Source organism: Pieris rapae, chromosome 1, assembly GCF_905147795.1.
Source record: "Pieris rapae chromosome 1, ilPieRapa1.1, whole genome shotgun sequence".
In the NCBI taxonomy this organism is placed as follows: Eukaryota; Metazoa; Arthropoda; class Insecta; order Lepidoptera; family Pieridae; genus Pieris; species Pieris rapae.
Window position 1 is genome coordinate 9,289,873 of NC_059509.1, and position 144,179 is coordinate 9,434,051.

At 32.5% G+C, this 144,179-nt stretch overlaps 14 protein-coding genes across 19 annotated transcripts; 5 read left to right on the forward strand and 9 right to left on the reverse strand.

The window, feature by feature from the left end:
- Positions 1-3,939: 3,939 nt before the first annotated feature.
- LOC111000873 (probable methyltransferase-like protein 15 homolog) lies at positions 3,940-5,895 on the forward strand. Its single transcript, XM_022270475.2, has 3 exons — positions 3,940-4,132; positions 4,509-4,781; positions 4,850-5,895. The coding sequence occupies exons 1-3, from the start codon at positions 4,062-4,064 to the stop codon at positions 5,844-5,846; spliced, it is 1,341 nt and encodes a 446-aa protein (XP_022126167.1). The 5' UTR covers positions 3,940-4,061; the 3' UTR covers positions 5,847-5,895.
- A 313-nt stretch (positions 5,896-6,208) lies between these two features.
- On the reverse strand, positions 6,209-9,800 carry LOC111000872 (protein preli-like). The gene is made up of 6 exons (XM_022270473.2): positions 9,588-9,800; positions 9,109-9,269; positions 8,914-9,021; positions 8,292-8,397; positions 8,001-8,150; positions 6,209-7,511 (listed from the first exon to the last, which is right to left on the reverse strand). The coding sequence occupies exons 2-6, from the start codon at positions 9,198-9,200 to the stop codon at positions 7,359-7,361; spliced, it is 609 nt and encodes a 202-aa protein (XP_022126165.1). The 5' UTR covers positions 9,201-9,269; positions 9,588-9,800; the 3' UTR covers positions 6,209-7,358.
- A 1,466-nt stretch (positions 9,801-11,266) lies between these two features.
- LOC111000874 lies at positions 11,267-16,080 on the forward strand (the record flags this gene model as incomplete). The annotated part of the gene is made up of 9 exons (XM_022270476.2): positions 11,267-11,855; positions 13,364-13,543; positions 14,075-14,262; positions 14,480-14,613; positions 14,730-14,857; positions 14,933-15,176; positions 15,249-15,384; positions 15,616-15,700; positions 15,964-16,080. Coding segments are annotated over exons 1-9 (1,770 nt in total), but the record flags the coding sequence as incomplete, so codon positions are not given.
- A 1,764-nt stretch (positions 16,081-17,844) lies between these two features.
- LOC111000875 (protein phosphatase 1B) lies at positions 17,845-25,845 on the reverse strand. The gene is made up of 4 exons (XM_022270477.2): positions 24,652-25,845; positions 23,772-23,889; positions 19,036-19,159; positions 17,845-18,672 (listed from the first exon to the last, which is right to left on the reverse strand). Exons 1-4 carry the CDS (start codon positions 25,462-25,464, stop codon positions 18,564-18,566), a joined length of 1,164 nt encoding a protein of 387 aa, XP_022126169.1. The 5' UTR covers positions 25,465-25,845; the 3' UTR covers positions 17,845-18,563.
- Positions 25,846-28,467: 2,622 nt separating this feature from the next.
- On the forward strand, positions 28,468-37,018 carry LOC111000861 (translation initiation factor IF-2, mitochondrial). Of its 2 annotated transcripts, none has more exons than XM_022270456.2 (15): positions 28,468-28,769; positions 28,856-28,991; positions 29,177-29,297; positions 29,521-29,684; positions 30,001-30,181; positions 30,371-30,547; positions 31,284-31,333; positions 31,409-31,623; positions 32,705-32,783; positions 33,099-33,224; positions 33,969-34,194; positions 34,950-35,071; positions 35,910-36,093; positions 36,204-36,344; positions 36,810-37,018. In XM_022270456.2, the coding sequence occupies exons 1-15, from the start codon at positions 28,744-28,746 to the stop codon at positions 36,980-36,982; spliced, it is 2,121 nt and encodes a 706-aa protein (XP_022126148.2). In that variant the 5' UTR covers positions 28,468-28,743; the 3' UTR covers positions 36,983-37,018. The 2 variants fall into 2 exon arrangements, with proteins under 2 accessions (XP_022126148.2, XP_022126147.2); XM_022270455.2 differs by having other exon boundaries at positions 28,469-28,769; positions 28,847-28,991.
- Positions 37,019-37,441: 423 nt separating this feature from the next.
- On the reverse strand, positions 37,442-44,595 carry LOC111000858 (WD repeat-containing protein 20). Its single transcript, XM_022270452.2, has 4 exons — positions 43,882-44,595; positions 42,876-43,058; positions 42,432-42,643; positions 37,442-41,788 (listed from the first exon to the last, which is right to left on the reverse strand). Exons 1-4 carry the CDS (start codon positions 44,152-44,154, stop codon positions 40,708-40,710), a joined length of 1,749 nt encoding a protein of 582 aa, XP_022126144.2. The 5' UTR covers positions 44,155-44,595; the 3' UTR covers positions 37,442-40,707.
- A 1,372-nt stretch (positions 44,596-45,967) lies between these two features.
- LOC111000860 (HIV Tat-specific factor 1 homolog) lies at positions 45,968-47,684 on the reverse strand. The gene has a single exon (XM_022270454.2). The coding sequence runs from the start codon at positions 47,513-47,515 to the stop codon at positions 46,016-46,018; it is 1,500 nt and encodes a 499-aa protein (XP_022126146.2). The 5' UTR covers positions 47,516-47,684; the 3' UTR covers positions 45,968-46,015.
- A 1,764-nt stretch (positions 47,685-49,448) lies between these two features.
- Positions 49,449-50,990, forward strand: LOC111000870 (uridine diphosphate glucose pyrophosphatase NUDT14-like). Its single transcript, XM_022270469.2, has 4 exons — positions 49,449-49,725; positions 49,874-50,084; positions 50,202-50,278; positions 50,657-50,990. The coding sequence occupies exons 1-4, from the start codon at positions 49,536-49,538 to the stop codon at positions 50,812-50,814; spliced, it is 636 nt and encodes a 211-aa protein (XP_022126161.1). The 5' UTR covers positions 49,449-49,535; the 3' UTR covers positions 50,815-50,990.
- Positions 50,991-51,600: 610 nt separating this feature from the next.
- LOC111000869 (DNA damage-binding protein 1) lies at positions 51,601-66,853 on the reverse strand. Its single transcript, XM_022270468.2, has 23 exons — positions 66,670-66,853; positions 65,492-65,640; positions 64,837-65,102; positions 64,393-64,492; positions 64,179-64,284; positions 63,511-63,593; positions 63,123-63,276; positions 62,823-63,044; positions 61,853-62,015; positions 61,488-61,596; positions 60,747-60,931; positions 59,776-59,927; positions 59,492-59,663; positions 59,189-59,332; positions 58,757-58,880; positions 57,803-58,028; positions 55,021-55,154; positions 54,693-54,818; positions 54,294-54,443; positions 53,986-54,116; positions 53,679-53,845; positions 53,352-53,578; positions 51,601-52,595 (listed from the first exon to the last, which is right to left on the reverse strand). The coding sequence occupies exons 1-23, from the start codon at positions 66,728-66,730 to the stop codon at positions 52,515-52,517; spliced, it is 3,432 nt and encodes a 1,143-aa protein (XP_022126160.1). The 5' UTR covers positions 66,731-66,853; the 3' UTR covers positions 51,601-52,514.
- A 1,160-nt stretch (positions 66,854-68,013) lies between these two features.
- On the reverse strand, positions 68,014-78,839 carry LOC111000863 (b(0,+)-type amino acid transporter 1). 2 transcript variants are annotated; one of them, XM_022270458.2, is made up of 9 exons: positions 78,659-78,839; positions 74,461-74,705; positions 73,973-74,242; positions 71,507-71,632; positions 71,182-71,326; positions 70,705-70,932; positions 70,386-70,482; positions 68,478-68,799; positions 68,014-68,201 (listed from the first exon to the last, which is right to left on the reverse strand). In XM_022270458.2, exons 2-9 carry the CDS (start codon positions 74,696-74,698, stop codon positions 68,128-68,130), a joined length of 1,500 nt encoding a protein of 499 aa, XP_022126150.1. In that variant the 5' UTR covers positions 74,699-74,705; positions 78,659-78,839; the 3' UTR covers positions 68,014-68,127. The 2 variants fall into 2 exon arrangements, with proteins under 2 accessions (XP_022126150.1, XP_022126153.1); XM_022270461.2 differs by lacking the exon at positions 78,659-78,839 and having other exon boundaries at positions 74,451-74,592.
- On the reverse strand, positions 72,041-93,415 carry LOC111000865. The gene is made up of 5 exons (XM_022270463.2): positions 93,409-93,415; positions 90,613-90,616; positions 72,763-73,110; positions 72,470-72,653; positions 72,041-72,274 (listed from the first exon to the last, which is right to left on the reverse strand). Exons 3-5 carry the CDS (start codon positions 73,080-73,082, stop codon positions 72,125-72,127), a joined length of 654 nt encoding a protein of 217 aa, XP_022126155.2. The 5' UTR covers positions 73,083-73,110; positions 90,613-90,616; positions 93,409-93,415; the 3' UTR covers positions 72,041-72,124.
- LOC111000864 (protein arginine N-methyltransferase 1) lies at positions 80,177-84,153 on the forward strand. Its single transcript, XM_022270462.2, has 8 exons — positions 80,177-80,532; positions 80,638-80,798; positions 80,932-81,096; positions 81,199-81,347; positions 81,676-81,823; positions 81,988-82,077; positions 82,330-82,479; positions 83,321-84,153. Exons 1-8 carry the CDS (start codon positions 80,469-80,471, stop codon positions 83,462-83,464), a joined length of 1,071 nt encoding a protein of 356 aa, XP_022126154.1. The 5' UTR covers positions 80,177-80,468; the 3' UTR covers positions 83,465-84,153.
- Positions 84,145-87,061, reverse strand: LOC111000866. Of its 4 annotated transcripts, none has more exons than XM_045630504.1 (4): positions 86,506-87,061; positions 86,303-86,359; positions 84,905-85,183; positions 84,145-84,697 (listed from the first exon to the last, which is right to left on the reverse strand). In XM_045630504.1, the coding sequence occupies exons 1-4, from the start codon at positions 86,558-86,560 to the stop codon at positions 84,543-84,545; spliced, it is 546 nt and encodes a 181-aa protein (XP_045486460.1). In that variant the 5' UTR covers positions 86,561-87,061; the 3' UTR covers positions 84,145-84,542. The 4 variants fall into 4 exon arrangements, with proteins under 4 accessions (XP_045486460.1, XP_022126156.2, XP_022126157.1 ...); XM_022270464.2 differs by having other exon boundaries at positions 84,905-85,147; positions 86,506-87,056; XM_022270465.2 differs by lacking the exon at positions 86,303-86,359 and having other exon boundaries at positions 86,506-87,056.
- On the reverse strand, positions 88,445-90,434 carry LOC111000867 (fatty acid-binding protein-like). Its single transcript, XM_022270467.2, has 3 exons — positions 90,291-90,434; positions 89,561-89,717; positions 88,445-88,993 (listed from the first exon to the last, which is right to left on the reverse strand). The coding sequence occupies exons 1-3, from the start codon at positions 90,291-90,293 to the stop codon at positions 88,782-88,784; spliced, it is 372 nt and encodes a 123-aa protein (XP_022126159.2). The 5' UTR covers positions 90,294-90,434; the 3' UTR covers positions 88,445-88,781.
- Positions 93,416-144,179: the final 50,764 nt, after the last annotated feature.

The window sequence follows — 144,179 nt, forward strand, 5'->3', positions numbered from 1 at the left end:
GTAATACTAATATATAAATATAAGTTTATATGTTTATATATATAAGTATTACAATATTCATATAAACTTATATAAACTTTATAATTAGCATATAAATTAAAGAGCATTAAAGGTTTTTTATTATTTAATATAGAAATAAAAAACCATTTTTACCTGCCAAGCATTAACAGATATTGCGGATCTACTAACGCCCAAACACAATAACCTATCTCAATCCAATTTTGATTTTTAATGGCCATCTGAGATAGACACCTTAATCCAAATATTAATCAAAGTGTGCCAGTAACCAATCGACGGATTGTAATAGCCATCTGTTAGGGAAAGCCAAGGGAAATAGATTATGGAGATTCAATCACGAAGCTAGTGATTGAATCTCCATAATCTATTTCCCTTTAAAGTGCGTTGTCTAGACACAAAATCATGCGGATTGCAAAAACGCATGCTATTGTAAAAACTCATGCAACGTTATTGCAATCCAGAGGTCCATTCCATTACTTATCCTTTTTATTTTTGTTTACAGTGTCATATGGGCGCAGAATGGCTTTAGAAGTGACACAAAATAGAAAACTTAATATGATCATACTCCTAGGATATTGACGGATTTGTTGCACCTTTATGAATATTAATTAAAATATAGCCACGGCCACGAAATCTATTTGTTACTTTATTATAAAATGTGTTAGGGACACAAACAGAATTAAGGCAAAAGCGTAAAGGAATCTTAAATGACTTGTATGTTCTACGCACGATAGTACAAATATAAAAGTGTGAAACCTTATCTACCTACAGAATAATACAACAAATGCATTATAGAAACATACAATATTAGAATCACATAACAACCAAGTCAGTTTCCGTAATTATATCAAGAAATTAAGACCAGTTTGTCTGCGTCTGGACGTGACGACCTCATCGCCCGCTGGTGAAATAACCTCGATTATTTAGTCAGCCCTCTCCTAGTGGGGGTGGCTTTTGTCAGTACCCAGTTAAATGGGCACTATCACAGTTGTGATACTGCAAAAACCTGCGTTTGATACATTAGATTCACCTTACTGTACGCCTTTTGTGCTGTCAGTGAGATGCCCGGAGCCCTTTCCTTTTAGACTGAGACTCGAATGTTTTTCGGATATTTTCCCCGGCTGATATTCCTACCTATCTTACCCGGGTACAAAGTGGAATTTCTTTGTGTGCCTTTAGACTGAGTCACCTCGAGACGCTAGAAGGAATGGACGTATCTAAACTCAGACTCTGGAAATGTGTCCATAGGCGGCGGTAACACTTGACATCAGGTGACCCTCCTGCCTTTTTGGCCCTATGATGTATAAGAAAAAGTTGGTATCGTCAAGAATAAGCTAACAAACTAGTCATGAGAATAGAAACAGTGATTACATGTGATTAGGTATCTAATAATGGTGGTGCAGTACAGTTAAACGAATCTTCAACAAAATCTGTTGTTGATTCCCGGCCGCGGTCACAAAGCTAAGCTAATCCTAAACATTATTCTCCTGGACGTTTAAGTTATCTGCGATTTAAAAAACCGATAGTTTATATTAGTTTATCCCCCAAGATAAAATTGTATTTTAGTAAAGAAAAACCTATCGTGTATTTCAAATTCATAATATGTAATAATATTCATAACATTCCATTAGTATTGAATTTTACTAACATAACTTTTACACATATTAATCGGGTAAAAAAGTCTTCTCTTTAAACACGCGGTTTTTACCATTAACACTTATTATGATGTGTTCAATTTAGGTTTAAGAATAACTTGTTTTCTCTTAAGAATTGGGGTTGGACTTTGAAATCTTGTACACGAATTTGATGATACTGAATATGTAGATGTCCCTTGATTGGAACACCTCCACGTGATTTTCGCTGCAGGAGATGCGTCTAAGTATTTAATTTATTTTTAAATTTATGTAATGTATATTTAAACAAACCGTCCATTTTCCACTTTTCTATTCGTTATTAGAGATGAGACATTCTGCATAAAAATCGTTTTTTTAATTAATCGCTTGTTTTTTAGTATGAAAAATCTATGAAAACCAATAGTTAAAAAAAACAAAATAACAATAAATAAATAAAAGTTAATTCTGAACAATAACCCTGTTTTTAATATGTCTCTCTTCCCTGTCCAAGTAAAGTACCTATCCTCCCCTGTGCATTTTGTCTCTATCCTGTACTGAGTATTTACCCTGGTCACTTATAAAACGAGATAAAACCAACAAATTGACTAGCCACTTTGTGAACGTTTTCAACTTAAAAGTTTCCATAAAAAATGTATACTTACGTAAAAATATTAAAAAATGCCATGCCGTCACTTCATACAACATATTATCTCTTAACTTATTTACACCCATTAGCTAATTCTTACTACAAAAAAGTGTTTACTTACTTTATTTCCAAAATGTTATATTCAAAGAGTACACAAAACCGAATCAGAGCGTCCCACTATCCACGTGGTCTTGTCTGCTCTACCGCTAGAGTGTATATAAAAAAATCGAAGGCGCGGATAAAGAGCAACCTTCTACCGGCTGTAACAAAGCACAGGCATTATGCAAGAATAGTCAGAGACGACCAAAAAGCCAAAACTGCGGAAGCTTGAATAAAATGCCTGTGCTTTGGTAAGCAAGTGTGGAGCCGCTGATTTCCCGCAGCGCCGGAGCTGTCAAAAAAACAATTATTATCTATTGTTCAGCTAGGCTGTTTCCGGCGCGTGAAAGTGGTTGGGGGTTTTTATTCTAAACGTTAAAATTTGAAAAATTTGAAATACTCGACAAATATAAAAATTAATACTATTTGTTTGCGATGTCCCTGTATATTGGAGTGTAGAGGAACTTCTAAAAATACTTAGAATAAGACGTTTGAATCGCAAGGTGAAAATCAATGACTCAGTTTCTTGGAAATACTTGGAATCAGTGGTAATAACATTTGATGGGCAAGTTTTACAAAGAAGGATTTTCATATGCTAGGCCTATTTATCGTACGATATCTTTTGTCTTTAAACAAGCAATTCTTGAAAATTTATATATATATATATATATATATATATATATATATACGAAAAATACGTCTACCATAAACAAAGTTTCCCGCTCTTTTTTCGAAAAATTGTGATTGAATGTAGACTCGCAAATGACAACAGAGTACAGACAGATGTCAGTTCTCATATGTAATTTGTCAACCGTCAAGTTAGTAAATAGGATATACCAAGAAAATATTCTATTCTACTATTATTTGAGATTGTATTATTATGAAGCCAAATTTAGGAGGTAGTATATACCTTTACTACTGTTAGTGACTTCCGCGATTATTTATATTATACTAACTAAATAGTTCGGGAAAATGTTTTGTACCGTTCGTAATTCGTTTCGTTCGCTTTGTCACTTTTATTGAAGAATTACCATGGCAGATAGTTAATCCTAACATTGACCGGGAAGCAATTATGAACCATTGGCGTGTATCAAGTACGATTCATATCAAGAAAATAGTCAGTACAGCTTAGAGCTCATCGGTAGGCCGATTATACTGTATATTTTTGGGTGTAAGTATTGAAAATAAAGAATGCTGGTGGAAATTTAGACTTAGCAGAGTTTCCTTACGATATATTTTATTACCTTTGAGTAATGCCGGTGTAGAAAGAATTTTTAGCGTGATGGGGACGGTGAAGATAAAATTAAGGAACAGAATGCAACTACCCATGCTGATGATGCTATCCTTAGAATTCGAACCCATATGAATGTCCACCCAGATGAAACAGAATCTTCCTAAAGTAGAAATTATGTATAAAGTATAAATACAGTTGAAATTAAATATACGCAGTAATGTTATTTTTAATTTTAAATTTCGGCTCCACTATAGGCAACAGATCCTAAAAATCGGCTACATTGGCCTGGCCTACTCATGCTGTAAACAATTAACAATTGCAATTTCAGTTCCGGTGTCGTTGGCAACACTGTTACATAAATTAAAAAATATATATAATACAGAAAAGAAAACATTAGTTCTGACTAATTATTATTTATTAATTAAAGGGAAAAGATGCTAGGCGTATAGCAATGACAACGCAGTATAAAAGATTTACGAGGTTAATAGCTAAGTGGCCAGTGGACAGCAACAAAGGTGATAGGTTAGTATTCTTTTCCTAGAGATTTTTATAAAGATTTATTATAAAGGAATCGGATGAATGTCCAATGGAGTAAAAAAGTCGTTTGATATCTTAAATTGATGATGATGTCTTAAAGGTATACTGCAATCACTGCACAATTTTGCCATTATGAAGTGACTGCAACTGCTGTGTGTTTAGAAAAACTAACGAATATCTTTTCATAATGAGTTCATCAACTATTGTCGCTGACAATATTATCCCTATTGAAAGATGGACTATTCCATCAGTTCCTGGTAAAAAATTAGTTTTGTCACTTACAAATTACTACATATTTAAATCTTATATTTCTGTAAATGGTTCTTCTTAGTAAAGATTACATTATTTTTTTATTGTTTAGGGACCTCGGTAAACTGATTCGGGATACAGTAAAGAGTGCCTTTGAATTGTCCAACTCACAGGATCTTAACTCAGAGTTTTGCAATCAACAGTACAATTCATTGAATAAATTAGCAGACAACTACTACAAAAAGAAATACAAGAGAATAAGACAAAGTTCTGCGACAGGTCTAAGTATCGAAGAGTGCAATATAATTCTTTCTAATGAAGTATTAGATTATTTAAAAGAAGAAAATAAAAGTTTCTTTCGGAAAATCTTTCAAAAGGATTCAAAATGATTTTCAAACATATATTTCAACGGCCGGGTATCCACAATCGGCGATTCTCCTCAGAAGTGAAGACATTTAAAAACCATACACCTGTTTTGCTAGATGAAGTTCTAAAATATCTTCAACCTGGTGATAATGAAATTTTTATAGATATGACATTTGGGGCTGGTGGACATTCAAAAAAAATTCTGAAATCCTCTAATTGTAAATTAATTACATTAGACAGAGATCCTAACGCTTATGAAAAGGCAGTTAAACTAGCTGGAAAGTTCCCAAATAGAGTGACGCCCCTTTTAGGGAGATTTAGTGAATTACCAAGTTTATTAGAAAAAAAAGGCATTAAACAGTCAACAGTAGATGGAATACTATTTGATTTTGGTTGTTCATCTATGCAATTAGATAATGGAGACCGAGGTTTTTCCATAAGTAAAAATGGCCTGCTAGATATGAGAATGGATGCTGGTAGGGATCCTAATCAAATCACAGCAAGAGAAGTGTTAGCCACAGCCAATGAAAATGAACTATACAAGATTTTTAAAGTTTATGGTGATGAAAAAAAAGCAGCAAAAATTGCACAAACAATTATTCAAGCAAGATATATGATCAAAAACATTGATACCACTCAGGAGTTAGTAGATGTAGTTGATTCTTGTTGCCCTAATGAATTTCGTTTAGATAAGCTTCAACGACCACAATCAAATGCTACAAAAATTTTTCAAGCCCTTCGAATATTTGTAAACAATGAACTTAATGAATTGAATTATGGTATGGTCTTAGCTAAATACTATTTAAAACTTAATGGTAGATTAATCACAATATGTTTTCATTCTCTTGAGGATACAATTGTCAAACGTCATATAGCAGGCAATATTGTGAATGAAACAGCCAACCCTGTACCTTTAAGATACTTAAACCCTTTGTTAGTACAAGATCAAGACACAATCAATCATTTTTTGAATACCCCATGGAAGCAATTGCATAAACATGTTGTTATCCCAACTGAAGAAGAAGTTTTACGAAATCCTAGAAGTAGAAGTGCTAGGTTGCGAGCTGCAATCAAAATTAAGTAAAAAAATAATTGTATTTGTGAATAGTTGTAGTAAAGATGTATTATATTTATATTGTTTTGTTTGAATATTTACAATTATGGTAGAAGCATTAGTAGTACTAAAAGAACACTTCTCATGCATAATATACAAAAATACACAAGTCATAAACCCCAACTGTGCTGTAAAATTGTCCATGGCATGTGTTGTTCATGTTGAAATTAACCCATAAATCATCATAATTTGCCTATGTTATGCAGGAATAATAATCCTATGAGAATAAAAAGCAGGAAATGCTTTAACAAAGCAAATTATTACAATGTGCTTTTGCATTCATTATTAGCATAACAAAGAGTAAATGGATGGTAAAAAAAATAAGAATACAATTGTGTGTTTATCTCATATATTTGATTATATTTTGTTGATTTCATACTAACAAGTAATTTAAAAAAAAATGCTGTTATCACTGAGGATGCAGCAGTTGAGTTTTGGTATTTGTATAACTTCTACTACATTACAGGAAAATTATTGCTTATTCAAATTCAATGCTTTTATATTCATTATAGTTATTTTAATTGTGAATATGATATCAAATTAATGACATATTAAACAATTTAAATGCATTAAATAGAATTCAAAATTTAAATAAATAAGATCTGTTTTAAACATTACATTCACATATTTCCTTTAAAAATAGCACTAATCCATTGGAATGTTGTTGAAATACATATATTCAACACTTACAAACAGCAGTTGCTTGAGGCAGTGGGAATTTCAGCTATATTTACAAATTATTTTTCCAACCATTAGGAAAAATAAAATTTTATAAGAAAATATTAATACATAGTATCTATTATCTTTCATTAAAAGCATTGATTTTCAAGCATTTTGTTACTATACCTATGCTAAATAATATATTCCATTTTTAAACATATTTATATAAATAGTTTAAGGGCAGCAATAGCATGATTAGACAAATACATCTATTACTAATCATTATAACTATTTTATGTCAGAAGATTTAGGATAAATTATCATATATGTTGACTGACAGATTGACATTGTTAAATCCTAACTACACTATCTTATCTCTCTTCACTTTACAAATATTTAAAATTATACAAAATTTATAGAAAACCCATTTTTTGGAGAACTTAAAGAGTGCCTACTATAATGTTGATGTGAGGGTTATCCACCAGATGGTACCAGAGCTAGTAAAAAATAATAAGTATTATGGTTTTCAAAAAATCTTTAGATGCTAATGCTTTATTGACCTAAAGAGAAAAAAAGGAATCATTTTTCTGAAAACTAAACATATAAACAATGTATGTTTTAAATTTGAGAATATGAACATTTCTTTAAATAAGATTAGACTGCATTAGTATCATATATGTAGTTAAGTTTGAATTATTTTTTCAGTGTTATATTTGATGTTGTAGTAAATTATAATTTTATTACAAATAGATTTATAATACTAAATGAATAATTTTTATCAAGTCCTTTGTACTCCAATATAGCCTCACGGCATTAGTCCTGTTATGTTCTGTTAACAGAGGACAAGACGTTTGCCTTAGCTCGGTCAGTTGCTGCTGCTGCCGCATCACGCATTTCTTTGAGTGTATGGGACACTGTGTGTTGTGGTACTTGACGCGGAAACATATTGCTTAGTACATAGTTAAAACCATTCACCTGGAAAAACAAAAAGAATATCCTGCATTCAACACTCTCTTGACATAGGCATATCAACTCGCTAATAGATACAAACTAAGTGATACTGACATGGATCTATCAACTTTACTTATTTCCTAAAACTACCTGTAGCAAGTAAATTGATAATATATATTGATAAGCCCTTCTTTACTATTTATCTTAATTATGGGAGTCTTCATTTTGCTATAAAGATTCTACTGCCTTATTCATAAATAATAAATCAGTAGTTATACCATAACAGAGTCAAGGTGCAATTCAATCTTTAAAAAAGTTAACTGCACTATTATATCCAGTATCCATCACAGTTTATATACAATTTGACAGAAAGACAAAACAGTCAAAATTACATACTATTAGACAAATTTTACTTTACAGAACATGATTTTGCACTGTCTCACCAACAAAAGACAGAATAAATAATCAGCAAAACAAACATGCCCATTCTATCGACATAAATCTACAACTCACCATCTGTGATGCATTCTTGCGGAAACGGTCAACTCCAAATGCCCGTATAGCACGAGAGAACCCAAATACTTGTGAGTCAACCCATGCAGACCTAAGTGCCACCGTTTGAGCAGCACCTGATGGCCTGTATTCTACCCGTTCAACCACACTCTGGAAGGAGAACATATATTATCTGTATCCAATTTAATTTTAAAGTACTTAAACTTCATAATTGTATTTATTTAACAAATTGTTATAAAAAGTTAACATGTAAGGTCACTTCATGAGTGCTGTATTATATATTATACTGACCATAACTTTGGTATAGCCTAGATTTCTTGTGTATGTGATGAGAACTTTCTTTTCAGGATCTACAATACTTTCCTCAATAATTTTCACAGACTTTGCATTAAAAAATCTGAAAAGTAAATATTTTTTATATTGTCATCTGTCAAAAGTGGAAAACTTTATATTAATAATGTAAATTTACAGTTGTTAACAAACAAAATTTAGCAATATCAAAGACATTTACAGAATCATACAGAAGAATGAACAAATATCAAATTTATATAGTAAAAACAGTAATATTTTTATTTATTTATAAAACCTTAGACTTAAAAAAGTATTGATTAAATTAAGTGTTTATGCAGATTGAACTATGCATTATTGCTAACTACTCTCTTACTTTCAGGACATATTGCTTAAAATTAAATGTTCATAATATATTGAAAAATGAGCATACTAAATTTCTTATATTAGATACATTTATTTATAAGGCCAACTTATCACTTGTAATAAAAATCTGAGAATAATATTACATGACTTATGATACCATAAATTTAAATGTAAGAATTTGATTTTATTACTCAAAACCAATAATTACTATAACAAAAAATTCATATGGCAAATTATGTTTTCTTAAATTTAAGCTTACCTTTCTCCCCATTTTGGAACTCTATTAGTTTTAGTTAACAATCTTTTCGTGTACAGACATCCATCTTTAACATATCTACTCCAAGTATCTTCAGATAGAACATGTGTGCTGAAAATATATATCTTTAATAGTAACTTGCTTTCTATTTGTCATTAAACATATTATAGTTCACAATCCACAAAATATATTATATACCTTTGTGGATTAGGATATCTCCTCCAATATCCTAGTGCAACTTGATCCCAACTAAAGTTGAAAACAGTTGTGTTTTCGTAATATCTTGCCATTATAAAATGTACCAAAATGGAGAATTGAAACAAAAGAATGACCTTACTGCATCCTGATTAACAAAGCACCTGTTAACAGATATAATATATTTTTTTAAAGTATCTATTACTATAACATATATAAGGAACAATGTCAAATTAAGTAATGATTACTACATACAAATTTCCATCATTTTCAGAATCATACTACAAAAATAAATTACCTTTATAACTTTGAATCATGAATGTAAACTAAAAAACCTTGAAAGAGGCATGTTGTCTGCATTGGTTATACAACATGTTTATTAGATTAAATACATTTAACGAAAAATAGTTATGTAATGTTTTACATTATAGTCGTAACTATATTTGTGACCAAAAATATGTATCAAAATAAATAAGATTTACCTGGACTTATATTTCTTAGCCGGAAAAATAAAACTTGTTTTTTTCTACTTTAGTGCCCGTGGACGATAATTTCTAGTAAGACTTATTTAATTAAAACAATTCAATGTACTTGAAATATTAATCCATAGTTATTATTTCTCAAATTTCTGATATTCTAAAGTCTAATCAGATAAAAATATTATTAAGTAATCAATATGGAATATTATTGATAATTTTTTGAGTTTGAAAGTTGATATCATCAGTCTACATGCCAATTGCCAACTACAACAGAATTTTACCCTAGACATTAAATTTCCCTAAATATAGATTAAAATCAGAGTTTTTGTTGTGGTCTCGGTTTGAAAAATTAAAAAACATGCACATAGTTGGACTAAATACTGATATAACGATCGTGGAGAACAATAGTTTTTTTTAATGGCCAATATTTTAGTTACAGCCACGCATAGTTTATATGTGGTCGTTTGTTGCTTGGGGTCTAGGCTTAATAAAATTTTTAGAGAATTGTGCAAAGTTTGAGAGAAAATAATTCTTGCAACCTTCTCGGGATTCCTCCTTAAGTTATGGGGAAAAGGCTACAGATTTTTTTTATATAAAATAGGGGGGCAAACGAGCCTGCGGGACGCCCAAAAAGGCAATCGTCGCAGCCCATAGATACCCATTTTTAGTGGAGAGTACTTTTTACCCTTTAAGGGAGGAGTGGAAGTCTCATGGAAGAGCCCCGCCGGAAGTTGATTCCATGGTTCGCTAGTTCGCAAAAGAAAATGCCTTGTGAAACGGATTGTGGAAGATTTCCAGTCATCAAGGTGATGTTGGTGAAATTAAGTATTCACACGGCTCGTACGATGCTCAAACGAGGCAGGAGGGATTATCTCAAACAATTCTCACCGTAGTACAGTTTATAGACAAAGCAAAGGGACGCTATGTCCCTGCGTAGAGAGAGAGAATCAACCTGATCAGCTAGTAAGACATTGGACATTAATAATTCGACAAGCCCTCCGCTGAATTTGATCAAAGGGAAGAAGCTGGTATTTGTGAGCACCGGCCCAGAGATGTAAGCAGTATCCCATATGAGACCGTACTTGAGCCTTGTAGAGCTGCATACGTTGTGCCTCAGTGAAACACTGCTTAGCCCCAAAACACCCAGATTTTCCTTCCAGGTGACTGCAGAATTAGACATCTTTCGAAATTACTAATTACTTATCTACTACATACTAATTGTATACTTTAACAATTGTTATTTGTTTTTTTTTTGAAGAAATGAAGCTACCCTCGACTAAATTTGTGTAGGCAAAATCCTCGCTTCCCTTTCACGCCCACTTCAGTTCAGACCGTATACTATATTATCGTATATTGAATATTTTATTCATTGTTAATATAAAATCGCATTGTGCATTGTTAATATAATTGATTTTATAGTAACAATGCACTTAATTTTGTTTAGAATCCAAAAAAATAAAAGCAAGACTGGCGATGCAACAGATTTTAATTAGTGACGTTAAGTGTCCATCTGGCATCTTGTGTATTCTTCCCACTTAATTCATTTTCTCCTCTGTCTTAGCAGATTTCAGCAGTAGAGCATTTTAATTTTTAAGTCGTCTCCAAAACGTTTATGTTATACATTATACATGGTAAGACATATCCTATCAAAGACTACAATGTAAATTGACTTTTTGATTTTTTCTGCCAATTGTGGGATCACTTTAGGAAAAAATGAATTTTTACAAGAATTATTTACAAAAAATTAGGAGATGGACTCTCGAAAGTGTTTATCTTATATTACATGAAGACATAGTACCAAAACTAAAACATTATGTAAAACTTATATGCTGTACTGAATTTAAGGATGGGTCTTACCATACATATTATGGAGATTTGAAAAAAATTGTTAATAGTTATTCTTTCCATTGGATCGATGTTATGGATGAGTCTATCAGAGTAGTAGATAAACTCTGTTATAATATTAACAAAGAAAAGCTTTTACATTTAATGGAACTTACAATTCACTTACATCAAGCGAAGCAAGTTGATTTCGTTAGGAACTTCCTACCAATCGAATCAGCTATTGAAAAACAAACATATGAAGAACTAGAACGCATGTATAATATTTCTATGGATAAATTGTTGAATTTGAAAGAAACACTCCAATCCCTCGATACGCAAGAAAGAGTTGAAAAATTTGTCAAGGAGCACTTCTCACTATCGCTAAAAAATAAAAACAGCATTTTTGCCTTTACATACGAATATATTGCATTAGCACTGGCTAAAAACGTTAGTACTGTCATTTAAAATAGCTTAGTCATGGTAAATTAGTATTTACATCATAATTATGTTCCTTACAAAACTACTACAATACCTAGAACTAGATTATTCTAACCGTCTTGACTTCCCAGTTGCACTTGTCGATGTTGGTGTTCAAATTTTAAGGAAGTTATTAATTTAGCATGTCGTAAGGTCGATTCTGTTATTTCGTTACAAAAAAGGTATAAACAATTCTTAACTATTTCTGAAGTCTGAGCTTATATCTTATTCCTGATTGATGATCTGCATTGTCAAGTCCCATTACAGTGCATCTAAGGATACGATCAATGTTATATTGCAAGTTAAAACATTTATTGTTATGCGGACGACAGCGCTGGGGATACTCTTTACACTGGCCGGGCAGGTATTTCTCGGGCAGTTGCCGATGAGTACCGGAACAAACTTGGGTCTGAATTCGAAACTCTACAATGTGGAGTCTCGACCTGGGGTAGACTAAACCTAGTCCAATATAATCCCATGTAGATAAGAGCTTGCGCGTTTTCCTCTAAAAAAACAAAACAGTTGTTGTTTTTTATTTCCTCTTTTCGAACTCGACACTCTTCCTAAAGCCACAGCCAACATCGGAATACTTGGGGTTGACATATCGAACGACGTTCAGTTTCGCGGTCATTTGTAGGGGAAGAGTGAATAAGCTTTCAAAAGGCTTGGTGGGCTCAGCAAGGCAAGACGGTACTTTCACTCCGGGCCACCGCTTGCAAACTGTATAAAGCGCAAATTTGGCCCCACATGGAGTTCTGTTCTCACCTCTGGGCGGCGGCTCCCTAGTACAAGCTCCTTCCATTGAATCGTACACAACGAAAAGCAGTTCGAATCGTCCACGACCTTTCCGTTTTCCAGCGGCTTTATCGTTTGCGTTGCGTAGAGATGTAGGGTCACTCTGCATTTTCTACCGTATTTAACATGGAGAGTTGTTAGGATGAATAACTGCAGCTAAATTTCAACATCAGACGTCCAGGAAGAACACGAAATTGAGCGTTTTTCAAGGCAGTTTTAGCCGCGCACCACCACCATATGGAACAAGCTGCTCACTGACGTATTTCCGAACCAATTCGACTTGGGTCCTTCAAGAAAAGAGCGTACCAATATATAGTAGACGCACTCGCGAGCCCTCTGGTGAGTGAGCACGGGCGGCAGTATCACTTAACATGTGGTGAGCCCGTTTCCTCCCTGTTCTATAAAAAAAAAGATTTACAGTCAAGACAACTAAATATTATCCTTTACTACTGAGATATTTCCACATAACTGTAAATGTTCCATAAAGTCACTGGTGTAAACTAAAATGTGTTAGTATTTTTTTCAATAGCCGTGTAATGTAATGTAGCTTAGATACTCACTAATTATACACAATGCATAGTCTACGCTAAGGTATAGTTATTATTTTAAACTGTTAACGATCAAATTATAAAATTTTACGAGAAAATTATCACTTATATTATATATATTTATACTTCTGATAGATTGAACGAATTCGAGTCAGTCTAGAAGAAATTAACAAACGTGTAAGCTCAAACCTATGTAATATTCAAGATGAATGCAATGCTAGCCTTACCAGTCTTCTTTACCAACTTTATGACAAGAATAAAGAACACATGACTATATTTAGGCAAGATATACGTTCATCTTTGGAAATCGCCGAGGTAACTTTAAAAACGTTCTATTTCATTAACGCGAGTATTAAAAAAACAATTGCGCTTTGCTTGCGCGTGCAACCTTTTATGTCTCGGCCAGATGTCTGTAATGTGATCGTTTGATTTTTGATTTATATATAATATATATAGATTGAGCTATCTGTGCCCGACACCCCTTCGACTTTTTGGGTCTAAGGCACGCAGTTTCCACATGATCTTTGCCTTCACAGTTTTAAATACGTACACGGTCAGAAAGTCCTTTAGTACGCAGCCGGGGTTAAAACCTCCTTCCACGACCTCAGAAAACACTGTATAACGTAACGTATAACGTACACTGATACCACTAGGCCAACGCTGCTCTGCTCTGTAGGAGTATTTAGAATTTGAAGTAATGTTAATCTAAAAGCATTAAAAAATTTACGGATTAAAATGCTGCAGGCAATAGAACACTTGAAACGGTTGTTCATCACGTTGTAAATTTAATTATTATAATTGCTGAAATAAATAACTCAACAAATTTTTAACATATGTAATTTAAAGGTTCAACGAAGTATAACAATAATAAAAGACAAAATTGAGGACTCTAAGCATGTTCCAACAGAGCGGCTAAAAGAGGAAGTGGCCTATTGGCGGGAAAAAGTTAAAGAATTTTATGTTATCTACGACACAATAAAAAAGTTAAATGCAGAGAGAGATAATTTGACAGCTGCTGAAATTACTTACATAGAGTACGTTCAAAAATTTGTACTTGTATGTAATTGTAGTCTAATATTCAAACTTTTTAAGCGTAATGTAATACATGTATGAATACAATATCATATATTATATATTGTATAAACACAATTCATAGAGATATACGTTTTCAAGGTACCTATCCAACGTTGAGTTCTACTTTAGCAAGTTATTGATAGCTAAAGTGGAACTTAATGTTCATATAAAATATAGGGTTTTAGAGAATCCAGAGAAAACATATGAATCTTCAGATCATTTAGAGTTGGGTCAGCGGCAGCGCTTGGAGCGACTTCACAAATTGAGGCTCAATGCTGCCAAATCGCTTTTCACATTCTTCAGCGTGAAAGGTCCGTGTTAGATATATTAATTCACATATTCTGTTCACATACTTTCCGTAAATAAATTATTGTTTATTTTAAAAAAAATATATACTGTATGGTATATGTAAATATGTTCTTCGTAGGCCCGGACCGAAAATTCTATAGTGACCGAATCGGTACATATTACGTGGACGACTATGGACATAAAGTTTACTTCTATGATTACGGGCTGAACATGTTTCATGTTGACTGTAAAGGAAAGTTTGTTGACGTAAGCGTTATATTTGGTAATAAACAATTAAATTTTTAATAATTACGAATGCAATTAAACAGTTGATAATTTTAGCTACAAACTAATGAAAACGATCTTTACTTTTATGACTCTTATGGCCGTTACACGATTATAAATGGCGAAAAATTATACCAAGTTGCACCATGTAGTAGTCTCTATAAGTTAGAGAACGATGTTAGAGTTAAAGTTACAAAGGACTGCGGTCACTCAGACCGACCTAACAACGAGTGTAAAATGGAAGTTAAAGATCCGTTAGACTTTGAAATACTGCCGAAATCTAAACCGGTTGATAAAAAAGGTGACGTGTTTTATTATTCTTTCACGTTTAAAAAAACTGTTGGCTTGACTAATGTAATTCTGGTTTCTGCAGAAAAACTTGATACAGACACTGTTAATTACCTATGGAACAATTTTGGGCACATTTTGCCAGACGCATTATATGATGTTGCAAAAGCACAACCAAAGAATCCTATTCACTTCTTGGCACATAAGCTACTTTACCACAAGTGAGTTTCAATTGACAATTACTATGCATTATCTTATAAAACATTTTGCTGGAAATCGTGTCAAGACCTCGGGTTCTTTACGCGCAGTATGCCTTAATAAGATAATGTGTGTAAGTAAAAAAAAACATAGGTACTTACCAAAATTATATAATATCAATCATACCGGTGATGGATGCTCCTGAAGTGTCAGTTAGTTTATTTTTAAAAACATTATAATTTAATGTGAAACAGGTATAGACGCACTATAACTGAGATTGATAAGGAGAAACAAAAAGCTCATGAATATCGTGAGCTCATATTCAGAAAACGTGAAGAGGTGACGCAATTTAATTATTTTTAAAGTATTATTTTATCCTCTAAATGATTATTCCATATTTTTTTAATTATGTATATTGTGTTTAATAGATCAGTTAGTACTGATTTAGATCAGTACTAACTGATCTATTAAACACAATGTAATTTTTTTAATATAAGGATACTAGTCATCCTCACTTTTACGATAACTTTATGGTATTTTATGTGACGTGCCCTATCATCTTATCAATTTCTATATTAATAAAAAAATATAACACATTTCAGAAAGCAAGAGAGCTTGCAAAGAACTGGAGAGAGAAGCAAGTGAAACCTTCCAAACCCGAGGCGTCAGATGCTTCCGAGGAATGGTTTGCTTTCGAAACTTACGTCGCTACGCAGGAGTTTATTAAATCATTAGAAAATTATAGCAAATAAATGCTTTTGTTTTAATAATTTAATTTTTTTCTTTGTCATTTCATACTCAGTTATCGCGGTTATGTAAAACCTTCGTATGTTTTCAACGAAATATGTATTTATTTCATTAACTAATTGAAATTAAGTACGATCTCATATAGATCACCGCTCACATTTCTGGCCTGGTGCTCCCAATTACTTCTTCCTTTTGACCAAATACAGCTAAGGGCTGTCGAATTTCTAATCTCTAACGTTTTACTGATCGGCTCCATTCTTTCTCTACGGACAGACATTGTGAATTCTACAAAGTGTACTATTGAGTGTTCTGAAGAGTTCATTGGGTTGATCTGTTCTGCCTCGTTTCAAAACCGTGCGAGCCGTAAGGATTTAAAGATTAATTAGCATCAGCTTCCATGATGCGAACTAGCGAGCTTTAGAATTGACCGGGAGTCGTTTAAAGAGAATACTCCTCCCTCAACGATGACTGCCCTTTTTGGGCGTCCCGAAGGCTCGTTTCGCCCTATACTATATAAGCATTTTATCTATGTAAATAAAAAGCCAGGCAAAGGTACGTACAGGTATTTATTTATTGTTCAAGCGTCTACAAGATATAACGAGACACACGCATCGACTTTCGATCGAAAGCGAAATTAAAATAGAAAACAACGAGACAACTACAACCGACATTAGCATAAAATAAAAGAAAAAATCTACCTGACATGTTCGCTTTAAATTATTCAAATTTCTCAGTATTAAAGCTCACTGCCCAATACCCCGCGTTTCGCTGCCTGTCTTCCACATGCGCATAGCATAGGTATCAATAACATTAGGTTCACTACCTAATGTTATTGATATTAATCATATATCGGGACACAAACCAATGATTATCTAAAATGGTGAGTGGTGGTACAGCCCAAACAATTCTTACTTCAAACGTGAACGAAACGTCCAATATCACGATGCCAATCGGAAAAAAGTATTTAAGTTTAGTTTCTAATATTCTATTTAAATTTGGGAAATAAGAATAGATAGCTGTACATTATACAATATACATTTTTCACTAATTCACATTTAAGAATCTAATATTCCACTCGAGCAGGTACAAAAGTATTTTTTTTATTTACACGCAAGAGGAAATATAACTATGGGAGTAATCTACAGGTTTGTAAAGGTTTGAAATCAAGAATATCTCGCTTGAGTGAAATTTTTAATTGAAAAATTTAGTCACATTCGATATGGTTGTATTTAGTGTTACCTCTAAGTACAAAATCAATTTAAATCAAACTAAGACAATATGACCTGAGATATTAAAGCAAAGATTATTAAAAAAAATAAAAATACTATGTGTTCCAATTCTGAGTTTTACTAAGCTAAATTACAACTATACGAAACATTTGGATTTGACTATGCAGTTATTTTATTTACAGATAAAAAGATACATGTATCATAAATTCGCCTGCCTTTTTGAAACACCATGCCGAAAAGTTAGTTTATAAGTAAAACAGTAATTTAAATAATTCTATATTATATTACGATGGTTTAGACATTGTAATGTAGATACACAAAGACTGAATTATTAATTTCGATGTTTAAAAAACTAAGTAAATCGGCTTAGACAAGTCATTTAATTGTAAAATACCAGTAAATTGATAGGTACCATAAAATATTTGACAACTATTATATGTATGTATATGTAAATAGTTTTATTGATTAATAATTTATGTTTCTATTTTACATCTAATATTATGACATTTATGAAAGTCAAATTACTAACAAAAAACTACCTACGAAACGAAAACAAAAACCAACAAATCAAAAAAAAATTCGTGTGCTGTCATAAAATATAGAATATTGTTTTGGGAATTTGTGCCACACAAATTAATCATGTAATTTCTTGCTTATATTGCCGTGGAGGGTCGTTTTATTATTAAGAGCGCACGCAAAATTGTCTATGACCAACCACAGCATAGAAAATCATTGATAAGAGTATAAAGACAACATACATATTAACGTACCATAGACATCGCGATCGTTACAAAAACGATTTCTATCGATAAGAATTTTAAAAGTATCGATCGGTGAGCTGCTGCAATCCCGCATTCATAAAAGGAGTCTAACTCTATGTACAGTAAGAAATGTTACCAATTTAAATTTGGAACGCATAAATTGGCATAGACATAGTTAACCAATAATTAACACACAAATTTCAAATGCCATAACTATATCATCTTGGCGGGTAAAGAAGACACTAGACCCTAAGAGCAACCACATACCTACATCTCCAAACTTAATTTATTTTTAAGGTTTTTAAATAATTAAAAGGATTAGAACTTTTATAATATAGTAGTTATAGTGTAAATAATTAATTGTATAAAATTTATATTTGAAAAGGCTATTGAATTTGACCAGCAAATGTATATTGTTATAAATCAGGTAAATAAAATGTAAATAAATGGTTGCTAATTTGGTGCCTAGTTTGAACCCAGAGATTCTGCGATCTCAGTCTGGCAGTCGAATGTCTCCGAGCTGTCAGTGTGCTCCGGGTAGAACTCTCTGTAGATTTTGTCCAGTAATCCTTGCCTGAAAATAAAAATTATTATTACAATATTTAATGTTATAAAAACAAGAAATTTTTATGTAGACGATAACAAGGACTGAATTCATTTAGTTTTTCTTTCGTATATAAATTGCCTACATTTCGCAGTACTTTATTGACTGAAGTCTAGCAATTATTTCTTATTTTAATTTATGCCGGTAAAGTGAACACTACAAAACAGAATAATGATGACATGAACCTGACGATGGAATGAACCTGAATCGAAACAATATCATATTAATTAATTTATACATCATATAATTAATTTCCGTCAATTTCAAACGAATTAGAGGCTTAAGAAGGGTAAAGAATTTCATAAATAAAATAAAAAGGAAAATTCAACATACTTAGCAGCTAGGCCGCCTCCTGGTGGTAGGCCTGGGATGTTTTCCTCCACCAACTGTTTAAGAACTCGTGAGAAACGCGAGGTGGCGTCTTCGTCATCTGCACCGGCGTTGGCTTGAATAAACGCTGCAATATTATACGAGGATTTGTAATTTTTTAACATTGACTTGCACTAAAAAAATCTTTACTTTTTCTTAATCATCTATCGGATCGAAAAAGTAACATAACATTAAAAGGTTTAGGTACGTAATAATATACACTAAGTAAAGTTTAGCCGCTACATGTTGAAACTAAAATAACTTCTCAGTGTTAGTACCTTCTAAAGAAGGATATAAGAACTACGCCAGACACGCTACGAGTTAAACTGGCTTAAAAGCCACGAGCCTACTATAAGTACGCTTACACCCTTCAAGGTATACAAAATCTTTAACTGTTCTATAAAAAAAATACGTTTTGTCTGTAATATAAAATATACCTGATACTTTCATCAATAAAATAAGCCGATATCCTTAGCTGATGTACTAAGGCTGCTAATTAGTAAAAATAAAAAAACCTACATTCCAAAAACTCTAATACGCTTTAGTGTCAACAAAATATTTTAAGAAAGCCATTATTTTATGTTCTTCGGTAATATTTCTTTGCACTCCCGAGACACGAGACGACGCAAACGAGCGTTAAAATAACATACGCCGTTATACAGTGTCTAATCATTGTGCATCAGTATCACACGGTACAAAGCAATATACTATGTTAATGGATATTACGACATATAGCGTACATAAATTTTGTTTCATTTTTATGGTTCTCCTATTAATAATAAACTATTTCGAACAAAATGTATTGTGCACACCAGACTATGCCTTTATCCGACATTAAAACCAGGTCTGTAATATTTACGTGTTTATTTTGGCAGCATTGCGAGTAAATTAAACATAACTTTTATCGTACATACTGAAGGTTAAACCTAAGTCGCTAGCTAAAGATTATTTCAAGGTGAAGAAAAACGTGTATTCGCAACTCACGTTTTCAAGACTCATTAAAACTTTGAAGTCGGTATTGTGCGGTTCTTTAAATAATTCATTTGTTTTTATTTTACTGCAGAAAATTTCTAGAACACTTGTTATCTTAAAAAAAGCGACATGCATAACATTAGTGCGCATATAATCTGCAATATATCGTTAAACGTGCAATCGATAAGCCTTAGGAAATAAATGACCATACGTCACAAATCAACTAGGCTGCACCGTGTTTTGAGTACAGAACATCGGTATACGTGAGAAGCACCACACGTTCATTGCTTTAACCCTCCGATGTTATTTCCCCGCCAATTTAAATTAATTTACAAAAGGGGGCAAGGACCAAAGCAATGAAACGATCCGTTCATTTTCAAATATTTAATTGGATTAAGGGTACATAAAATTTTCAATAGAGTATTAATGTTTACGAGAAAACAATACGTATCATATTTTTAATGAATACATTAGTTTGTACTTAATATCTAAACGTATCTGAGTGGTATTGATAATCTTTAATTAGATGAATAAAATGAAAATTTTCCAATATAGAAATTGAAATAGCAAATTTTTTTTAATATAGAAGTAGTTTATTATTGTAAAATATGGTCTTTTATGATGTATGTATACGTTAGTCTGCGGATTCTAATTGCATAAGGTTAATACTTACTGACTAAGAAGATCCTATATAACTATTTTGAATAGCAAATTGCTATGTTCCCATATCAATCAAAACATTTAGATTTCGTTTTTTATTTATTTCTGCTCTCTAAATCTTTATTAAAATCAAGTATCACTTTAATCAAATTTAATTGATAAATTAACCACAAAAATATGTTTTCGGTACAGTCCCTATACGGGAATAAAGCAATATTGCAATTTTTTCTCCTATTGTCAAAATGTAAACATAATTACAACACGTTTTAAAAAAACAATAGATACTAATCAATAAAATATATCTATGTAAAAACATAACAGGTAACAAAAATATAATTCGTTGGTATATGTATGTGGTAACATAACGTAAATATTGTAGATACTAAATAAAAATATCATTAATATCAAAACAACTTAAGATAAACAAAAAAAGGCTTTCAAAAAATATATACTATATTCAATTAATTATCCGTAACTATGTGAATTCTAATTCATTTTTTCACACCTACTATATCAGATTTATAATAATGATTTTTGCTGTGTGGAATTGTTTAATAGCTGGTACCTTATATACAGTATATATATATCTGCAAATTAGTTTAAGTATCTACCGTATAGTATGACAAACACAACAATAACACACTCGAGCATAATTATAAAATAATAATATAATTTAATAATATATAATAATAAGCATGTAATAAGTGCTTCCTAAATATTCTGAATAAATGTCGAATGAAAACTTATCAAACGCTTAAGAATCGTGCAAGGTTTATACAATAAGCCAAGACATACGATCATTTATTAACGCCAACACAATGGGAAAAACAAAAGAAAATCATATATATATAACTGCGTAATTCATCAAAAATCCCATATTTCCGTATCAGCGAATTCTGATTAAAACGAATCTTTGTTTAATCATAAACATCTATGTAGGAATCCGCCAAATGTCTATTAGCGCCTACGAACGAAATGTTACCTAAGCTCCAAAAAACGGTGGGGACGGTGTATGGGCCCAATAGTAGAAAAATGGTAGTTTATTAGGTCATATCATGACAATGTCAATGTAAACCAGCATACACTGCTATAATATGATTTGGCACTTTTATTACGGCGTGAATGAAACCTCAGAATAATCTTATTTAAGTATGAGATAATGGTAAATCGGCTCTGACGCGTAAATAAGTAGGTTATAAAGCATACAGCTGCAAGCAACTTAGTATTTTTAACGGATGTGGTATGAAAATAAGATTGAACCGCTGCTAAGAACCGATGCGTTATGCCTAGTATTTTTCGAGTTTTCACTATGTATAATTTGAGTTGGATAAACTAATATTAACTATTTTAGAGAAAAGGATCGTTTAGAATCTAGATTAAATAATTGACGAGACTACACTACGTATTTACGGGATAAAACACGTAGGTATATATTAAGCCTAGTTAAACTACCTAATTTTTTTATTGCACCTTTATATAAACTCTTGTTAACCGGTAGATATATGGCACAAAAAAAGTCCTTTACAATTGCATAATCCTTACACAGATAAAATTTATAATTATAGATTAATCTCCAAAGCCACAGCGTTATCGAAATATCATAGACAGAAATGGTCTTTAATAAAGTGAACACATTATTATTATACCCTTGAATCATTGCATACACAAGTGTAACATTTATTATATTTTATAATAAATGTTACACTTGTGTATGCAATTGTATATTTTAATCATGGGACTTTAAGTATAAGGATTTTATATATAAATCACCCTTATATAATAATATATACTTATCAAATATTAAGGCAATTTTGACACACAGCACTTATTTGCCAGATACATAAGATAAATAGATGGTAAAATGGTGTTGTGTATAATCTAAAATTGGTTCTACTCATAATCAACTTATTTATGTTCTAAATTCTAAAATGTATTCTATATATATGAGTACTCTAAACAGTTCTCTATGTTCTATTCAGTTTCATTGATTCTGTAAAATAAATAGTCCTACAATATGTAGTATGTATGTATTATGAAACATGTCTATCTAAAATGCAATCAATGGTACTTATATTTTGTACTAACATTTTCCCTACCATAATAAGTTACTTTTGCAATAGTTTCAGAAAAGGGAGAAACCTGATGAAAGTATAAGATAGTAAAATAAAGATTAGCTTTCCCTTTTTCTAAATATAATAATTAAGAATCTTTATTCTAAATAAATTAGACTATTTGAATATATATGTACTTTGGAAATGTCTTAAACAAGTTTGATGGTTTAATTAGTTTACAATTTTAGTAAAGCTTTTGTAAATATCAATTTCCGCCTTACTGTTTTATATTGGGTAGAAAGTAAGGAAGAACTGATTACATAACTCTTGGTCATAACTCACAGTGAAGGGAGTTTTATGTTATAAGATTAATATTAGTTATTTTCTAGACTAATCCCTGCTTTATAAGTGTAAGTGAAGGTAAGTGTAATACCAATCTGTACAGCTTAGGTCTCTGGTCTCTCTATTCTAAAAATAAGCTAGTTTAGCTGCTATGTTAGGACAAAAAAGTACAAGGTTCAAATTATCTACTTAATAGAACATCTTAAAAAAAAGTTTAGTTTAAACCTTCATATACCACTACTAAAACATGTTTTGAAAAAAACATTTAAAAAGTTATAAAAAGGAGTCTATTAGCAACAAAAAGTTGCTGCTGCCAATTATAATGACTGCTAGACAAACTCACATATATCAAAGGCTTTATTTAGAGGTACTTTTATGGATTCACTTTGGAAGGGACTTTCTTTTTTTGAAAAATAGCTTTACCTGAGATAGCATAGACCATAACCTGCCAATCCAGATAAGAAATAATCATCTAAAAAATAAATATTTTCCACAACAAACGCTACAAAATTACTCCTATAAGGTTCCCTACTTGTGTATGGCACACAATATTTGCACAAATGAAAGACTAGTTTTATCATGCATTAGGATTACTAGCATTGTTCTGTTCATTTGTTTGTCCATCTGTACGTTTTTTTGGTGCTTGGCACGCATGCAATAGTGAGTGATAACAACCTGTGAGCCTTTGTCGAAGTGTTTCATCAAGTTCTCGGTCAGCACGCTGAGCTTCAGGATCTGGCTTTGGTGCAGCAGGGAACACAACCAGCACAATGCTCATGTTATCTTTGCTCCCCTGAAATTAGATAAAGGTCAAGTAGAATATTTTATAATTTTATTGTCATTATTGTATAATATAGAATATGTGATATAACTATTTTTAGCAGCATATAACCTGGCATTCTCCTATAGAATATATATATATCAAAGGTTATATTTCCTATATTGAAAACTGTGTAGTAAATTTCAACTAATCTCATCATGATGAAAAAATTAAAAATAATACCACACTTACATCATTCTAAATTAACTTAATGGAGCTTGCTATGTACCAAACCAAATAAAGGCTTAAAAGTTTTAACCATATTTATTAACCAATTTTAGATAATAACTATACACTTCATCTTATTTAAAAATTAGTCTTTGTTGGGTTCTTCATTATTTTAGCAGCATAAAACTTCAATATGATATAAAGAATATTAAATTGTCATTAGAATATAATTACCAATTATATTGCAGAAAAATGAATTATTTCATATGCTACTGAAACCAAAAATGTTTACAAATAATAATTTCAGTAGAATGAAGAACATGAATTGGGGTGTGTTTAACCTTCACTGGTATGTATGCTTGTGTAACAAATGAATCCTTACATTAGCACATTAAGATTAATACTTTAATTAAATAAAATTGTTGAATGAAAAAAAAAATAGAAACTCAATCTTATGTTATATGCAAATCTTATGTTGTATATAAAACCACAAAGTGATTTAATTATTGGAAATAAGCATGCCTTATACTTACAAACTAGAAATAAATATCAGTGTGATGTATTTACCTTATAGAGACAGGTATCAATGACTTGATTGGTGATAGCAACAAGGTCATCTGTTAATTGGAGTAGTGAATGTACATATGCACAGAGTGCTTCATTACTCATGACATCCCATACTCCATCGCAGGCCAGCACCAAGAACTCGTCTTCAGACTCCAGTCGTTCATGACATGATACTTCAGGCTCAGGGGAGACAAGTTGCTCGCATGGTCCACGGTCCAACACCTTCTTATATTCATAGTCACCCAAAGCACGAGACACTGCTAGACTCCCATTGACTCTCTGTATCATAACTGTACCTCCTGCTTGAACAATACGCGATTTTTCCGATGGTAACTCAGGTTTATGGTCGCGTGTCGCAAATATTGGTGCCCCATTTCGGGCTAAAACAGCTCGGGAATCTCCACAGTTTGCTATATAAATCTGTTTAGGCGATACAAACGCGCAGACTGCTGTCGACCCAGACTTCTCTACTCCATTTGACAGATCCGGTAATTCTCTCATTTTTTTATCGAGATCAAGAAACCCGGCGCGTATGGCCTCCGCTATATCGTCCCGTCTAAACTCCTCCGTTTGTAAGATACATTCTAAAAGATTGTCTGCACAATGCGCGGACACTCGGGCACCCGCGTGGCCATCGAACACAGCGAAATACGACCAATCTGACAACGTTCCATTCAGTGTTAGTTGAGCGTGGTGAGCATCTTCCATCTCCACGCGCCAGCCCTGCATTGACGCCACGCCATAGCGCAGACCGTTACCTTCCCCGTTCTCATTGTATTTCTTAGTCTCAGGTTTGTTTAAAAAAGCCCCCATTCTGTTACCCTCCTTAATGATTCACTAACCGCACATACTTTCTGCACCATCAGGCACTTAAATTAACTGATCGAGCAATAGCGTAATAGGATAAAAGTAACACCGAACGCAAGATACGACTATGATCTCGTCTCACAGAAGAAACCTCACCAGACTGTCAAATGATCAAAAATTTTAAATCTAAATAAAGCTTTTTGAATCGCTTGTACGTATGAGGATCACTGAATTTATTGCACAATACACAAATGTATATTGTATAAATGCAAAAATTGTAGAACTAAGAACTGGATGACAAATCGTATCCTTTACTAAATAGTTCGTATTTCGTAAAACGAAAATGTATCTCAATAGAATGAATAGCGGTAGCGGACATAAATAGCAATTGTCTATGGAACATTTTTCAATCGCATCGGCAACAGAGCATGCTAATATTATTATATTTTTTTTTATAAAATAACCGCAGACCAATAAGTCAAACCTATCGGATACTCCTAATTATTGGAGGTTTATCGTAGGGTGTTGTTTTATATTATAGAAGTAATACAAAAATAACAAAGGCTTATTTCTTGTGAACGCATGAGACCGTTGCGCACAAAACATGCTTTTGGTCTGTACTACCAAGTTTTTAATCTACAAGACAAAATACTTAATATACTAATATAATCGATAACTGTATCAATAGTGATATACATTATAATACTGCTTCAACATTTCATTCAAAATAATTAACAGTATACCATAGTAACATTTAGCTTTATGCAAATTAATTCATTTCACATAACCTAACAAGAACTAAAGGTGAATGAGTCCCGCGTTTAAGTCTAATCGATAAATCGTTGTAATTAATAGACATCAAATGTGGTTGCATTATAATATATGCAGCGGTATGGTCATCTGTGATAAAAATCTCTTGAAGTGCCATTTTATACAGTGACCAATTCTCTAATCCAGCACAACAATCATAATTATTAAATAAGTTGTTACTACGAATTATTTTTAACCGACTACACAATAACAAAAAAATTAAAGGCTCGATGTGTAATTTTTGTTGATAGTTATATGATTAGTCTTGATGCCTTATCTGTTGTATGACTGTGTACAGTACAGACAATTGACATACTTTCCGCTTCACAACTTTCGTTCCATTTAATCCAGTGTTGCCAGATCAGGAGATTTTCCCCGATCGATTTAGGGGTTTCTCAACCGAGTTAAGGTATTATTTCCCCCTATTCTGCATAGGGGAAAATAATATTTAGGGTTTTTAGCGAAAATTTCAAAAACACGCTACGTATATATATTGTTTTGCTATTGTATTCACGTTCCTGATATTCTAACTAAATTGAATTTTTAAAATCAAACGACAAATAATTAATTTTGACGATGTGAACAACGCTCTCTCTTCGATTGTCCATTGGTTTAGTATAAATAACCTTCTGCTTAATACAAAAAAAAGTAATTAAATAATGCAAAAAATTCAAATTATAAATAATGAGGAATTGAATCTGGATGATACAACTGTATTTCTTGGAATCACCATGGGTTCAAAACTGCGGTGGCCCCCTCATATCAACAGATTGGGGACTTAGTTCTGCAGCTTACGCGGTTAAATATTCTCTCACTGACTGATGTCGATACAGCTAGACTTGTTTATTTAGTTACTTTCACAGCTTAATGACTTATGGCTTATTATTATGGGGTTATGCTGCTGATGTCAAATCTATTTTCATCCTGCAGATGAGGGCTATTCGTGCAATCTATAATTTAAAATGTAGGGAATCTCTGAGATATAAATTCAAGGAAATTAATATACTTACCTTTCCCTCGCAATATATTTACGAAAATATTATGTATACAAAAATAGTGATAAGTATAGTAGAATAGAACATACGCACAATGTTAATCCTCCGAACCAACGCAGGCTGCAATTTTCTTCTTTATTAATAAAATCCCAGAGGCTCTTTTATCTCTGCCTTTTAATAAATTCAAGAAAAGTATTAAAGAAAAGCTATGTAAAAAGGCCTTACTATAAATTTAGCGATTATCTAGTTGATAAAAGGGCCTAGGTCTAGTGCTGGGCATGTTAATTTTAATTTGCTATATTTGTTTTAAAATAAGTATTGTTTGATGATTTGCTCTTTTAAAAGAGTACCGAGAGTTTTTCACGCCGACTTTTTCTCTCGGCCTACACCCTCTGTCTTCTTTGCCAATAAGTAGGGATGCCTGCAGGTTCAAATTTAATGACGTGGAATAAGTGATACCTTGATGATCTTATATGTACTCAAAAATAAACGTATTTTATTTTATTTAGAAGTATGAACAGATCGTAAGAATAGGATCCGTGTGTCTAACCTCACTAATTGCATATTCGTTAGAGCTTATAAAGAACTAGCAGACTCGGCCAAGCGTTGCTGTGGCTAAGGTTTTTGTTATATTACATAGTAGTAAATTAATCAAGGGAAACCGTAGGAGAACTTATGTGAAACTACCTTTAACTCAGCGCCATCTGTTAGAATTGTATCAAATAATAAACAAATGTTAATGTTATCGTAATTTTAGTAAGGATGCCTATTTTTTTTGAAAATGAAATATAGCCTATGTCACTCAGGAATGATGTAGCTTTCCAACAGTGAAAGAATTTTTCAAATCTGCCAAGTAGTTTCGGAGCCTATTCAATTCATACAAACAAACAAACAAACAAGAAATCAAACCTTTCCTCTTTATAATATTAGTATAGACAACTTACATTTTAAATACAGAAAGTAATTTTTTTTCTATTTTAAGGTTTTTGTTCATTCTTTTTTACTAAAAATATTCTATACCAGGTGTCGCATTGGCTTTTAGGTTGTTTTCATGGTGATTCAGATTCTGGCCACATGTGTCCAAAAATGATGATTGGGGGAAGGGGGGAGAGTCTTTCTCAACTGGTGAGGGCATCCTAGGGGATTTCAGGGGAGAAATTAAATTAGTCTAGGGGTACGTCGCCAAGACCATCTGGCAACACTGATTTAATCAAAAGTTAAATTCCGGCGAATAAATGATTTAAATATTCCTAAATATAATACCTTGTATCTCTAATCTATATATATATTGAGATTTGAGAGAAGAAAACAAATAAATATTAAAAATTGTGTAAAAATCAATATATTATTACTAATGATAATTCAAATATTATGGAAAGTAGAAATTGTGTTGAGTTATGTGTTGAACAATATTGTGGAATACTTATTATAAGATCATAAGGCATATGATTTGTTTTACTGTCTAAATCTTGTAAATAAAATGTATAGAAGGGCATTTTTAAAGTTGTAAGTGTATTATTTCTTGCAATATACTGTTTATTATTTTGTTGTTGTTGTTTCAACCTTAAAAAACGAATTATTAGTGCTTTTAGGTTACCCGCAAAATGTTCTAAGGAGGGACTTTCACACCTTCCTAATTTTTATAAGTCTCCACAAACTGTAAACAGTGAACGAGCTTTATCATTGTCTGCGTTAAGTCAGAAAAAACGGAAAAGTCCTGAAGAAAGGGTAAAATATATGTTTTCACTTTGATTTAATATTTTTCACAATTTGTAACTGTATTGGGTCCCTAATAAAATATAATTATTAGATATATTATTACAATAAAATCACATATGTGTGTGTGTTTGGGCTTAGCAAACAATTTATTATCAAGTTAAAAAATAAAATACAAGCATTAATAATAAACACAGGCAATAGAGAACCAAGGCAGAAGAGTTATAAGATATGCACCAAAAGCAGGGACAGAAGTTGTTGGAATATGGAGAAATATGACAGTTCAAGAAATAGCTGATGTGTTAAGAAAAGATATAGGTATGCTACACCACAGCAGGTTCCTCTTTTTTATATTATAAACAAAAACTGATTAAATAAACTAAAATTTCAATATTATTAAATGTCTAAGTCAGTATTAAGGTTACAAATAAAATATATATAATTTCTGCAGGGTTTTAGTAGTTATTGAAACTTTTATCTAGGTAAGTTAATATCATGATATTACTTTAGATACTTAACATTGGAAATTTGAAATTTTCAGATCATGTGTTTAAAGCATTAGAATTTGCCGATAAGGACTCTGATATTGTTTATAAAAAAAATACTGTTATACATAATCCTCAGATCATCAGAGACATTGTTAAAATATCTGGTTGTAGATTTAAAATTATTGCGAAGCCAAGGGAGGAACTGGAAGAAGAGGAGGTATGTTAAGTTTTAGGTGTGTAATAAATATTATAATTGAAATTAGATTCAACATAAATATTATTTAACAATATATTATATTTTACTAATGTAAACTGCAGTTGTTGTACTTGACCATTGTTTTGCTGTAGAGTTATATGTAATGTGAGATATTCATCAATAATCAAACAGTAAGGTGTGTTTTTTTTTAGATGGATATATATGTATAATAAAATCTAAAGTTCTAAGGTTTAATGCTTTTATTTTGGAACTAAACGATGTTACAAATTTACGCATTCTGCCAAAAAAATTTAATTATATAAATATTCTTACCTAGAATAAAGACGCAGTTCCAGCACCTCCTGCTCCTTTAGAAGCCCTGCGACGGCGCCCCCCTGTTGTCTGTGTTATGGGGCACGTTGACCATGGCAAAACAACACTGTTAGACGCATTGCGGAATACGTCTGTGGTTGAAACTGAATTTGGTGGTATTACTCAACATATTGGTGCCTTTGAAGGTGAGGAAATTAGTATACATGTATATTGTTTCAAATGTTTTATTCCATATGATTTGCCTAACCGGGACTTTGTAATAATCAAAACACGTGAAAAACTATCCCTGTCATTCGTCACAGAAAAGAGTATTAAAATTTTCACTTTAACTGTTTATACCTTATAATATAGATATTTAATATCCATAATTTCAGTACACCTACAATCGGGCGATAAAGTAACGTTCTTAGACACGCCTGGTCACGCGGCGTTTAGTGCGATGCGGTCACGCGGGGCACACGCCACTGACATTGTAGTACTGGTTGTAGCAGCTGATGACGGAGTCATGGAACAGACTGTCCAATCCATACGGATGGCTAGAGAAGCTAATGGTAACATAGTTGTTAAAACATTAAGTGTGTAGATGAATTCGTACAAATAGCCAGCAATGATAGCATAGTGCATTTTTTAAAGCAAATTACTAAGTAATTTTTGTACCACTACCTTAAAGGCCGGGGACGCAATTACAAACCTCCTGACGTTGCAGCTGTCCACGGGTGGTAAACATTACCATTAAGTTACCCACCTGCTTTTTGCCTCCTATTCCGTAAAAAAATATATTTAGAAGCAATACTCAAAAGAATCTGAGAGCTGTTCTCTCAAACTTAATTGCGTTGTCTATATTTTACTGTAGATTCATAGTGTCATAACAGTATACTAATTTATTTATGTGTTATCAACCAGAGTGTTCAGAGTTGTTCAGATTCATACCGGCAGCTGAGTTTCATTATCGGAAGTCGAGGCAAAATACCAAAATGCCATCCGTATCACCTGGATGTCCGTCGTTTCACAACTGAACGGTTTTAAATTTTTTTTTGCCCCGCACCACCCTATGTCGAACCAGCTGCCCACTGAAGTATTTCGAACCAATTCGACTTAGTACTTCAAGAAACAGTATTTCTTAAAGGGGTGGCAACGCACTTGCGAGCCTCTTTGGCATTGAGAGTGTCCATAGGCGGTGGTATCACATAACATCACGTGAATCTACCCATTTGCCCTTGTTCTATAAAAAAAATCGAAGTGTTTCAGACATTGCTTTCGTGATTCCAAAAAAGATTATTTTTTCAGTTCCGATTTTGGTGGCGATAAATAAAGTGGACAAGCCAGGTGTAGACATTGTAGGTATGCTCTTTTCATTTATTTGTATATTTTTCATAGTCAACTGCGATATACTTAGCTTACTTTACTTATAGGAACGCACAATGAAATCCCTAGCTCAGTATGGTGTTGTTTGTGAAGCATTAGGAGGTGACGTACAGTCCATAGCTGTATCAGCATTAAAAAAGCTACATTTAGACACCCTGGTTGAAGCTCTCATTGTTCAAGCTCAGATGATGGAGCTTAAGGCTGACCCCGAGGGAAATGTGGAAGGGGTGGTGATAGAAAGCCAAGTGGATGCGAAGGTTGGGTAAGTTTTTATTTTTGAAAGACTGGATATATTTATGTTTAGTAGTCTATTATCTATATATATCTTTATGTATAATAATTAATAACATTATATTGAACTAAAATTGTTTTAAAATATCATCAGTATCCACCAACATTCATATTATACCAGCAGAGTATGATTATATTTTAACCTACTACTGTATTATAATAATTTTTGCAAAATACGACCCGACAGCCGTTGTCCTGCATTTCAAGCGATTAGGATATCAATCAAAGTAGGCAAGCACTGACTGCAGCGCCATCTGTCGGGGTGATTAGTGAATCTGAATCACCCAGGGCGCCAACCAAATGCACACTAAAAAATCATTGAAATCAGCCCAACTGTTAAAGTGGAGTTCAGCGACATAACTGTGCTATCAGCAGCTATATTTGAATAAACTATTCATGTTAACGACTTTGAACCAATTTGACGTGGATATTATTCAATCATAATGACAATCGCAGATAACACTTACAACATTGCTACAACATAAATAATAAAGACTATTAAATTACTGTAGAGTGTATACTTATCAAATAGAATTTGTAGATCTATTGATATTGTATAGTAAATAAAATGCACATTGGGCCTTAGTCAAGATGACTTAACAGTAGTAGAAAGTCGAAAACTATGTCTAGAGGAAACCTTGTCGTCACGAACTGACATTTTTAATTAAACTGATATTATAAATTATATTGAAAATGGTAGCTGATACCAGCGCTATTTCTCCGACTTATATATATATATATATAAAGATACTTATGTATAATTATTGTTATCGTGTCACATATGCATAACCAAACTCTTAAGTAGGCTTGACCGATTTAAAAAATATCTGTTATGCAAATTCTGTAGGTCCGAGAATATGTCTTAAACTAATAGAACAATGTTTACTGTTGTGACTCTTTGTGTACATATAATTTTGTTTATTCTTTCCAAAACCTACCTATATAAACATTGTTTTGTTCGCCTCGCTTTATTGTAATTGTGGAAATGAATGTGATAGAAAATTCTTAAACTAAAGTTATACTTTTAAAAAAAACTTCACTTCTCATTTCAGAAAACAAGCAACAGTATTAGTTCAGCGAGGTACACTGCGTCAAGGGTGTATCGTTGTTGCTGGCACTGGATGGGGGAAAGTAAGTTTATTTTATCACTTCAAAATTACATTTTTTAAATAGAAATATTATTTTATTTAAAACGTAATATAACTTATTAATATTTGATAAGCGAGTGAATAAATATTATTCTTGATATTATTATTATTATTAAATGAATATGCCGCGCCTGGCCCGCGACAGACGCGAGTGGAACCGGAAGGAGGAGGCCTATGTCCAACGGTGGACAAACCAAAACTTACCTGAATGACGTTTTATCATCCCTAAATTGTAAAGTTTTTTGGAAATAAAGGCTATTATTATTATTATTATTCTTGATATATAAATAACTTTTAGGTCCGATTACTTATAAACGCCGAATGTGGTTCAGTTACTGAAGCTCCACCCTCGACTCCCGTAGTAGTGTTGGGCTGGAGGGAACTGCCCGCTGCTGGCGATGTCGTACTAGAAGTACCATCAGAGGTGTGTTTTAGACGTACGACGTTTAGGGCCTGTTTCACAATGTATGGATAAAGTGCCAAATAGCTATGCAACACATAAATTATTCGAAAGATAAAAGTTCCAAATAAGATACTTCACATTTCATGACGTATAGCGCTATCTGACAGTCGTGAAACGCAAAAATACTATTTATCCTACAAATAAGTAACAAATAGCTTATTTGGAACTTATCTGGACATTGTGAAACAGGCCCTTAGAATAATAAGGACTTGTAAACTTTACTACATCGTGATGTGAATCATAGATACCAAAATACACTATGAATTAATCCTTTTTTATGTAACAACAAGCTAGCTACTACCATTACTTACTTAACTGCGGTTATTATATATATTTACATGACATACAAAACAGTACATATACATAGAATAAAACAACACACCATTAAACAGTGTTAGATTGAAATATTTACAAAAAAGGATACTAACAGGATCATTCAACAGACAATTAAAAACGTCTGTTAATCAAGATATGTAGTTTGTTAATAATTATCTCCATACATTATGTTATATTTGCACTTTTGAGAGGTTAATTTTCGCTTAGGGAACGAATAATAAGTATCAAATATTTTTTTAGAGAAAGTTTTGTTTCTTTATTAATTAATATACATTTTTACACACTTAATTCTTTTACATGTACATCCTTGGATGTACATGTACTAAATAAAAGACAATATTTTGTATTAGAATTTTTAATATTTTACAGAAAAGAGCCAACGAAGTAATGCGCTGGCGTCACAACCAATTTATGAAAGACAAACAACAATCTGACCTCGAAGTGATCACGGTTAAGGCGGCGGAACATAATGCTTTGTACCGGGAACAATTGATGAAACGACGTGCGATGGGACGGTTCCGCGTACGCGCCACTGGGCCAAGGGACAAGATGATTCAAGACGATGGCCATCCAACCCTCAGTGTACTTGTTAAAGGTATGAGTTACTACGACGTTATTAGATAAGTTTTTTTAACGTTTATTCAAACATCCAGGTATGATATGACCAAATTAAAAAAAATATGATATAAAAATAAAAACGCGCTTCTATTCTTTTATGATAACTAAGATTTTGCTTATTTATTACTTTAACACTGTTGATAACCCACAAATTAGAAGAAAATATAATGTTTAAATTTAAAATATGTATGGCTAAATATAAGACGAACACAATGTACTAACCAAGAAAATAATAATAAGAACATTGTCTTGGTTGGCCTGTTGTGGGAATCGCACATTCCCGGGGAATTGTTTACTTAAAAAGTGTACTTCACACATAAATACACAGGATTCTTAAATGAAAAGTAGAGAAGTAGTAATAGTAGAAGAGAATACTATAAAAAAGTGGTTTTGAATGTTGATTATTTAATCGTTTTTGCTGACAAATACATACTCGGGGTATAAGTGAGATAACTACTTCAACGGAACATTCTATTTCTACCACTATAGGGACGGACATTTTGTCACTTCAATCTACGGAAATTAAAAAACTTTATTAATCTATAAAGTTAATTAATTATTTTCATGCATTAGAGCTGTTTTAAATAGGTTAATTTTCGCTAAGGGTATAAATTGTAAGGGCCCTAAGTTACTGAAGCAATTCCAGTTAATACCACTTTATGAGTGTGTGAAAATAACCACTCCCTTTAAATTCGATTATAAAGTTGATCTCAATGTACTATTTTCTTGCAGGTGACGTGGATGGTTCAGTTGAAGCAATACTCAACATTTTGGAGACTTACGACGACCATCAAACTGTGAGGCTCGATCTAGTACACTTTGGGGTCGGCCAGTTGACTCCCAATGACCTTGAGGTACGGTATTTAAGATTTAAAAAAATCAAGATCAACGGCAGGAATTAATAAATATTAATGTATATATTAGTTCTTAAATACTTATGCGTTCGTTTATCAAATGTATATTGTATAAACAAAGGAAATTATAATACTTAACTGTTAGGCGTCAAGAATATCGCCAATTCATCTAGGATCTCTGCCATTAAGTTGTGTTAGGCTTATAACAGGATGCCCAATCCATACCATCGGCTACTTCATCATCTTTTAAAATTCTTCTGTATAAACATTTATTAACCTTATCCTGTCCTGATTAATCGTGACTTGTGTAATTCTTGTGTTTCCTTTTCTTTTGTATTGCATCGCTATTCGCTTAAGATTAGAGTTTAGATAGATTTAGCCTCTTAGAGTTTAGTTTGTTATTAATATGTTGTTTTGTATTACTTTGGTTCTGCAAGATCATCGTTTTTTTTTTAGGTTTTCTCTTTCTAGGGTTGCCTGGAAGGGATAGCTTAGTAGCGATCAGGCCGCCCGTTGTATACCTTGTAAATTTATCTTCTGGGGGCTTAGTCAAAATTCAGACAAATATTCATAGAAATTTACTTTTTGACTTTCTACGTACAGTGTCGTTAACGCATCTTGACCAAGCCCCCTGGTACATGTTGAAATTAAAACATTAAATGTTTGTTCGACAACACCGCATTGGTTTACAGTGACAGTTGATTATATAATTACATAATTATATTAATATTAGTAATCTTAATAGTAAAGAAAGTCCTCCTTATTATTATATTCCTGCTGGAGGAATATAGATATTACTTATAATTCGGAAAATTATAAAATTGCTTGGTATTTTTAGATAGCAGAAGCATTTAATGCAGTCATATTTGCATTCAACGTGGATATACCTCCCGCTCTTGCCGTAGAAGCAAAGCAGAACAATGTAGAAGTGAAAAGACACAACGTTATTTACAAGTTGGTGGATGAGGTGAAGCAGCTCATTAATCAGAAGATTCCCACCACACAGCAGGAAGAGGTTCTTGGTATGTTTTTATTCTATATTTCCCTACATGCTTAAAAGCGTCGCTAAGTCTCTCAATCGCCTTTAGAAATTCGTCTGAACAAAAAAGTATAAAACATATTTATTTCTTAGGTGAGGCAAAAGTTTTACAACAGTTTCTGGTTTCGGAAGGCAAGAAGAAAGTGCCGGTGGCTGGATGTCGCTGTACCAAAGGAACGCTTTTGAGACAGGCTTCGTATAAAGTTATAAGGAATGATCAAGTCGTGTTTGAAGGTGAGTAAACAATGTTTTATTCACAAAAAAATTGATTTATTAGTTTATGAAAACAAAGGGCAAGGTGAATAAAAAATTAATCAGAAAAAATATGTTTGTTAATATACAGATTTCACTTATCCCACGTCATTTAATTTGAACCTGTAGGCATCAGTACTTATCGGCAAAGAAGACAGAGGGTGTAGGCCGAGAGTAAAAGCCGACGTAAAAAATCTCGAATAATCATAAAATTTAACCTTATTTCATCTGATCTGAGCTTTCTAATATTAATTTATTTCTAAGTATAAATTTATTTTGTCTTAAGAAACTTATTGAAATTTCTTAGGTGATTTGATATCAGATTGATGTCGGTGAACATTTTTCCTATTAAAATAAAATATAGTTCCTTATTAATCAAAAAAATATAAATAATTGACGTCATTCGCATGGATCTGTTACCTTTATACTAACTAAAAATATTTGCAGGTAAATTAGCCTCAATGAAGCATTTAAGGGATGAAGTAACATCCATAAAGAACGACACCGAATGCGGGATCCGGTTCGAAGATACGAGCTTTGACGTCCAGCCCGGAGATATCGTAGTGTGCTATAAACTTGTAGACGTCACTCACACCACCGACTGGGATCCTGGATTTTAGCGAGTGTTAGTTCTATTAAAATTGTATTAGATTAAAGCGGTTGTTTTGAATTCTTAAACTGACCTTTCCCATTCATCTTAATACGAGAGCATCTTCCTGGTTTTGGCATTTTATTATCTATACACTCAAAATCTATTATCAACGAAAGGACTACTCATATTTGTTCGTAAAAAACCAATAGTCGTAGCAACCGATGACGTTGTTATTAAGAACCAAATACAATAGAATTCAGCTGGGACCTTTGATTTTGGTCAATTTACCGGTTATATATATGTGTTCTAAACGGTTTTGACTGTTTTGCCAATTTCTTGTAGTTACTGGCCTATGTAGCTTAATCTTTGTTGTCCCCAATTTTACCTCAACAATCACCTAATTTCTAGAAAATAAAAAATTAAAATATCTCGTCTGTCCGTCAAACTATACTAATAAGGGGCGAGGTAAAAGGTAAAAAGTCATAAATAAAGAGAATCGTCTATTTATTTTATGATAAACTCGATAGGCTCAAAATTCGTGTCTCACTAGTTTAAAAACTTCAATAAATTAACAAGTCAAGCGTGAACAAACTCCTTCAACGCCTCATACAAATAACAATCATTTGTTTTAAAAAACAATCGACTCTTCATATTTGGATCTTGTGAATATTGTTATCACAACAAGCATGAAACAAATTTATATACATTAAATAGTATTGTCATCTTCCTTGACAAAAACTTAAGGAATAAAATATGTTGTTTTTTTTTTATAGAACAGGGGGCAAACGGGCATGTAGGTTTAGTTACACGGTACTATTATTTTTGTTAACGTATGCCTCTTAGCCATAAACTTAGTGGAAGATACAATGCTAGTTTATAAATTTCCATTAATTTAATGTTGATGCGTAATGTCATAACCAACATTCATCAGAGATCCTTCAGCTGTAGAGAAATTACCTTATAAACACAGAAATATTTTCCCTACAACCTTTGCTCATGACTCAAAATACACTAATATATAAATGCGGCTAAAGTAAATAATATTACTTATTTACTGATTGACTATATACAACATAATAAAACAATTAACTTGTTAAGTTTTTGTTCTTAAAGCATTAATTCAATTTTGGACTAGATTTCTAATAGACTAAAAAAAAGGGTCTTTTGACTTTTATACAACAAAATACGAAGGAATATTTGTAAGAGCACTGAAGTAATAGTAAATAATACACATAAAGCGGAAAATTTAGTAAGACATAACTAGCGTGTTAATTATGACTTATGAGAATCTTCATGAGGATTTTTAGTACTCTTGATTAAGTAACGCGACTTTGTAACTATGAGAAGTACATTCTAAATTTACTCTTTTTTTTAAAATTAATTACAACTTCGACCGGAGGCTCGTTTGCATAGATTATACATTATAGTTGATATAAATTCAAGAAACTGAATAAATGCTTTAATCGCAAATAATTAAACAATATTCTTTGTGTATAACAGAGAAGTAATTATAAAGATTCATTATTACTAAAACAAAATGTAATTGTAATGTTATAAAATTACAAATGGCGCTATTATGTGCACTAGTTTATTAATCTTAATCAGTTCCTATATCATTGATTTTTATATAGAAACATTTATGTCTTACATGCCATCACCATCGTAATCGGCGGGAATAGGAATGTGCAAAATTGATTCTTACACTTATAGACGAGAACCGTCATATAAGATGGCAACAAGACAATGGATTTTTGGGTCTTTCTCTATTAAAACAACCTGCGCGCGTTTAAATCCATACATTAATTTATTTTTATAGACACGGTTATGAATTAGCAGGTAGCGGTATCTTTACTCGAGAATTAACGGATTAAATGATTGCAATATTGTCTATGGTCTAAAAGTTAATCTGAAAATTACAATGATTATGGCTGTTAAATACTTGCAGAACATTTGTTTGCACAGAAACTATTAAAAAAAGAATGAATATGTCCCATCACTTTAAAGTATTGTGTAGTATAAAGACAAATTAATAGCTTATTTACCGAAATTTAAGATATCAATAATAGAATAAGACATATCATGATACAAGTCTAAATTGCCTAGTACTTATATCACATTCTCTTTAAACAGCAGCAGTTGCAGTAGTTTCATAACTTGGCAGGTATAAACAGTCAGTTGTAGAAAAAAATAGTTTTTGTGAAAACGGAGCTGTTTTCTTCTAATTTCTTAATCTTAATAAGTGTAAGAAATATCAAGTACATACTTTTAAACAATTTCGTCAATATCAAAAGCGATATTCGTAATATTTTTCGACAAGTTTCTAAATTGTGAATTGACATAGGAATATTATTTGCCCAATCCTGTTTTACAAATTACAAAAACTTATTTCCTCGCCACACTTTTGCACAATACGAAATTATTAATTCGAAACCGCATTATAATACAACAATATAATTTATTAAATAAATTAATTTTATAACTATAAACACAAAGAGTTATATATATGGTGGTGCATTTCTATATAAACTAATTTTTCTAACTAATTAGGTATTATGTAAGGATCGTTACAATAATGCCCCTTCCAAGTCTATGGTGTTTTAAAAGCATGTTCCAGTTTAAAATAATCAAGAAAATTAATCTCCTCAACCAAACTAGGTTTACCTCTTTCTCTCTTTCTTCAATACAAGTGGTAAGGGTAAACCACAAAATGCAAGTCAGGGGCCATTCAAGTATGACGTAGGCACCAAACGATGTCTTTGATTTTCTTGTTTGGTGATTGCGTGAACAGTAATTATTTACTTCCATACACTTACTACACATACTGCCCATGCTTGAAAATGAAATGAGAAATGAGGGGGTAATAACAGTAAATGTGCTTACGTAATATTTCAACGGCCCCTCACCAGTAGCGCATTACGTTGTTGACCCTTGAAAACATTTAAGTATATGTAATGAAACATACTTTTAATATATCGATAAAGTATTAACAGCCAAAATAGTGGCGACTCCGACAATCTTGGATTGCGATCGCTATCCTATATTTACAAGAGCCGGTGGCTTATAGTTACTATACACAAGTTTATACAATCTCAAATTTCTAACACGCTTTTTATCACTTAATATCTTGCTCCAAATAACATATAAAATATTTTCTCAAAAAAGACTCGTTTTAAAAAACTACCTACACTACTTTCCTATTTCTTAGTTAACATTATGACATTTCTTATAATTCTGTAATAAGGGCCATTCAAGTATTACGAAAGCTATAGGGGGAGTGGGTTCGTATTCGGCGATTAATTATTTACTTTCTTATACATATTACCCACACATTGTCTATGCTTGAAATTTTCGCACTATCGAGGATTCCTTTAAATAATTAATAGGTTTATGTACTATTATTTTTGAGAGCTCTGCTTACTTTTGCTGACAGGGGGGGTGACAAATTGCATTAAATCGGCTTACGTAATACTTGAACGGCCCCTTACTATAAAAAAACAGTCTTTAACAAGTTATTAAGGTGTTCCGCTGAAATGACTAATTAAAAAGTAGCAATGAAGCAAGACATCGAATATATCTACTCCTATTAGTTGTACCGCACACTACCACTCCGAGATATATTCATTATAACAAATAATTAAGAGAGTTCCTTAATATAAAACAAAATTGTCGGATATTTAAGATTATGAAGAGTAAATTTATAAAACTGGCATAATGAATGGAGCAATACTGTCGGTACAACTCATTAAGGTCGGGCTAGTCAGTCAGATCCACGCGGTCCCGGCGGGTGGGGCCGGGCGCAGAACGCAACGGCCGAGACCAAGTGTTCACGCACCCGTCTGCACACGCAGTAATAAAGTACTCCGACCGAAACAATAAGGCCGTTAGCCTCTCATGCGCAATCTTCTTACAGACAAGCGGCTCTAACACGGGACACTCGTCGAAACGGGGGCACGACGGAGTCCCAATTAACTTAACGGGGTCACAACTATCGTTCGTTTGCGCCCCCGCTGACTTCCCCCTTAACGCTACCGTATTTGCCGCCGATGACTTATCTGTACTCTTTGTCAAACTGAAGTTTCGTCTGTGATCTGACCGACGTTCCCCGAAAGATAAGGCTGCTAGTCGTTGCGTAAAATTAACCCCCAACGATCCGGACGCTTCCTCTTTCGCCTTTCCGACGTTAATATTCAAAGTGGAAATGTTATTCGATTTCGATTTAGCCTTCGCGCCGGAAGGCTCGCCAGCGGCGTTATTTCCACCTAATTCCGCATGTTTATGCCCGATTTTGTTGTTTTTAGTACATTTTTGCAGTACTTTTGTTCCAGGGATACCGTTCGAGGATATATTGTTGCTATTAGGGGAAAGGTGGGTAGATGCTCTCGTTCGCACGGCCGGTTTGAGAACGTCTTCGGTTAAGTCCCAGAAGCACAACTGTGTGTCTTGAGAAACACTGCCTAGCCTGTAACTCTGTGCACTTTCACTTTTGTCCTCACGCGTATCTTCGGTGTCTGGCTCCCCTAAGCTGACTATGTATGGGTCGAAGGCGACGACCGAGACCCATGACCTATGCCCTTGACCCCGAGCCACGACCCGTCTTTCGCTAAAGGACCAGACGGTAACGAGGTCGTCTTCACCACCGACTACAACGTATTTCCCGTCTGGTGACCAGCAGACGCAGAGGAAGCCACCAAAGTAGGATCGAGCGCGCCCGACTAGTTCCATGGTATCGTAGTGAAAGCAGCGCAGGAAGCCGTCCTGAGAGACAACCGCCAGATTCGTGCCGCACGGAGAGAACGCGAACTCGTTTATACAGCTCTCCGCACCTATCACCCACCTAAAATTTAACCATTAATAAATTATAAACTAGGACAAAATGGAAATTTATATATCATTAGAAAATTATTTCTACTCTTTTTTTTTTCTTTCGCCAGAGGCTAGATATGTAGTTTTTATTACTCTTTTTTTTTTTTTTTTATAGAACAGGGGGCAAACGGGCAGGAGGCTCACCTGATGTTAAGTGATACCGCCGCCCATGGACACCCTCAATAACAGAGGGCTCGCGAGTGCGTTGCCGGCTGCTGAAATACTTCAGTTGGCAGCTGGTTCCACAGAGTGGTGGTGCGCGGCAAAAACTGCCTGGAAAAACGCGCAGTTGTGGAACGGCGGACGTCGAGGTGATACGGGTGGAATTTCGTATTCTGCCTCGACGTTCGATGATGAAACTCAGCTGCAGGTATTAATCCGAACAACTCCTCTGAACACTCTCCATGGTAAATGCGGTAGAAGATGCAGAGAGACCCCACATCTCTACGCAACATAACATACTCTAACTAACATCGGTTTTGAGTTTCATGGTAGCATTGGAATAGTTATTAATACATGAACTTAAGATTTTTCCTGTTACCAACCTTAAAATCTTGACATTTTTTGCCATTAAAAAGTAGTATAGCATTTTATGCAGAAACTGTATCAACTACCTGTAAAGTGGGTTTCTTGTACTTTTAGTCCGACAAGTATGTATTGAGTAGCCATCACCATGCTTGAAAAGTTGATATTGTGGTGTTGTGGTCCCACAGGTTAACTCCTCATTGTACACATAAAGTTGGCCCGATGCATGCGCTGCTATGAAAAGGTTACTTGAGCCTGGCACCCACTTAATGCATGTGACTCGGCTCTTATCTATCAGTCTCTGGAATTTTTATGTTGGGTAATCGATCTAGTATATACACATAAATGTCAAGAAAACAACTAATTTTTAAGTAAAAGTAGCACTTAAATTTTTTTTTAATTAAATGAAAAATTTCTATTAAAATTTACCTATTGTTGGCTAATATTTTGCTTTAAATTAGAGCCATATTTTTTATCTTATCTCATGAATCATAAATTAAACTCATTTTGACTGATTCTAGCTTTTGACTCACCTCTTCATTATAAAGTTTACTTAATTCTTTTTTAATAGGATCTATTAATTGTAATTGGCCAGTAGAAAAGCCTATGACTAATGAAACACTATCTGGTGTCATTGTCACCGTGTTGAAGTCATGACAGGTTGGGTTTGTGCCCTTATACATCTTTTTATCCACTGGTTTTGTGAGGTCTGCTGCCTAAAAATCAAAATAATATGAGTTACTTAATTAAAAAAGTTAGGTGGCAGTATATTATAGCATTACACCTAGGATAAGGCAATCAATAAAAAGATTGCAAAATTATGTGAAATCAAGAAATCTGTTAGGATAATCTAATTGTAAAATGTTCATACTTAATAAAATGATTTCTTTGAATGTTCATTTTACATAATGCAGGAAACAGTGTTATGTATGCTTAAGTTATCTCAGAGGAAAATAAGATTATGAAAGATTTTAATCTAATTTATTGTAACTAAGTACTGTGTAGTAGTTAACAGTCTTACCATTATATTTATTAGACAAAATATATTAGTAACAATTTAAGAGTTATTTATAAAAAATTTATTGTATATTTGTTAAAGTAATTACACACAGAATATATTAAAAATGAAGCTTAATATATAATCAATGTCTTTTCTAATTACTATCATTAGCATTTTTATCATTACATACAAAAATATCTTAATATTCACAGAAGTATAATTTGAATTTAATATTAATAAAAGTATACAAAATTCTAAAATCTTTGAAATACATAATGTGTTACTACTACAATCCTTATACTAATTATATAAGTTAAATAAATTGATAAGTTTTTAGTTAATTATAAGTAGTTTTCTACATATGCCTGAAGTTATAATTTGCACATTAATTGTAAATTTCAAAAAAATGTTATGTTGTGAAAATACTAATGTCCATACAATAACTTACCAAGCAGATCTGACTTACATTTAAACCAGATCATCTTAGCATGTTTTATATTTACTCTAAGGTATTTTAAAGCTAAATATTATTTTCATACCTTTTTAATGCCTTTATATACATACACATACAACTCTTTTCCGTGGTTAAAACAAATTCTGTCTTCTGTGGTAGGTTCATCAGAGCCGGGAGCAGTCCCTGGAGGCAAAGTCACCAAAGAGACTCGAACATGTGTGGAACCAGAGCCACTAGTATAACCCACACGGTTAGGCCGTGAATACTCCGAAAGCGTCATCAACCGGTACGTCCCTTCTCGCGTTACAAACTGTGTCTTCACATCGTCCTTCCCGCCGGAGTCAGATTGCACGGCCATGTTATCATATCCTGTTTTTATTCATCGAGACCGCCTGGTTTGCTCGACTGTGTATAAGCACCTCAACTAGCAAGTGAATTTGATCGCTCATACCCAAAATCCATTGCTTATACGCATATCCTGGGATTGGAAGGTTAAATATAAGCTTCATAAACCTGTTATTGTATTTAATAAAACAAAATTCGAATCAGATTAAAGTAGTTCTTGTCTCTAGTGGTTCTAGTTTCATCTTGTCAAGCTGTCAAGTGTCAATACTCAATCATGAATGTCGATTGGGTCTTGAAACTTTACATTAAAGCTGTACAACCGCATTAAAAAAATGCCTATATACATAGATGTCACGTAATGTTAATTGTTATATTAAACTGTGAAAATTAGATCATGATAGAACTTTAGAAATAGAAACATGGAAATTAACATCATGTGCTTTACTTTCGTATTACAATTGACTTGGTCTGTACTAAGTGCTTATATGAGCGTTAAAAGTTAAAACGCAAAAACTGGCTGTATGGACTAGTCCTTTGGCATTAGGGATAAATTAACATCATCATCAGCTTATATACATCGTAGAGACGACATGATTGACATCTCCTACCTCTATGTCTACCGAATATAATTTATATATATATATAAATTTGGTATATATATACATATATATATAAGTTCGGTGAACTATTTTTGAAGTTATCTCTGGTGAAAAGATTTTTGAAGTATTGTCATTACACATATACACCTAAATATATTAACTTCTAAGTATGCTATACTTTTCTATGGTACTAGCTATATAACACGTAAAGAGGAGGGGACAGTACAATACAATGTGATTTTTCGTTTGACGGTAACACCCTTTATAGACAATCTCGTAGATTCTACTGTGCTCAAGAGATGCCGCTTTAGTGAAAAATATGATTACCATTTCAAACGTTCAAAACCTAAGTCTAACTTTGATTTACTTTTACTCATATTTAAAGGCAGATTAAGTCAATAAATAACTTAATTTAACTAAATTATTCAATTTTGCAAAATATTTCTCAAGGATTTTTTCTAAAATTTTAACAAAAAAAATAATGTTTTATTACCGGTATTTGAATGGTAATTCTCACCGGCTAAAATGACTCTTTCTTGTTGTTAGCTATCTCATAAATAAAAAACTCTAGTTGATTTTGTATTTTATCTTGTTTTCTGTATAGTGTATACTTTAGTTCCTCCGGCTTACTGTCGGAATTCCGCACTCGGTTTTAAGACTGCGAAAGGACGCTATTTTGTGGTGTTTTTGTGATATCGGTCACAGTGTGTTTTTGTCACGGTTGTGCACTTAGTGGTAAATAATGCATATTATACTATAATAGAAAGTTAAAAAGCGTAAAATATAGAAAGGCCGCAGAACGAACCCTGCTCGTCATAGGCCTCGCCTAACGATCTGCCATCTCCAAAGGGCTTATTTCAATTTGAAAAACCTTCGAACTATACTGAAGAGTTCTATTGATACATTCATCACAAATAACATAATTGATTCCAGAAACTATAATTAAATATTTAATAAATAAATTATATATAGGTACCTATACGCATCTATGTATGTATGTATGTGGGGGACTCCATTTCCGCAATAAGACTCTTAATTGGTCCGTTGTGCGTGATACCTATACGCATATAATAAATTTACTAACAAAGCAATGTCAATACCTGAAAATAAATGTAAGATATATTTTACACTCAGTATGCCAGATACAACATAAAGTATACATAAATTATATTTATTAACAACTTTGGTAGCAAAGAATATTCATATTTATTAAAAATAAAAACTTAATTTCCATTTAGATAGTTTAATTAAAAATATTCTATAAGTAATAAGTAGTTACTCTTTTATAGAACTTTCTTCCGATGAAGGTTCAGTTTGGCTTTTCTTAACCACATCTTTACAATCCTTTTCTCCCTGCTCCAAGAATTTATCCCACTTGTCTATCCTTTTACTTATATCTGCATCTGTCTCAGCAATTTTGTATTTAGTTCTGCCATCCCATATCTCAGCAGTTATTTGCCGTTTGCCAAACCATCTGCCATTAATTAGTTGTATAACAGCATCTGCATGTTCGGGTTCCTTCATAGTTATCTGAGCAACTCCCTCAGGATGTCGATCATAGATAACAACCTTTCTGACATCACCACATTTGCCACACTCTTCCCGCAAGTCCTGTTGATAGTCAAGTATCAACTGAACTTCATTATCAAAGTCAGAGGGATGAAAAAGATTCTTAACAATCACAACTCTTTCATGCTTAGAGCGTTCTCCTACAAATTTTTCTGGCCTCCAGTCAAACAATTTTTGTTGCATTTTCTTAATTTTCTCAAGTTCTTTTTTCCTTTTCTTTTTAGGTTTCAATGCTGGGTTATATTCACCTTTTAATTGAAAATGCGCTTTCTCAACCTTTATTTTGTTACCTTTAAAATCACAGCCATCAAGTAAGCTCAAGGCTAAATTAACAGATTCAATTTTTATGTATGTACAAAGAGCATCCCCTTTGAAGCAGTTTTGTTCTTTGTCCATATAGAGCTTAATTTTCATTTTCTGTGTTCCTGGATCTCGTTCAACAAGACCACATTTTTGCATTAGGTCAACAAATTCATCTTCTGTAGTATCTAATGGTAAATTGGAGACATAAACTTTAGTGTTATTTTGATCAGATGGTTCAAACCATTGTGGTTCATTCTTCCTTTTTAAGTTTGCCTCCTGTTTTTTTTCAGTTTTAGGTTTATCTTCAGAAACTTCTTTAGTTTTAACATTGTCTACAAAACCATAAGACATTTGATATAAAGCAAGAAAGTTATCATCAACTTTAGGTATCCATGCTTTCTTTTCATCATCCCAGAAGAATTTTGATCCATCAGACTCAGTGTAAACATGGGTATCATCTTCATAGCTATATTGTCTGCCAGGCACCTCATTTTCTGCTTGAGGATCCCATATATTACTTGATTTATTCCATTTGTATTTTTTGTGTGTATTGGGATCTGTATAAAATGCTTCTTCATCTTCATATGTAATGTAAGGAGCATACTCACCCCAAGAATCAAAACTTTTTAGTTTATCATTTGAAATGCTAATGTCTTCATTGTTCTTTACATTCGGTTCCAAAATGATACTTTGTTTAACCTCTTTATCAATTAACGGTGGTCTATGATTTTTTTTTATTTCTTTATGATCATCATCATCAGTCTTTTTTTGAACATCAAAGTTTGATGTTAAGATTTGTTGCTTGTCATTTACACTTTGGTCATCTTCGGATAACTTTTGAACAGTTTCACAAGAGAGCTTGATGATAATACCTGGTTTCAGTCCTTTCTCAGCTTTGGACATATTCGTTGTTAACCTTTAATCATGTTGTATGCAGCTACAAATATACTTACTGATTAATTTAATATTTAAAAGTTATTATTTGCTATTACAGCTAAAACCAGAATTTATTAGTAACTTAGCGTAGACAGACTATGTTCTATACACTATCTACGTAACTTAGTAAGTTTAAGTTAAAAATATAGTACTTGGAAAAACGAATTGAATCCACAGATCTAATAACTATTCCATAGCTTATATAAAATATGAAAATTTAATAATTGACGCCAACTTCTACAGAAGAGATAATTTGAGATGTGTATCAAAAATACTTTTAAGAAGTATAAAATTTTCGGCCTTGTAGTATTATAACTTTTAGATATTTCAGTTATAGCCACGCTTGGAGTTTATATATTTGGTTCAGTTTTTTTGTGACATTCTAGGATTAATATATAATCGTGCGTTCTTTAAGAAAAAGAAGTCAATTTTGTGTATAAAGTACCTCCTAAAAACCTCGTAGGACACCTTTATTCTCCGTAAACTTAGGGAGAAATCCCTATGTTGGCATCACTGAGTTGTATTGTTTAAAGAGTTAGTATTGTTTATAAAATTATATATAATGTATACCATGAGGATTATTATTATTAGTAGGCAATAGTTATATATTGCCAATCTCAATTAAAATTTTATGTGATACACCCTTTTTACTTTACCTCCTGTACTAAAGGCACTGCGCGAGTTGGTCGTTGGCCCCTGACCGCAGCTTTTAGTGGCTGTTGCGGGCTACCGCCACATCTGTAACAGTGTCATCAGCCACCGCCCACCGGTTTAGAAGCCGCCGCATTTTATTACCAGTTCTCTTCTACGCAGACATATGATGGACTCCAACACGGAAAATTTGCCCGCGCTATTCTTAGAACACAGACGACATAGCGCTGTCGTTGCACACATGCAATTTTAACTGGTTCTACAGTACAACCAAAAACTTAAATTTAGATTATTATTATTTATAATTCTTTAAAATTCGGTGCAAATCTACTCATCTGTTGTCTTGACTAATATATGCTTTCGTGTCTCGTGTTCCAGATCTGCTATTTCAATAAGCTGCAGTTTATTGTAGAAAGTTGCCAATACTTTTATTGTTTTTTGAAGTAATCTCCGTTCATCTATACATATTATCGCATTCGATGGAACCACTGAGAAAAGTAGTGGGCCATTCTTCCTTAGGGATCTCTTCTATAGCATTTTCGTACGCTTCACCGCATCGTCAGGGTTCGTAAGGCGAATACCTCGAATTTTATTTTTACTTCTTAGGAAAATTATAAATGAAAGTGCGACTTTCATTTATAATTTATATACGGGCGCCAGGTCAGGACTGTATGGCGGATGACTCAACAGTCCGTTTTGTGGAGTGCGCTGAAGCATTGTCGTGATGAGGTTCCTGCTTCGAGGGCGCTGCTGTCGATTTTTTCCAAGACAACTGGCAGTAACTGTCCTTCAATCTTCTAGGACAACTGTCTCGAAATGACCTTTCCGACCAAAGAATGAGGCAACCATCTTTTTTCATTGACTTCTTCCTTTTTTACCTTAGTTGGCCGATCCTCGAAAGGGAAACACCCACTGAGCTGTTTGTCTATTTGTTTTGGGTTCATTACAATATGTCTAGCTTTCATTACCTGTGAGGATTTCAAAACAGCATTTATGTCACCGCCGAGTTGTACTTATCTAATATTTTCACTAATTTTCTAAAATTTACCATTAACATGGACTAGCCATGTGAATATATACTATGTTTATATCCTATGTGTGTATATATACTTAATCATTTAAATAATTATAACGAAATTTTTTTTTAAATATTTTATTTTTCCTACTATTCGTTTCTATTAATTTTCTGTGATAATAATAGTCTATGCTCTGGTCTCTTTATAAGAATGACAGATCACAGAAGATTGCAGATTCTTCAGTCTTCACTTCACTGAAAAAGAAAAGTTTTCATTATCGGACCGCAATAAAAATTTATAATATTGTCAATTTCTATATTATGGAAGACTTAAAGGACGTATATCTAACTCCTTTACCAGAGTCTCAGTATGTAAAGCCATTTCGGTTACATTATACTCAAAATGGAAAGCAAAAAAATTGGGACTTGCTTGAAGTACATGATAGTGTAGCTGTTATTGTATTTAATGTTACAAGAAAGGTTATGATTTTTGTTAAACAATTTCGGCCTGGTGAGTAATAATAATTTTTAGGAATATACTTTGTCAATTTTATCTGTAGGATTATTGTTAGTTTCCAAATTCAACACATTTTTTCTCCATTAGCTGTAAAGTTAATATAACTTTTCATATTAATTCTTTGATAAAACCCTCATTTCAGCAATTTATTACAATAATGTACATCCAAAGGATAGACAATCGGATCAAATAGACACTAATAAATACCCAGCTTCTTTAGGAATAGCACTAGAGATGTGTGCTGGTATAATTGATAAGAATAAAAGCGTAGAAGAGATAGCACAGGAAGAAGTTCTTGAAGAATGTGGCTATAATGTTTCTCTAAAAAATTTGCAAAGAATCACATCATATAGGTATTATATATATATATATATAGTTTTTCTAGAGCACAAATACTATCTAATTTTTATTACTTTTGTAAGTGAAAAAATTTATTTATGAAATTCTCATGTATAAACACAATAATTCAGGTCAGGAGTTGGTGTCCAGGGTGCCTTACAAACATTCTTTTATTGTGAAGTTACCGATGAAATGAAAACGGAACAAGGTAAGTAGTAGAGATTAAAATATTATGTATTAGCTTCAATATGTCCAAGACTGATTACTGTTAAGCATTTAAAATGTAGAGTGCAATAAATGTGTGTTATATGTTCTGTTATATATCTCTTGAAGAAGGTTTTGTTGTTTTTAAGAAGTTTTGTAAGTTTTTTTATATGTATTATTGCACATTTTAGTTTTCAATAAAGTATATTGCCTAGTTAGTCAGAAATTGTAGTTATTCAATTAGTCCTGGTTTCAATCACTAGGGAAATTAATGTTTTTAATTAGAATATGGTTGCTGGCATAGTTTGTTTTTAAGTAAAGCTGCTTAGGCAAACTGCATTTCATCTTTGAAGCCACCTTATGTTTTAAATGCTAATTTCAGGAGGTGGTGTTGATGATGAAATCATAGAAGTTGTGGAAAAAACAATACCAGAAATAGAGGCCATAGTGACTTCACCAGGCCCCATTTGCAGTCCTCCAAGTTGTCTATTTGCTCTGATGTGGTTCTTACATTACAAAGCTGATCAGTACAGGAAGTAATACTATATCTGTGATATTACCAAACCACTAGATAAAAAAAGTTATGGCTGTTCAATATTTAAGGTTGATTCATGTATTACATTCAAATTAGGTTATAATATCTTAATATATATATTTCTTGTGTGCGTGTGTATGTGACTGAACGCCTCCTAAACGACTGGACCGATTTAGACGAAATTTTTTGTGTGTGTTCAAGGGGATCTGGAAATGGTTTAGATTCACAATTTTGTCCGCTGGACAATGTTTTTTTAATTAATTTTCAATTTATTAGTTGTTGTTGATTTTGGAATGTTTTACATTGGATCCGACAGACGGCGCTACCATCGCAGTGTCAAATTTTAAATAATATTCGAATTTTAATTTTAGTCTGTCCCGAAATTTAAAAAAAGTTTTGTTATCATTGTGTTATATCGTGTGTGACCATGTGCTGGATCGTTAGATATTGTCATAACATTTGAATAATAATTTTCATCAAAATGGCTTATTAAAAATTGAAATTTTGAAATTAAAGACGTGTAGACAGGACAACGTCTGTCGGATCCGCTAGTTATAATATAAATATATATATTAGTTCATGTTCATTGTTTTGTATCATCATAATTGTTGTCAGTCATTTTGATAATACATATTTTTTTTGTATTATTGCATTCCAGTTTTATAATCAATGCTTTATTTTAACAGGAGCTATGGCCTGTATTGTTCAGATTGCAAAAAACTATAAGAAAATTGCAAAATTTGTTAGAAGATTGAATTGTAGAATCTATGAATAAATAAATATTGCACAAAACTAGCAGTAGCTTTTTATTATTAAGGTAATACACATGTTGGTTATAAATGTGCATTTTCAACAGAGTATACATATACTGGTATTAAACGTTAATTTGATATTAGGTCGATAAATATGAAATTGGCATTTTCTCTTACTGGCCACTTTAACCTCAAATATCTCCTCTGGTTAGGAATTCCAAATTTTTTACAGTTATTTACTCATGCATTTGTTTTTCAAAAACCAGCATTCATTTCACTTTCCATTATTTTTATAAAATGGAAAACATTAAATATCGCGTTATTAACTGCTAAACAACCAAGGCTGATCAATTGCTTTGGCCCACTGCTGCTTCACGACAACGCTAGATCACACACTACACAACGGATTGCTACTTAATTAGAGGAGCTTCATTTGGAATGACCACACCTTAGACACCTACCTCCCAATACTCCCCGGACCTTATTGTTCATATTGATTCCCGTTGAATGTTTTTTTTGTTAAAGGATTATTGATGGCAAAAGTGCATAGATAGCTATGGTACTTTGACTAATGTTAGATAGCATAATTCAAAAATAGGTGATAAGCTCAATGGAGGAACACTTAATTTATCTGTAATCTGCTAACTACTATACAAATTTGTATGTATGTAAAGGATGGAATGGTCCAAAAGTTTAATTCAGCCATTTTGTTGTTGGGTAATATTAATGCTCAAAGTATGTATAAAAGCAAATATAAACTTCCTAGCATCTGGTAGTAACAAGACACAATATTTTTTTACTTGAATTTATTTAAGTATTATCTCAAAGACTACTATTGTTCAAAAAAGATTTTAAAAATTGAAATAAAACTTAATCAAATTATCACTATTGCAACATCATAAAAATAAGAAAGAAACTTAAAATATATATTACTAATATAAATCCAAACACTACTAGTGTATTCGCGTTAAATCTTCCACAATTTTTATAAGGTCATCCACTTTCGCCTCACGCATAATGCCGCCATCGTCGATCTGTAAAATATTAATGTAATGTAACTAGACAACACAGTTTTTAAAGTACATATATACACGGCACCTAAAATTCCTATTCCTATATTCTGATGGAGTGTAGATCATTAATCATTTGTATGTGTCAAAAGATTACAAAAAAATATACTTGGTGGTGGTACTTGTAAAAACTATTATGAATTTCAAATACAAATTCAAAAGGATTTATTCATACAGATAATACAATGCAGTGTTGATTGCGTTTTGAATGTCAATAAAGAAATACATATTAAATGCTTCAAATTATATTTACTGCCAGTCCTCAAATCAAGGCCGTAGAGCGGACGATAAAAACTGTTTGTGAGGCTAAGGTAAGCTGCAAAATTCTCTTGGATAAAACTGAAATTACTAATTCTTATTATTTGAGGAATGTAGGTATTAGTAAGGTATTGTTCTTCTAATAATGCATATGTAGCCTAGATCAGTAAGCATTTTATGGTAATTATTTGCAAGCATTTTTTATGTTTTTAACAAGAATGTTTATCTGTTTGATATGTTGTCTCTATATGATAAATAAAATAATATTGCTACCAGATAATGAACTGTGATAATAAATACATTACAGTACCACAGTATAAAGCGCGGATTAAAAACTATAAAAATACTGAAAAACTGCGGAATAGTTATTTTTAAAATAATAATACAATGACATAGACAATAAACGCGCACGTCTTTGGCCTCTATTTAACGAGTATAGGGTCGATGGCATTATACACTTACTTGTAATCCCTGAATGGTCTCCTGTTGCATATCCCTAGTGAGATCTAAGAAGCTCTCTATGAGATCTCCATCGATAAATCCTTCCGCGGGCTCAGTCTTAATGTCCGTGTTGAACGATCGCCAAAACGTGTGAGGAATCTTGCCCACTGATTTGATCGTATGCGTAAGCTTCTCTTCTAGTTGGTGCAAGAATTCATACAGTTCCTGTGATAGTTGGACGACTAGACCTGGAGAATTATTCATTTGTATTTGGTTAGTTCATACTACTGCTGCTATATTTACTACATTATAGCGCCATCTATCTAGGTTGATAGTAAACAGTCTTACATATGGCGCCGTTAACAGTGGCGATGGTTGCCGGGTTATGTACAGGTGCGGCGGTGTCAGCGTGTTGGCCAACCAAAGAGCCCAATCGCATTACATTCACCATGTCTCCCAGATGGAACTGCCCCATGTAGCTCATCTGCTGACGCTCTTCATCCGTTGTAGCCGCGCTATAGGACAAAGGAGAAATAAACAAAAGTAGAATTAACTTGACTTTATCGTATTTCAACTAAGACTTCCCGTGATTGAAAACCACAATATTTTTTAATACAAGATGAGGTTTAGGAAGGATTAGTTTTCTTCTACTTACCTATCTTTTTGACACACAAATAAATTTGAGCTATTTTCTGCTCCCAAAAATGTGTCATCGTCTAAAATTTCAATGGCGGTCATCCAATTAGGACTGTAATCGCGTGCTATTTCTTCGAAACTGCCTTCCATCTAAAAACATTGTATATATACTCTTTTACAAATGCCAAAGAGTATAAATTTCGTAACTGGATGAAAAACAATAACATACGAAGATTTCAAATAAATATTTGAATGACTACTCAAAAGGCTTTTCTGTAAAATTGAATAATCAGTTATACCATTTAGACAAATTAATATTTTAAATACCTGTTTATATTGCAGAAGTGACATAGACCGCATAAGATCACCTACAAGTATGAAGTCACCTTTTACTTTAAGATATAGCGCTACAATATTGTTAAAGTGGCTACACTCCAATCGTAGTTCTTTTTCCGATGTCCATTCGAATAACCTGACCTGGTAACAAAGAGCAATCAACATATGACATATATATGTTTACATAAAAATAGTAAACTACATAGTATTTCTTTTATACATAACAACATGCATGTACATAATCATATTTGTAATCAAACTGATTTACAAATAACATTTACGCACTGTTTCCAAAATTTTACTACTGCTTGCTCCAAAGATTTTTTAAAAGACTCGATGTCGCATTGCATTGCAAATGATTATAATTCCGATTAAACGAAGGCTACTTACAGTGCTATTGATTGAAGCTAGTAATTTCCCATTGAACTGTACGAGTGTATAACAGGCTCCCTTTATTTCTTTTTCCGCAACTTGAGTCAATTTCCCATCAGACCATTGGAACAATATTATCCTGCCCTAGAACACATGTAACAAATTGATGTAATACATTATATATCATTTATATTTTTATAAAACTGAGGAGGTTTTAAGAAATAACTTTTCTTTGGATATTCAAAATCAGGATTTAGCGTGAATTATGACTCCCGCATGACAAAAGTGTTCATTTTTACATAACCTGAATCATAAGATTATAATTTCCAGAACCTATATAGATTACCTGCTTCGGTTCAGATTCCTCCGGGTTTAGCATAGCAGTACCAACGGCGTAATAGTGTGTGGGGTCATCTCCCAACTTGCAAGATAACAGTGAAAGGGCAAATTCACTCGCCATTAGTTGGTGTGCGTGGAGCACTGCAATACAAAAATTATTTACATACATATTTCTATGAAATAACAGACCACATTTCTGTCTGGGTGTGTGAGTAGCCACATGTTTATTTTGTTTTAATTTGTAGTGAATCTGTCAACGACATATTCCGTTATAATCTATATATATAAAAATCAATTGCTGTTCGTTAGTCTCGCTAAAACTCGAGAACGGCTGAACGGATTTATCTTATCTTGGTATTGAATTATTCGTGGAGGTCTAGGGAAGGTTTAAAAGGTGAGAAAAATTCGAATAATTGCCGGGAAAATCCTCAAAACAGCATTTTTCTATTTCCCATACAAACGTTTTCTAAATAAAATGGAGAGTCAATTTGTAATTTATTACCGCTGCATAAAGTTCAAATTCGCGTGCGCGTTGGAGGACCTAATATCGCGTTCTGAAACTCAACAAAAGTGAAAGTGAATCGCGAACGCGACAAAATTGCATAGTCTCAAAATACATAGTACATAAATAAACACAATTTTAGCTAACTTAAGTTGTTACTCTGTCCGATTATTTTTTTAATAAGACTATATAGAAATCGAAAGATAAATCAATAATAATAAAGACAAATTAAATTATAAATCTTAAGTTAAATTCTGAACGCAATCTCAATATGTATTTGACATTAGATTTGACAACCAACTGATATGTCATTCCATCCTGTCGCATTTCAGAGCACGGAAAAAATTATATTATCGTTATATCTATCTTTGTGGCTACGTGCGCGAGAACTTTCTTTACTTTGGTGATCCTTTGTGATAGTGACATTCCAAGTAATGTGTTCTTTTTTGTGATAGTGACACTTTACTGCTAAATGAGCGGGAAATTTTCTCACTTTGATTAATTACAATTTACGATGCCGAGGAGAAGACGAAACACCAATTTGCAACATCGCCAAAAATAGCGCAATGGCCAAGATCCTACAGGTATGCAAATTAATTGTTTGGGATGAATGCACAATGGCCCATAAGAGGTCGCTGGAGGCACTGGACAGAACGTTGAAAGATCTTCGTGACAACCAAAATATTTTCGGTGGGGCCATGATTCTGTTGTCAGGTGATTTTCGTCAGACTCTTCCAGTTATTCTCCGATCAACTGATGATGAACTAAATGCATGCCTAAAATCATCAAATTTGTGGCAGTACGTAAAGACACTCCACTTAACAACTAACATGCGAGTATTTTTGCAACAAGATGAAACTGCTAATGTGTTTGCGAAGCAGTTGTTAGACATTGGAAATAATAAAGTTGCAGTGGACACCTCGACCGGATTCATCACATTACCTACAGATTTCTGTCACATCACAGACTCAAAAGTGGAGCTTATTCAGCGAGTTTTCCCAGATATAGCGCAAAAGTTCAATAACCATAATTGGCTGGGTGAACGAGCAATATTAGCAGCGAAAAATAATGATGTAGAGGATCTTAATGCGACCATTCAGAATTTTCTTCCAGGACAGTTGGTTTCCTTCAAATCAGTCGACACCGTAATGAACCAGGATGACGTAATCAACTATCCCACTGAGTTTTTAAATTCACTGGAATTGCCTGGATTACCACCTCACAATTTGCAGTTAAAAGTAGGATCAGTTGTCATCATGCTGCGTAACATTAATCAACCTCGACTATGCAATGGAACAAGACTGGCTGTGAAAAGACTGATGAATAACGTCATTGAGGCGACAATCATAAAAGGAAAATACAAAGGAGAGGATGTCTTGATCCCGCGGATACCGATGATTCCAACGGACTTACCATTCTTACAATTTCCAGTACGTCTGGCCTTTGCGATGACCATAAATAAATCGCAAGGACAGTCTTTAGAAGTTTGTGGAATCAACTTGGAGTTTCCCTGTTTCGCGCATGGACAATTATACGTCGCGTGTTCGCGCGTCGGAAAACCGTCTTCTTTGTTTATTTACGCACCACAAAACGAAACAAAAAATATAGTTTATGAGAAAGCTTTAAATTAATTAACAGACTGTATTTTCACAGTGTGTGTCTGTGAATATCAAATTTAAACCTTATAAATAGCCAGTATTTCAGGAAAACTCTGATTTCTAAGTAAGCAACATGATGTATCGAAAATAATAATAAAACTTCATGCTTTATTCAATAAATGCTTTTTCATTAATAATTATTTTGTTTGTTTTAAAATCATTTTATACAAAAGATTAGGTCTTTTATTTATCGATGAGGCAGTACGAAGTCTGCCGGGTCAGCTAGTTAAATATAATTTTTATTCTATACATTATTATTATTTTTTTTTTTATTCATAAGAAGATTCACAGCACAATACAAAAATAGATGAATATATACATAACAACATGGGCCAATTATAAATCTTCACAAATAGTTTAATTTAAATGAATATATATAACAAGAAGGTACCTAAACATTTCAAAAAATTTTAGTGTTAAACAAAACAATAAACAGAAAAACAGAATTTAATTTGTTGACAATGAAAATGAAGTCAATACATTTCATTCATCCTGGTTAAAATAATTTTGTACCAGAGCTCTCCTTGCTGCCTCCACACTCCAAGCGAACATATCAATGTCCACCGTTGAGTTATTGAATTTGTTTACGGTACGATGCCCGTTATATTGAATAATAAAAACATATGTACCTTCAAATGTATGATGATCCAATATTAGCAGGTTATATATCTCTAGATCAACGGCCGTGGGCATGTGCTTGGGCTGTGTTAGAGGCGCATGTTTAGGATGTGCAAGAGGTGCACCGCTGCTGTTGGCCGCGGACGTAGACGCACTGCCGCGTACGGACACCGCCGTACTGCCCGACCCCGACGACCACTCCACTTTGTCCACACGCATTGTTATTATACCGAAAGACTGAAAATTTAGCACAACTTGTTTATTATCTCATCTATATTATAAGTTAAAACATTGAATGGATGTCACTTCAGAGAAATACGACCTTAAAGCTTTGGGTTTTCCTTTAAGGCGAAATAAAATGAGTGTACATGGGATGCAGTAACTGCCTTTTATTACCATTACAAAGGCTGTTTTTCCGGCCTATTTTTTTTATTTATTAATTTACACACTTCGTTACCATAATATAAACATTAAAAAAAATATGCAGGCCACATAAGTTGAGGCAACGTGCGGCCTTCACGCTAACAAACGATTTTATCCAGGTAACCCTAATGTGGCACAATAGAAAAAAAAAACACCAACAGGGGGTAAAGTTCAAGAAGTCCTAGGCTTTTATAAATATTTTTTTTATTTAAAGTAAAATATACGCCAATGGCCAGCCTTATTATCCAGAACTGAGCTCGACTCATATAAAAATGAAGAAAGAGGATTTTTTTAACACTGCAAAATACTGCCAATAACAGAAAAAGTAAATAACTGTCTTCTAGGCGACCATTTTTTTAGACCACATCTACGGCTATGGTTACATTTATACAAACCACAGCGGTTCTAATATAACATTTTGTGATGTATTATATTTATTTATTAAACATAAAATACTCCAATGGGCGACCTTATTCCCTGCATGTCTAACAGTGTTTTAAGTAATTAGATAATATATGAAAGCAAAATAAGAACTTTGCTACCTTCGTGGCCTCCTGATAAGCGATGCGTCGTGGCGATTCGTTAAGCGGAACAGTGCGGATGTGCAACTTCTGAATTTCGTCAATAGTGCCAATTGTCACTGTGCTGTCTGTCGCAAGCGCCAAACTGTAAATATTAATTAACGAAGCTAAAAAAATATTTGAATAATTTTAAAAGAAATTTAAATAAAACTAGGGTATAAAGTATGGATATATTAAAACTGAATAAAGAGAATATTTAACTATTAACTCAACATTTCTTGACAGTCTTTAGTGCTTTGAAGGTTAATGAAATTATATTTTATCCTTTTTTATCTGATAAATAAATACCCGAAATACCCTCCAGAAAATAGGTGACACCACAATAATTTCCATGTCAAAGCTTGACCATGCTAGCGAAATCACCATCATTATATCAGATTAAATTAAATTTACCTGTCTGGATAAGCCTGTGCATTCAAGGAGCACATGTGAGTAACTTCTTTGAGGTTGACGTTAGAGAAGACCAGCTTGTGGTTCGACGAGAATATCACGGTTGGCCGATCGGAACATGCAAATATGTTTGTTGTTGATAAAGACCTGAAAATACCATGTACATTACATTACTATACATCCATCCAGTATACATTTTAAAACCTACCCTCATTTAAACTTTGTAAATGTCTTGTTGAATAAATAGATATCATTTTTTGAAAATTTTGAAATCCTTTTTTTTTTTTTTTTTTAAAAAAGCATTACCTGAAGCTGCGGAGTACAGTCGGCTGTGTACCCAATGTGACCTTCTTTCTGTTAGTGAGAGCACCCGTATGTTGATCCACAGTAAAGTAAAACATTGAGCCATCTCCGAGCGCACAAAGCAGATAGCAAACACCCTCCAGCACGCAGATGAGTAGCGACCGGGGAATTATTTCTGTGTTAATATAATAAAAAAATTTATAGCGAAAACATTTAATTGTACTTACAATAATTCGATTTTAGATGGCAATAAAGCACAGTTATTACGTTATTAAGAAAATACTAACCTCCAGATAATTTCTCTGTATGAAGTGGTGTTAGGTCAGGTAGTTTTAGTATTCTGACCGAGATGTCTGTCCACAATCCCACTCCCAAGAGGGCTTCATCACCTCCGGGACCCAAGTCCAGACAAGCCACTTCCTCTTCCATACACACTTCTCTAAAACCGTAAATGTGCATAGTAAAGAAATAGATATAATGTAAAATAATCTTTTCTAAAACAGTATGTTAACCAAATAACAAACAGTAAGAAAGTTACCTTGATATGTAATATGTATACAGTGTAAATTCCATGCGACTTCCGTCGATTTAACGAAAAACCCACTTGGTTGCTTTAGCTTCACTTCCATACAATAATACAGTCTACATAGCATTACATCCACCCTCAATAAAAATTTACTAATAAAATGTGTTTTTTAAGTTTCCGAAATTAGTTAAAACTGCGAAGCTGTGTATGTTATTTTGCCGCTTTATTGCCCTAGCCTGTAATTAACTCGACTATCAGCATCATACCAACCTGTCTATTAATATATATATATATATAATATATTCTACCGACCTCCAGTAATAGACAGGTACTTAAAAAAGAAGAATCGGCATCATATGTACCTTTCTCAGTTATCCGTTCTTTTGTTTACAAATTGGGATAGCGTGATCGTGCTTTATCACGAAGATACCTCAAAAACGCAAGATATGTAAAAAAACATAATCGGTGCAGCAAAATCTGTCTAATAAGAATTATGTTTTGTTTGATTTCTAACACTTTTGTCTTTTCTAATACAGATTTTTCTTGTTTCCATTTAACGACAACTTTATGTAACTTCAAAATCTTCACAGTCCCGTCAGGGTCGTTATATAGAATTTACACTGTATTCAAATGTTAGTAGGTAGTTAGTAGACCAAGTCGACTTGAGGTTCTTCAAGTAAAGAACCCTCCTAGGGGCATAAGGAACAACAAAAAGAAGGCGGCGCCACTTACGAGATCAGGTTAAGTTGCCCTTCCTCGATGGCCAGCAGAAATATCCTGTTCCCCACGGCGGGCACGACACGCGTCTCCGAGCATGCCACGACGGACACGGAGCGAGCACCTCCCGCGCGCCAGCATGCGCCCAGCACCCACTGCCCGTCGCGATGCACTATCAGGCGTACGCCTTCGTCTGTCACCTGACTGACACAATTTTAAGTATTAAGTTTTTGTAATGACAAAAACATTACTAATACAACAAAAATGGTGCTCATAATTAATGGATTACTTAAACATTTTGTTTATTAGTATACATTAGGGGGCGTCCATAAATTACGTGAGGTGTTTTTTTTAATTTTCTGCAATTGCGTGATATTTGCCGAGATCGCCCCTCTCTCCAACGTAAGATTAGATGAGATTTGACTCGACCCCCTCCCCCCCTTAAACACCTCACGTAATTTATGGACGCCCCCTTAAAACAAATAAATATATATTCTAAAAATAAATCAGTCTAATTGCACTGTTTACACTAAAGTACTGTTTCGCGTCGTTCTGACACATTAATTTAACATAAATTCATACATCATAGCGATGAAAAGAGAAATAATAAGTTTAGTTTAAATGATGAAAGTCCATTTTACTGTGAGGTGGATTGGTAATTTAAGTGTAATTAAGACACAGTACTTCCAAACTTAAAGTACAGATATTCTCACAAAAAAATGTTATCTATGGTAAGTGAATTTCAACAAAGTGTACCTGTATCAGTTGATTGTGACACACATTCCCTGTAAAGAATGTTTGTCTATCCGAGACAAAACCTTTAATTTCAGTTTCTTCCACTTCTTCACCATTTAATGTAAGTACTCTGAAAACATAAATAAAAATAAATTCAACTATTTAATCAAAACGCAAGTATGTTTTTCTATCAAGAAATTTCACTTTCGAGAATTACGGATGTCTGTGTCTAGTTATCGAATGCACACGACAAAGAACAATATAAACTTCGAATGTAGATCCGCCCTGTTAATGCCCATTAAAAAAATTGTATTTGTAGATCAATCAGGCCTAATTGCAGTATGCTAACTATAAGAATGAAACAGTTAACAAGAAATGTAAAATACCTGGTCTGTCCAACGAAAGCCAGGACTAATGTGTCGTGATAGGATGCGCCTGGCTGCAGAGTGAGAGCCCACATTCCCTTTATTCCCAGGAGATCGATAGATGCTTGCTCCTGAATACCAATTCCATTTCGGATAACCCGCAATGAGCCCATTTTGAAAGCACCTGTGAGCAAGTTTATATTTTAATTTTGGTTTGTGAAAAATGGTTTTATATTATTTATTCATTACAGGAATTATAGCAGAGACACTAATCTATCAGAGTAATGTAGCTTAAACGTTTTGGACATAACATTTATCCCTAACGAAACACACACACAATAAAACAAACAATAAAAATAATAACAGTTATTCCTTAAAAAAATAACATTCTTTTTTTAGGAATAACATACATTTTGAGTGTGTAATGTGTACTGTGGTTGGAACTGGAACTGGCTCAGCATTATGCTGTGGAGTAGACGTGGTCCACAGCGCTGGACAATTTGCCAGTGACAACAGTTAATTATCGCCTAAAACGCGACAAAAAATAATAATTATAATAATTGTTAAGAAAAAGATAAATATATTTTTTATCTTTCGAATGATGTGTCTTTATCAGATTATTAAAGCAATGGAAAACCAAAATCTATTGTGTAGAGTAACAAAAACACCAGAGAATTATTAAATGCAACGATAATCTGTCAGAAAAAGGAAAATTCTAGTAAATGTAACAAAAACAGTGGCGGTCTTGGCCTAAGAATTCTGTTCCGAGAAATTTTTTCTCATATCCTGATAGGTGATCAGCGTGCATGACACACAAATTCGACCTTTTGTGTCTATGGTATGTCAGAAAACCACGATATTTTCCGACGCCGTACGAGCGAGTGTTAAATACGTACGTAACGTACGTTTACGTATACGTTAACATTGTTCTACAAAAATAACATACATACAAAGATATGGTAAGTTTGTTCCATTTTAAACAATTCCTTACCAGAGCAAGTTATCAACTGATTCTGTCCCTGTCGTTCTAAGTCCACGACACACATATCCACAATAGGCGATAGACTGGTAAATGTTTCCATCACTTTGACATACTGATTGGTCTCGTCTTTGGTGGCGGAGAGTCGCACAAGGGCAGAGTCTCCGAGACGAGACCCAATGAAGACCACGCCGTTGTCGAGGTATGTCATACATTCCGGTATTGAGATTTCACCTTAGGAAAAATTATACAATATTTTTTAAATAACAATACTAAAACAAAAATAAATAAAGATCTTTAAATGATCCTCACCTAACAATTCAACCTTAAGATCTCTAACAGTCTGTGTGTTGTCCCCTCTATCTTGAACTTCTAAGACTAACATGAAAAGCCGACCTGCAATATCACCCAACAGATAACGGAGCCCAGCGGGGCCCACGGGACTATAGCAGTTTATTGGAGTCATCTGTAAGTTTAATTCAATATGTTTAAATATAAGTCAAAACCTACTTATACATAAAAACTAAATCAATCGTAGGCTATTCAGTGTTGAGATTTAGTGCTGTGAATGTAATCAGATTATCACATACGGGACATAGTAGTCTTAACTCTAAATCTTTTGGTACAATTGGACTGATCTAGTTTTATTTTATAAAGAAATAAAATATGAGTATTTAAATGTACGTATTCCATTCTTTACTTTTATTTGTGGTGGCGCAACAGCTACATAGCTCTGACCATCATGGTAAACAATAGATTCTTGCCCAATAACAATGGCTCCACCTGTAAACATTAATTAAAATTGCAATTTATGCACATAAAAAAAAAGCCTTTTATTTCTTACAACAGAACAAGTTACATTGATTAAGTTTACTTACATACTATGCACATAATTTATGCACATATTAAAATTAAATGGCTGAGTACAACAGAGTTGCTTGCTATATAGTTAGTTACAAGATTTAGGTATATACATATTTTAATTGTTTTATGTAGGAGGATTGGTGTGAGTATATTGTTTCCATACCATTCGTAGTAACGGTAAAAAATGATGTGGAAATACATAAATTAATCAAAATTAAATTTAATTGCTAAATTTTTTTTTGTAAAGCATGTTTTAACATGATTTTTCTTTAATTTTATAACAAAGTAAAATTTTGTAAACATTATTTTTTTATAATTAAAATATAGTTACATGACCCTCAGTTAAAAACGTAGTTTAGATGAAAGGGAATAAATACAATATTTTGGGCCTTGAATTATAGCAAAAGATTAAACGTGCTATAGAGCAAATTCAATAACTTAGAAACCTTAGTAAAGTCAAGGCAAGTTATAGGCATAACAGCATAGCAGTGTTGATAATATTACCTAAAGGACTTGGCACTGGAATCAGTATGGAGGCTTCTGTTTCAACATTATCCTGTTTCCATGGGACTTTTATAAATTCTTTATCTCTTAAATTTATTTCACGAGTCTGGAATATTTTTTTTTATAAATAAAAATTTAACAAACATGGACAATGTTTTAAAAGACACTAACTCATATTAAAATAATATTCATAAGTAATAAATTCAAGAAGTACCTTAATATGTCTACCATTTAGGTCTTGGTGAATTAATATAAGTGTTGGATTAGCACAACCATGTAAAAACTCAAGATCATAAACATTCAATTCTTCCAATCTGAAAATATTAATGTTTTTTATTATCGTACAAAAACAAGTTATAATAGTAATAAATATTTAGAGCATTGATATAGATAGACCATAAATATATAATAATAGAGAATATAATACTTTTACAGATTTACTCTTGTTAAGGATCATATTACAATACCCTTATTTATAAAAACTGATTAGTCTAATAAAAGTTTTTATAACTTTAGTTATAAAATTGTCACTCTATCTTTCAAATTGTTTACACTGTAGTGAAAGAAGACAAATAAGGCACCATCTCAACCCAGAAAATTATTTATAGTAATGATATTCAACACACTTAAACTAAAAATAGGAATGTCATAACATTACCTTAAACTTGTAGCCTTTAATTCTGTAGAATCTTTATCAAGTGGAATTAATTTAAATAATCCATCATAAAGTCTTAAACCAATAACTCGGGCTTGTGGATCTATTACAGCTAAGATTCCATTTTCTGAAGGTTTACCAATACGGTCAGCCACATTACCATGAGCTCTTGTTACCACTTCTAAGTCTCCATTGGGGCCTGTTCTCCATTCCAAAATCATAGCATTGTATCGAGCAGTTAATATAAATACAAGATCTTTCTTTTCATGCTGTGGATAAGACAAAAACATAAAACTTATTTCAATAAGAAACAGTATGACATATAGCCCTTCAAACATTGTTATTAGATAAAAGAAGAAGTTTGTAGACTCAGACACAAAAGCTTATTAACTCCTTGCCATATTCAAAAATATACTAAGGAGTTACATGATTTCAACCATGTATTTTTACTATCAAGATCTCACTCACACAACATCTACTAAAGCAGGTTTATTCACAGGGAATCAATAATAATTTTTCAAGAATAAGGTATGAAAAAAAAGGAAGAGTTATCTCAGTTAAACAAATATAACATAGCAATTTTTGCTCAGATAATATATATTTTTTTATGATGTATATTATTTTTATGTAATAAAATTTTAATTATTGATTTACATACAGGGGGTCTAAACATCTTCATTTTTGCCACTTTTCCATACAGGCCAACTTCTTTCATAGGATGTAGCCCTTCTGGAGTGACTATATACATTTCAAGGCGGGACACTTTTGCAACAAGCAGGTTCAGATCCGTTGGTGAAGTAAAGTTTCCTGATATAAAAAATGTATAACTAGATATTGTACAACAACATTAACATTCTATTTTCACAACAATAACATATTAGGGTTGGATCTTATATTCAATACCTTGAATTTGATTATACTGAGTATGTAGGAGTCTCGGGAGACCTTGATTCGAAAACCTCTGTGAGATTTGGAGTAATTTATGCTGCTTGAGTTGTAATTTAAGCTAATTAATTTTTTTTTCGATGTTTTGTGCAATATTAGAAATTTGTAAACAATCCGCCAGAACAGTGTGTTAGTGTTACAGTGCAGATTATTCGTTAAAAAGCCGTTACTTTTTACATTTCTGTTGTTTTCTCGTCAATGTGCGTGCTTTTATTTGTTTTTTTTTAAACTTGGTGAATTTTGCTTGGTAAACGACCGGCTTATGTGGATGACTTTGAGGACGATGGGCCCAGTTAATGTTAGGTATTATATGTATGTTTTGGTTTATTTTTATTTTTCTACTGTTATAAATGTTTCTAGTACTTGAAATTGGTTGGGGGTGATAAGTTTACCCTCCCCCGACCTCAAAATCGAGGTATTGAATTGTAAACTTTAACCACATATTACATTTATGTAAAACATAATTAATAAAATAAATGGGAATGCTGGTTACCTAAGATTAATTATACCTATTACATTATTATTGATTCAAATCAAAATCTTAATGATGAATGAAATTCATGTAAAAATACAAAACAGCTGGATTTTTTCGACAATCTCTGATGAAAATATTTGAAATTTTTGACGAAATATGTTGTTCGTTTGTAGGTATTATCAAAATCTAAAACAACTTTTATATTATTAGAATTTCATAGCTTATTGAAACTATCAGGCTATGAAAAATTTACTATATTGTAACCACTTAGTTGCTCAGTAATCTTAATAAAGTCTTTGTTAGAGTATCTTTACTTTATATATCTAATTATTTCTTAAGCTATATTGGGAAGGCACCTCCATTGAATATACATAACCTCAACACAATACACAACATAAATAAGATTTTGTCCTTACCTGTTATACATGCTGTAACAGCCGTAGGCTTCTGGGCCGTAACAACATAATGATAAGTCATTTTATATTATTTCCTGAATCACTATTACCTATTTTACGTTATTCGTATTGTTTGAACATTTAAATTTCAAACAATATTAGTTATTACGGCGGTCAGTTTACTATATAATTATAGGTCTCCGGTCATCGATGACAATCAACAATGGGAACTGCCAAGTGCCAATCTTTTTTTATAGACCGACAGTTGACAGCCGCCACAGATAACAGATTAGCAATGTTGCCCACTCTCAATCACGGAATTTCGCTAGATAAAAAAAATGTGCGTATACTAGTGTACATACGTAAGAAATGCAACTTCTTTTACGACCTTATTTTTCGAAAAATGATCTACTATATGCAACTTTACAGAAGCTGCTTAAATAAGAGAATTTCTAAAAATATGTGTGTAATTCACACGTGGTAGGAGAGACACCTTCCTTTGAAAATCTCCCCTTTTCTACAAAATGACTTTATTCACTTAAAAGACATCTCCCGCCTGGCCAGGGCGGCGTTTTCATAGTATTTATGGGCGAGAGTCCCTGCCCCGCGGGATCGGCGTTTCCTCTCGTGGTATTTATCTTAGTACACTTAGCTATCTAAAAGTATTTGACAATCCTACAGCAGAATCATTCTGGCTGCGATCTTAGCTCAAGCAACATGTCTGATAGCCTATTCCGGGATATCCTCATTCCAGTCCGACTCTCAGACAGTTAACAAGTAAATAAACCAACGTTGTAATTAACTAAATTTAATAAATATGAAATTGTTGTTATACAAACAAGTATTTAAGTTACCAAGTAAGGCCGTGCATGGAAATTAACGTCTCATGCCCACTAGACTTTTTTGGCCAGAGCTAAGCCCGGCGAAAAACAGGGTCTACGTCCTGTCGTCAGTCTTGGGACACCATACACCATAATGCCAACCCTAGTGCCAATTGCCAACACCGCGCCAGGGCTAGCGCCGACGTCGTAATATTAAATATCTACACTAATATTATAAAGAGGAAAACTTTGTTTGTTTGATTGTAATGAATAGGCTTATAAACTACTGGACCGATTTAAAAAATTCTTTCACCATTCGAAAGCTACATTATCCACGAGTAATATAGGCTATATTTAATTTTGAACAAAAATAGGGTTCCGTAAGATATTAGGATTTTTCGGACACAAGGTGTAAAAAATCAACCAAAAAATAAAAAAAGGGGGTAGCATAGCAAAATTTTCCATGTTGGCATGTACTAAAAAGGTAGGCTAGGCATTAAGGAGAAACGAAGTTCGCGGAAGCAGCTAGTATTAAATAAAACAATAAAATTGAATATACTTTATTAAAAAAATATAATATTTTGTATCTGATAATTACTGGTAATCCAGATATGTAACTTAATATACTGTGAAATTATTCAACTTATAGTATACAATTTCAGTCTTCATAATTTGCAGGAATGTTGGGTGGTACACTCTCAAATAGAACTTGTACCAGGAATGTAAATTTATCTAAAAATAAAAACACAATTTTAGCCAATATATGATTTTGGTTTGTAACATTGGTCACACACCTCTAGTTTTGTTCAAAAGAGAACTTAATTTATACTTACAGGAATGGACTTATAAAGACTAATAAATACTCTTATTTTAATGAATTCGCAGTTTTAATGGAATTGATGAAACAGTATTATATATAACAACTGTCTATTTTGGAATAATGTCTGAGCTAAGCTCTTATGTACGATTTCTATATATACTAAGATAATTTTTTATATATTTACTTACTTAATAATTTTGTAGGCGTCTTTTTATAATACACAAATAACGTGTAAACTCCGATTCCTATGACTATAAATGCTATGGCCATTAAGTATTTAATTGACGGGTCGTGCACTATTGGCAACACCGAAAGGAATATTGCAACTAATAATACAAAACAAGGAACTAATGTTGGTACTCTGTATGGCCGCGGCAAATCTCCATGCGTTTTCCTTAGGACGAGCAACGCGACCATAGCCAGTCCATAGAAAAACCATAAGAACCAACTTGCGAACTGTATCAATGTTGCAATGTTGCCGACTATAATGAATATTGTGGTGATAAATGCCTAAAACAAAATATACATATATTAATAAAGTATTATGGTTGCGTGGGTGACACTGAATATGTTTAGAACTGGCCAGTTATAAAGAACTCTTTGGTAACCTAATGTAGTATAATGCAATCATTTTTCATTTGTTTTTTAAAATAGCGGCAAATCTAACTCTTGTTACACTTGAAAATAATCCTAACGCGACAAAATTTTCGGTCAAGGATTTATTATGACTGTCGTTGTGGGCTTACTCAACAACAAAGTTATGATAGGCTGAACTAGCATTTTTAATGAAGCCCTATCTCGTGCCACTATTAATAATTGCTTTAACAAGTTTAAGCGTGGAAGTAGCTATCTCAATGATGATCTGCGTGAGGTACGTCTTTTAACAGCTACTACTAAAGATAATATCAGTGCTGTGCGTCGCATGATAGAAGAAGATAAGAGCGTGACCAATTAGCAGATACGGGCAAGCCTAGGCATTGGTATGAGTCAAGTACAAAAAATATTACACGAACATTTAGGCATCAGGAAGCATTGTACCAGATGGATTTCCTGACTGACTTTAACCGATGACCAGAAACACCTTCGCATGGGCTGGTATCGCTAAATATTAGATAAGTTCAACGGCGGTGACTCAAATGGTGTATTTGACATCCTCACAGGTGATGAAAACTGAATATATTGCTACGAACCCGAAACAAAAAGCCAATCAGCTCAGTGGGTGTTTCCTTTCGAGGATCGGCCAACTAAGATAAAGATAGGAAGGAAGAAGTCAATGACAAAAGATGGTTGCCTAATTTTTGGTCGGAAAGGTCATTACGAGACAGTTGTGTTAGAAGATTGAAGGACAGTTTCTGCAGACTGGTATGTCAATCGCTATTTGCCTGTTGTTTTGGAAAAAAACGACAGCAGCGCCCTCGAAGCACGATGCTCCTTCACCACGACAATGCTTCAGCGCACTCCGTGTGTGTCCGCATGTGTCGAGATAATGAGTCACCCGCCACACAGTCCTGACCTGGCGCCCTGCGACTTTCATTTATTCCCAAGAAACAAAGATAAAATTCGATGTATTCGCTCTACGAGCCTTGAAGATGCGATTAAAGCGTGCGAAAATGCCATAGAAGAGACCCCTAAGCAAGAATGGTCCTACTACTTTTCTCAGTGGTTCCATTGAATGCGAGGATGTGTAGAGAGAAATGGAAAAATCTTGAAATACAATAAAAGTATTGGCAACTTTCTACATTGACTCGTTTTTAACTTGCTTATCATTTTCATTGTTACGTTTAAGATTGAATGTTAACTTTTTCTGTGGCTAAGTTGGTCAATGTGTAAAGGAGTGTAACTAAAATTTATTAATAACTTAGGATAAATCTATAAAATATACAACCATTTCGCCATTGTTTTTCTCATGTTATGTTTATGAACAAGTGTAACTGACTAGGACTTGACTTGAACGAAATCGACACTTGAAAGTCTATAAGTTCTTTTTATGAAAGCTAAAAATAATGAAGTGTCACTTTAAATGATAATATATCATATATCTTTAAATTTTTTGAGAATCTTTAAAGATCCTATGGAATTCATACGATAACACTTACTTGTAAGGCTACAGCTGGCGCTGGGGTCAGTCTTTTTATATTAACAAAAGAAAATGCTTCAATCATATGGCCACCTCGAGCTGCAGTGTAACACACCCTGTAATAATTACAATTACGTATTATATTGATCTACTGTGGATAGTGATAGTGAAGAAGAGAGAAATCTTATTTATAATTAAATAAATAACAAAAGTATGAAGGTTTATTCACATACTTACCTCCCTTGTTTTAACATGACAGATAAACTAGTGGTCTAAGTATTACAATGTCATCAGAACACGCAGTTGTAACAAATGTTCTTTAAAGTTTAGAAGCTCACCTCGTGACTCCAAACTGCACGCTCATAGCACAGCCAAATGTTGCGATGGCCACACCGAGAGGTATTAAGAAGCTACCGGCACCGAGAACTCTATCACCAAACGCGACAGCCACAGCCGGGACTGAAGTCATCTCACTGAAGCTTAGAGCAGACATGTAGGCTACGTTCATAAATACGTAGAGAGCTGTGATTAGAGGCACTGCTATGGATATGCTGAGAGGGACATTCCTATGAAAAATACAAACTGTGTAATTGCTAGACTTGCAACAGTGATGATTTGTAATTAAAAAATAGTAATAATAGTAATGTGTATATATATATATATATATATATACTTACATCTTCTTCGTATCTTTTACAATTACTAATACTCTTATTCACGAAAACTGCGTCAGTCATATCAAATTTATGAAGTTAATGCAATATTACATGACCTGGTGGCCAATTCATCTTGAATATAATAAAACAAATACTAACACAGCTGGATTAATAATTTCTTCAGTAACGACGGTGACGCTACTCCATCCGTCATAGGCCCATAGTCCTGAGTACAGAGCAAGTGAAATACCTCCTGCAGTTATTTTATCACCTTCAAAACCTTTTTGAAGGTATTCATTATTGCCTTAAAATAAACGATAGAATTTGATTTTGCTTTAATCTATAGTGTCACAGATAATCCTAAGAATCTTTTTTGAAACAAACATGATAAATGAGAGTAAATGCCTTAATTAAAAAGGTTGTTTTATATTACATACAAAATTGTATGTTTGTATGTAAATACATGATGAAAATCAACACTCACCAGTTGCAATTACATAAATTCCTCCTCCAATAACAATGAGGCAAGCAAAAATTTTGAACATACCAAACACATTTTGCACTTTAACAAATAATTTCACACTTGTTATATTTATGTAGGTCATAACAACTGAAACAAAATTTTATTATGATTTTTAAACTATCTTGGTGGCCAGTAAGTATGAACATTGGAACACATCAGATAAATTAAAAACTGTACGTAATTATAAAATAATAAGTAAATTGACTACAATGATATTGTCTAGGCTAGCAATAGAAGGAGTGTTTTAAATAAAATCTCTACAAACAATTATAGTAGTCTTATTAAAAAATTCAAAATCAATTATTTAGAAAGGTAACAACAATGTACACTTATGAACCACAAAAAATTAAATGCTTCTAATTTTACATTTACTGGCTGTTCTCAAATCAAGGGTGTAAAACAGAAGAACTGGCAATAAACTCCCCACCACTCTTTTTAATCGCCACAAAACAAGTTAATAGTAAAACGTTAATAGTATTCAATTACACACAGAAATAACTTTAAATATATTTTTAATAAACAAATTACATAATATTATACTTTATACAATTATTTTTACAATTTATGCTAACGTTTATATCATTGGTAAGCTAATTTTACTTGATTTGTATTATAGGGATTTTTAGTAACAATAGAGATATCTTTTAAAATTTCAATAACCACATAGTTTTCATCTGTGATTTCAATGTATCCACTTGATTCTTCATTCAATCTTTCTTCCATGAGTTGCTAAAAAATTTTAGGTATAAATTAAAATGTTGATTTGTCCTTAACCATACTTTGATCTATTAATCACATTGAAAAGATGCTACAAATTTATATAGGCTTTTGATGAAAATTAAAGAGTATACTTGATATTATATTATATCAGATTATTAACGGTAATTTAAACAGTAATCAATTTTAATAATATTTACTACTTACGCCTAATGTAACTACTATCTTTTCACACAAATCAGGAAAGAGTGATCGTATAAGACTCATTAATTCATTCTTCATTTCACGAAATGTTTCTTTTGTTTTCATAATATTCTCAGATGTTACATTTTTGTATACTTCTTGTGGTTTTGATAGAGCTGCCTTTGCAGGCATTATTAATGTTTTTAACCTATAAAAAAATATTTTAGTAAGTAATTTTATGTAGTTAGTATAAACTTAAGTTTAATGAGATGTTATGTCTATTATATAAAAATAAATAAAACCTAGTTGGCACATACCTTTCCACTTCATGGGCGGTGTCACTGATAGAGCCTTTAGTTAAAGCAATTAACTCATCCAGATGGTTAGTTTTTTTTCTCATCTCGGATAAATATAGACTAGTAAGACAGTTCTTATCAGAAACAATAGTTGTGTTTGAGTTCTCTATTTCCGTTTGGAGACCTTCAGCATACAATATAGTTTTGTTTGATTTATTATCCTGGTTTTTAGCGGTGTCTAAGTTCAAATTAACAATAGTATTACATGTGTCGATGCAACGCTGTCTCACCCTTTTGTATTCTTCGGTTAATTTTTCTTTAGTTAATTTGTTGGATGCCATTTGTTTTATATCGTTAACTTCAGAATGTGTTTGTGTTTTATTTTTTAATGGAAGAAAGGAAAGGTTGTTTAATAATGCTAAACCGTTATTTCTCGTTTATGAATTTAAGTTTGCTTGATAACAACTATGACAACTGACAACTGACACTTAAACATATCAGAGAGTCAGAGACAATATCAGGCTGTTCACTGTTGTATTATACGAATTCGTCGTGGCGTCGACAGTGACTGATAACTCTAGAACCGCCTCTCGGGGTCAGATACAAGTCAAGGACCTGGATTGCTTTGGTCCGCAGTGATAATAAGTAAGTAATGCAACGAGTGTGTAGAGCCCCCATTATAGGTAAAAAAAATAGTGAAGTAAATTTTTTAAAATTATCTATGGACAACGAATTCAGTGTGACCCAACGGGGGCTTTTGGGCGAAAATTTGTCTATTCAAAATTGAGGACTCCCGGATCCTATAATTATCCAATATGTGTATAATCCACATTTGATAATGCACTTATATAAATCTGTATTGTATGTGTATCTTTTTCTTCTTTTTTAGAATGGAACAGTAAATTATCTCTAGAGAAATATGTATATACTTTTACTTTTCTTCTAGGGTTAAAAAGAGTTCGTATTTAAATCATAACATGAAATGTTAACGTTTTCTTGAGTGTTTGCAGAAGTTATTCACAAAAACTAAATCAATCCAATAGCACAATTATAACTAAAGTAAATATTTCTAAAATAAAGTTAATGCTGAATTGCGTTATCTTTCGTTTTTATCTTTTTTTCATTATTATCTTCTTTTTATATTTCAGTGTGTAATACTTTTTTAGCGGAATAGCACTCACGTGTTATATTTAAAATAAAATTATAAATTAAAGGATAAATAATTACTTACATAGTGCAGATAAAGATGTAAGTTTAATTGCAATCGACTTAAAATGCAGATCCAAATCTGTCGTAAAAGGTTGAATGGCATATTCCGCAAAGGTCATTACAATTATAGCTACTTCAGCTGGTCGCAAAATTATCACATAAATCCAAGCACAAATAAATGAAGGAAGTGGACCCCAAAATTTGTGCATTTTGCCGAAAGCTTCCCGAAAGTATGAATATTCCGCTCCAGATTGCCCAAGAAGTGTACCAAGTTCAGCAAATGACAGGGCTCCTGTTGAATAAATATTGTGTCATTTTTCAATAACTATGGAGTATTTTAAAATTTACTAATATCTGACAATCCACGTACCTAAATGAATATTGTTATTAACATTAAATGTCATGTTATTTCTAATTTTGTTAGTACTCATTAATAAGTTATAATTTCATTGCTATAGTCTTAATACGTATTATGTATTATTAAGGAAGAAATTTCTTACCTACACCCACCTAATAATGATATAACTCCAGATAGTGTCCAAATTATAAGACACACAGCAACAGAACCAGAATATTTAAGTGCAAGAGCCGGAGAGACAAATATTCCAGACCCTATCATTACTCCAAGTATTAAATTAACAGCTGAGAATAATCCTAGTTCCCGTTTCAATTTTATTGTACTACCATGCATATTGCGATCTTCTTTATCATCTTTATCACTATTTTCCAAACAATTTTCCTGGGCCATTTTCTCTCTGAAATAAGTACATGATATCAATTAAACCTTGTGAATCGTTATCGTTATGTAGAGATGCAACGGTTCAGAAAAATTCAGACTTCGACTCGTATCTACTACATTCTTCACTACCTAATGTATTACATGTCATATTAAATTGGTTCTTTATGAGACATCAATGAGCAAGCTGCCGAGAGTGACTTTATAGAATTAATAGAAGCAATTTATATTAATATAATCAAATTATAGCGTGAACGAACTTAAAAAACATCTCAATATAACGGAATGAGTAGGCTGTGTGTGTAATCCATAATTTGAAAATATAAATTAAGTGGGTCGTCCCTACAAATGGTTTTAACAGTTTAGAAGGAACATAGCCAAGATCTTAGTCTATGCCATTTCGCATCTGGTTGAAAACTTTACTTTATATAAAATGTGTCATTAAATAGGAATGTATGTTACGAATGGGGAAATAACGCATATTCTTGGTCCGTTTCGTCGTGCAAGTAAAACTCAAAATTAAACAGGAAGTAGGAAGTACTCCAATAAACGATCATCAAGTTTATTGAGGTCAGTTGTTGGATAGCCAAATAAAAGTATTACGTTTGCATAAACGATATCAGCTCAGCAACAAGTTTTTGTATGAAACTCAACAATATCTTGGGCAATAGCAAAAAAAGTTTACTAAAATTAAATCTGGTCAAGCCCTAGTATGTCTTCTTATTCAAAGGTTTTCAAGCCTTTCATCAGTTTCATGATTATAATAAAACGAAGCTCCGAGTTTACTAAAATTGTAGGTTTATATTATTTTTTATTTCTGTGCACTTATCGACGATAACACTGAATAATTAACTATCCTATTATATGGAGACAGAATAACATTGAAAATAATTGACTTATTTAAAAAAATAAATGACATTTTAGTAATTGATTTTTTACAAGTACTGTTGGCCTTGAGGCTTCAGCGTGCGACTCTCATTCCTGAAGTCGTAAATTCAAGCCCAGGCTGTGCACCAACGGACTTTCTGAGTGCGCATTCGAACACTCGTATGGTGAATGAAAACATCGCTAGGAAACCGAGATCCCTTAGACCCGAGACGTCGACGGCATGTTTCAGGCTGATTATGTTCTTTCTTATTAAAAAATAGATGTATAAGTCTGACGTTTAGACCAAGGACGTTAGCGCCACTGGTTTTTGTGTTTATAGTTAATACTCTATTTGTAATCTAAAAATAATAGACGTTTCTCGCATTGGCTCTTTTCTATTTTGGTAAGATTATCTCTTTGCAACAAGCGTCACTCAATAAATCACTATCTGCTTTATAGGCTATAGTTTTTTTGTTATTACTAAAACCTCAGTTTTAGTTATACTACTGACGACACTACTCTACTGTCTACTAGTACTAGACACTACTACCGACGATGATTTTCGGTAGTACGCGGCTGGTTTTAACTTTAGTATCTATGTCGAAAATGTGATTTGTGTTGTGTTTTTGTTTATGTGTAAGGCTCTCGTAAGTTCTAAAAACATATTAAAGCCACCAACTATTCAAATAGTAAATATTCATAATTATTCTTATGGTAGCAACATCCTAAAGAAGCGCAGAATAATACTGTCAATTTTGGTACTGTATATCATGGTAAAATATATTATTATGAGACGAGAGTATTAGTTCAAGGCCGCTTTAAACCAGCAACGTAAGTTAATTGTCAAACACTAGTACGCATTATTTATGATAAGTAGTATCATTAGCCAGCGCATATTTTGTATTTTTTATATAATAGAATTATTAATACTTTCATTATTTACAGCTTATTAAGCAGACAAAAAGATTTTCTTGTGTGAACATATTATTGAATTAAATATGTACCGGTAATTAGAGATTCCATAAAATTTTCAATAAATATTACATATAATAATACTATTTTTTAGATGAAATAACTCAAACAGTAATAAAATATATATTAATTTAGATGAACTTATAGGTTGTAAAGTAGTTGCGGATATAAAAGAGGCACAGAAGTCGCTCATTCCCACAACAACTTACTGAATGCACCTTGCGATGACAATGTGTATGTGTATGTATTGTACATGTAAACCCTTCAACAATATGATAAGATAAATTCATTTTAACATGTACTTATCGATTTAATAGCAAATAAAAGGGCGACGAACTCTTAGCTTGACGTGTGCAATCTGCACTTGCCAAACGATTGCTATTCACAATTTAAACACATTAGATAATAACCTAATGTTTTAGGAGGTTCCATAAGTTTAAAAGGAGATTTATTGATAAGTCGGCAAGCATTGTAAGTAAATAAACTTATTATATATGTTTTTCCATAAAAAACATTTCAGACATCTCCATGAAACCTGTATCAAATGGAATAACTTAAAATTTGACAAGACAAAACGAACAAATTGACACGGTTCTTCAAAGTCGTATTCGAATAATTGCAATAAGAAATTCCGATGTTTATCTGCATACAATTGCAATACTTGGAATTCAAGAAGTGTCAATTTAAAAGCTGACCATATTAATATTAATAATTACGTAAACATAATGCGCAGTTTAGTTTGTTTAAACCTATCTATTAGCTATGTCACACAAACACCTAATAGTAAAACATTGGATAAGTACGTGATTAAGTTAGATATTCTTGTAAATTATGTAGGTACTCGAGGTCAAAACATGTTGCTAGGTAACTAAAAATATTGTCTTTAGAAAAATAAACAAAAAACGTAAATACAAGTACAAGTGTGTAACCTAATGGTTAACATTACCCTTAAATCTTTTGACGTAAAACTGAATTAAAAAGAGTGAAATTTGCACCGGAAAAATATATTTTTTTAAGCTACAGGATAAGGAAAAGCTTAAATTATACATGGACAATCACGTTCGATACATGATGTGTAATAACACTGTTTTAGGTTATATCTGGTTATACTTTCTTCTATAGAAAAAGATTTTTATTGCTGAAATAGATCACGATACATGCCTTGCTATTTAAAATCTATAGTGGACCGTTAGTTTCATCTCAAACAATATTGTACCAAAAAATAAGCTATGCTATGTACTATATATGTAATTGATGCTATCACAATTTTTAAAGTTGCAAATCATTTAATTCTCTGTCATTAAAATTAATTTGCAGGTTTATTGTGGATACTGATAGCAGTATGTATACTATAAAATGTTACTATGTTAGATAAGGTTGATAATATTGAGAAGGCGTCTGTTAAATTACTATAAAGTCTTGAAATCTCCCGGTCATCGAGATTGCATTTCAAAAGTTATAGTGTATAATTTTTATCAAAATTACCATTCTTATTTACTCTCGTTTCTTCTTTCGTGATTGATTTCGAATGTATTTTATCTAATATAACAGTGATATTGTCATAGTGATTAATAATTATGTAAATAATTTTACAAGATGTGTGTGTATAAACAGTTGCAATGGATCAGATGGCTTCTATAAAATATAAAAAAGTATTAAGAATTAATTACAAAAATATTTCGCATTAAAAAGTTTTATTTAGAGTCTAAGAACCTCTTCAACATTTTTGAGGTTTCCAATTATTTTAAGCAGCCAAACAACAGCATCTTAAAACATTGTATAGGTATATGAGATATATCTATAAGGTATTCAGAAGGTTATTACGTTTACTCATGTAAGACTTAATTTTAGGTTCTAGAAAGAGGACATTGTACTGTAGACAAAGCAACTTTTATTTCTACGACAGGAATCTTTCCCTTAGTCTTATTTGAAATGTATAATTTAATTTTACACGAAAAGTATTACATTAAATCAATAAAAAATGCTTTTGTAGTAACAGTTCGTAGACGATTTTGCTTCGGATTATTTATAGCAAGCAAATTGCAATATTCTAATATTTTCTAAATATTATATCTAGATTTTTTTTATACTATAAGAAAACTATTTCACCAAAATATATTAATATATACTTACTTAGTGACCTGGTCACAATATTTTTCTCTCGTAAATTACGAATATATATTTCACTTAGAATAGCGCGCAAACGCGTGCGTCGCTCACGGCAATTTTTCGAGGACTGCTGGTTTTCTATTTATTCTGATAAATGATAATTTTACTTTGACACAATATGTGTGGATTGTGCCTCGTGGTCAGTGGTCACTATCGTTTTTAATCTAAATGTTCTCACCACACTTTAAGATAAGATATCCACGTGAATTGATAGTAATCGATTTTGTTACTAAACGTTCGCTCGGTCTAATTAAATTACAAACGTTAATGACATTGAATTCTTCCTACAATCGTCGAATGGCGTCTGGTCACACCTTGCTCGTGTGTATCGCATAGTGCTATTTTGGTACATATTCGCGTGTTCGAGTAATTTAGTGACCTACATACAATCACAAGCTTGCCCTTGTAATGCAGTTAGTCAATAATTTTGAAAATAGACACAATTTGTACTTTTACAATCGTTTCGCTCAATTCTCTTAAGCTTCATATCCGACTGAGTTATTGTAAATACATGCATTGTACAAATAACAAAAGCTGATGGCGGACAAAGTACATGTTTTATTTCGTTTAGGCCAACCGTGTTTCCCAACGTGGGGCCCACGTTTATAATAAATAATAATACATAATAGCCTTTATTCAGATACATTATATATGTACATTTAAACAAATTTCCATTTTAATCCTCTTCTAGTATATCTGTGTGCCGTTTTTTGGCAAAGGCCTCCTCCAAATTTTATTTAAAACTCGTTTATTTTATTTAAACTCTATTTATCACACATAATATTATAAGTAGATTTGAAATTTAGTTGGTAAAAGTTTAATCCCTAGAAACTATGCATTAGTACATCCGCCATTACGGAGCCTCCTCATAAATACCAATTAAACAAAAAATGTCTTTATAAGGTAATTTTCATAACAACATTAAAGAGAACTAGATTTAAGCTACGAGTATCGTCAGCGATAAAAATGAATTTCTAAACGTCGCATCCCTATTCCCTAGTCATGTGGTACTGACAGATATCATCGTCATGCAGGCAACTGTCATCCGCACCATGCTACAGCGCACATAGTTCGTATTTATTGACAACTAAAAATAGCATTAGTGCACTTAAAAAAAATCGTCACTTCAATTCAACAATAAATATCAAGTTTTATTAAAGGTTACTAAGGTTGCTATGTTTTAATACGATTTTTAGGTCATCTTATCACACCTTAAATACATAATTAAGTAAGGTAAAACGTCTTAGTATAATATTTACCTTACTTCATCTAATCAAACATTATTATTCTAATATCGTAATTTTTCTGTGATTGTTAATTATGAGCATGTCTATCCTAATTAACTGTCTAGAGATCTTAAAATTTAACATAAGACTAGGCTTGCCTCTGTGTATTAGACATAATATCACATAGTATTTCTTTCTCAAGCCTTTGAAATTCGGACTTTCATGGTCTGTGGTTTTTGATACTCTTGGTCCCTCCTAAGCCTAACTTCAACAATTTTAAATTTTAGTAATCAATTTTGCAGTTTGCTAATTTCAATGAGCTCAGTAATTATTCTTTTCTGAGAGGCTTCCTTTCTGAATTTTAGTATTATTTAGTAAACTATTGTGATACAATTATATTAGTTACAGCCGTATTGCTGTTAAACTCTGAACAATAGAATTTTGCTGAAATAAGAAAAGTGACACATTGAATTGGCATAACCGCGTGTAGGTTATAAAGTACGCTTTAATTTTTAATTTTTGTTGAATCTTTGTTTAAAAAAGATAAAATGGAAAGCATGGACGTCGCACAAGAAGGAGCATCTGCGGCCTCTACCCCAGTGCAAGAAAATGGTAGGTTTTTACTTAAAAAATTCAAAAAGCCGGGTATTGAAATCACTAAAACGTGTTCTTTTGTTGAATTAGTTTTTCAGTTTTAATCAAATTTATGGTTTTTAGGCCCGGACAAAAATGTTACAGCCGAAGAGATGACATCGAGGGACTACTATTTTGATTCGTACGCACATTTTGGTATACACGAGGAAATGTTGAAGGATGAAGTGCGGACTCTTACCTATCGAAACGCTATGTACCATAATAGGCACCTATTCAAAGGAAAAGTAAGTTTCAATACTATTGTGATATTGGTAACAATAAAACTGATATCATGATTTTACAAGTTATCATACTACCTAAGCTAATACATTACAACTTAATATAACTTCTAATAAGGTATAAATATTTTTGTTATAGACTGTACTTGACATTGGATGTGGTACGGGAATTCTCTCCATGTTTGCAGCAAAAGCAGGTGCTTCTAAAGTGTTTGCCATAGAATGCTCCAATATTGTAGATTATGCCCGAAAAATTGTTGAGGCTAACAGGCTTGATGATGTCATAGAAATTATTAAAGGAAAGGTAAAAAATTAGTTCATATTTAAACATTGACACAATACTTTTGATGCTATTGATCATATTTAGCTAATAAATTTGAATTTTAATTAATGCACCTTTTTTTAGGTAGAGGAAGTAGAACTTCCAGTTGAGAAAGTTGATATAATAATTTCGGAATGGATGGGTTATTGTCTCTTCTATGAGAGCATGCTGGACACAGTTCTCTATGCTCGGGACAAATGGCTAAGGGAGGATGGTATGCTCTTTCCTGACAGGTAATTATGAAATTACTTCTTAAATTCTAAATTTTATTTTAAAAGACAGATATGTATAGCCTGTACTTTGTTTTTTAGTTTTGTCATTATTTTAAAATTAGCAAAGTGGGTTTTATTTAAGTACCTATAATAATAATTAAAATAGAAGCAAATAAATAATATTATTATAAAAAGAGTTAAAATAAATAATATTATTATAAAAACATTTACTCTACCCCTTAAAATAGGACATTATTATGCATCCCCCAAATTTTTACTATATGCTTACCTAATAATTAATAAAGTGTCTTTCTAATGCCTTTACTACAACTGTAATATTCATTAATAGGTGCACATTATTTATTTGTGGTATTGAGGACCGTCAGTACAAAGATGAAAAAATTAACTGGTGGGATGATGTCTATGGCTTTGACATGTCTTCTATAAGAAAGGTGGCTATATCTGAACCACTTGTTGATGTTGTTGATGCTAAACAGGTTTGTCAATTAACAACTTACATATTTAGAAGTAATATGTCAAATAATAATGTCAAAGCTCTTTAATTTATTTAGTGCATACTACATTCAATAAATGCTTGCAATTTTATCTGGTTATGAATAATTATTATGTCTAGTTAATTTTGAAATCATTGTTTTCCCAGGTGGTCACAAACTCTTGTATGTTGAAAGAGATAGACCTATATGTTGTCAAGAAAGAAGATCTTAACTTTGAAGCAAAGTTCCATCTTCAGGTGAGGAATAAATAATACAATCAATGTGGCCAATATTTTATAGTGATTGGTTTAACTTTCTCTTTTTTTAAGTTCAATATTATAGTAGAAAACATTTATATCTCTCATATTTTTGGAAGCCAAGTTATCACTATTCTACTGAAATATCTTAGTATGTCTAAAAGAATTTGCTGGTGGTGTCTTCAGCAAACTGAATGCCTCGAGTTGTAATGGAAATTGTTGGGTAATTATATACTGGTGTATGATTTTTAGGTTCGTCGCAATGATTTTATTCAAGCTTTGGTGACATTTTTCAATGTGGAATTTACAAAATCTCATAAACGGTTGGGCTTTAGCACTGCCCCAGAGGCACCCTACACACATTGGAAACAGACCGTTTTCTACTTCGATGAATATATGACTGTGAGTATCATTCTACTTAATTTCTTCATCTCTTATTTTGCATTTGGTTATTAAGGTTTATTTGCTAATTTAGTTTTGTAAGAAACTATAAGTTTCTATTATAGTTGTAACTATTGCGCACAGCCACATGTTACTGATATACAATCAAGTTAGTATAAAGACAAGTACCTCGGCTTAATTATAGATTATAGCCAAAGTTGAAAACCACACATCAACATAGTTTGTGTCAAACTAAGAGAAATTCTAGGAAATTTTTCAATTTTAAAATATGAAATGTATAAAGCTTTGGCAGAATCTATTATATATAACGGTTTATCCAACTATTAAATAACCAATCAGTATATTCGCCATACAGCCTTTTAAATTCTCAATTAAAAGGGATATATTAATATAACTACTAATTATAGTAACGAACCTAAAATATCAAGGCAAAGACCCCTGAAAGTATATATATATAAAGTATTTATAATTTTTCTTCAAAATTAAAGTAGGTTAGGTAGGTAGGCTTCTAGAGACCGCTTGCTCGACGCTAGGACACGACGTCCTATTATTACCTATTATCACGCCTTATATGTAGATATTTTACTTTGTTTAATTGAAAGTATTTAGTTTCAAAATTAATTGCTTAATTAAATTAAGCAAAATTAATTTTGTTTTTCAGTACGTATTATAATAGTAATGTAATGAATGCTGACGCTCGCCACAAAAATTTTGTATGTTTTTCAAATAATTAGATTAAATAAATTAAATTCTTAAATAAATATATAAACACTTTGAAAAAGCTATTATTAATAATGTGTATAAATAAACTCAACAGATAGATATGTAATTTGCATTTCAGGTAAAGAAGGGTGAAGAAATAGTAGGCACTTTTGGCATGCGCCAAAATGCGAGGAACAACCGAGACCTCGACTTTGAACTCGAAATTTCATTCAAGGGCGAGCTCTGCCAGGTGCAAGAAAAGAATCACTACAGGATGCGTTGATACCAACTCGTTTTCTTGTGGCATTACGTTTTGTTAACTTATGTTTTGCAACTTCCCAACTTCGTCGTATTATCGTCAGTGTTTCTTTTTAACTCTGGCAATTTTTCGTACTATTAGTTACTTTTAACAGCTTTAAGTATGGCCTGAGGAATCATTTATTCTTTTATCAAGATTTTTATTTGTAAATGATAATTATTTCTAAAGTAGCAGTTTGTAGTTTTTTAATAATATATCTGATCTGCTCTTTACTTATATTTTCGCATGGAGAAGCAAACATAAGTATAAAATTAGTTATGTCACTTTATTTAAGGTAGCTGTAAGTCGTATTAGTTTTATATTCTCATGTTAAGATTTCAAAATACAATTTCTGTGATGACAATTTCTTTAACATTAAGTTTGAGTTTAAAATTGCAAGCAAGAGAAGTGCAGTGTTAAACAGCCTTTGTTCAGTATTGTCTTGATCAACATACAAGTAAATTTGTATGTATATTAAAATTGTAGCAAGGGTGCAGCAGTTATTTACAGGCAGGATTTAATAAAATAGTGAAGAATGGAATGATATTCAAGCTTAACAATTCGAAGAAAATCTTATATATTTTGTTTGTAATTTTTATTAATTGTTCTGAATGTTTATCTGTACTCAGTGTGTAGAATGAATGGGTAAGATGAGTAAAATAATATGAGGTAAATATTTGTTTTATTTTTTTACTTCCAACACTTTTCCATACAAGTATGTTCATAAGTAAAACATTTCTTTTAACAAATATCATATTCTAATCATATGAGTAATCGGGTAAAAAGGTACAAGACACTGACTCAGTAAGTAAATAACTTTTCATTACAGTTAATTTATTTCAAAGTTTATGTTAATTTACAATTCTATATTTATTACTTGTTTCTGCAAGGTTATGAAACATTGATGTCTATTTGATCAGTGGTTAATTATATATCTACCTAATCTTAGTTTTTACACATAGCTACTATTATAGGTAGATATATTAATAATTATAAATGTGCATAAGGATGTCTATGAGAACAGCCAAATATTCAGTCAAATTGCTTTGATATATGATTCTTCTTAAACCACAACTGGTACAGCAGCCACAGGAACAACCGATGCCCCAGCGCTTTTCTGAAGATCGACACAGCAGCAGTTGGTAATGAGATGGTGTTCTTCACAAGAGTTGGCGTGGAAGAAATTGCAGTTTGTTTTACGGCAGGAGTATGGTAGATCTTAAAATATTACAAAAGTTACTCATATACTCTTTACGGTCTTAGGGAGTCATAAAATATTTTATTGATTAGCATAGACAAACATAAGTCCACTGCTCTAGTATTGTACTAGTTAAATACTTGACCTAAATATAAAATGGGTACCAAAGTACTTCTGCAAAGTACATGTAAAGGTAAAGGCGATAAGAGTATCGTTGAAAAACTTACATGCTTGATTTCCGCAACAGCAAGAGTCATGGGCTTGTTTATGAGAGCAGTAACTGTAGACTGATGAGTCACATAGCGGGCACCCAGGATGGGCACCTGGCGGGCCTTCTAGACCCGGGTAGAAGTTGCCAGGATATTGACCTGGGTATTGGTTACCCGGATATTGCCCTGGATACTGGTTACCCGGGTATTGTCCCGGTCCAATTGGATATTGTCCGGGGTACTGCCCATATTGACCATAGCCTAATAAATAGTTCCATATGTCTTTTACTCCGAAACCTGGTAATGAGATGATGGGTAAGCGATGGTAATGATGGTTAGTCCCGCTGAGGTAGTAGCGATGATAATGATGGTTAGGCCCGATTTGATGGGGTAGGCCGACAGAAAAAGCCGGCGTAAGAAACTCTTTTAAAAAAGCAAATCACCAAACAACACTTATTTTCCCAGGCCCTTTTATCAACTTGATAATCGCTAACTTTATAGTAAGGCCTTTTTACATAGCTTTTTTTAATACATGTCTTAAAATTATTAGGAAAAAGAGATATATTAATTTCCTTGAATTTATCTCAGAGACATACCTACATTTGAAATTATAGATTGCAGGAATAGCTCTATTCTGCAGGATGAAAAAAGATTAGACATCAGCAGCATGACCCCATAATAATAAGCCATAAGTCATTAAGCTGTGAAAGTAATTAAAATAAACAAGAATAGCTGTACCGACATCAATCAGTGAGCGAATTTTTTTAACCGCATAAGCTGCAGAACTAAGTCTCTTCGCCAATCCGTTGATATGAGGGGACCATTGAAGTTTTAAATCCATGGTGATTCCAAGAAATACAGTTGTAACATCCAGATTCAATTCCTCATTATTTATAATTGGTCTAGTATCCATAACCCTTGCATTTTTTGCACAAAATTTAACGCATATTGTTTTTTTTGCAGAAGGTTATTCATACTAAACCAATGGACAATCGAAGAGAGAGCATTGTTCACATAGTAAAAATTTGTTATTTGGCGTTTTCAATATGCATATATATTATGCCTAAAACCCAGGTTGGTAATATATTTATCAATAGACTTTGATTTGAGATTTTGGGGAGTATTTAAATGACTCAAACTAAAATAACTATAGTGAATCAAGTACACTTATGAACGTTAACAAAAGTATATTAAATTGATTCTAAATTTATATTTACTACCAGTTGGAAAGTCTAGGGCGTAGAGCATGCGAGAATAACTCGATGGACATCTTTGTATATAAATAAATATATAGCTAATGAATGCATGTAATGTTTATGATTTCATCCATTCCATGTCACAATTCCAAAATTGTATGATAATAATGAAAGAATGGTTATTAATCATAATTAATTGAATAAACTTTATAATAGTTACCATTTTTGCCTGTGCCTATTTGGTTTCTGCTAATTTCATAGTTACTGGGCCGATCTCCTGATTATTTAAATTATAAATAGATATCTGTTTAATATAGAATGCACCTAATATGCCAATATAAATATATAATTTTATGATTGATTATTAGTAATTTAACAATATTTAATGCAGGAACTACATAATATTGATTAAAGAAAACTTACCATTACAAGCAGTCAGTAATGTACATATGGTCAAAATCGTAATTAGACAATTCATTTTCACAATTTAATAAATTTAAACAAATGTCTGAGCCGTTTCACGGATAAGAATCAAATGTAAATAATGAAAAATGCTGCTTAAGACTTCGTTAGAACTTGCTATACCAGTACAGTTATGAGAAAAGTATACTTGTAAAATAGTAGCCACAACTTGTTTATTGAAAAGAAACTGTATTGACTATAGAAGTAGGCATTTTTTTTAAATAGGTACTCAACTTTAGCATGGCTTGAGACCTGAGACCTGACATGGTATAAGTAAAAATTTGTCATATAGATTTTTTGTCAATAGTAGAGAGTATGGATAACTTTTTAAAGGCATATATCGCAGTATTGACAAACTAAGTAACCGAGCCGTAAGTAAAAATTGTGAATTGTCCGTTAAAATCTATATACATACCTAAATCACTTACGTACTTAAGTGTACTTCAAGTGCAGTATTAATAGATCAAGGGTTAATGCATCTGTACTGAGTTATCCTAATAGAGCCGTTCTCTTGCAATTATTTATAATTAATAATATTGAGAACAATTATTTATTTAAATATTTCTGTGAATTCCCAAATAACCTTTTTTATGTTTTAGTATTTTGGAGACATATTTCGCTATAGTATAATTGTAGTAACCGTTATAAGTCTATATCAAATTTAAAATTCACATTACGAATACCAATCCATAATTGAATAACATTTAGGAAGGTAATCGCAAAAATGCTGTATCGACCGCTGGATACAAAGGTATTTGTCCTGAATCTATTTGTGTAGGAGACATATTTTCCCACCAAAAAGCGGCGGGGAGTCGCCAAGAAATGGTTAAAAGGGATTCTTATAAATATTATACATTTTCACCTGGTCTAAGTGGCTAATGTCAAGGTCCTGCGGTGCTTGACCCGATGTACCGTAACATGAAACCTGTTGATCGCAGATCGTAAAAGCCTGTGTTCACGCTATTGCTTTTTTAATATGATATATAGTCACTCGGTTTTATACATAGAATCTACATTCTTCAGATAAGACATCACTACTACTTATATATTGAAAATTAACAATACACTTTAAATTATTAGTTAATGTTCATTTTAACTCATTGTGCAATTGCGCTATTGTATGTCCTTGTTGATTCTTTAAAACTTTATTGAATACTAGCTGCTTCCGCGAACTTCGTTTCTCCTTAATGCCTAGCCTACCTTTTTAGTACATGCCAACATGGAACATTTTGCTATGCTACCCCCTTTTTTTATTTTTTGGTTAATTTTTTACACCTTGTGTCCGAAAAACCCTAATATCTTACGGAACCCTATTTTTGTTTAAAATTAAATATAGCCTTTAATTTTTAAAATCGGTCCAGTAGTTTATGAACCTATTCATTACAAACAAACAAAGTTTTCCTTTATAATATTAGTGTAGATATACCGTCAAAAGAAATTACAATCCCCATTAAGACTTAAGCATATAGGTACATGATGTACAGGCGGTCTGGTCAATATGTACAAGGTACTTGACCTTTACTTAGTTTCTAAGAAATTTATAATTAATGATGTTTCTCAGGCGGACATTTAAAACTATAAACTATAAAAGTGGAGATCGTCTGAAGTAATCTCAATATCATGTGTTCCTGAATTGTATTCACATTTACAAATGTTGGTATAAATGATAGAACGAGTTCAATGTCCTGTACAAAACTGGATGGATGCGCATTTGGAATTATAAATATAGAAAAGATGATTGATTGACGTTTAATTATTATGCTAGGTTTGCTTAACGACAAAACCGTTATGAATTAAGAATAAAATATATAATACACAAATCATTCCTACTTAGCTTTGTACTGTTACTAGTATCTATTAGGAAAACAACATTATATAGGAAAAAGTTAAAACACAAATATCGTTTTATACAAAATGTTTATTTAAAAAATATACCTTACTACTATTTTAATTAAGCCAACGCATCAGGTTTTTCATAGTTATAAAATGCCACCACGATAATAAAAAACAAGTCTGTAAGTATATTCCAAACATGTACCTTTACTATTCTTATAATCGTTAGAAAAGTGGTTGCTTGCGTTATATCAAACTGAATATTCCGTCTGTACCGTCTACTAAAGACGCGGTAAATTATATTAATTCTTAAATAAAAAAGTTCATAATTGTTATTACCAACTGTCACTATAGGCTGTCTGTACATATACGTAATAACATTGAAGCTTGTACTTTTGTGAAGCTTAACGACCATAACTTAATTTAATATATGGCTCCAGCTTCATAGCTCTCATAATATCTCCGGTCACAGAGCACCTTCCAGCCTGCATAATGACCCTAGCATCTTCCTTACCTTGAACTAGTTGTTTGAAATAATGTTCGTTCAAGGTAAATGTTGTGTCGGGATCCTTAGTAGGCTCGCCCTCGTATACCGTCACTTCGTTTAGGTCCATTGCTGTAAAAACATTTATTTTCCTGATATATTCAAATATTTAATTTATTTTAAATTAGATTAGTAAATATTATATACATATACTAGCTGCCCCCGCGAACTTCATTTTTCCTGAATGCCTAGCCTACCTTTTTAGTACATACCAACATTTTGCTATGCTATCCCAGAGACTGCTCGGTTTGCCGTAATGAAAACTTTTTAGGTTGTTCTGTGAATTTATGTATATATGAATCTCACAGTTCATGTCATAAGCTTGTCATTAACAAATAAAAGTGTAAAATGAAAATTAAGGGTTGTTTGGATTTTTGCATGACGTATCACACAATAATAAAAACAAAAATATTTTATTATAAAATTATATAAAAATATTGGGCTGACACACCTTATTGCTTAGGGGTTCGAAAGGTAGATTGTAGCTGATTCTCAGACCTACTGAATATGCATAATAAAATTCATAAAAATATGTCGAGCCGTTTCGGAGGAGAACGGGAACTCACAGTGTGACACGATAATTATATATACATATTTATATAGATAGATAGATATTCATGTATGAATTTAAGTACTTACTCCAAGAATAAACTGACGTGCCTTTGATAATATTGAATAAGAATACGCCTCCGACTTCCCTAGCTTTATCTTTGTCTGCATTCTCAACTTTGGACTTGATTCGAGTCACCAAATCGCCTTTTAAGTTGGCGTCCGATAATTCACTTTGGGATGCACCCTGAAAGAATGTTTTTTTCATAAATACTTGCATTTGATGAACAAAAGGAAGTAGTTTTTTATAAGTGTTGATAACTTAATTTCCAGTTTTATGTTTGGTTTTATGGTAAGAATCGAGACTTAGCGCAAACAAACTTTTTCGTACGTCAAACATTCCGTTTTGACACGCGGTTGACTCCTCTCTCGACTACTTATCACGCTGAAGACGGGTTATACTAAAAAAAAAAACTAATCCAAATCTAGGCCACCCGTCCACCTGAGCCCAAAAAACATGAAACATTAAAAAAAATTTAACATAGATTTGCGTTTTGGAACATTAAACTAAATTGTATCAAACAATTTGTCTCAGAAAAATATCGAACTAACTTTTACACACTTTATTTTATATTATTCTAGACTTAATGTTAATGTGTTTCTAAACCTGAACAATAATTAAATGCAGTTAAATTTCCCTGTTTTTTTCATTGAAGTAAAAATTATTCAAGCTTTGAATTCTATCTTTATTGAAATCTTATAATCTATTGGAATTTTTATATTTAATTACATAAAAACTATTACAGATGAAAAAACTTACCATTTCGGCGTGTGTCGTGAACGGTTCTGCGTTGGGAAGACGCACAGCATTCACTTTCACTTATTACGAAACAGTACATATACGGAGACCATTATTTACAAAGATTGTAGAAATTTAAATTGAATATCGTTGAAATCTTAGGTCAGATTTGGATATTTATAAAAATGAATCGTCGTGAAAGCCCTTTTATTTTGTTTAAAAATTGTTGCACAAGTCACATATGTATTTGTAAACTTCGTGATTCATTTATTTTCAATAATATATCTTTAAGGTTAAATCTTCTTTTTAATATTGACGATCCCCTGCGCATCGATGTAATGATAAAGCTTCTGGTGCCACTGTGATATGTGCCTCCCTCGATAAATCTGCTAGATAGTAAATATTAAAACACACATTACTTAACACACAACTTTCGATGAAAACCTTTAATTTTTTTTAATAAAAAGGTTATAAATATAGTACCTAAGATGTCTTTCATATTGTCATTGAATATTGGTCACCAATAAGTAATCAAGAACGTTTGAGCAAGAGGTAATGGGTAACCTTATATCACACTACATAACAATTTTAAAATAAGATTAGGTATGAGACAGATATGGATTTTTAAATTATTTTAATTTCTTGTGTGGTGCACAAGATGGCGTTAAAAAACATTACGCATAATATTGATGTTTTGAATGAATGTGTGGTAATAGAACGTTCCTTTAACCTTTTATCATAGTACGCTTCCTTATTGTTTGTTTTAATTATGTTTGTTTCTAGGTTTTATTCCCAAATCTAGTTTTATACTGTTAAAAAGTCGTCTATCCTGAAATGTTTCTTGATTTTTCTACAAGTTACAGGCGTAATTTATGATGGCAGGCGTTTTAAAAGAGGCTCTCTATCACATACCAGCAAAATGGAATTTGCGTGAACAACGAGGAATTTACGTGAAGTTAGCTTGTTTTCAGGAGGCTGAAACATTTTTTAGGCCGTTTCACAGCAACTGTAGTCGAGAGGTACAGTTTTCAATAAATCAGTTTTTGAGCGTTTACAAGACTGGTTATACCCGTCTGTGAAGGAATATTCTAGACGGGATGTTCTAGGTGTCAGACAAGGACGGAAATATTTTTTTTGTAATGAGAAATGAAGTTCTTTAAACAGTGATAAACATAAGAGAAGGAAGTTCGAAACCTTCTCGAAACCAGTATGAAAATTTAAGACCAATGAATGTATAACCAATGTTTGGAACATCAATTTCTCAACAGTTTGTTATGTGTGGCCTTTTTGGCGCGGCTTAAATAAATAAACACCGTACGATAAGCACGGAGCGATGGAAGAAATGGAAGAGCCATTTCGCACATTTCACTTTAAAAGTCAAATAGATAATACAAGTGACACACAAGTACTGTGTAAAGTGCGGGTTGAAAATGTGACGTGTTTTCTGTGTGTGGTATTAGTAAACCCTGATATCTACGTACCTTTCATTATAATAGGTAACATAAGTACACGTTTTGAAATAAATTTAATGAAACACTACTAACACTTGTTTTGATATCTCCAAAGTATAAACGGTTAACTTAGACTTGACCGACAGAGTTAAATCAAATTTAAAATTGAGCAACTGTCATCTATCGAATCTTCAAATTTCTTAGAATTCATTTCAGAAAGGAAATAGTCTAAAAGTGAAAAGATTAATTTTTGGAGAGATTTAAACATTCATTACACTCTCCTCTCTATTTTTGACATGTGGCTTTGTACGTAGGGACCGTCGATTTGTATATCTATATTCACACTGTATACGTGATAATGATAATATAAATAAATTAAAAATCTGCGTTTACTCCACATGCAACGTTATACGACAGAATTTCCATCTAAAGTTCTAATATACTAGCGTGTATTTTTTCTCGATCTCCGTTTCTCACTCTCTCTTAATTGGATTTAATCGCTGTCTCCTTAATCTTAACAAACGTTGCACATCTTCGTGACGTCTCATTCGCAGAAATTTTACCCTAATGTGCCTAAAGGAGTTACACTTAACAAATAATTATATAATCTTTCATTTCTTATTTATTTTAATTTATCACTCTAGCTGCAGGGCTCTGTTACATATTCAGATCTTTTGATATAATATTAAGTGAGTAAAAGAACGTAGTTTTTATCGATTCTAATTATCGAACTTGCCCATTCACGTTGCCCCCAAACTGAGCGTTAGTTAACGGAGTCTAGTTATAAGTGTATTTCTCCGCGTAATTAGTGCATGTTCTTCTATCAGCAGGAAGCATGGTGAAATAGGAGCATATACTCGTGGGAACAACACGAAAATACGTAGTAGAAACAACTAATATCACCGCATACACGAATTCAAGTACGACTAGTCACCACAAGTAGCACCCGTTTACGAGTATCCCGCATGGCCAGCCATCGGCCGCCTCGCCATATTTTAGGGAGAGGGACAACCCGACGCATGGACGCCGCCATAAGCAATGAAATTTAAGTGAACATGACAATCCTTGCAAATGCAAATGCGGAATTGCTACTTCTGGCGCAGGATGAGACGGGTTTCAGGAAACTGACGGCGAACCTCCAGTAATGGAGAAGCACTTGAAGAAGAAGAAGACAATACTTGAAATGTGATTATTAAACATATTGTTACAACCCTTAGCTTGTAATTCAGGCAATGTGTAAATTAGTTTTTAAAGCTAAATTTAAACATACATACAATTTAGAAATTCTATTTCGGAGAGTGAAAGTAGAGTTAGGATGATTTCCCGATTAAACCCAGAGCTGTTGACAACATTAATGACGCGGTTTCCGCATAGAGGTCGTCTGTCAGAACTTTTTTCATTATCTTGTGTACATGTGATTGGCACAAAAGTCCGTTTATCCGTGAAGTAAAATACTTTTTGTATATTATTGTAGTATGAAATTGTGAAAGAATTTGCTTTGATTTCGATATTTTTTCTGCACTCTGTAATACACCATGTAATGTTTTTTTTTGGTACCATGTAATGGTTTTTACATCTACGCGTCATCTTACTTTAAAAATATTGGTAATCAAACAAGCAATTTACATGGATTAAATGGCGGTCACGAGCCAAGAAAAGTAACAGTTAGAAATTAAATCAAGTATCACTTTTAAAGAAAATCACTTTTTTAACGGATTGAAGTTGTGTATTATTGTAAACTTATAATTACGTAAGTAATGTGAATACTGAGGCAATCCAACTTCTTTACACGACAGGAAAAACGCACCTAAAGATAACCTTTTAAGTTCATACAAATTAAATAACTTGCATGATAAAATTAGGTTAGCATAATTTTACCTATAAGATTGTAACTCATGATGTAGTTTTCCAATTTTTATTTTACCTCACCTATATCTTGCTTGAATAGACCTAAACGTGACATTAATCACACAATTAACTCAAAATTCCCATAAGGCGTAGGAAATTGTCTACTTAAGGCTAAGGAAAAATATCTTTTCTTTGTATCGATGGAAACGACTTTATTTGTGTTGCTTCATCTGTGTAAGTGGTTTGAAATTAAATTTACATATTGTATTTGTTAGCCCCATACAAATGCTTTCCAGCCGCGTTTAACATGTTTCCAATAAAAGTTGTTTGGGATACGTAATGACTTCCTGTTTTCGCGTGATATGGTGTGCCATGTTTAAGACTTTTAATAATATTGAAGATATTTCGTCTTGTTTTGATCTATTTTATGTCTCATATTAAGCTAATAATGTATCAATTACAAGGTACCCGAGTGTCTCAATATACGGTGTTACAAGATATTAGTTTAGTCTAAGCTTATATTGTATTTATTTATTTCCTTATATTCTATTTTTACAGTAACATAATACTAATACAAAAGAAAACTAAGCTAAAACATAATACAAGCATAACAACTAAAAACTGAAAACCTAAACCATTTTACAACTAATTATAAATAATGCAGTTCTTGTGAATTCAGCCAGTGTGCAACTAAATATATCCGTCTCACAAGCAACAATATTTAGGGTGCGCAAGACACGCGTAAATGGTACTTTTCTGAGTAAGTTTGTACGCGCCCGAGGCACTGCCAGCAATTGTGATCGCTTAACACGCCGAGTGTGGTTATTTGGCACACGCAGCCCCAGTCTCTCTAACATTTCTTCTTTATATACTATACCTCTAAGGACCTTATAAATAATGAGATAGTAAGGTCCTTACCTCTAACTTTTTATATCCTACCATACCCAAGACAAACAAAGTTAAATACATTACAGGATAAAATGTGTACAATCCATACAACCGCATGTAAATGTATCTCGTAAATTTATTTTGAATATTCTCCACCATTACAGATTTTTTTTCTTGTGGGGCCCAAATCTTAGAGATACATTCCAAGTGGCTCCTAGCAAGTCCATTACACAATGCCATTATCGCTTTTATATTTGAAAAACCAATTATAGTACTAGGTATACATTAAAAAATCATTAGTGCAAAGCCTAATTAGACTAGGCTTTGGTTTACACACGCTGCATATAATATTTTTGCTCTAACTCAAATGAAAAACAAATGCACGTACTGTAAAATTAAATTTGGGATTCCTAACTAAAGACGTCAAAGTACCACAAAACGTCAATTTCATAATAAAGGACCTAATGTTTCAACACCTTATAAACGATTTATGCTTAAAACGAATTCTTCTCCAGGAATCATCTCAACAGAAATGAATCCATGAATACATTAATATAAATCACATATTATCCTTCCTCTATTAAATTAATGCTATTTGTTTTGATAATCAGTAGGTGTTGCTTGAAAGGTATTCCCACGTATTATGGTACGTGATTTGAGTAAGAAGACGAAATTATATGAGAGGTTTTTTGTAAACTTTATTGAGTATTTCCAAATGCATACATTGCGAAAAAAAAAACATTTCTTATTTGCCTTCCGGTAACCCTGGGAATGTTTAGAAACATTGCTATTTCCTTAGCAAAATAGCAACATTTCTAACTGGCCAGTTCTACCTATTCTAACTTTTTTGAATGTCATTTTTAAAACTCTTTGGTAACTAATGTAGTATATGGCATTCATAACATTTTCGGTCATTGATTTATTACGAATTTTGTTATGGGCTTACTCAACAAAAAAGCTATTACAGGCTGCGATTAGCGTTTCTTAATGGAACCCCATCTCGTGTCGCTATTGACAATTAGTTTAACGTTTTATATTGTAATTCTACTACCGTATTGGCACATACAAATGAGTCAGTTTCTCGCCATTTATATTTTAGAATATTTCATGTAGAATAGCTGTAAATAGTTGCTGTGCCACGGGCACCACAGCAAAAATCAGTCTGTGGCAATAATTAATTATTATTTCTGGTCTTTTAGTTTTGTCTTAACCAGATAAATCTTGAGGGTTTGGTATCCATTGCTCTTTTTATTGTAGTAGTTTTATAGCTTTATTCATGAATTTATTATTCAGCTCTGACAGATAGGTCTTTGTAATTTTTTTGCAGCTCTCACACGCAGCATTTCACAATGTTATATATTTTTAATTTAATTGAGTTGCCCTTAAATAATTTATACAATCCAGAAGTACCATAAGCATAAAACTTTTTTTTTAGCCTTTATACATATAACATAGTAAAAATAAGATTGAGGTTGTCCTAGTAACCCAAAGACCTGTAACCGGAAAGCTTCGCCCTTCTTTAATAAACATGTTTCAATGTTAAATAGTTTTTAATGTACTTAAGTTTTGATTTTGAATATAATTATATCATTCACTTAACATTACTTACTTACATATGTAGTTAAATAACATATAAATATATAGATTATGTTAGATTCACAGGTATTGCGAAACAATCAATATTGTATTTTTATATAATTTATTTGATCGACTTAACTATTAATAGTAAGAAAAGAAACTGAATAAGCAAATTGTGAAATATAATAAACATAAGTGATCATTTACATTGATTGTGTGGGTGTGAAAGACAAACAAACCTAAATGAATGTGTGTATGAAACAGATGGATTAAGGAAAAAAATGTTTCTGTTTCGTTAGAGCTCGTTCCTACTATGTCAGCTGTCGGGCAAATAATCCACAAACAAATCACACTCCCATTCAGTCGAGCCATCGCCATCACCTGCTTCAACTTGGTCCCAATCGTCAACTTCTCAAGTTTCGCAATTAGATTTTGATAATTTTTAAAGTTAGTCAGCATGTTTTTAATACTGTTATTTCTTAAAGTAAATAAGTACGAACTAATAGCTGATTATTTTATATTTTCCTTCATAAACACATTAAATAAAATTAGGTATCTTACCTTAGAAATATCGATAGCCATTCTTCAGTGCAAATGCAGTCTCTCTAACTTGTATTTTGATAGATTCTGCTCCCTGATATTCGAGACAATAGGTCGTTGAATGTAGTTATTGTCATCCTAAAATAATTGAAAAACTTAACGGCGCCTCTTCTTAGTTCAGTTATTAAGTTATGAAATATTACCAAAGTAAATTTTTCCCTCTGAATTGGGTGCACCCAATATCTTCTAATTTTAGCTGCCTTTTGTTTTCTCCACAAATAATACATCACAACAAAAGCTTCGTCGACGTCCATCGTGTACAGAAGCCTCTTTTTGATTGTTGATTGGCACCAACCAAGTGCGATCGTGACCAACAGCCGACTAGTGTGAACAGAGGCGCCGACACACGATAAAATATCGTCCGGAATTTTTAGTAAAAACCCTGTGTCAATAATTACTGTTGCTGTAATCACAAAATAAGAAAAAATGCTACTTACGTAGCTAATTATTAAGTTGTTCATGATTCCTTTTTTGGGGTATATCGGGACGATGTGGAGAGGTGGTGTGCCTTCGAAGGACACAACGAAGAATGTGAAGCTGGCCCATAGTAATTTGCATGACCTGTACAACTCTTCTGTGAAATTTTTCAATCATCATGCACGGGAGTGAGAATGTAATCAAAAACACTTTACCATCGATTCACATTCTTAGCCCATAGGAAAACAGATTAACTCAAAAGTAAACGTAAGGAAGCCCAGAGGTAGTACACGTCTACACATTGTACATACACACAGGTAAATTTAAATTGTAAAGGAAACCGCGCAACATTAGTACAACGCTGACGTAAGACCGAAAGTGGCATGCAAGGACGCGGTCGCTTGGGAAATTACCCGGGCAAGTTACCCTGGTACCCGGTTACCAGGCCGTCACCCGGATAATACGTCCTTGTCATAAGTCAAGCCCGTCTTGTTGATCCCGAGATTAAGTTCAGATATATAGAAATGAACAATTATTATGTTTAATTTGTACGTATATATTTGTGCTACTTTTGTATTTTAAAAATATCAAAACTTCTTTGTGATATACTTTATAAGATATAACAAGTAGTATTAGCTCTTCTAAAAAATACAGTTATGTATCCAGCAGTAATTATACCAATTAAAATTGAAGACATATAGTATTACTTTTTTACTGATGTAACTGTCCTCCAATTTCAAAAGTTATCCCTACCAAATACTTAGGTAATTATATAGACGAGCGACTATCATGGTACCTCCATATAGAGTCCATGACTGGTAGATTACGGAAATTTACATACATCTTTAAAATTTTGCGACACATGACATCGTATCTAATACAAGAATTTACACAAAACTCGTTCAGTCCGTATTAAAATAATGCAATAATTTATATTTATTATAAGTAAACATATGGGGAGCGGCCAATCAAACAAAGTTTTTGGAATTGGAACGGTTTTTGGAATTGTGATGCTGTTCTGGCCATACAGATTCCCATCGGAAGAGCTTTATCATCAAGGCAAATTACTTTCCGTTAGAAAGCTGTATCTCCTGAGTCTAATTTTAAAAACACACAGAGCGCTCCCGTTTAATAGTAGGGTCTGGTCTTAAAAAGAAATAGGGAAGTTGTCGTTGGTCAGACCGTAAGGACTGACTTCGCAAGACGCAATATGCAAGCAGACTAAATTTATAATAAATTAAATAGCTTAATATCTACCCGCTCTCCGCCTGCAACCTAAAAACACGACTAAAGGACTGGCTTATGAACACGCCCTATGCAGTGTTAGAGATGTTTCTGAGACCTAACATGTAAATACACACTTTACTCATTCGCTCACTCACACATTTGCACCCACACACATGCACTCAGGCGTGTTGATAACGGTTGAAAAAAATAAAAATTAAATAAAGTTAAATAATGTAATTATATTAAAGAATTAAGAATTAAGTTTGTTTAAGAGTGCTAGTTATTATATTATGAAGGCAGCAGTTCTATTATTTGACCGTAAGTAAGTGTATCTCGTGATTCATGTATATTAAACGTTTCAGCCCAAGTAATAAAACATGCAAATTGGAGTGGATTGACCGAAATGGTGGCGGGAAAGTGAAGTGATTTACTCATACTACTGTGGCTTCATGAGTTTGACAAAGTGTAACACGATAAAATAATACACGATTTTAAAAATATGTTATTATGCGTTATGAGCGAAGGATAAGCGTGTACGTCTGAATTATATATATAGTACATATGATGTTAAAAGAAGTTTAAGCTCATAAAAATATACATGCCACTTACATGAGAAAAAAAAATATAAATATAAAACGTATAATATATACGTAAAGTATTTCATGCCACCGCTGTACGCATCGAAGCCAATATACAATTAACTTCGCAGACGTATTCGGAACGGTTCCACTGCTTACTATCTTCCGAGTTTCAAATGTTGTAAAGACTCGCTACGATAAATGTATACAATTAGTGTTATGCCGTATACGTGTGGGCTTGAAATTATGTTGAATGCTTGTGTGTATTTGGTTATTAAAAAAATCTTAACTAAGTTGAACGCTATGTAACTGCTTTATATTTTAATTTAGTGTCAATGTAAAGGATTTTAATTATTTGTTTAAGTGTATCCCATACTTCCATAAATGTAATTTTACTAGGAATTATTTATTGTCATTCAAAGTGTTTTTGGGTAGCATCTAGCTAGGAAGTGTATCAGCAAGAGAAGTAGTAGGTTACTTTCGAGATTGGTCCTTGGATTTGGATTTTTTCTTGTCTTCTGCTTCAATAGGACGCCATTCTGGTTTAAAGGGTTGTATTTATTTATTTTTAGGTATGAAGTTTGTGTAAAATGCTTTTAAAGGATTTTGGACATTACTGGTAAAACATAGGTTGTTAATTATTAAACGTTTTTTAAATTCATAAGATAAAAGAGGTTCCATCTATGCCTGTACTGCCGTTGGTATCTAGATTATTATTTTTTTAATTTGAGAATCACTACATAGTTTTAAGTCGGATAGATTTTTTTTGAGTGTATATAAGGCAATGTGTATTGGAAATTGTTATGGGTGAGATAAAATGTGTCAGATTTGATCAGTTAATGTTCTAGCCATGCTTAATTTTAGGGCTATTATTTTTAAGATTTCATTGGCTTTAAGCTGGGGAATAAATTTGATCTTGTAGGGAGTAGGGATCAGAAAAAACTTTTATGTAGGTGGGGAATTTACTTTTATTAGGAAGAAGGCTATTCCAGGCTATTTTATCAAGGCGATATGTCGTGATTCTGTTCAGATATTGTTGTTAAGGTGTTACAAACATTACACACAAGTAACACACGCATATCCCATAGATCACAACGTGATTCCAGTATGGTTTGATTGCAGTTACATTCCATGTTTTCAGGTTGATATTATTTAAAATATAGAGCTACATTTATATTAAGAAAAAAATATTAAATATATATAGATATGTAAATACCGACATAATTTTACTTTACTTGAGGGGAGTATATGCAAGTATATGCAGAGTATATGCAGGGGTAATACATGCAGCATGTTGACACCAAATAAAGCTCAGAAAGCTGGTAGCGGTAGCGGTAGCGGAAAGGCCGGTGAGTCCCTTTACCAGCATAAAGGTTTAGGCCTTAGTTTAACATATTATGTGTATTCTTTAATGGAACGGTTTACGCAACCGTGCCGGAAAGACGTAAGTCATAAGCTTACTTCGTCTTGTAATTTTGTTCGAACATTAGCCGTAACAATTATAACTCCACTTCGAGATTCGAATTGAGCCATGGTACGCGGATACAGTCTGTATATTAACAAAACAACGATAACAGTACTAATATTTTATGAAGAAATTCAGGAGCGTATTGGCATAACTTGTTTCAATGAATGTCAATAACAAAAAGATTCAATACTAGCAACTAAGTATGTTAAAAATCCCTTCTATAGATATTTATTAATAAGATTGATATTTACTTAAATAAAAGGATGAATTAAAAACAGCATTAATATCGGGTATTTTAATATATCTCTAATTTGATATTAAGCTGCATTAATAATTTTTAAATTAAACAATTCGCGAATCAAAAACCTAGAATTGAATTCAAATTAAGTATTTTTAAGCGTGTAATTTAGTCATAGATTTATTTAGTATAACGGTAGCACTTCTTTCAGAGGTGAGATTTTTTTGGGAAGAGGTTCTTAATGACATTGAATATTTACTAGATTTAATAATTGGGTGAATGGGTGATGCGGTTAAGGATTGAGTGGGTTTGGTGGCATTACTAAGAGATTGTACAGAATTTGTAGAAACTATGGCAGTTGATGGGTTCGGCTTTAAACAGTCTGAAGCACGTCCATCTGAATCTGTAGTAACAGCAGCCTCACGTTGACTCAGTTGTTCGTGTTGGATTTCCACTAAAATATTATAATTAATGTTTATATCGTAATTTCAATATGAAAATCTTTGATAAACCAAAAGTATGATGTATCGTCCGCGTCTATTACCTATATGTTATTATTAAGAGGCTTTTTAGTAGCACATGGTTTCCATTCCTCGGGTTTGTTGTACGTATGTTATATTTAACTTTTCAAAAGAAAAGCAATTACCGATACAAACTGCAAAATCTTATAACAAACTTACTAAATCGCCGTATTGCTGCTTCGATTCTCCTCTCAAATACAGTTCCGACCAGCAGAAACATTATAACTGCTATTATCAATGGACCATAGACCCACCATTCCATATATGCTGATTAGAAGGATTATTTACTATATTTTCAACATTTTAATATTTTATTATAGTACTTATTATTACGGCAACCATCGAGAGTTAGTAATACTTTGTTCATGATAAGCACAATTAAAAGCGCACTGACAGTGTCAAGTTACACCTAAAACCATGACAAACATGTGACAAACACAATCTTAATATGTGTACCCACCCAATCTGTGCTAACAAAGAGTACTTATAATAAAATACTAGGGAATGGAGAACGCCCTCTTAACTTCAGCCTCAGAACTATACATTATGGTATATATATATTTCGGAATCTTGGCGTCTCTATCGGCTGCCAATGTCTTTATACGTCAGAGAGCTCGTAAATGATAAACGTCAAAATCAAAATTATCGGATTATAACCGTTTTGTTAATCAACATTACTAGATCTCCAAAAAACTATTTAATAGTCTATAGCAAAATATTTAAAGTATGCATACTACACGAACTATACACAATCGTGATGAGTTTCCTTGATAAATACTATTACCGACGTTGTATCAAACTTGATAAATAATTAATATGATTTATTTATTTTTTCTTGCTATTATAGAACAGGTAGCCGATAGACCGAAGGCTCACCTGATGTTAAGTGTTTACACAACTCATGGACTGCCGCACATAAGGCTCGGAAGTGGGTTGCCGGCTTTTTTAAAATTAGTACGTTCTTATCTTGAAGGACCCTAAGTCGAATTGGTTTAAAAATACAGTTCCATAAAATGTTGTGAAGCAAAAAATGTATTTATAAAAACTCAGTTGTGAAACAACATACGCCCAGGTGATATGGGTGAAATTTCATATTCTGTCTCAGGTATTAGTATTATAGGTAAAGCGAACAACTTTTCCGAACAATCACGATACTAAATGCAGTCAAAGATGCAGAGAGACACAACATCTTCGCAACACGCTTGGAATGTGACTAGTCGTCGCCGATGTCTCTCTTCATTTGATACGGTCAAGTAGAAGGAGCTATTACTCGGAAGCTCTCACACGAAGTTAAGAACATTACTCCATTTAAATTATTTAAATATTCGCAGATGTACCTAACATATGCGTTACTACGCTGGATCAGACTGGTAATGTTAATATAAAAAAACTTGTAATTAACTAAATCAATCTAGATATACCTTTTTTATATTTTTGTATTTTGCTATTATACCTATTACTGTTAATGAGCCAACACTAATTCCAAAAGGGACCTTATTTAAACATTAGCAACACAAATAAGAAAACTTTTTTGAACGGCAAATCACGCGACGGACAACAAAGTTCTATTAGCCGCCATAGAAATTCTTGACACGTCCTTCCACAAAAACAATTGACATGCCACAAATATCAACGAAGCTTCCAGTCATTTTGATAATGGCATTGACTAACGGATTTTTTGGGAGAACGTTTATTAGTATTCCGACCCTTAAAAAAAGTAGCGTAGGATATTACTAAAAAATATCAAAATCTTTTCCAGACAACTGGTATAAGAGTTGTCTACGAGTATAAGAGTGTACATTTATTCTTATATTTTAACTTCCCAAAAGTCATAGATTATAATGCCATTAAAAGGCCAAAACGCTTCTGACAGAGTGAGTGTCCACTGTCCATGGTATAAATCTGGTGTGCCTGTCTTCCTGTACGTCGGCCCCATCATATAAAAAATATATAAAAAGTGGCAGCGGCAGCGAGTGGCTGCATTTCGCAGAGCAATGTATGTTTTTCTACAAACAAATCCACTTTATATACATTTTTCATTTTATATACATAATCTACTCAAGTACAAGTGTATAAATTCAACAAATTATACACTAGTATTTGTTTAATGGCCTCTTACCTGTTAATTTACTTTTGCAATTTTTATTATTAACGAATTGTCCTTAGACATAGACAGCCTAAAGCTTCAGGCAGGTCAGTGATGGTTAAGCTTTACTTAAGCTACTGGATAATTAAATATAGAAATCCAGTCATATATTTATTGTGTGGACATTGCGTTGTTCAGTCGTATGTATTTGGATTATTGCGGACAAGTAATTGATACGTGCAGCGAATGAGTAAGTATATCGATGGAAATTTAGTTATAAGGCTCATTAATAAGGTTCAATGAGGATGTAGCGACACGTACTATTTACGCCAACAATCACTACGATGACGTCATACCCCTTTTTTCCTTTTTTTTATTGAGAAGAAGGCAATTCCGCGCAGAGTTTGGGCTCGCTCATGACAAGGTCACTCCATTCTTCAGGAACAGAAGCAAGTCACTACCAACTAAAGCAATCGAAGTTATAAAAAAATATTAGTCAAATAGCATTGCTGTCTGTTTGAGCGAGTGTTATATAGTTTAATGTTGAAACTGAGAATCTGGTTTACAGGCTCCTTATGTCTAGATCCTTAAAGCCTATACAAGATAAAATATTTTGATGTATAGTACTCGTGTAAGCAAAGGCAAAACCAAAAGAAGAAGGTAAAGGCAGTGCTTTACAGTCACAGGCTCATTAGGTTGCATATTGGGCGTGTTGCAGAAATATCTCTTGGTTTTAATATATTTTGACACCTTTCAAATCTTTGTTTATTTAAATTGGCTATATATTTGATAAAACTGTGTATGACTTACAATGCAATCACTTAGCTACGATAAAGCGAGTCGACGTATGCGGTTAGAAGACAATGTTACATGTGGCGGACTAGGGAGGTGTCAGATACAATATTAGTTCTATCCCGAACAAGGATTATATGTATAACTAGCTGCTCCCATGAACTTCGTTTCGTCGTAATATAACTTTTTATGGAACATATTAAATTATCATGATTCATGTGCAATTTCTACTTTTTGTTTTTCATGTACCCTGTATCAGTTTAGTTTATTTTTTTGATGTTCCTAAATATTGGTTTGTAGTACATGCTAGATACCGACATTACTGAACGACAACATTAACTTACATTTTCCCCTTAAATCATTATAGGTACTTCAACATCAACCTTACAACTAACAAATAGTAGTTTATCCTGACAATAGCCCTCACGAACGAAGCACGTTTTAATGGCTTGTATTTTGGTGGATTGCGGCCGAAATTAAATTCATTGTGCCAAAATGAGTTCCATTGTTCATTCTAGATAAAACAAGACAGGAAAATTATAGAGGGCCCTCCGTTTGCGCCGGTCATTCAATACTCAGTGTTACACAATATTGTTGGGATTTCTTTAATGAGGACGCAACTTCCGCGCTACTTAATTCGTGGTTACCCTACTTTCAAGTATTTCGATATAAAACTAGGCTTCACCTGAAAATGTTTTGAAACCGCTCTACTGTATTACATTTATTATAAATATGTGATACAGTAGAGAGGTATATAAAATATATCTATGATACGTTTCTTTGATTGAAAGCTTTAACCGTAGCTTCTGCTACACGTTGAATGTGTAGCGTGTAGCAGGATGGCTCGTAGAGATTCTACATATTATCTATGCTAATATAATAATAATAATAATAATTCAGTGGCCCTCAAACTATTTCTTGGCCGCGTGTATTTCATTTTTTTATTTTATGTATAAAATCAGCTTTGCGTTTGTGACATTCTTCGATTTTTGGATCTAAGGAAAGGCGGGTTTCCTTACATTTAATTATCCGTGAGCATTTATTTAGTCTTTACTTATGAAATTGCCGTTTTGTATGTTAAAGAATGATACGAGGAATTTGTTCAAGCTAAAAAAGGGAAATTACGCACAGAAATTCACTAAATATACATACACAAAATACTGTCACTAATCACTTAATTAACTTGACACAGTACTTTATCACTTGTATTCACTTTATTCGTACTTTATCTCTTCGGTGTTTATCACTTGAAATTGCATTCGAAATTGAACCATTGGTCGCGTTTTGGATTGCTTACATATCCCTGGGAATAGTCTTGAACTATGTTCGAGAACTCTCTAGGCAAACGCACAATTCTAAAACGTGCGTACTGGCTTTCTCTTTCGCACACTACTGCGTCCTTGTCGTACGGCGTTCTAGAGTGCTCGTTCTAGCTTCGAGAAGGATCCGATCTTCCCTCTCTCTCGCGAATCATACCGTTCTTGTCCAACACCTAGAAAACGCCTGAAAACGAGTCTCATAAGTGTAAAGTAAAAGTGTACCATTCGTCTACACTTGTTCTGAAACTGACTGAAAAATATATCCTCCTGAAAACTAGGGTGATATTATGTAAATTACGATTTTCTAATATGTGATTGACCCTCTCCTGAAACGGTCACAAATTTCAGCCTGCTGAAAAGTTCTCTAACTAATGGAAAAATCTAAAAACAATGTAGTTGACTCGTCTTCATATCAATAAATTCTTCTGTAATCAATCTCAACCTGATTAATACTTGGTCGTTAGGCGCTGCGTTCTTTTATTACTACAACTCAGATATTATCATACTTAACACAAAGAGTTCATAATTGAAAACCATCAGTTCCATAAGTAGACCACAAAGAGAAGCCTGTAAAAATAAAAAGAATTAAAAGAAATAATGGTAAATTAAGATAATTAAAAATAAAAAAGGTTTATTATGGAACATAAGATCACTTATTCCATGTCAATAAATTTGAACGTATAGGTGTCCCTCACTCATCGGCAAAGAAGACGGAGGGTATAGGCCGAGAGAAAAAGCTGGCGTAAAAAACTCTCGCTACTCTTTTAAAAATCATATTGTTTTATGATTTTTAAAAGAGTAGCACTTCAATTAAATAGCAAAGTAGGATGCCTACTTTAAACCTAGATTGTACTCCACTGAGAAATTGTATAAAGATTGTGACCTGTTGTCGATTAGAAAACTATATGTTCTTCATGCAACACTCAGAAAACATAGATCCATTATTCCTGTTCCCGCCCATCTTTTGAAAAGAAGAAAAGATGCAGTTGTCATGTTGACCAGTTTTTCGAGCAGTTTTGCTGGGCGTCAATATAAAATACAAGCAGAGCATCTGTATAAAGTGGTAAATGGAAGGCTTGGTATCTACATGCTAAATAAACATGAAGTTAAACATAGGGTGACTGAATGGTTAAAGTCATTAGATTATGCTGAAACTGAGGATCTTTTGATGTACCCTAGATAAAGCTGCACGCACCGCACTGTTACCTACACACACACACACACACACTCACCACACATTTCTTTCATTTCATGAATCACAGAAATCACAACTACATTCTTGTTTACAAGTTTGCTTATAAATATACCTATGGTACGAAAATCTTTTTGCTATGGAAGAGCGTGGCCTTCTAACACAGGTGTTTTTACACTTAATTGAGGGTCGCAACCATGGAATGTTTTTTGTACCGTTTTTGAAGAAATAAAATATTTTTCATTTTCATTTTTTTTTCATTTTCAGGATGAAAAGGAAGAGAATATTATAAAAATGAAAGGAAAAATTTTAACATCACTAAACTTTATGTGAAAATTTAAAATAAAAGCTTTTTTTATTTTTTTCAAAAAACATTTTTCCACAAAATTTGGTTAAATCCCGACCCCAAATCGCCCGTGAATTATTTTTCCTAAAATCATCGATCCTGGTCTAAAGTGCGTTTACAAGGAGAAATACGTTCTAAATAATTTCTCTTATGGAGTAGTTACATAATGATAGTTGGAAATATTATTTAACAATTGACTACTACCTTTTCCGAATTTAATTCACTGTTTACATTGCTTATATATAAAAATACTTGGCGATCTAGCAGCATGTACTTACCTATAGTGTTTTAATGTTCATAATAATAATCTTAAGAAATTCTAATAAAATAATCAGTTTAATTTCAAATTATTATTATAACGGAGTCGTTTTCATACAATCTAACCCAAGACTCAAAGTACTATATAGATACCGCAATAACTCGCCGCTAGAATTAAACTGCATAAAAGGAAATGAATATGCATTGTACGAATGCTCCACCTACTTTAACTTCACAAAATTATGGCACTAAATCAAAAGCAATTACCTTAACGACTCGAAAAGCGTTCAAACTCCACCGCGGATGAATAGCTACTAAAATTTTTAATAGTCCTAACACTAGGTACTACAATACAGACGGAATTTGGGCAGCAAATGTGGGGTTTTATGAGCGCTTCTGTTATTACTTTGAAAAAACAGCATGGGCAATTGTGGTCTTTATGTGCAGGTGATAATGTACAAGCGTTTGTAAAAAGTTTCGTTCGGCAATAGAAAACGACGAAAATACGACTTTTTGTGTTTTGGTAAGGGTGTGAGATGTGCTCTTGTGTGTATAAGGTAATAGCGGATGAGTTCTACCTATGATACAATGATTATTATTATTGGCATTGAATCGATTTTAGATATTACTGGTTTATCGAGTTGCGATATTACCGTGTCGACGGAATTAATATTAAATGTTTGAGAGTTACGACACCCAAAATATTTTATTAGATTTATTTATTTATTTCATATTATTTTCTATAAATTTTCCACGACTAAAATAGCCACTTTCTTCCTTTCTGAATATCCAACCTCTCAATGCTTTCATTCAACATACGATTAAGTATTAATTCTTCATGAAAAGACTAATACGTAATGAAATTGATTGGGAAGCTGAATGATTAAAGTATAGGTAATTAACAAGATTTTCCGAGAAAATGGAACTAGTTTCGTTTCACTGCAGCCTTTACTCACATATAGAAAACCATTTAACCATGTTAATAATTCAGTGCTTTGACACTGAAAATTTTAACGTACAACATTCTGTATATTAGGTTTGCGATGTATATAATATAATAATATATCATATTATTTATTAATTTTATATTAACATCTCATTCTAACCGTATTGTCTTACGACATAAATCAACCATTGTTTTCTTAGAAACTATTAATAAGTAAATAAAATTATATCTGCAATAAATTACAGGACCTGGATGACCGAGCTTTGCTCGGTATTTTTTTATTTATTTATTTTTATTATAGAAAAAAAATCATGAGTGTGATAGAACACGAATAAAATGAAATTTTCTAGAAATGATTCCTAGCTATATCGATTTATCGCCCCCGAAACCCCCCGTATACTAAATTTAATTAAAATCGTTGGAACCGATTCCGAGATTCCAATTACATATATATATACAAGAATTGCTCGTTTAAAGATATAACCCTTTCTTGGATTATAATAGCTACAGAGGAATTTATTTAGGATACTTACGGAGATATAATGGAGACTCTGGGTCTACGGGTTCCAAGCCAAATCCTGAGGTGGAAGTCTCAGCTTTTGGATGTACCGCGAGCACACTCCACACTTGGCGAGCAACGCCACTTATAAATAAATCTTAATTATATATAATAAATATAATTTCTATCAAGGTAGACATATTTCTTTGTACACTGGCCGAGTTCACCAGAGTCTCTTGCGATATTATTAGATATAATGTGTGTGTTCTATCCAATTAGTAGTAACTGTTAGGATATAATTATTATGCGGAAATACAATCTGAAAAGCTATGTTATATACTGTAGAGTGCGCTTCTATCATATGGTATTTTAAACACTTTGTTGTTTGTTTTGACCTTTTGTTTTTGATTAGTTTCTCATGACTTACATTATGAATTTCAATAATTTAACTAGAATTAAAATTTAAACGAATTCAAAGGAACATATGAGTAAAAGCCATAAAGGATTTTATCTATTTTTTTTTTTTTTTTTTTATAGAACAGGGGGCAAACGGGCAGGAGGCTCACCTGATGTTAAGTGATACCGCCGCCCATGGACACCCTCAATGCCAGAGGGCTCGCGAGTGCGTTGCCGGCCTTTTAAGAATTGGTACGCTCTTTTCTTGAAGGACCCTAAGTCGAATTGGTTCGGAAATACTTCAGTTGGCAGCTGGTTCCACAGAGTGGTGGTGCGCGGCAAAAACTGCCTGGAAAAACGCGCAGTTGTGGAACGGCGGACGTCGAGGTGATACGGGTGGAATTTCGTATTCTGCCTCGACGTCCGATGATGAAACTCAGCTGCAGGTATTAATCCGAACAACTCCTCTGAACACTCTCTATGGTAAATGCGGTAGAAAATGCAGAGAGACCCCACATCTCTACGCAACGCCAAAGGATCAAGCCGCTTGGAGAGATTTTGGTCGTCAACGATTCGAACCGCTCTTCGTTGAATACGGTCAAGTGGAAGAAGCTGGTACTGGGGTAATCTAATTTTGGGGTTTATGGTCAAAGTCAGATCTATATAAGTAGCATCATTTTGGCGGCTGCGCAGTTAGCAGAAGGGCAGGTCGGTCCCTTTTATCAGCGTGTAGTTAAGGCTTAGTTCTAAGTTATTATTTGTATACATTTTATATAAATTTAAGCAGCCGTGCCGGACGTTAGTCATAAGCTTGCTTAGCTTTATAGTGTTTGACCATCGCCCTTCGACCATCAACGTTCGACCAATAAACGGAACAATTACAACTTAAATAGATTTCTACACATTCGCTGTTTCAACGGGGTTTCAATTTAATAATCTCACATAGTCGACAAAAGCTCAATATCCAAAGGTCAAAGCGCCCCTTTCACTTAACTGTCGATTCGTACAACTACGATTTATGAAACTTCTGATTCCCGAGTTATAATAACATTTATTATTCAACTCCCGATTTAAGATATATCACAAAACAAACTAAATGTTTACTTAGATCTGAAATTCGTTAAGAATCGTTTTAAGCAGGAAATGCTCCATTAATAATATCAATATTAAATAATCAAATACCCTACAATTGCTATTTTGAATGGTTGCACCTACTTAGAAGCATATTGCTTAGTAAAAAATTGGCTAGTAAAACTGGCGTTGTCTTTATAGTCAGTTCTGTTCGTTTGTTCTATGCTCTTCAGTTGAGGATTATGTAAATATTGACTGATTTGATTTTACATGTTCATAAATTTACACAATGGAATAAGGAACAATGTTTGTTACGAAAATAAAATAAAATATTATTGACTAAAATTTTATAAATATTAAACATAAGTATTCGTTAAGCGTCCGTTTATGAGTGGGGTAGATAAAAATAATCCATTGATACAGTCGAAGATAATTCTAAAGAGTCATGGCGATGACTAAAGGTCAGCTAAACTGCTGTTACTCCTATATGAAACCATTAAAAACGTAATATCATGATATAATAAATGGGTGGAAGTGAATGGGCCTCTTTCAGTACAATCAGAGTTTCTTGTCAAAGGAAAGTCTTTTTTGTGTCAAAAAGCTTGTTTTGGGCATTGAAAGTCTCTAATGCAATGTAATGTCGTTCTTGTTGATGACTTAGCGATTGATTTAGATTTGAAAAGTTTCTTGTACCTAGAATTTTAAAGAATAAAAAATTTCCCTTCCTGAATGAAAATTGATAAGAAAATTATAGGTAACCTTTTTATCAATCTGCTTTGTAGATGCAGTAAATGTAAAATAAGAAGCATTTAGCATTCAGTATGTATTTTTGACGTTCATAATTGTACTTTGTGTTAACTTAATAAATAAATGATTTTGAATTTGGATTAAAAATGTAGAAAAATAAAACATCAGATTTTCCATTGCGTTTCATTAAAATTAAACATCAAAGCAAATGAGGAACCTTTATAATCTACATTCCTGCTTGATTCCCGTTTCTCAGCTAATGTATTCGATATTATAAATTGCGTTTTGAAAGCGGGCTATACTTAACGTATATTTAATACTTTCCCTGGATTTATGGCCGCGTGCTTTACTAAAATGGTTTTAGTAATTTGCGTTTTATCGTGTTTTTTTCGTTCCCGGCTAATGGCTTGGCGGGAAACATATTTACGTGTGAATAAATGAATATTTATTTGTTCATTCATTAGATTTAAATAAATGATGGTTCTTTTTCGTAAGGTTTCGATATCCCATTTACAACATTATTGACTATCTTATTAGGTTCCATTTCCAGTCAAACTTTATTTAAGTTTTCAATTTCTCTCAAGTAATTTCTTCTCTTAAAATTTAGAAATGCACGAATAGGAATGGCGGTCAATGATGTAATGAGCCTGAATGATGGCTAATGGTTATGCACAGAAGAAACAAATAATAGATTAACAACATTATTAACACTTAAATTTCGTCATGGAAATCTAATTCTGAAACAAATCTCGACACCATTGCTGGGGCATGCTTTAATAATTAAACGAAACGTGCTTAGTTTCGTAGATTGACTTCTTAATAAGTTAAAAATACGACCAAGAGTTAATTAAGCGGCTCGGAGATTTACGGTTTTTAATTTTAATCAACCGAGGAGATGAAAGGGGCTTTTGTTTATGGTGATAAGATACTCGTATATACGCTCCCTCTAAATAGTACTTCATTGCTGACAGTCTTATTCAGATTATTTGATTTATTTAAGCTACAGGAAACGTTATTTATGAAAGTCATATACTTGTAAATCCGACTAAAATCAATTTCAAGTTTTCTTTGATAGTTGACTAATTAGCCACCTCATAGAAATCACATTTTCGTATTATGTGCTATATATAACTATGGAGCTTTTACTTAGACTGTATAGTATTTTAGCAAAATTGTGCTAGGCATGAATACTTATCGTATCCGAGGTCGGGGGTTCATTTACATAGCGAGTAATTGAATCAGGCGCCCTCTGTCACCCGCTGCGGTCTAGCCGGCTTTAATTGGTTTACAAATCATTTACACATTGAAACAGACATGTTTTAAATGCCTTACTTAAACACATGTTTGTTTTTTTATTACATTTAAGCATTGGTTTATTCGTTAGCATGTTCGACTTTAGATCATGATTTAATCGGAAGGCGGGAATTAAGTTTGGCGGCGGGTTTTGGTTTTATGTTCAGTTATTTAAACACTTAAGATAAATTAAACACTTTCTATGAATCTGGGTGACAACAAAAGCTATTAAATAAGTTAACATTAGTAGTAGTAGTATTGGGGTTGGGATGCTGGATTAACAAAAACTAACTTGACTTATTGAAGTTCGTAGATCTAAATGACATTATCGGAAATAAGAATGTTAAATAACAATTATTAAGCGAGGTAAAAATATTTAGTTTTAGCCTATAAGCTGATATTATTCTACTATATTTTTTATAGAAGAGGTGGCATACGAGCAAGAGGCTCATCTAAGCAAGAGTTTAAATTAAAAAACCCGGTTATACATTTCAAATCGAAAGAGGGGCCCCACTATCTCACAAGCTATTTTCAATATCTTCATAATTTCAAGCACAATTTATGTGCTTGAAAACATATTCGGAAACATAGGATAGAATGAATTTTGACTTAATATATATTGGAGAAATTTACATGATACATAAGCTCCGATTTGCAGACGATATTGTATTGTTAAAAGAGAACCCTCACAAACTTACAACTTACAACGATGCAAGACTTAAACAATGAAAGTGAGGGGTCGGCCTATCAAAGTTAAACCCATTCAATACCCATATATCTGGGGCAAATTATCCGTCCCACTGATATAACCACCAAATAGATCAAAAGAAGAATAGCAAATAGATGGAAAAGAGATTGGACACTCAAGGAGATCATCAAAACAGAAAATAAAGAGCTAAATCTTTAACACCTGTATTCTAACCCTGTCTTACTTATGTGAACAAAGCCCGTTAGATTCGACAAGAACAGGCAGAGGACTCGCATAAATACAAGCCGCAGACATTTTTATGGGCCCCTATTAGGGATGGCTGGATATTAAGAGGGCTGGGTAATTAAAAGTGACCTTATTATAAAATCATTAAAGTTTGTTTTATTTCAGTGCTTTCTGGTGTCAACACAGATTTTTAATTATGAGTTTTGTTATTATTTTTTATTCATAAATGCTAATATTTATCGCCGTTGTAGATTGGTACAGAATACTACTTTAAATGCGATAGGCATTTACGACACACATGCAGTGAAAATAAGAAAAACATATAATTTGCTTGAAATTGTATAGTTATAAAATTAAAGTACAAGTGATTTCAGAGTATACCTAATTCGTTCATCGGTATGATTATTATTATTGTATTGAAAGGACAAATAGGGTGACTGGATGTCTCGGGTTAATAGATACACTAAATTAGTTCATACACTAAATTAAATTTATATCATCGTTCATTGAAGATTAATTATCATCAAATATCGATGAAATTGCTTATCATATGAATCGGTTTTATTGTTTTATTTATTTAGGTATCAAAGCTAGCTTTAAGATAGTATTATATTTTTGTAGGCAAAACTTTTAACAATAACTGACAGTGTCTCAACATAGGTTTGATGCAGATTTATCTAATTATAAAACAGAAGTAAAATATTCTACTGCGGAAGATGATTTTGATGATCTTCTAGCTTAGTACTAAAGAAAACATTTTTAAAAGTAATACCTGAGCACTTATTTTTAATGATTTTAGGAGTAATATAATGAAATACAATTAGGAATATTTCAATAGTATCTACTTATAGTAATAGTAGTAGTAAAACACGGTAAATGTAACTTTAAACACACAGGTAGCAATGTTTAAGGTGCCAAGTACGAATAACAATTATTCTCTTTTGAATAAGGTTGCAAAATATACTACATATTTAAATATTGGTAGGCTGTAAAATTCTGGGTATAAACAATATTGACACATCCGCAATATGTTCTCGCTTCAATAATGCGCAACTGAGGCTGGAACATGCGAATCGACAAAAACAGAGGAAAGAACAATTAAAAACTTCATCACCACAAACGAGCGCTTCGTCTCGGCGGCAGGGTTATGCTTATTGCTGTTTCTGCGGTTGGTACAGCATTATTTAGTTATACCTTTTGGTCAGATAATTATTTCAGCAGTGTTATATTATGTTTCTTTTTTACAGTGGAGTTCTTAAAAAGTGTTAACGCTATATTGATGTAAAAAATACAATAAATACTAGCAGGCATAGCCCAGGTATTAGATATTAAAATACGGGTTCATTCTGCTCCATATTCTACTGTACGCTGGTATGCTGAGTGTAGGCGAGGACCGTGCCCCGTGCGGGAAGCCCCACATCACTAGTGATTGAACATATGATTAAATAAATTACACAAATTGTCGTGTTACTACGTGATATAGTATAAGAAATAAAGGTTTCTGCACTGTTTATATCATTTTACGCAACCATTTGGTTTTGAAAGAAGTGGCAGTGCGCCCAGAATGCTAGGTGACGCGCGTACAAATAATATACTAGAATTTCGCTGTTTGGGTTTTTAATATAAGATTATTGCCGGGTTCCTCAATATATAAGACGTCAGAACGCTAATAAATTGTGACCCGGAAACGAAAAAAACATCTTAGGGTCAGACCGTGATCACCGAACAAAAATTAAGGAATACCATGCACCGGTAAGACGGTAAGGCTGTTTTTTCTGGGACAAACAAGGAGTGGTGATAATACAATACCTATTATGGACTTTGTACGTAGGACGCAAGCAACAGCATGATAAACTCGTAAAAGTGGTTCGGTTTTCTCATGACAACGCCCTATGTACTAGTCCGAAGTTTGCAAAGGCTGCCATTCAAGCTGGCTTCGAATTGATGGAACACCTCTATATTCACTGGACCAAGATTATTGAAACAATGCCATAAAATGATGACGGACTAGTTACCGTAGTATACGACTTTTTATGAGAATATATAATTGCGTCATACCCATTTTTACTTTTTTGAAAACCTTTCAAGATTGTGTTCACTATTAAAAAAAAAACAACAAAACAGAACATACAATATATTTAATATTTATCAGAATTCCACATGAAAATGTATACTATTGTTAAATTTGATACTGTGAAGTCACTGAATTTATAACTGTGTACCAAATGAGGCGTTAAGACAGGGATTAAAATTTAGTGTATGTCCAAACGGCGTTGCATTACCGCGAGAGCATGCGGTTCTGTTTGTTAAATGAAAAATTCATAACATAGCATGGAGTATAAAAGTGCACTTAAATATATTGTGCTACCTTCAATTGAACCGCGTAGAGCAACGAACTTTTACTAGTTGTTATATGTGTTGCTATTTGTTCTAAATGTAAATACAAATATATAAATTGATAATATAAACTTAATGCAAAAGAATAGGATAAGATACAGAAAAGAGATTTCGCACTAACATTTTCTCGTATGTCGTAATCAAACGTATTAATTACGCAGTGCAGTCTCGTTTCTGACTAAGACCCCTTCATCGGTAAATTGAAGAGTTTCATTTGAAAGAAATGTCATATTTTTAATTATTATTTTATTATATCCGAATAAGAGCGAATTGTAATTCAGGATTGATGCTGAATATCATATACTTGTACAAAACAGAATGCTGTTTTTTTAAAGAAAACGATTTAGTTAAAAAGTTATAATGAAACTTTTTTAGCCAGATGTGTTTTATTTTATACTCTGTGAGACAATGCATCGTAGCAGTTACCTGACAAACAGAGAATTTACAATTATTATATGCATTGCGTACGAACTTTATTGCTCTTTACTTATGTTAATAGTTCTGTATGCGTCGTTGTTTAACGAAAATGTTTTTGGCTCAGTGACATTATGGGAATCCTGAAATACAACTGTGACTGTCACGAAAGTTTACATGTATATGATTAGTTTTAAGTGGTTTATTACTTTTATTTAGATTTATGAATGAAATTCTATGATTATATGAAAGTCTCACTTGCCCGACTTAAGAAGGAACTAAATATGTTCTTATTATTATATAATTTTCACGGAATATAAATATTGTGGTGTCTGTCCACCGAATTGTCGAGGTTTGAATATTTTACTGAAGGAATACGAATTCTATGAATAGAAATATGGCAATATTCTATTCCCTGGGAGAGTAAATTAATAAAATTTCTTGAGTAAATGTAAGTAGAGTTTATTTTACGGTAGTTGTAGTGATTGAACTTTTCTTAATAAGAATACTTTTTAATTATCTTAGTCATTAAAATACAAAGCATCACTTACTTGAGAAAACTTGTATAATCTACCTAGTTTATGTACTAAGTTATATAAGTTTTTAGCATAATTGATGACTACCATTTATACTAAAACTTAGAGCAATTTAATATTTTACAAAAAAAATTTCTTAGTCTTAGATTGCGTAATTTGACCAGGCAAGTATCTACAGTAAAAAGTTAAACAAGCAGCCATTAATTTTATTTAGCAAGTGAAAAAGGCTATCGATATTACTAAAAATAATATTTTTGCTTAAAAAGGGCAAAGTTTTGATCAAGAACGCAGATGTAGCGGAAAGCCTGTAATCAAAGTGTCTCTGTGCGCATCAATCTCACAATAATTACTGCAAGCATTGAACCACGTACACATATATTAAGTTTCAGTAGAAATTTAGAATTGTCAGTAATATTGCACGTTTAGGACAATTTCCTTTTCAATATATGTTTACAGTAAGATGTCGTTGGCTTATTCTTGTCAGCCATAAAATATTTAGTTTATTTGTCAATGTTCATTACATACATATAACTCTACGTTTTCCATTGACTATGTTAGCGTTCATGTTAATAGTAGTCTGAACATCTATGTTACAGATTGAGGACTTGACTTTGTATTGTAATAAATTTAATATAATTTAGGAAAACCCAAATATTGATTTTCGATTTCAGGTTAGGTTTAAAGACATTTATTCTCATAATATTCATTAGACACTTACATGACAACACTTATATGCTAACGTTACAATTTGAAAAAAAAAATAAACAAGTTCTACACTTGGATGATATTTCAGTTCCGTAGTCCCTAATAATGAAGAGTTTTGAACTGAAAAATAATCATATTTTTTTACTTTCTCCGACGTAATTATTGAAGAAATAATCTGTTTACTTCATTATTAGGGCTACATTTAGTTTATGTCAATTCTGTAATGTGATTAATATACTATTTTAATAATGGTATCCGCATTATTGCGGAAATTAGTAAGGATAATGCTCTTTATGTTTATTCAATTATGTTTGCAGTTTTAGTAAATATTAAGGTATACTTCATATTTATGTAATGAATTTAAGATTAATTATTATTATTTTACAAATTTATTATTTTAAAACACGTTTATTTTTTAAATAATATTCAATTTACAAGCTACTTTATTTAATGATTGTACTTGATTCACGATGTAACGAATTTATGATAATATGTTATTATTTTACAATTGTATTATGCTAATAATTAATATTTATAAATTACAGTATAGATTATTTGATAGTTGTATTTGTTTAATATGTTTTACTCGATGTAAGTAAGTTGATTGATTCGATACCCACAGTTACAAACAGAATGACGAGTCGTCTTGATACGATCTAAAATAAGTGACGGACGTTAAATTGTAAGCTGTGTGGTTGTTTAAGGATAAAAAGTGTTGGAAATATATATAATTACTAGCGGATCCGACAGACGTTGTCCTGTCTACACGTCTTTAATTTCAAAATTTCAATTTTTAATAAGCCATTTTGATGAAAATTATTATTCAAATGTTATGACAATATCTAACGATCCAGCACATGGTCACACACGATATAACACAATGATAACAAAACTTTTTTTAAATTTCGGGACAGACTAAAATTAAAATTCGAATATTATTTAAAATTTGACACTGCGATGGTAGCGCCGTCTGTCGGATCCAATGTAAAACATTCCAAAATCAACAATAACTAATAAATTGAAAATTAATTAAAAAAACATTGTCCAGCGGACAAAATTGTGAATCTAAACCATTCCCAGATCCCCTTGAACACACACAAAAAGTTTCGTCTGAATCGGTCCAGTCGTTTAGGAGGAGTTCAGTCACATACACACGCACACAAGAAATATATATATTAAGATTGTTGTAACAAAGCAGGCGTTTTATATTATACACCGAGAATCGAATAGTGAGCATTCATCACATTTATAAATTTAGGTATGAACAATGAAATTTCATACGATACATTTACTTCATACATCAAAAACGCGTAATGACATATTATTCAAATATTTCTACCGACATTCAATTCAATTTCAGCTCATTTGTTTATAACATGTTATGAAAATATAAGCAATAACGAGAAAATTTAATTTTTCTTGCAAGTTATTAACAGTTTTCAACTGGGTTGACAGTAAACTTTTACTAAATACATCACTGAAAAATACCCAAAATGACAATCGCTGTTAAACATTGGTAATGTGCACACTGAAAGATGCTTAGTGCACGGTAGACGGTACTACGCCTCAGTAATTACACAAGATGAAAGTTCCACGTGCGACTGACGTTTTATTACGACGCCTTACATCTGCGCTACATCACATGACTCTTTAACAATTCTGAGAGAAAAGGGTAGATTTATGAATAAAATTACTAACGCAGTCATTTAAATTTCCATTTATATAAAGAAATCCACATGTAAAGAAAATTTTTAGACCAAAGCCAAAATATTTCTTCACTGAATTTTGTTCGTCATATGAGATCGTTATATTACCATTGTATAACAATAAAAAAAACGTCGTCTAGTCCTATAAAAGTAAACTTATAAAAAAATCAGCTAATAAAATTTAAGATTAAAACTTTAAGTATTTTACTTTTATTTTAAAAGGTTTTGTACTATTACATTCATAAGTAATCGCACAAAATACAAATTTACCACATCAAAAATAAAAAAAACTAGTCTTGAAATAATTAGAGGCCAGTTAAAAAGATGTCACGTCACTCACTCCTCTGGTTCTGCGACCTAAAAAGTGCCTTGGCCTCTGAAACGAGAACATTCCAGGGTTCCTTTCCCTGTGTCACCTTCCCTCAATTGTTGACTTTCAGTTGCAGCGGATCAGTCGAACCAGCGTTAACTAGGCCAGCTCAGGTAAGCCTCCTTCACCGCCAGTTTGAACGCTCATTATTTTATTAATATTAGTATAAATTGGTATGACTATATCAAAGTTGACAGAAACCTCATCAAAGGGAAATTCCTAGCATGTATATATAATTTAGCAAGAATTTCATATCGCGTTCGTAGTTTTCATTGCCCTATGAACGCAGGCTTGTAAGAAATTTCGAAATATAAATGTTTGTGAGTCTGTTGTACAAATATGTTTGATGTATTTTGAGCGCTTTGGAGTATCTCCGACATAGTTATCTTAATGATGTTAGGAAAGAAATTGCCTTACGTTCGATGAATTGATTTTTGACTTATGGCTTATGTTAATACTTATATTAGAACTACAGTATAAAGAATAAATCAACGGTCAACGTCTATACAATTTCATATAGATTGTGGATTTTCGTAAAAATAAAATATGGAAGGATAACCGATCGTTTCGGCGTGTGAGGATAAATCAGTCCAGGCCTAAACCGAAACATGTCCACTTGACAAAAAGGGTGATTGCTCTGAATTTATGGCCACTGTAAGAGAGGCAAAAAACTTATCATTTACTATATGAGGAATTTTCACATAAATAAAATAAGTAAAATATTATTATTAATATATTATACAATAGAATAGAATTAACATATTTAATTAAAGTCAAGTTTTAATTTTATTTTAAGTAAGTACGTAAACGATTCCAGAAAATTTTGTTTACATAAATATTCTAATTAACCGTTTTAAATTATATTAATATTTTTAAGTTGCACTCATTAATATTGTAATTGAATCAAAACCAACATTAGGAGATCAAATGGTAGGTAACGAAGACATGAAGATTAAATTTTATATTTCTAATAGAATTGAAATTGTATTGCCTTTTAACTTGAAGATTCGATTTAAAAAAATATATATACGTTATAAATAAAAATGATTAAAAATGCTATTATGAAGAAAACTAATAAGTAAAGATAGGTATTGGGATGTATGTGTGCTTCGAATCCGGAAAAGTAATGGGCTCTATATTTATTCTTACATTGGATGTTTTCACTTAAAATGAGGAGATTTTTTTTCATAAGTCTACACCCCTCCTTTCTCGTATAGCATGCATGGCTCAGTCGCAATGCGTGAAGCTCCTTCTTCGTATAAAGTCATAGATTGAGGATCAATAATGATGATTTTCCTTGACCAATGAAATCAGGAAAAGTATTCTGATGTAAAAGTATGAACACTGAATACATTCGTTTAAAAGAAAAATGTCTTCCAATGTTTTCTAAAGAACCACACTACAACAATTTGTATTTTGAGCAAAAAATAACTTTTACTTCGTCGATTTCTTTTCACGCTTAGATGTAAATCGATTGCCTTAGGAATCTAGTCCAGATCATGTGGTATGCTAACAAATAATGCTTTATAAATACGTTTAATATTACAATTTTCACATACTCAAGCGAACCAGAAATAAGAATAAACCTAGTTCTGTAATATTGCTTTATTAATTAATTTAATTGTTTTGATGTCTGAAGCTGTATTGTGTATGATTGCAGTTGGGCTAATAATGTTTTATGTGTACTAATATCGTGCTTACTAAGATCAGAAAGCGTAATGCTTCGGATCAATAAACAATAATTGTATTGTTTAGCTGGCGCGAATCAACAGAAGTGGGCGCAGTCTTTTTCTCCATCCGTTAAAACTAAATTGAACTTTAAATGTTAAATGCGTTTATTTTTTGTATTTAAAAATCAATCGTACTCCGTAATAGTCGTATACAATTGAGTTTATATCGTTTCTTAATCTGAAAATGTTATAAAAAGAAAAATAAGAAAGGTAATTGATTGAATCGAGTGTGGTTTCCTATATTTATGAAAATTTTAAATTATGCAAATTTCAATTGCATTTGTTAATTTCACCATTAGGTAGTATATATATACATTATATATTTTTATTTTACGGTGGTGAACTAGTCATTTATTTCATATTGTGTTATTGAATACAGTAGGAGCAAGGGTTGGAGAGAATATATTCTCGTTGTAGAGTTGTGACTCTAGAACGTAGTGCGAGTTTTAATTGTTTGAAGTATTTATTTTATCCGGTTAATTGAGTGTCAATTTACAGGTTAGTTGGTTTATTAATATTATAATTTTTAATGCCCTTAAACTAAAAGTAAAATAAAAATCCTTATTAGTAAATTAGATTAGACAAATTACTAAGGATTAGTGGGTTTAATATAAATGGTTTATATAAATGCAGATATCCAGCAAAACATATCCTTTCCAACTATCAAACCGGATAGTGAATGATAAAACAAAAATAATTTAACGTTCACTGACTTGAGATCCAGTGCGCTGTGATTTATTGCACGATAGTACTCCCTGATAATACTACAAATGCAGAGAAATGTTTCAAGAGTACCGCGTTTCGTGATTTTGTAAAGTGCTAATCGGTGAAAGATTCCTTTGTATGTTTATTTTGCATTATTAAAGTTGAATGCTATTTTAATATAAGGTGCTTATATATAAAACTAGCTGACCTGGCGAACTTTGTTCCGCCTTAATGGCAATAAATAAGCAGTTTGGGTTTTTTTATTGGAAAAAATACAAAAAAATTAAATACCTACATTAATCATTCATTATTATTTCTGTATTTTAGTACATAGGTTGCTCTTCCCTTAAGTACCTTGTGATACACATTTTTTCATTTTTTGTTTTATTATCAGGCGCAAAAACAAACAACGCTGATGGTCTTCCGACCCGTGAACATGCCACGTATAATTGACCATGGGAAAAACATGAATGTTCTAGATTTAAACCACAAACTTTTAAGGATTGGCCTTGTGATTTGTTGATGGTCATGGCAAATGCAAGACGTATCGGAAATTGAAGTCTTTTAAATTCAAACGGCATATCGGTTGGGATCATCGGGATCCTCGGAATAAGAACTTCCTCACCTTTGAATTTTCCTATCATTATCGTAGCGTAAATTACATTGTTCTTCAATTTTCTAACCACCAAACGCATACCATTATGTAGTTCAGGTCATCTACATCTTTATTCTTTTTCTTCTTTTTTATCAGTAAGCAATGTAACTCTCATGTTTGTTGTCAGCTGCAGTTTCGTCACATAGCGCCATAGATTTGACGATTTGAGGCAAGCGTTTATTTCGTCGACAGCCGTAGATCTTGGAATTACTGGCAGTATTTGGCGGAAATCGCCAGACAGTAAAATCATTGCTCCTCCAAAACATCTCGATTCATTGCGTAAATCTTTTAATGTTCGGTTAAGTGCTTCCAATGCACGTTTATGCGCCATTGTGCATTCGTCCCAGATGATGATTTTCGATGCCGCTAAAACTTTGGCCATTGCTGAGTGTTTTGCAATATTACACGTTGGTTCTCCAATAGTTTGAAGATTTAACGGTAATTTTAATTCTGAATGAGCCGTACGGCATCTTTCTAACAATGTGGCTGCTATTTCAGAAGAAGCAACTGCAACCGCTATGTTGGATCTCGCCCGAACAGTTGCTAAAACTAATGACATGAGGAATGTCTTGCCAGTTCCACCAAGGGCATCTAGGAAATATAAACCACCATTTTCATCATCGTTTGCCTTCATTAAAGTATCATAAACTTCCTTTTGTTGGTATTTCAACAGGGGTACATTCGTTTGAACTACTAAATCTAATTCCTGGTGATCATATTCACGTTCCCGTTCCAATACTCGATTAAATGCGTCATTCGACAACAACAACAAATAGAAACATTCATCATTCTTTGGATGAACTGTATACATACGACAATACCGAGTTTTATAGTTCTCTTCACTGTTTATACGAATGGGCAATAGCACTATCATTATAATTAAATTGTAAATTGTAAAAATAATTAAACGTATTTATTTAATAGAAATATTTTGAATATTGATTTCTTACAAATATCAAATTGTCATATATACGTCATTACATAGCTGTCATTATACGTCAATTACATAGCTATCATTTGCGTTTTATTATTCCAAGTCTGATTCTTATTTGTTATACCACTTTTTATAGTGACTGACGTTTCATGTCAAGTCCCACAGGAACGCTGTCGAACGGGATAAAAAGTATCCTATGTCCGTCTCCTGGCTCTAAGCTACCTCCATACCAATTTTCACTCAAATCTGTTCTTTCGTTCTTGAGTTATAAGTGGTGTAACTAACACGACTTTCTTTTATATATATAGATTGGAGTTTTATCGTACGGTCACTTTGACTACAAATATCTCCTCTTTGGTTAGGAATTAGAAATTATATATTTTTTTGCTCTATTTATAAAGTGGGAAACATGATATATCGCGTTATTAAGGTATGCTAGTTCCACCGTGACATCAGTGCTGCAACAGCTGTTCGAAGTATCGGCGGCGGTGTCGCAAAAAAACACATTGCAATTTTTATCCCACCGTTTTAGTTCTGGAAATTTCGACCTGCAGAACAAGCTCCGTGGAGGGCCGGACACCAAAGATGATAACGAAGGATTCCTATTGTGAAAGCGGTTTCATTGCAAATACGTTAGGTTCAGGCTGTGTTAGTTACAAAACTGTATTAGGTATATTGTAAGTTAATTGGGGTGGATAAAAAATCTTGAAAAGTAATCTCACGAATTGAATGAAGCAAATCGACAAACTCGCGTCGACTGCTTCAATACATTACTCAAATGGCACAATAAAGAAGGCATTTTTAATCGAATTACCGGTCATGAAACGTGTATCCTGGGGGTCAAACCGTGTTACAACCGAAAAGTTTTCTACATACGCTTTTGCGTAATTGTATTTTCAAAAACGCTTCGGTTGCAGCCAAGATAATATTATATGGTACTACACTACCGCAACGTCGATAGCGTAGCTCCGAGCTATCCGTAGCACCTTATTTAGTTTCAGGATTAATATAAATAACATTTATGAACCTAATAAAATTTAAAACATCACAATATTATTTTAAATTTACAATACCAGGCTGCTTAAAACGTCGAGAAAATTTTAAAATTACGTAAGATAATTATCGTTACAAGTTTTAAGTTTATAATAATATCTACATATCTTCAATCCGTTAATAAAAGCTTTTTCTTGAAATGTGTAAAAGTTATGTTAAAGACTTTGACTTTATTAAGTAAAAACTAACATTTTTGAGTTAAAAAATATTAACTCAAGCTTCGATCGTTATAATTTTTCGACAACGTTCAAAACAGAAATATTTAATAACATAAAAATAAATTTCAGCCATTAAAGTTGGCGGGTCCAAATTATGTAAAACAGGAGCTTTTGAGATCTCCCAAAAATATGGCGGAAAAACGCTTTTTTTTTTATAGAACAGGGGTCTTTTCGTAGCACTACCAGAGCATTGTGTCCCGACTCACGCCTTTTGTACATAGGCTACCGACTGTCGACGTGAAATTTTCATACTAATTTAGTTTTCTAATTTCTATATATACAAAGCAAAGACATGCAAGAAGAAGATTAAGGCATCTTGTCTAAATCCCTTACGATATTCGAAAGCGGTCTTCGCAATGGTTGCAGCAAGGCAAAGCAGCCAATTCGTGCCCCAAGCGAAAATTTACTCTGTTATTTTACCAACTAATCTGGCCAAAAGATTATGGACTATTTTTCAAAAGATAGTTAACTTCTTACAAGGTAAATAAATCAACTCAGATATCGCAATCGATATCGCCTTCAAATATTTTATTGTTTCCGAATGGTTTTTTTAGTAAAAAGATCCATGGCACCTATGACATGGCAAAAGTGCATAGATAGCAATGGTACATCACTACATACATTAATTAATTTAATATATTCAATTGAAAAAAATACAATACGCCAATTTTATAAGCCATGACTTCATATATACCTAAATAATTCAGTATATTATAAAAAATCAAGGTATCATTTTCGTAAAAAATCGTGCAAGTTGTTTGCCATTTTTCTCATATCTCTATAGAGATATTTTTATAAATTATTTGTATTATATTGTAAAACTCTATCATAAAAAATATAATATAATATATTTAATTCCTATTACATTAAAGTGAGTAAGAAAAATAATTTAAAAAATTGACTTCTCTTCATAAAGCCAGTCATAGAAAAAATAAAAGCCGAAAAAGCGAACAAGTTTTGTGTTGATGTCGTGTTGTCCCCAAGCTAAACAGAATAGGAAATAGCAGAAATATTTATTGTGTTATTTTTTCATTTAACGTAGCTTGGGGCGACTGCCTGCGACAAAGTCGACTTATATTTGGCTTTAAGATTTTCGGATTGACACCGATTATAATATTTACCCAATAGTTTTTGAGGTTAGCTGATTACGCAATCTCTTAACACAGACGGTCCCTTGAGTAGGAATTGAATAAATTAAACGTCTTGGTATTACATGGATCTCACATCTTTTTACGATAGAACTCCGTTGCGAGACTTGGTTTTTTACAAGATCATGATGGCATGTGTATTAATAATCTGAAAAAGGCGTTCAATGGAAAATATATTATAGACACAAAACCATAAAACCTTTCTATCACCCTTCTAAATAAATTTTACATTTTCAGTATTTATCAGGATTCTGTGGTTTCACTTAACTATCAGTTTTACAAGTTTAACCGCAGTTTATTCGCTCGTAATTATTACGTTTCATATGTAGACATATGCAAATATATATTACCTATATTCGTAAAGATCGTGTATAAAAAGCAATGTGTAACATCTCCCATGTTTCCAGTACAAATAGTTTTTAATACGTTTCCATTGCATATTAACACAATATTACATTTTAATTAATTAGTCTCACGTGCCACAGGCGGTTTTATCTTTATTTAAGTCTTAATGAAATAAAATACCAAACAAGGGGAAAATGCAAGAAACGTATTTTAAGAAATACAAAACTGCTGTAAATTAATTTTATATCTAGAAAGTAAATTAATAGCCCTGTAAGTAACTGAATTTAAATAGTATTCTAATTTATCTAGTAACTAATTTTTAAAGGATCATTTTTTGAAAATGATCCTTTAAAAACTGATGGTCGTTTGCCTGTAAGTCTTATTAAGGAAACTAGGTAACACTGATAATGGGTGTCGGAAAAACTAATAGGAGTAGAGTAAAAATTAAAAAAAAACTAAACTAATGTAACATAACATAACTTACGGCGTGTCTTTTTTTGTTATAGATTATTTAGGAATGCAAGCAGGCTTATTATTACGAGTTTATTATTATTTCTACTGAGCAGTGTTGGCCTAGTGGCTCCAGCGTGCGACTCTCATACTAAGGTCGTAGGTTCGATCCCCGGCTGTGTACCAATAGATTTTCTTTCTATGTGCGCATTTAACATTTGCTCGAACGGTGAAGATCATCCTGAGGAAACGACATGTCTTAGACCCAAAAGTCATCAGGCACTGAAGGCTGATCACCTACTTGCCTATTAGATTTAAAAATTGATTATGAAACAGATTCAGCTATCTGAGGCCAAGACCTAAAGAGGTTGTAGTGCCACTGATTATTAATATACTATATAAATGATATATATGAGATGTATATAGGTTTTTTAGTAACGCCTGATTGTCATGAATGATCGTAGTGTTTTGAAATAATTTGCACCATTTATGTTATAATATATAATTTGTGAACGCTGTAAAACACTTATACAAGTTTATCTTTAAGTATACAGTGTCGATCAATTATTAGTCGATCAAATAAATAAAATGTCAATCAACATAATACAATTTCTTGAGTTTATTAAACTATATCCATTGCATATTTGTGTCTTGGCAATTTTGCCTAGCTGTCAGGCGAATATCTGTAGCTAAGTTTAAGTTAAAGAATTCGGACTAAAGACCGGTGCTTCTTTAATGCTTCTGTCTCGAACCATTCGCTAAAGATGCCTCCAGCGGCTTCACTTTCAGACGTAAAGCTTTCGACACATCTATAACATACGCATTCATTAGCGAAAGCAAAGCATAATAAACGGTGGCATGTTAATCATATAACAGATTTGTATAAACATAATTCTTCAATAGACTTATTCATATAACACTATTTCTGTCAAGCTGAGCTTATAATCATTACCCAGTTAAAAGAGACAGATGAGAAAATCTTGACCAAACAAAGGTTAATAAGATAGTGTGGCGAAATTTATTATAAATTAAAATAAACTTTATTTATGAAAACATAAGATTTTTGCAAAAATGTACAAAGGAACGAGTAATTAGGAAAAACCGGTATAGACAGAAATGGGGAGACCTAAGCAAGCAAAATAAATAATAAAATGTTCAGCAAATTGGCTGCGTAATCTCGATCTACCGATAACTGCCGACTCGGCAAATTATTTGCCAGTTTAGAACTCGATTGGGTTTTGTTAAAAATTACTGAGTAGAAACTCATTGTTTTTCCTTATTCAATTAAAAATGTAAATAACTTAACCGTGTGATATAAATAATTCAAATATTTTTTTTTATATATAACAAGCTGACCCGGCGAACTTTGTTCCGCCTTAATGGCAATAAATTAGCAGTTTGTTTTTTTTATTGGAAAAAATACAAAAAAATTAAATACCTACATTAATCATTCATTATTATTTCTGTATTTTAGTACATAAGTTGCTCTTCACTTAAGTACCTTGTGATACACGAAATTTTTTGTTTTATTATCAGGCGCAAAAACAAACAACGCTGATGGTCTTCCGACCCGTGAACATGCCACGTATAATTGACCATGGGAAAAACATGAATGTTCTATATTTAAACCACAAACTTTTAAGGATTGGCCTTGTGATTTGTTGATGGTCATGGCAAATGCAAGACGTATCGGAAATTGAAGTCTTTTAAATTCAAACGGCATATCGGTTGGGATCATCGGGATCCTCAGAATAAGAACTTCCTCACCTTTGAGATTTCCTATCATTATCGTATCGTAAATAATGACATGAGGAATGTCTTGCCAGTTCCACCAAGGGCATCTAGGAAATATAAACCACCATTTTCATCATCGTTTGCCTTCATTAAAGTAACATAAACTTCCTTTTGTTGGTATTTCAACAGGGTTACATTCGTTTGAACTACTAAATCTAATTCCTGGTGATCATATTCACGTTCCCGTTCCAATACTCGATTAAATGCGTCTTTCGACAACAACAACAAATAGAAACATTCATCATTCTTTGGATGAACTGTATACATACGACCATATCGAGTTTTATAGTTCTCTTCACTGTTTATACGAATGGGCAATGGCACTATCATTACATTTAATTATTTATTTAATAGAAATATTTTGAATATTGATTTCTTACAAATATCAAATTGTCATATATACGTCATTACATAGCTGTCATTATACGTCAATAACATAGCTATCATTTGCGTTTTATTATTCTTTTTTGTTATACCACGTTTTATAGTGACTGACGTTTCATGTCAAGTCCCACGGGAACGCTGTTGAACGGGATAAAAAGTATCCTATGTCCGTCTCCTGGCTCTAAGCTACCTCCATTCCAATTTTCACCGAAATCTGTTCTTCCGTTCTTGAGTTATAAGTGGTGTAACTAACACGACTTTCTTTTATATATATAGATTTGTTAATCTGTGTAATCTTTTTTGGCTTTGTGTATTGTTTTAGTATTTTGTATAATAATATGTATTAAGTAAGCTTTTAGAATTACTTATAATTAAATAAATATAAAATAAATATTATGAAATAATGGTAAAAGTAAATCTATTTATATTTACTTCAAACATGAATACGTGTTTTTTAATTGAAAAAATACACAACCATGTACTCCATACACATACAACCATGTAATAACTTTTAGATAAAGAACAGTCTTTATCTAAAAGTTATTGTTTTAATGTTCTTTATATAAAGCAATTTTGGGCTAAACGCGTGCGACTCTTATCTCTGAGGTCGTAGGTTCTTCGTCTGTACACATATGGAATTTCTGTGTACATAGGTACTCATACGTTATGGAAAACATCATGTAGATACCGGCATGCCTAAAATAAAAAAAACGACATGTCAGACTAATGGCCGATCACCAACTTGTCTATGAATATAAAACGGTCAAATAAGATTCTAGCACCACTAGATTATTATTTATTAAATAAACAGTGCAATATTTACAATGTAATTATTTCTATATACACACATAAATGTTTATTTCCTCTTATACAATTACAATCTTATTCCCTGAAGTCATTTAAGGAAAAATAAACTTGACTGAGACTTTTAGTAGGTATCTTCTATTCTTTGAGGCAACTCTAGCACAAATGCAACAAATAAAGGAAATAATTAGTTCATTCCAACAATACCGACAGCGAGCATTAACTATAGAAAATATCTCAAAATAAAGTGAACAATGCAATCTAAGAATGGGTTGGAGCAGGTCTAATTTGCGGTTCGCTTGATCTTTTACTGTTCTTTATTACGAGCGATAGGCTCCATTCCAGAAACTTAATAAATATGTAGCGTTTTAGTAACTCAGTCTAAACGACTAGTACAAAATGCTTATACGCACTTATTGAACGCACGGAAACAGTTATTTAACATTAGACTGGGTGTCAGTTCCATAACCGAAAATTCATATTTGAAAAACGCCAACTATAAATAGAAAAATAATATGTTTATATGAATGTCTTAGCAAAATAAGCATAATTAATAATGCTTTATTAATATACATGACATGATATTGCAATAGATCAGGTTATTAGCATTAAATTTACAAATCGTAATATAAGTTCGTAGCATTCGATGACCGCGCATTATCCCATTTGAATGTGATATTAATTAGATGTCACACAGGCCCCATTATTTAGAATTAGATAATTATGGATGTGTTCAGCATTGTATGGTTAGCGGAATCGAATATGGTTGTAATAGGATTGTAACGAAAGAAATAGCCACATAACCATTTCTTCCACGGTAACTTGACTTAACGCATCTAAAAAGATATTATATTAAATGAAATCTGTGTGCGCCTACCGTGTACGTCGAAGAAAAATAGTAAAAGTAGACAGAACAGAACAAAGAGAGAGATCGTTCGTTCGACCTGTGGTTAGATACCAATGTGCTATTTACAGAACTTGTTAGACCCGAAACTTAGCATACCTTTTTGCTTATACCAAGAAGTGATTTAGTTAATACTAGTTTCGTCACAGATTTTCCATATTTAGATATTCTAAGCTGGGTAGGTATTGTTGAATCGGTTGTTGAAACAGTAATTATAGTGAAATGTTTGTTAAAAATATTTTGTGACTCAAAATATTTTTTTTTAACTTAAAATGGTTGGTAAATGTATTTTTGAAAACTCATTTCTGTTCTTACAATGGTCGCTTTATTGCAGGAAGAGGTGGAAGTTTGGATGTCCTACGATTCGGATTTTAAATAATCTCTAGTCGAGATCACACAGTAACTAAATAATAAGAAGCCAAATATTCTCCAGAAATTCTTCGAAAACGTGGAAATGGAAGCCAATACATTTGTTTGTAAGCAAATAACTGCTCGACTGGCTAAGTAGTTGATAACTATTTTATAAATATTATACTCTTTATTTGTTCGTCTAACCGCATTTATCTTGGAGGAACACTCCACTCAGAGACTACTTAAACTGAGAACCTTTCACGAAGTTATTGTCCGTGAACTTTGTTTTCATAAATATTTATTATTCATAAGAAAAATAAACAATTTTTTTCTCAGTGATTCCTATTTCTTATATCTGTTTATTGGCTCTGTTTACCGTTAGAAGAGAAAACAGAATTGTTTAAAATGTTGTTGTTATTCCACAATTTCCAATTCTGTTTTCTATTGAATCTGCTTTGCTAGGCTTTGACATTAATTCCTTGCATCCGTTTTACCGCTCTTATCTACTTCCGTGCAAAGCATAATAATAAATTTGCTATTATATAACTCATACAAGTTTTCTTTAAATCACTTGTCACTCACTTTTACGCAAATCATACCTTAATTGTAGTTTATTTAATTAATAGTTTTCTCCTCCTTGAAATAATTGACTTGAAACTTTAAAAAATTTCCGAGCTCTACATTTCCTGTAGCGAGTCGAGCGTCCTCTGTTTTTCCATTATCCGGTCAGATCCAAGGGAACGGCTCTTTTATTTGCTGAATAGTGAATGCTGAGCACTTACTGCGCTGCTTAAAGAATAATGTGGACATTTTATCGCACATTCTATTACACTCAGCTTATAACGTCTTTAGTTTGTGCCGTAACCGCTATTGACTCTGAGAGGAAACATTTTATGGAACGATTGGAGGTTGGAATTGCGGTTGGTCAGGTTTTACTATTAGAGTTTATTATGAGCTTTATATATTTGATTTCTATTATATGATTGCAACTCAATTTAAGTATAGATTATTTGTAGGTTTGCAATTTTGGCAACTGAATTTTTCATTGGTTAGCAATATTAAAAATTCTCATTTAGCATTTTGGGAATACGCATTTTTATAGTAGGGACGAAAAAAGGAAGTGCCCGATAAAGCCGTTTAAGTTTATTTTGTTAGTGATCCTAAAACACTTGGATCTAAAATGAAACCATTTTCGAGATACAATTTTAATTAATGTATCAAAAATGTGACCTTAAATTTTAAATACATCATTAAGTTGATCTTTGACCATCAAAAAGAGACTGGTAAGTAAATTGTTGAAATTAATTAATTCAGACACAGTGTGCAAGTTTTGATCCCCCACTTAAGACGCGAGCTGTGCCGCTGACTTCTAAGATTAATATTAAATTGTTTTAATTCTGGGTAGCCTAATGTTAGTGCTAAATGTACTCGTGTTTCAACAGATATCTTAATGTACTTAGAATTTCGTTGGTGTCATTACTTAGTATTAATTGTTAATCATATTTGAAGTTTGGTTGAAAAAAAATTGCATATCAATTCGATAGGCTAAAACAGTTAGTTAATATCCGTAGTTTGGATGTTACGAACGAAAAGCTGTTATTTTAATATATACGATTAACATTTTAAGTTGTAGTTTATATGTAATGTGTGAATATGAAAAATATGATCCTTTTGAATAAAAACATTCGTAAAATGTATACCTGTAAACAAATGTAAGCCTTACCAAAAAAACAATCATGAGCACTGAAAAAAGGATGTAAGAACAGCAGAAAGTAAGTAGATAGTCTTTCGGAGTGTTACATAAGAAATTAATTTTACGATCTCAATCAAAAGAACCTTTTGTCGACTAAGTATATGAACGAAGAGATTGTGATTATCGCACATTATTTAAACATATAACAGTTTAAGCTTCAATTCAAGGGACCGATCTCATTTCTACACAAACAACTTCTTACAATCAACTAGTCTACAAATCACAAGACCTAACTCGGTCCAACCTCTCATCACCTCACTGCTCTACTGAATAATCAATACCCTACGTTTCCTAAACAAACTGATTTTGATGCCTTTGGAGCAGAGTCTTGGGCCATGGGTTTAAAGTGCACAGGCGCTTATTAAAGATTTAAGTTGGCTCCTAGTAGATAGTACCGGTGACCCCAGAGCTGTTATTTTTCTGGCCCAACGAATAAGTATTGCATTGGAGGAAATGTTGCCAGCGTTAAAGGAACTCTGCCACAGGGAACAAACTATTTTAATTTGTTTTGATTTTCCTTTTAATACATTTTTAATTCATTTATTATTACTTTGTAGATTAAGAAAATTAACAATTTTCTAAATTTACAAAGTATTGTTGAATGTATATAAAAAACATTAATTATAAAACAATTAAATACTAACATTCAAGAAATTAATATTCATAAAAGAAATAGAAGGAATCTCAATTATTAACCTAATCAACAATGAACATCAAGGTCAATTAAATCGATCAGAACATTTCCTACACATATATATACATTAGTATATATATGTGTAGGAAATGTTCTGATGAATATATATTCATCAGAGAGTGAGTTTACGAAATGGGCACAAACAATGTAACCCTAAAACTTGGATTTCTTTGAATATTTAACCGACTCCAATCCCTTAGAGTAGTCCTAGAGTTAAAGTTTTTTTACTAATGGACACCTTGTCCTAAGATCCGTTCTGTCGGGCTACGTTACTTTTAGAATAGGTAACTTCCTCAGGCTCACGGAATGCAGTTGTGAACTATAATGTTTCCTGAAAATATGATAATATAAATTAGTCGACCGTACACACGGTGTTATGGTGTGAAGCTCGCTAAGACACTTATAAAAACGCATAGAACTTAAGAGAGAAACAGTTAGCCTAGTTAATATAGTTTATATGTGTATAAACCTGTATACATTTATGTGCCGTATGATTTATACAACCTTAAAAAGCGCAATCGATTTAGCAATTAATCAAAAATAAAAAGAAAATAAATCAAAATGTTAGAAAAAATATTTCATGTAAGAACTTACTGTCTGTTGCATGCATTCTAATCTCTTTGGATAAAATGCACACCTTTATATACAAAAATCAATTCATCTCCTACGCTATATTCATCTAAAAAAGGTTGAAAAAGCCACATAAATTGTGACTCCTGTACCAGATTTGTTCTTTTCTCAAAGTTTTTTTACTTGTTTATTTACAAAAGTTCGCAATGCAATTAGTGACCGTCGGACTGTTTGTCCAATTAGTCAAGTTTATCCTGAATAAACTACATATTTTTTAATTAAAGGCAATCTTGAGAGTAACACGAAATATTATTGTTGGGTGGAAACAGGATTTATACAGTTCTGTTTGATGTTTATAAGATTCTTTTCGTACCTTCCTTCGTTTAGTTTGCTTGGCCTTCCTTCGTGGTGTTGATTTATAACTGTGTTCTAGGTTTACCTATGGAAATATTTAAGGGAGAATATGTATATTCGAGATTAGAACACGTCGTCAGTAAAGTATTTTTCGTATTTTATCATCGTATTTTAATTAACTGTTTCTTTTGCGCGTCACATTTTCCTTTGGTTATTTTGTATGACCTTACAATGTATTCTCTAAAAAGAGAATCGTCGTCTATAATAATTAACATAAAACTTGTAAATGTAGTTTTATTCATATGACAGTTTATATAAGATTTAAAAAGTTACACTTTATGACTATGCAAGTAATTTTTTCAGGATTTGCCCAAAACAATGCATTTTTTAAATATATTTTTTTACATGTTACAGCGTCAAACGGCCCTAGACTTGCCTGATGTTAAGCTATGGTTGACAGAAGATAGGGTTGTAATGTAGCGTTGGGTGACGTCACCCATACGTTGTCTGAGTAGGTAGTTACAGTGACACGCATATAATCAGTACGCACCATAAGCGTTAATACAAATACTACAACGAATGCTTACTTATGTTATTTTATTATGTAAGGATTTTTAGCTGTAATGCTGTTAAGTTCAGTCTAAGATCGAGCACCGTTAAAATAGAAGTCTACTACCGTTTAAAATATCACTTGTATTTTTTTATTCACTAAGAAAGCTTCATTTTTATAAAATATTTTAAATACCGTCACGATTTGACTAGGTTTTCTAGAGAACATCTAGTGTCACCGTAACGTCAAATAGCGATGCTGTCGCGAAACAAACAATTTTAATGAAAATCATGAATCATGCAGACATTTGAAATGCACCCTCAGTATCACGGTCTTTGAACATGACACTCTTGTCCGAACGCTTCTTTTCGTCTTTTGATAACTCTCCATCATCCAAAAATATTATAACGTTGTTACCACTATACTTTGCATATGTAATTGCAATAATTTTTTACAATGATTCCTTTATAATTTACACTTAAAAAATAACTAAAATGATACTGCAACTGTCAACAAATACTCGTGATGAATGTCCAGTCAGGCTGACCGATACCCGGATCAAACGCGCTGCTCCCACTGCCCAGATTAGACCTGTCATAACCGGATATCCGGATAACTGAACTATTTTAAACTAACTCATGTTGTTTTAAAATGTTATACTAGTCAATCGCGATAGAAATGTATTAAACTTTATTTAAAAATTAAGTCTAGTTTGAAAAGAAAATTTTCTTGTACAAACCTGCATTTTAATACCATTATGAAAATAAGCATAGTGCGTATTAATGAGTATAAAATCTGTTAAATACTTAAAAGATTACTTTTGAAATGACTGAAGTATTTTTTTAAATATGTTATTTTTTACTTAATTAAGATCATAAAGAAATCAGATTGCCCTGTTATGTTCCTCAGCCAACCTTACTTAATTGACCCGTCGCAGAATATAAAAATATTATGAAAACATGTTTCAGGCTAAAATTGCTTTTGCTTTTGCAGGTAATATAATATAATTAATATTAATAAATTTACCGTAATTATAACATACTTAATATATTTTACAAAGATCAAAGACGATTAAGTTAGTTATGAAAACGTAATATGAACCTATTAATTGAAGATAATTAGGCTTTGGAGTGAAGCCCGTCCAACAATATTCAGAGAGCAAATTAAACATTAATCGCAACATTGTTTACCCAGTTTGCTGATAAAAATATGATCAGCGGAGGAGATAACAATCTTAATACATATTATTATTTATATATTTAACACTATTACGTAGTAGTAGAGAATGCAAATATATTTGTAATAAAATAAACATCTTACCACTCACTAACTCTCACACCATTCAGATCAGATTTAATTTCATCGCTTGTTGCGGTCGTAGGCAGATTCCATACTTTGTATTAAAACAATTAATTTGCATTGTTTTGTACTCGCAATTGAAATACCCATGTAAGTGACGCCCTGTTGAGGGTTTCATTAAAATTTTTTCGTCATTTAGTATTGTGTTATATTAAATACAAACAATAAATTCTATAAGAATAACTTATAATGTCCGTAACTCAGTACACTAATAGTGGTCTTTGATAGTCTTGTCAATTTCTTTGCTCAAACATTGTAGTAACATGTTTGTTTATGTCTTATGATATTTCTGTCTAGTTAATTCAGCTATCTAATTGTTTATTAGAGGAGAAGCTATACTGAGCATCCTAGACCTAGAAAGGAAATATATCAGGTGACCTGCCAATGTCTTTTGTTATCCGGTGGATATCAAAAGCGCCGAAACCTGGCCGTAGACGCCAATCACGAAGAAGGAAGTCCAGTAATCCATTCAAGTATTTGTAAAGCGCCTCAAATGTGTTAGTTATAATTATATTATGACACTAGGACCCAGATTCGTGTTTACATTATAATTTGCCAACCCTTCTTAAGTGAATTGTGCCATTTTGGCAAAGTTGTAGTGTAACTCGTTGAAACAATAATATTTAATGAATTTAAAATTTTGGTTTATTGTTTTTGAAATTTTGTTTTAATTTAGTCATTTAATATAAAACGAGGTATATACCTAATATATATAAAATTGTGATACATTTTATGATAACTATTTTCCTGTAGACAAGCAGGCAAACTGCTTTTCAAGCCTAATTAATACGTCTAAAGCGATTCAGCTTCCTTTACTCCATTTAACTCACGAATAATGTGTGAACGTATGACCTCTGATTTAATAAACGCACACTTTACCACTAGATATTATAGCGGTTGAAATTCGTAAAGTTTGTGTATTTCGATATATGAATATTATCTTAGTTGTAGAATATATATTATACATAAACAATTAAGTACATCTAATATAATATTAAAATAGCCATTAAAAATATTACCTACTTTCAATAACATACATTTTATTTGCACGGTTTTTCTATCTTGGAATGAGCAATGACCAAACAAGAAAAGAAAAGAAAAACGAAATTGATTTCAGAACTGCGCCAACTCCGTCTCTAAGGACCTACTAAGGACTACTTATAGACACGTTAGTTATTCTGAGGAGAAAGTTTTGCCGTAATTAAGTACAGAAAAAATCGTAATACGCAAGTCAGATGTTTTTGCTTCAGGCGTAATGGGAACCGCGCGTGCGTTCTACATCGCCTTTGACAATGGTGTAAGGTACAGGAGGAAACGAGTTACTGTATATTTTTTTATTAACTTATGTCTGAATTTTGTTTTTGTGTCCTAAAATATGTAATATATAAAATAAAATACATTATCTAACACAATACAGACAATGGATAGATGTTTTATTGAAATTAACGAGGGTTGTTGTATTTAAACACGTTTATAACAATGTTATTTTTCGAGGTATTTCAACAAATAATAGTGAAAGATTGTACCGGTTACAATCTTTCACTATTTAGAAAAAGAATTTTTCTATTATTTAATTATTTTCTTTTTAACTATTTTGATGGAAATATTTACTTTGTCTCTACAAAGCGGTTAAATGCATTAGAAAGATTCAGTTTTGAATAGAATTTTTAATATCTATTAAAAAAACAATTTTTGTTTGATTTCATTTTGATTCTTTTTTAAATAAAATTAAATTATAAAGATACATGTAAATGTTAAAGTTCTTATGTAACTTAAACCTCATGAAAGGGTGCTCGAACCGTGAGAAGTTTGTGGTAGAAAAGGACAATACTATGACTCTTGAAAGCCGTTTATCAATAAGCCAATGTTTACATAATGATTTTTTGTTAATACATGAACGATTTTTACGCGCCACAAACGGATGAACTTTATTGTCTATAAACCTAGCATATACTTATCTAACGTGTTTAATATTTCGATTCTTCGGTGTTGTGATCCATAAACTTTAATGTTTTGTTTGCAAGTATATTATAATATTTAAAAAATTCAACTTTATTATAACAATTTTATTTATATCATAAATAATGAGAAAGTTCTGTACGCTTCTTATATCAATAAAAATGGTCAAACATTCCCAAAGAATAGATTTCAATCAACGTAATAAGTCAGGTAATGTGAAATCTCTTGCGGTTCGTGATTTTTAAAGCTCGCTGCATTTCAACTGAAGTTAAATAAAATCCTATAAGATATCACGATGGCAGTTCAATAGTGTTTCTTTCACATGTTAAATGTTTTACCTTAAGATACAATATTTAGATTTAAGAATAATTTTTTTTAAATAATTCTTTAGTCCCGAATCCCGTCATTAAAATGTCATTTAATTTCCTTAAATTATAAGCAACGATCATAGGTACATCCAGAAATAATGTTTAAATGCCATGTATAGGCTAGCACAAGGCGTTTCGGAGTTAATAATTTCGTATACTAAAAGGTACAACACTAAAAGGAAATTATATGCAATAAATTATATATATTATAGTGTTTATGTTTGAAAAAATAAAACATATAAGCTTAAAAATTATTGATCGTTTTGTTCGATTCACGTTGGAAATACACCAACGAAGTCAAGTCAATAGAGTAGGTTTTTAAGAATGCGTGTTAACTGTATTATATTGTATATTTTGTTAAAACTAAAGAAAAATCCCAATGTTTGCTCGTCAGTCGCCGTACCAGGGCGAGGGGGGGGGGGGTCTACGCGAACGGCAGTCGTAGCTCGTATCTCGTAGGAGCGCTACGTAGCGTATTATCTGTGTAGTGTCTTACCTATAGGATAAATAACAAAATATGAGTAAGTGAGTGATTTGTGTAAGTGCTTATGTGCATAAAAGGTAATATTTTTTTATGTATAAATGTGTATCCGCGGGGTTCAGTTCTGAACAGTTTCAACAGGCCTCTTAGTTGAAGAACGAATTTTAATGCCTATATGGACCGCTTGCAAAGCCTTTCGTTTGTGTGTCAATTGCATAGGGCTTCGACCTACGTTTATATTTTTTAAAGAGCAGTATTTCAGTTTTATGTACATTGTGCACATTTTCAGTGACAATATTTTGCACTTGATTTTTTACATTAAATATATTCAGACAAAGCAAATTCATATCTTTTTATAATATGAGATAAAGTGAGGGCTTATTTCAGTGGCTTATTGTAATTGCTTTTATAATTTTATTATGAATAAATACATTTTCCTTGACCTTGCGTTGCTTTCCAGTGATTACTTCAAACCTGCTCGAAATGAATTATTAATGATAAAATTCTAAATACGATATTAAAAAAAACTGAATTAGCAGTGGTATCGATTCTTTGATGAAAGGTTATTGCTGAGTGTAGCACACAGGTTCTTTGATTACCAGAGTGCCTCGTTTTGAGCTGGGATACCGCGTAATGGAAATATAATATTTTGTTATATCTCTTAACAATGATGGTCAAAAGCAGTGTGAAAAATCTTATTATTTGATCGTCATATGTTTTCTTCATGTTGGTTAGGGAGGTATAAGGTCCGAGGCGACAGGGAAGCGGGAAGACGGCAATGACGTTGATACATTATCGCGAAGTCTCACAAAATAATCATATTATCACAAGTATTTGTTATGATATAAGTGATCGTTATGCATTCAACGTCCTAAGATTTTCCTTAATAATAATTGATTTTACAAATTTCATTCATAATGAATTCATGCGGAATGATTCCGGTATGAATATAATGTAAACCTACTAACACTTAGATTTAAGTTATTAAGTTGTAATTACTAACATTGTTATGGAACCTTGTTTTCCAAAATAAACAATTAAATTAAAAATAATGAATACCAACGTAGAGTGTTTGAGAGAAGAGGTAGATGTGATTATTGATTTAATTGTAAACAACATTCGTTAGAAAAATATTTATACACTACTATAAAACGCATAGACACACAATAGTATGTCTTTAAAATACACTGTTACATACACAGAATGGTACAAACAAAGAAATAGTAGTAAGAGAAACTAAAATATTCTCGTTAGCATGAGAAAATAGCAATTTTAAGTATACTACCGAATTGTTTGGGACCTAAATCATATTTGACATTTGTAATTATTTTGTCATTTTAGATAAAAACAAGATACCATTAGAAGTTGAATTCCATTGAGCACAATTTTTTTGCATCTACTGTATGACTGAAAAGAGATTATACAATTTCCAGGTATTCCAATTACACAATAGTCGTTTGCTTCTAAAATATTTAAACTCGTTTTGGTTTTAATTATACTGGTCAGACTTTGTGAATTTGGTTTGTATTATAATTTATATAGATCAAACGTCGTTTTGGCATGTATATCATTTATAATAAAAAAATAGGGGTTGATCGTAGAGGGTTGAACATTTAAGGTTGTATGTATTTTTTAATGCTGTAGATACAGTTGATAAAAAAATTAAAAATTAATTTAAAAATAAAAATAAAATATTTAGGGGTTGACTACCCTTAACATTTAGGAGGATGAAAAATAGATGTTGTCCGATTCTCAGACATACCCAATATGCATACAAATTTTCATGAGGATCGGTCAAGCCGTTTCGGAGGAGTTTAACCACAAACACCGCGACACGAGAATTTTATATATAAGAAGATTTAAACTATAATCTTAAAAAAAAAAAAAACTCATAATAAACTCCTCGAGCAAAATGGATCTATTAGACGCTCAAACCTCAGTTCCTAAGTTTAAGTACGATATAAAAGTAAGTAAAAAAAAAATTCGTTAAGCTCCTTACATCAAGAGCAAATCAAGATACTTATAATGTAGATAGAACTTGAAACGTTTAAATTTTATTAATGAGCAAACTCGTTGTCATGTAAATCTAAAAAGTGCCGACGTCTAATAAAACTCTAAAAGAATTTAAAGAAGAATTTTAGTTGTTAATTGCTGTTAATTATTTATCGTCTAACATAAGTAGCGCTACGAATTAATCAATTAAACTAAACAGGTGACACGCGACTAACATAAATAAAATAAAATTCGTGATTTAAATATGGTTAATCACAACATGCATATGCTTGTGTTCAAGCTAAATGTTCGCGTGATAATTACCCCCAGGGTTAAACTAGTTGGATGAAATTTTACGTTAGGGCGCCATCATAAATGCTCCACCCTGTAGGAGACGCTGCAGTTATGAGCGAGACAACGATTCGACAACGAACTTTCTTTTTACAGGCTTAGAAGCGAAGTGTCCTCCAACTCCAATCAGTTCTATATAGATTAAGTGAAGGCAACTTGAAAGCTTAACTGTTGAATCACTGGTTTTCTTTTTTGAGTTTGCGTCTAAATTTTTCGAAGCTTGAAAATTGTGTATAAAAATATTTTCATACAGTTTAATAAAAGGTGAATGTTATTACTACAATATTCCAGTAGCTTTCAGCCAAACAGAGTAGTGAGTAATTAGAACAGGCAGAATAGTGCTGGGTGCACTAATCTGACGTCACCAAAACTAACTCATTTAAAAGTATATTGGATTGTTTCGGACTGACTGACGGTTATGCGCTGACACGCTTGTATCAGATTATAAATATGCCGGTGTAAATACGTACGTACATAGTAAAAATATAAAATTAATGCCAAAAAAAATTTACTAAAGGATTCGATTCGAGCAAATTTAAATTAACGCTTCTTTTTCATAACAATAAATTATATTGTTGCTTAGATAATTTCCACACAAAACGACTTTATTTAGCTTGGCTGAAATTCAGAATCATAATTTTTATCGGCGTAGGAAAAAAAAATACCGTTACATTTTTCGTTTACGCGTCAAACTTCACAAAATGTAAAACAAAGCCTATTATTTGCAAGAGAGAGAAATATAGATAAAGAGAATACAAGATGTATGTGGGTAACACTGACAGTGTTTAGAACTGGCCAGTTAGAAACATAGCTAATGATAACTTTTTTGAATTTCAATTTTAGAACACATTTTTGAATGCAATTTGTTTAAAATGCCATCTGGTGCTATTATTAAGCAGAGACTAAACTAATATTTTATGGCCTAAGTACCATCAAATCATATTATTAGTACGCGTAAAAAGGAAGATGACATGAGAATGACAATAATTGTAGGTCACGAATAAGTTTTACACGCGGAAGAAGTAGGGTTATATTTGCTGTTTGTTACATATTTTCAATTAGTTTATTGCACTAAAAGGTACGTATTTAAAAAAGTCACACAAAATTTCACAAATAACTTATATGTAACCTCTGTAAAAGTTAAACGGGAACTTAGTAATTTCTGTGTGATTAAATAGAGGTGATGTAAACGGGGCTAGGAAATTTTTTAATTTATTTTGTGAAGCTGTTTTAGGGCACAGCTCCAGCTATTTTGAATGAATAAAATTTCGACTGACTTCTTAAACACTAAATGTTTAAGAAGTCAGTCGCCACTTTTATAATTAAATGAATCCAAATGAAACTTTTATCATACTGAAATATTTTTTCATAATTTTAATTAAAATATAGGTAACATTTATTTAGAATAAAGTAGGTTAAAAATAATAGAGTTTGACCCTGTACGAAAGTTACTTTACGTGATTGCTAGTATAAGGTAATGCCTGACCAAAGTGCCGTTTTCCCACTAAGTGTTAAGTGGGGTCAATTATAGTGAAAGGAGATTTCTCATGTTTTGTTGACCGTTTCTATTTTTTATAATACTGAGCACTAATATTTGTAGCCGACGTCAAAAAGAATGTCCTTAATATGTAAGATAAGAATTCCCTGATTATATTGAACATGAATAATATTTTGATTGAAAGGATCCCAGAATGTCCCGTGATCTTTTTTTTTAAATCTTAATACGTCCACGTATGAAGATTAAAAGCTATATTTAGACTATAGAGACTATTATTATTATTATTTTTCAATTATTTCCGGAAAATCGGTGATGTTGAATCAACGATAATGACTTTAACCGTACAGATAATAAAAACCTTACAAGGGTGCATCTTTTTGTGCATTAATTTAAATTTTAATGCTTAAAGCTTAATTGTGAACAATTACAATAACATTCATACGGAACTTGCCATTTTATTTGAACAAGTGGTAAATTTACTCGTCAACTGCTTAATTTAACAGAACAAATAAAATGCAAGCCTAAGTAATAAATTTTCGCACCAGTTCAGACCCAAATGTGTTTGTACGTTTAAAAGCAATTTATAGCTTATGTGGTGGGAGTAGTAACGCGTTTTGTGGCCAGGAAAGTGATGATTACTGATCAAAAGTTTGTGACGTTGAACTAAAAATACGTATTTCCATCATTTGTCAAATTCATACAATAGTATTTTAATGTTTTATCCTATTCACTTATTATTCCAAAGTCAATTCACATGCTTTAGCTAATTCTATTATATGAGTATAGTACACATATCTATACGTTGAATATAGTTCTCTTACTTACAATCTTTATAGGAAACATAAATCCTTTCACAACCTTTTCAACTTTTGTTATTGTATTCCATTTTTTTAAGGCTAATGATCCCGATAAAGTCAATAAAGTGAAAAAAATATAAGGATTATTTTGTGCGTTGTTTAAATTGTTTATTTCATATTTTTGTGTAAATTCGTTGATAAGTTTATTTACCGCTTAAACTACCGCCACTAAGTTAACAATACCTTGCACGTTTTCGTTTCGCATACATTATTTCGTAAAGTGTTGTAATATGTGATGCGAGCGTGTTTAATTTCGAGTTAGAATGAGCCTATCTGCGGAGACAAATGTTCGGCAGTGTTAATTAAACTTGTAAGTTCCTAACAGTTTCTAACAATATTGAATTGATAATGAATCCAAGGAATTTGGTATATTTACTTTTGGTTAAGAGCTAGTGTTATTCATATATGTACTAAATAGTAATTTAGTAAGGCCAGCTAAAATCGCTGCAAGACTACCTAAATACCGAAAACATTATGTGTTAAATACATCCACAAACACAATTTTCCAGAAGTATCATATGGAAAACTATTTTTTTATGAAGCAAGTCTATGTATAACGTATTGTTTTTTAGAGTTCCTATTACTTCTGTTGTTAAATACAAAGTAATTTTATGGTAGGCAGAGCTCACCTACAGCGGTGAATAAAGATGAATACTTTTAATAAACCTTGAGAGTATTGTATACGCAGACAATGTCGCGGTGAAATAAGCTCGACAATGTCAAAGGAATTTTTATTTCCTGATAGTTTTTTAATTACGGACCCCATTTTAGCTGAACACTATTTAATAACATGTTGAGGTAAGAGTTCGATTTGATATCGACTTGCAT

Bases quoted from the DNA above. Each gene is read 5' to 3' on its own strand.
- LOC111000858 (XM_022270452.2), bottom strand. From the start codon at position 44,154: ATGGCCGTGCAATCTGACTCCGGCGGGAAGGACGATGTGAAGACACAG. The intron at 43,059-43,881 runs GTATGAAAATAA...TTTGATTTTTAG, and splicing joins TATATAAAGGCATTAAAAAG to GCAGCAGACCTCACAAAACC. The intron at 42,644-42,875 runs GTGAGTCAAAAG...TAAAAATTCCAG, and splicing joins GTAAACTTTATAATGAAGAG to AGACTGATAGATAAGAGCCG.
- LOC111000870 (XM_022270469.2), top strand. From the start codon at position 49,536: ATGGAAGACTTAAAGGACGTATATCTAACTCCTTTACCAGAGTCTCAG. The intron at 49,726-49,873 runs GTGAGTAATAAT...CCCTCATTTCAG, and splicing joins TGTTAAACAATTTCGGCCTG to CAATTTATTACAATAATGTA. The intron at 50,279-50,656 runs GTAAGTAGTAGA...TGCTAATTTCAG, and splicing joins TGAAATGAAAACGGAACAAG to GAGGTGGTGTTGATGATGAA.
- LOC111000866 (XM_045630504.1), bottom strand. From the start codon at position 86,560: ATGAATTGTCTAATTACGATTTTGACCATATGTACATTACTGACTGCT. The intron at 85,184-86,302 runs GTAACTATTATA...TCTCATTACCAG, and splicing joins AATAGGCACAGGCAAAAATG to GTTTCGGAGTAAAAGACATA. The intron at 84,698-84,904 runs GTAAGTTTTTCA...TAATATTTTAAG, and splicing joins CTGTTGCGGAAATCAAGCAT to ATCTACCATACTCCTGCCGT.
- LOC111000860 (XM_022270454.2), bottom strand. From the start codon at position 47,515: ATGTCCAAAGCTGAGAAAGGACTGAAACCAGGTATTATCATCAAGCTC.
- LOC111000875 (XM_022270477.2), bottom strand. From the start codon at position 25,464: ATGGGGGCTTTTTTAAACAAACCTGAGACTAAGAAATACAATGAGAAC. The intron at 23,890-24,651 runs GTAAATACATCA...ATCTAATTTCAG, and splicing joins TTGATACCTGTCTCTATAAG to GGGAGCAAAGATAACATGAG. The intron at 19,160-23,771 runs GTTGTTATCACT...ATAATATTGCAG, and splicing joins ACTTCGACAAAGGCTCACAG to CGTTTATTCAAGCCAACGCC.
- LOC111000863 (XM_022270458.2), bottom strand. From the start codon at position 74,698: ATGGCCCAGGAAAATTGTTTGGAAAATAGTGATAAAGATGATAAAGAA. The intron at 71,633-73,972 runs GTAAGTAATTAT...ATTTTGTTTCAG, and splicing joins TACATCTTTATCTGCACTAT to TTGTTATGACCTACATAAAT. The intron at 71,327-71,506 runs GTGAGTGTTGAT...GTTTATTTTAAG, and splicing joins AATTTATGTAATTGCAACTG to GCAATAATGAATACCTTCAA.
- LOC111000873 (XM_022270475.2), top strand. From the start codon at position 4,062: ATGACAACGCAGTATAAAAGATTTACGAGGTTAATAGCTAAGTGGCCA. The intron at 4,133-4,508 runs GTTAGTATTCTT...TTTATTGTTTAG, and splicing joins GACAGCAACAAAGGTGATAG to GGACCTCGGTAAACTGATTC. The intron at 4,782-4,849 runs ATGATTTTCAAA...AGAAGTGAAGAC, and splicing joins ATCTTTCAAAAGGATTCAAA to ATTTAAAAACCATACACCTG.
- LOC111000861 (XM_022270455.2), top strand. From the start codon at position 28,744: ATGTATAGAAGGGCATTTTTAAAGTT. The intron at 30,548-31,283 runs GTAACATAGTTG...TTATTTTTTCAG, and splicing joins GATGGCTAGAGAAGCTAATG to TTCCGATTTTGGTGGCGATA. The intron at 33,225-33,968 runs GTGTGTTTTAGA...AATATTTTACAG, and splicing joins TACTAGAAGTACCATCAGAG to AAAAGAGCCAACGAAGTAAT.
- LOC111000869 (XM_022270468.2), bottom strand. From the start codon at position 66,730: ATGACTTATCATTATGTTGTTACGGCCCAGAAGCCTACGGCTGTTACA. The intron at 65,103-65,491 runs GTATGTAAATCA...TCTTATCCACAG, and splicing joins TGAAGATGTTTAGACCCCCT to CATGAAAAGAAAGATCTTGT. The intron at 54,444-54,692 runs GTAAGTAGCCTT...CTTTGTTACCAG, and splicing joins TAGCTTCAATCAATAGCACT to GTCAGGTTATTCGAATGGAC.
- LOC111000867 (XM_022270467.2), bottom strand. The intron at 88,994-89,560 runs GTAAGTACTTAA...ATGTTTTTACAG, and splicing joins CACGTCAGTTTATTCTTGGA to CAATGGACCTAAACGAAGTG.
- LOC111000872 (XM_022270473.2), bottom strand. From the start codon at position 9,200: ATGGCAAGATATTACGAAAACACAACTGTTTTCAACTTTAGTTGGGAT. The intron at 9,022-9,108 runs GTATATAATATA...ATATATTTTCAG, and splicing joins AGATATCCTAATCCACAAAG to CACACATGTTCTATCTGAAG. The intron at 8,151-8,291 runs GTCAGTATAATA...TTCTCCTTCCAG, and splicing joins TAGGCTATACCAAAGTTATG to AGTGTGGTTGAACGGGTAGA.
- LOC111000864 (XM_022270462.2), top strand. From the start codon at position 80,469: ATGGAAAGCATGGACGTCGCACAAGAAGGAGCATCTGCGGCCTCTACC. The intron at 80,799-80,931 runs GTAAGTTTCAAT...TTTTTGTTATAG, and splicing joins GGCACCTATTCAAAGGAAAA to ACTGTACTTGACATTGGATG. The intron at 81,097-81,198 runs GTAAAAAATTAG...ACCTTTTTTTAG, and splicing joins TAGAAATTATTAAAGGAAAG to GTAGAGGAAGTAGAACTTCC.
- LOC111000865 (XM_022270463.2), bottom strand. From the start codon at position 73,082: ATGGCATCCAACAAATTAACTAAAGAAAAATTAACCGAAGAATACAAA. The intron at 72,654-72,762 runs GTATGTGCCAAC...ATTTTTTTATAG, and splicing joins ACCGCCCATGAAGTGGAAAG to GTTAAAAACATTAATAATGC. The intron at 72,275-72,469 runs GTAAGTAGTAAA...AAAATTTTTTAG, and splicing joins AGATAGTAGTTACATTAGGC to CAACTCATGGAAGAAAGATT.